Source organism: Sciurus carolinensis, chromosome X (assembly GCF_902686445.1).
Source record: "Sciurus carolinensis chromosome X, mSciCar1.2, whole genome shotgun sequence".
NCBI lineage: Eukaryota > Metazoa > Chordata > Mammalia > Rodentia > Sciuridae > Sciurus > Sciurus carolinensis.
The window spans coordinates 6208982-6353160 of record NC_062232.1 but is presented as its reverse complement, the minus strand read 5'-3'; the positions used below and the strand labels follow the sequence as shown (position 1 = coordinate 6353160).

At 36.1% G+C, this 144179-nt stretch overlaps 1 protein-coding gene across 1 annotated transcript in view; it reads left to right on the top strand.

The window, feature by feature from the left end:
* The first annotated feature begins 140218 nt into the window (after nt 1–140218).
* LOC124972246 (glycine receptor subunit alpha-2-like) overlaps nt 140219–144179 on the top strand; it is a 177299-nt gene continuing 173338 nt past the window's right edge. Inside the window, exons 1-3 of the mRNA XM_047536518.1 lie at nt 140219–140348; nt 141414–141497; nt 143612–143745. Of these exons, the coding sequence (XP_047392474.1) occupies nt 140332–140348; nt 141414–141497; nt 143612–143745 (235 nt within the window). The 5' untranslated portion in view covers nt 140219–140331. The remainder of the gene's footprint in view (nt 140349–141413; nt 141498–143611; nt 143746–144179) is intronic.

Below are 144179 nucleotides of genomic sequence, written 5' to 3'. Positions count from 1 at the left end.
ATTTCAGGGATATATGTTTGGTTGTTTTTCAGGTTCTCTATCTCTTTATTGAAGGAATCTTTTACTTCCTCCATTTGCTTTTTTAACTGTTTATTGATGTGGTCATTCATCACCTGTATTTGCTCTGTTATATCATCCTTTTCTTTGCACATATTTTAATCATGTATATTCTGAACTCCTTTTCTGTCATTTCTTCTACTGTGCAGTCAATTGATTCTATTAATATAGCATCTTGGTTTGTTTGGGGTGCTTTCTTCCCTTGTTTTTACATGTTGTTCATGTATTTTCCCCTCTAGCAGTGTGGATCTGAGGTATTACAGTTTCTGCCCTATAGATTTATAGTCTCTGCAGGTTTCTAATACCTCACCTTTAAGGAGGAGATCAATATTAACAGCACCCAATGAAAACAATATGCAGCCTTAAACCATATAACTCCTATTAAGACATTAACAGTTTTGTCACAATAAACAGAGATGGTGTGTTCAATTATTATCTACAATATAAACAATAGGTTTGCAATAAGGTCTACAATTTCTAATGGTGGACAAAGACAGAATGGGGAAGTGGTGTCGGATGTGATATTAATGAGGTAACAAGTGAGAATGTAGAGGTACTAGATCATAGGAAGATTGAAAGAGAAATCAAAAGAAGTTGGTTGTTAGCAGGTGAAAATAGAGAATGATATTCCAAGAAAACAGATAAATAAGAGGAAATAGAGTAAAAAGAAAAAGAGAAAAACATGTAAAAAAAATAAAAGAATCAGGGTTGAGGATATAGCTCAGTTGCTAGAGTGCTTGCCTCGCAAGCAGAAGGCCCTGGGTTCAAATCCCCAGCACCACAAAAAAAAAAAAAAAGAATCTATGACTTTAATATACTATCCAAACCTCCCAGTCCTCAGTTGCCTGATGTGTGAAAAGTACTTTATTTGAAAGATGTTGGGGATGTGAGAGTGGGAAACAAAACAAAACAAAACAAAAATAGGAGAAAAAAAGAACCTTGAAGGAGAAATGAACAATCATTTCTTTTGGAGTTCAATATCTTCTCTGCCTGCCTTCTTTTCTGATGGACAGAGTTGTCTGGAGTTTTCTGGTAACTCCACCCTCAGGATGGTGAAAGTTACTAAGGTGGGAGGATTGGACTTGGAGGCAAGAAGACTCCTGGAGGCAGGGTATAGCAATTGCCAGTCCCTCTGGAAGAGCTCCCACTGGGACTGTCCTTGGGATCCACTCATGTGACACAGGAGCCTGGTCTTAGACCCTTCCCTCACTTGTGGGCCCCACAATTCTTGTTCTCTAATTTTGTCTCTAAATTGCATCTCTCCTTCTGCTGACCTTTTGACTTCCCAATGAGGAACCTCTCTCCCCAGAGGTCCTGAGGGCTGAGCACCAGGACCTGTGTGCCTGTCATGGAAAACTCTTCTGTATTGGACTGATCAGACCAGGCATTGAAAGCTGTGGGCCCGCCACATAGCTGCAAGCACTGGACTGTGTTGGTGGCTAGGGGGTGGTTGGGAGACGGGACTGAGGGGTCAGAGGGCCCTGTTGATTGCAAATCTGGCAGGACCAGGTGAGCAGTGGGTGCTGCACTGGGGAGGGAGTCATGGACCAAGCTGATGTCAGATCCCAGGAAGCACTGCCCAAGTTGTCTCTGGGATCCTGGTGGGTGCCTGGCTGGTTGACTGGATGACCTGGGATTAAAATGTCCTCACATCCTTTTCCAACCTACTGACTTCTTACAAGGCTCTCTCCTGTCTCTGCAGCAAGGTGGTGCCTATTAGTACACTTAACATGGATACCTCAGATGTAATCAAGCCTGTAGGGACCTTGATGATGTGCTTTCGGGTCCTAGTTGTTAATCCTAGATGGAAGTGACCACATCCCTAGTTGGAGGGAGGGGCTAACCTGTAGGTACCTTGATATTGGGCTTCTAGTCTCTGGCAGGTGTCTCAAGATGGAAGCTGCCATGCATTAGTAGATGGGGAACCAAGGAGTTTCCATACAGGCAGGCACTGGGCTTGATCTGTGGGGGCAGCTCTTGCCTTTCTGAGAAGCTCTCACATGTTTAAATTTGTTCTATAATTCATTATACTGGTGGCTCCTGTTGGTCACTTGAGGGCAGTCCTAAGCAGTGTCCCTGAGAAATCACTGAACTTGACCCAATACATGGCCTATAACTGCCCAAATGTCTTACTTTTAAGCAGTAAATGCAAAACCTTTTGTAGCCTAGTAGAGCAAGACTGGGTAATGCCAGGCAGTGTTTCTCCAAAGCTGATAAGTTTATCTAATGCATTCTGAAACCTAGTCCTGTAATGACCCAAGAAATCTTGCTGAGCAGACAAAAATAATTGTCACTTTATTTCCAGTGTTGAACTTTGTTGTTGAAGTAATTTAATGACAATCTCAATTCCAACTTCCAATGCTTCAACTTAGGCTGAGGGTCACAGTATTCAAATTGAGTTATAGATATTCTCTGTTCACTCAAGGTTAAAGTCCAAATGAAGCCCAATATGATGCTAGTTTGTTTCTGCATATAGGCATTTTCTATTATGCATTGTTTGGTCTACCATGCTGCTTTACCCAACCCCAGATGCCCTTCCTTTCATTGTTTCTTGCTTTAATTCTACTGACCTTTCAAACTGTACTTTAAATCTATCTGTTCCACCAAACCTCTCTAGATCACTTATCTTAGCCTGACATTGTTTTCCTTCTCTGAATTGCTGTTGCTATAATCATGCATTAGCTTGTGATTGTCATCATCTTCTCAAAGAGTCTTTTAAAATTTTCATTGTTATTTAATGAGAAACATGTATCTAGCTTATTTTTCTAAAAAAGATGGTGAAGCTTTTGAAAGAATGCATTATGGTTATTTTTGTGTCTGCCACAATGCCTACAACAAATATTTGAGTGGACATGATATTTTCATTTGCATAATGGCTTCTTCAAATGCTTGCTAAACATCAACTCTCAAAAATTTCTGCTACTGGAGAAGGTCAAGTAGATATGAATAATCCAACATTTGAATTATTCAGAATTAATTTATATTGAATTTTGGAAGATATTAGTGGCAGTTGCATTCTTTCCCTAATAAATGATTTACAAAATAATAGTAACACCAACACCAAGACTATACTTTTCAGAATTTAGTTCAAACTAACAGCTATTCATCTGTATTTGCTGAGTACCTGTAAGAGAAGGCAAGAACATGGGACCGAGTCAAGAACTGGTTACAAGGAGAGTCTAGAGATTCCAGATTACTTGGTAATTCACATACTACCCACAACCACGTTGATCTATATACCTACACATTTGCCACATTTCACTTGTATTTCTCACAGGCACTGATTGAAAAGTGACTAAGAGTACACATGGCCTAAATTCATATTCTGGCTCTCTCATTTCCTAGTGTAATTAGAGACAAGTTACCTCTCTATACTTGAGTATCCTCTTGAACAAAATGGCTATAATGATAGGACATATTTCATAGGATTATTTGTATGAAAATAAAATATGTAAAATGCTTAGGATAATGTCTGACATATAGTAAATTCTCAAATGTTAGAGAATGAGCAGGTAAAAATATATAAAGGAAGAAATATCACTATTCTCTTGCTTTATTCTCCTAGAATCCTAAGTGACCAGAGAAAGTGAAGTGGCTAATCATAAACAGAACCCAAACTGTGTTTTCCTCTTGGAAGAGAATGAGGGGTAAGTTAAAGTAGAACTAAACAAGAGAAAGCGTAACTCATATATAGGTACAGAATTCCCAAGTATAATCCAGTGCTACAGAAAGCTATTGGAGTTTTCATGCAAAAATGTGGAGTTGCTCAACCAACAGTGAATATTTAACTTCCAGAGACTTCTAGAGAGTGAATTTTGTGCATAACTCAGTTTATAGATGAACTCCTGCTGTGTGACTGGAGTCAATGACCCCAAGAAGATTTAAGGGATCAAAAGTTTGGGTGGGGAGGTATGACACAGGCATAAATGGAATTAATTGCCACTTGGGGTAGAAGGAATGTGAATAAAAAAGGAAAAAGGAGTTCAAGCTATTATTTGAAAGTGCCAAATCAGGAAAGCTATTACCAAGATCAACTTCTCAAAGTTGCCTAGTGAGGAGGTAATTTGGGATAGGACTTGAAGGTCAAGTAGAAGTTTACTTTAAATGTGTCACAGCAATGTGTTATGATAGAAAGACACTTGTTCTTGACTCAAATAGGCCTGTGGTAGAAGCCAGACTCAATTACTTAACAGTCACATTGTCTGAATAATACTTACAAGACTATTGTATTTGTTAAGTGCCTAATGCAATGCCTGGCATACAGTACAGGCTCAAAAATGGCCACTGATGGTAACAATAGCACATTGGACTATTATTTATGATGATATGCTGTGTGAAGCACAAATATTTCATGTTTCTTCTTTATCACTCTGGGTAGCAGTAGTAAATTTCTGCAGGGCTTTCTGTGCTCACCACCCTGGAACTACTGTAGAGGACATAAGGACACAAGCTAATTCAAAGTATCCAGAGGCCCATGACAGAAGTAATTGAATAGACTTAAACCAGCAACTGTAGCAAATGTCAAGGATACCTAGGGTCTGTGGAAAATGTGATCTATGCCAAATTATAAATCTAGAGTACTTTGTCCTCATCTTTCCCTCCTACTTCTCTTTCAATTCCTTTCCTTCCTCCTTTGTCCCAAGGGGCAGTGTGGACATCACGCTGCTTTGTTCTTCCAATTAATGGGTAAAGGCAGCAATCTAATAAAATTCCCAAACACAAAGATTTAAGGAATTTACTCTTATTCTCCCCATGGATATCAAGAGATGGACAATGTTCAATATAAATTATGAATTCTTTGTTCTTTTGAGATACACATGACAGTAGACTGTATTTTTACATACTATACATACTAATTAGGTTCCTATTCTTGTGGTTTTACATGATGTGGAAATTCACTGGTCATGTATTCATATATGAACATAGGAAAGTTATGTGCTATTCATTATATTCTCTTTCCTATTCTCATCATCCCTCCCTTCATTCCCCTTTGTCTAATCCAATGATTTTCTATTCTTCCCCTCCCCACCCTTCTTGTGTGTTAGTATCTGCATATCAAAAAGAACATTCTACCTTTGCTAATTTTGGAATTGGCTTATTTCACTTAGCATGATTGTCTCCAGAACCATCCATTTACCAGCAAATGCCATAATTCCATTTTTTTTTTTGTGGTGCTGGAAATCAAACCCACGGCCTTGTGCTTGCAATGCAAGCACTTTACCAACTGAGCTATCTCCCCAGCCCACCATAATTCCATTTTTCTTCAAGACTTAATAATATTCCACTGTGCATATAGGTACCACATTTTCTTTATCCATTCATTGGGTGACGGGCACCTAGGTTGGTTCCATAGCTTAGCTATTATGAATTGAATTGCTATGAACATCGATGTGGCTACGTCATTGTACTATGCTGACTTTAAGTCCTTTGGGTATAAACTGAGGAGTGGGATAGATGGGTCAAATGGTGGCATTCTAAGAGTAAGATTTTGGGTGTCAGCAATGAGTAAGCATATGAGGTTGGGACTAGGGTGGTTATAAACAAAACTATTCAATTCATTTTATGTAGAGAAAAGCATGATGGAAGGGAGAAGTGTTTGACATTTGCAATTATGTGAACTACCTTAATATCTCAGCTACAGTGGCACTTTTTTGCTATATTGACCCAGGTCTAGTAATTTTATCTCCCTGTTCTCATTTTCTCAAATGAGTAATGGGTATGATAATTATCTTATATAGGATATGTAGGGTAAGACAAGCACTTCTTGAATTGAATGTACACACAAACCACTTGGGCAGCTTGTTAAAATGGATCCTAGTTCAGAAAGTCTGGGGTGGGGCCCAAGATTCTGCATTTCTTTTTTTTTTAATTTTTTTATTTTTTTTATTATTTTATTGTAAACCAATGGGATACATGTTGTTACTCTGTTTGTACATGGCGTAAAGGCATACCATTTGTGTAATCATAAATTTATATACAGTAATGCTGTTTCATTCATTTTGTTATTTTTTTCCCTTCCACCCCACCGGTCCCACCCCTCTTTTCCCTCTATACAGTCCTTCCTTCCTCCATTCTTGCCCCCCTCCCTAAACCTAACTCTAACCCTAACACTAACCCCTCCCACCCCCCATTATGTGTCATCATCCACTTATTAGCGATATCATTCGTCCTTTTTTTTTTTTATATTGGCTTATCTCACTTAGCATGATATTCTCCAATTTCAACCATTTGCCTGCAAATGCCATAATTTTATCATTCTTTATGGCTGAGTAATATTCCATTGTATATATATACACCACAGTTTCTTTATCCATTCATCAATTGAAGGACATCTAGGTTGGTTCCACAATCTGGCTATTGTGGACTGAGCAGCTATGAACATTGATGTGGCTGTATCTCTGTAATATGCTGATTTTAAGTCCTTTGTGTATAGGCCAAGAAGTGGGATAGCTGGGTCAAATGGTGGTTCCATTCCAAGTTTTCTAAGGAATCTCCACACTGCTTTCCAGAGTGGCTGCACTAATTTGCAGTCCCACCAGCAATGTATGAGTGTACCTTTCTCCCCACATTCTCGCCAACACCTGTTGTTACTTGTATTCTTGATAATCGCTATTCTAATTGGGGTGAGATGGAATCTTAGGGTGGTTTTGATTTGCATTTCTCTTATTACTAGAGATGTTGAACATTTTTCCATATGTTTGTTGATTGCTTGTAGATCTTCTGTGAAGTGTCTATTCATTTCCTTAGCCCATTTGTTGATTGGATTATTTGCATTCTTGGTGTAGAGTTTTTTGAGTTCTTTATAAATTCTGGAGATTAGTGCTCTATCTGAAGTATGATTGGCAAAGATTTTCTCCCACTCTGTAGGCTCTTTCTTCGCATTGCTGATAGTTTCCTTTGCTGAGAGAAAGCCTTTTAGTTTGAATCTATCCCAGTTATTGATTCTTGCTTTTATTTCTTATGCTATGGGAGTCCTGTTGAGGAAGTCTGGTCCTAAGCCGACATGTTGAAGATCTGGACCTACTTTTTCTTCTATAAGATGCACGGTCTCTGGTCTGATTCCGAGGTCCTTAATCCATTTTGAGTTTAGTTTCCTGCATGGTGAGAGATATGGGTTAGTTTCATTCTGTTGCATATGGATTTCCAGTTTTCCCAGCACCATTTGTTGAAGAGGCTATCTTTTCTCCATTGCATATTTTTGGCCCCTTTGTCCAGGATGAGAAATTGTATTTATTTGGGTTTGTGTACCTGTCCTGTATTCTGTACCATTGATCCACCTTTCTATTTTGGTACCAATACCATGCCGTTTTTGTTACTATTGCTTTGTAGTAGAGTTGAAGATCTGGTATTGCGATACCCCCTGCTTCACTCTTTCTGCCAAGGATTGCTTTAGCTATTCTGGGTTTTTTATTCTTCCAGATGAATTTCATAATTGCTTGCTCTATTTCTGTAAGGTACATCATTGGGATTTTAATTGGAATCGCATTGAATCTGTATAGCCCTTTTGGTAGTATGGCCATTTTGACAACATTAATTCTTCCTATCCAAGAACATGGGAGATCTTTTCATCTTCTTAGGTTTTCTTTAATTTCTTTCTTTAGTGTTCTGTAGTTCTCACTGTAGAGGTCTTTCACCTCTTTTGTGAGATTGATTCCCAAGTATTTTATTTTTTTCAAGGCTATTGTGAATGGGGTAGTTTTCCTAATTTCTCTTTCTGAAGATTCATCACTTATGTATAAAAGTGCCTTAGATTTATGTGCATTGATCTTATATCCCGCTACTTTACTGAATTCACTTATGAGATCTAAAAGTTTTCTGGTGGAATTTCCTGGTTCCTCTAAGTATATAATCATATCATCAGCAAACAGGGATAGTTTGAGTTCTTCTTTTCCTATTCGTATCCGTTTAATTTCTTTGGTCTGTCTAATTGCTCTGGCTAGAGTTTCAAGGACAATATTGAAAACAAGTGGTGAAAGCGGGAATCCCTGCCTTGTTCCAGTTTTAAGGGGGAGTGCTTTCAGTTTTTCACCATTTAGAATGATATTAGCCATGGGATTAGCATAGATGGCCTTTACAATGTTAAGGAATGTTCCCACTATCCCTATTTTTTCTAGTGTTTTGAGCATGAAGGGGTGCTGTATTTTATCAAATGCTTTCTCTGCATCTATCGAAATAATCATGTGATTCTTGACTTTAAGTCTATTGATATGGTGAATGACATTTATTGATTTCCTGATGTTGAACCAACCTTGCATCCCTGGGATGAAACCCACTTGATCATGGTGCACATTCTTTTTAATATGTTTTTGTATGTGATTTGCTAAAATTTTGTTGAGAATTTTTGCGTCGATGTTCATTAAGGATATTTTTCTGAAATTTTCTTTCCTCGATGTGTCTCTGTCTGGTTAAGGTATCAGGGTGATATAGGCTTCATAGAATGAGTTTGGGAGGGTTCCCTCCTCTTCTATTTTATGGAATACTTTGAGAAGTATTGGAATGAGCTCTTCTTTAAAGGTTTGTAGAACTCAGCTGAGAACCCATCTGGTCCTGGACTTTTCTTTGTTGGTAGGCTTTTGATGACTTCATCTATTTCATTACTTGAAATTGGTCTATTTAAATTGTGTATGTCCTCCTTGTGCAGTTTAGGCAATTCATATGTCTCTACAAACCTGTTGATGTCTTCGAAATTTTCTATTTTGTTGGAGTACAGATTTTCAAAATAGCTTCTAATTATGTTTTGTATTTCAGTCCTGTCTGTTGTGATATTTCCTTGTTCATTCCGAATTTTAGTGATTTGGGTTTTCTCTCGTCTTCTCTTTGTTAGTGTGGCTAAAGGTTTATCAATTTTGTTTATTTTTTTGAAGAACCAACTATTTATTTTGTCAATTTTTTGTATTGTTTCTTTTGTTTCAATTTCGTTGATTTCAGCTCTGAGTTTAACTATTTCCTGTCTTCTATTACTTTTGGTGTTGGTCTGTTCTTCTTTTTCTAGGGCTTTGAGCTGTAGTGTTAGGTTGTTTATTTGTTGAGTTTTACTTCTTTTATAGAATGCGCTCCATGAAATAAATTTTCCTCTAAGTACTGCTTTCATAGTGTCCCAGAGATTTTGATATGATGTTTCTTTGTTCTCATTTACCTCTAAGAATTTTTTAATTTCCTTCCTAATATCTTCTGCTATCCATTCATCATATAATAGCATATTGTTTAATCTCCAGGTGTTGGAGTAGTTTCTGTTTTTTACTCTTTCATTTATTTCTAACTTCAATCCATTATGATCTGATAGAATACAAGGTAGTGTCTCTATCTTCTTATATTTGCTAATATTAGCTTGGTGGCATAATATATGGTCTATTTTAGAGAAGGATCCATGTGCTGCTGAGAAGAAAGTGTATATGCTCTTTGTTGGATGGTATATTGTATGAATGTCTGTTAAGTCTAAATTATTGATTGTGTTATTGAGATCTATGGTTTCTTTGTTCAATTTTTGTTTGGAAGATCTGTCCAGTAGTGAGAGAGGCGTGTTAAAATCACCTAGTATTATTGTATTGTGGTCTATTTGGTTTCTAAAATTGAGAAGGATTTGTTTGACATACATGGATGAGCCACTGTTTGGGGCATAGATGTTTATAATTGTTATATCTTGCTGATTTATGCTTCCCTTAAGCAGTATGAAATGTCCTTCTTTATCCCTTCTGACTAACATTGGCTTGAAGTCCACATTATCTGAAATGAGGATGGATACTCCAGCTTTTTTGCTGAGTCCATGTGCATGGTATGTTTTTCCCCATCCTTTCACCTTTAGTCTATGGGTATCTCTTTCTAGGAGGTGAGTCTCTTGCAGGCAGCATATTGTTGGATCTTTCTTTTTAATCCAATCTGCCAGTGTATGTCTTTTGATTGATGAATTCAGGCCATTAACATTCAGGGTTATTATTGAGATATGATTTGTATTCCCGGTCATTTGGTTCATTTTTTAAATTTTATTTATTTATTTATTTTTTTGACAGAACTTAGTTCCTCCTTTATTTGACAGTTCCTTTAGGATAATTCCTCCCTTTGCTGATTTGCTTCTTTGTGTTTTATCTCTTCCTCATGGAATATTTTGCTGAGAATGTTCTCTAATGCTGGTTTTCTTTTTGTAAATTCCTTTAGCTTTTGTTTATCATGGAATGATTTTATTTCATCATCAAATTTGAAGGTAAGTTTTGCTGGGTATAAGATTCTTGGTTGGCATCCATTTTCTTTCAGAGCTTGAAAAATGTTGTTCCAGGCCCTTCTAGCTTTTAGGGTCTGGATTGAAAAATCTGCTGATATCTGTATTGGTTTCCCCCTGAATGTAATTTGGTTCTTTTCTCTCACAGCCTTTAAAATTCTGTCTTTATTTTGTATGTTAGGTATTTTCATCATAATGTGCCTTGGTGTGGGTCTGTTGTAATTTTGTGTATTTGGAGTCCTATAAGCCTCTTGCACTTGATTTTCCATTTCATTCTTCAGAATTGGGAAATTTTCTGATATTATTTCATTGAATAGATTGTTCATTCCTTTGGTTTGTTTCTCTAAGCCTTCCTCAATCCCAATAATTCTCAAATTTGGCCTTTTCATGATATCCCATAGTTCTTGGAGATTCTTTTCATGATTTCTTACCATCTTCTCTGTTTGTTCAACTTTGTTTTCAAGGTTAAATATTTTTTCTTCAATATCTGAGGTTCTGTCTTCCAGGTGTTCTATCCTATTGGTTGTGCTTTCTATGGAGTTCTTAATTTGGTTTATTGTTTCCTTCATTTCAAGGATTTCTGTTTGAGTTTCTTTCAATATCTCTAACTCTTTATTGAAATGATCTTTTGCTTTCTGTATTTGCTCTTTTAACTGTCGATTGGTGCTATCATTCAATGCCTGCATTTGCTCTTTCATCTCATAGTTTGCTTCCCTAATCATTTTAATTATGTACATTCTGAACTCCCTTTCTGTCATTTCTTCTGCCATGCTGTCGTTGGATTTTATTGATGTAACATCTAGATTTGTTTGGGGCATTTTCTTCCCTGGTTTTCTCATATTGTTCAGGAATCAGTGGGTCCTTAAGATATTGCAGATTTCCTGTATTGACTTATAATATCCCTGAAGATTTCTAATATATCCCCTCTTATCCATCAGTAGCCTCAGTCTTGGAGGAAGTTGATAATGCGGTGCTCCACAAGGAAGCTGCCTCTCTAGGGGTGGTGACCCTCAGGTGGGTATATTCCCTGATAGTGGGCAGAGGTGCCTCCACTTGTTGACCAATGGTCATCCAATGGGGAACTAGACTGTGGGCTGAGACAAGGCCTGTTTGTACCTGTGTCTCTGGTTTTACAGTCCCTGTGGGAAAACCTCCCCCGGCAGGGAAGACTCACCCGGTGGGGATGTCTCGCTGGTCAGTTCCCCTCCTAGAGGTTCCCCTCAATCTACAACAAGCGCCTGGGTTGGGCTGTCTTCCTCTGCAACGTTCCCAGGGGCCCGGACCTACCTCCTGGGCCTGGGAGCCTCACCCTTCGCAGATGAGTCTCCTTAGGCTTCCTCTCCTCAGAGAAGCTGCCTGCAGTCCTGGAAACTTCGCTCCGCCCCTAGGTGTGTCTCTGTGCGGCTCTTTCAGCAAGAAGCCGGTCCTGGGACCCTGCTCTGCACCTAATCGCCTGGCTATGTGGCCCCTCCTCTGAGTCGCCACCTGGAGCCCCGTACAATAGCTCTGAGACCCAGAGACCCGCCACACACCTCTTCTTCCGGACAGCCACCCGGTGTTCCAATGTAGTCACTAGGAGTCCAAGCAACTCACTTCGTGTCTTTTCCTCCCGCCAACCGCCGGTAGCCCTAGGCAGTCACTCCGAGTCCAAGTGACCCACCCTGTTCCTCCTCCTCCTTGGGGAAGCCCCCCGGGTGTTCAGGAGTGGTCGCTTTGAGTCCAAACAACTTACCACTCGCCTCCTCCTCTAGCAACCGCCTGTGGCTCTGATGCAGTCACTCCTAGAGCAAGTGACCCGCCGCGCTTCTCCTCTTCCTCCGGGCAATACCCCGATGTTTAGAAGCGGTCGTTCTGAGTCCAAACAGCTCACCATGCAGCTCCTCCTCAGGCAGCAGCCCAGAGCCCCAGTGGTTGCTCCGAGTCCAAGCGCTGTGCTGAGCCGCCTCCTCTACGATGATCTCAGTTGTCCCAAGATTCTGCATTTCTAATGAGTTCTCAGATGGTACCAATGCTTTGGTGTCAAGATCACCTTCTGGGTTGTCAGGGAACATTAGATAATGTAAGTAATGACAAAATGGGCTTTCTTCCCAATTTGGTGGAAAGAGGTTATTTCTCACTTTTGGCCTGTTATCAGTTATGAAAAAAAATCTTGAGATGAGATTGGAGAAATGCAGAAATGAAAACACTGTTATCAGAGTTTGAGGAGGGAGCTACTGCATAAGTGGAAATCTTGAAAACTGTATATTTTCCTCTCAAAGGGAGATTTTTATGAATCTTGAGACTTGTTGAAGGGAGATTTTTATGAATCTTGAGGCTGCTTGAAGGGAAGTTAATCATGTTGACTTGTCTTCCAGGCAACAAACAATGGCTGCCTGTGTTTCCTACCAGAGGTTTCCTAGTTCCAGTGCTGCCTTTAGTTGCTGTGCATTGCTCCTTTTTCATTTGAGTGTAAATATGATTGATGTTTATTTTAAGGAACATGCTCTCTTCTTACAGTATTCTGGTATGCTATACCATTTCTATAAATATAAATGAGCTATATTTCTGAAGGCTTGTTTCAGCAGTTATGTTGCCTTCTCATCTCAGAAGCGTTCCTCCCCTGCACTTCATCCTTTCTCTCTAGGTTTCTTGTTTTCTTTCTTCTGACAGCAAAATTTCACTTCTTTTGGAAATACTTATGTTTAATTATTTGATTTGATTTATATAGTTAGAAATAATAATGCATTTATTTGGATTGAGAGATCACAGACAGTTCTCTAATCAAAATTCCTTAATGAAATATGCCTAGTAGATAAAATTTTAGTTTTCTTAGACATTCAAAGTCTTACGAAGATGAGACTGGTTTGGTAAATGAATACTTACCATAATTATATCCCAATTTGTGAACATTCTCAAAATTTACAATGCATTCCAAAGTAAGGTTTCAATGTCTAAAATTTTGGCATGAAAGTTGGAATACTATTATTCTAATTTTAAATTAATAAGGGCTATATAAATGTGAAATGAACCATAATTTTTATGTAAGTGGACTTCTCTTTTCTATTTTTATAATATCTTATTGCTGCATTATAATTATTACAATACAGCAAGTGGATTGGGGGAGGGAGGAAAAGAGGGAAAGGGAAGGAAATGAAGAATGAGATTGATCAGATTGTGTTATGTGCATGTACAAAAATTTAACTTTCTTAAAGTACTTACTCCAGTCTCACCTGCAGTCATATCATCAACATTCTCCCATTTATGAGCTCATTATCTCATAGTTGAAAAGCACTGTACTGAGACTGAAACTATCTTCTTGACCTAGAGTTGGTTTATTTTAATTAGTTGGAAAGCATAACCATTCTGACCAGGGTAATATGACATGCATGATTATGCACAAGTTGATAAACATCTGTAAAGTATCATGTTGGATGATGGTTATATACAAGACATCGTAGGGAAGACAATGAGAGCATCCCAAAAGGAATGCCATATTCCCCTGTAGCAGAATGGAGTACAGAATGTGAGGGAGGTAAGAGAAGTTTGGCCAAATGTTCCTTTGCTGAATTTGGTGGATAAGTAGGTGTCTCATGTACAAGTGAGACTCCCTTCAGTGATCCTGTAAAATGAGTTTTTAAAAACCTTATAATTTAGGAAATTGATCCTTGACAGCATAGTTTAAACAACAGGTGTTTAAAAAACACACTATTGAGATAAAATTAACATATAATAAATATATTTCAGGAATACAAATTTTGACATATGTGTATACCAGTGAAACCATCATTATAGTAAAAGTAATGAATACATAACTCCCAAATTTCCCTGTACCCTTTTGTAATCTCTCTTCCTGTCCTTCCAATTCATCCCAATTTCTGTCTCCAGGAACAAGCTGATCTACTTTTTGTCACTGTAGACAGTTGGTATTTTTATGGAATTTTATACGAATGGAGTCAAATACTATGTACTGTTCTTTAACCAATATTTCACTCAATTATTGAAATTTTGTTGTATGTTCATTCTTTTTATTGCTGAGTAATATTCTCTTTTATGGCTGTATCAGAGTTTGTTTTGCCATAAATCTGCTCATAGAAATTTGGGCAGATTCAAATTTTGGAGTATAACAAATAAAGGTTGTATAATAGCCTTTGTATAGACATGATATTTCTTTTTTATTGGATATATATGTAGGAGTAGAATTACCAGGCCATATGTTATGTGTTAGTTTAACTTATTAAGGAATTGTCAATTGTTTTCTATTCACCTCCTTGCCAACACTAGATATATTCAGTCTTTGTTATTTTAGATCTTTGAATATATAGTATCACATTGTGGATTTTTATTGGTTCTTTCTAGTCATACATGACAGTAGAATCCATTTTGATATAATTATATAAGCATGGAATATATATCATTCTAACTAGGAAACTGTTCTTAGATATACGTGATGGTAGGATTCACTGTGGTATATTCATATGTATACATAGGAAAATTATGTCAGATTCATTCTGCTCTCTTTCCTTTTCCTACCCCTTCCCCTTCCCTTCATTCCCCTTTATCTAATGTACTGAATTTCTATTCTTCCACTCCCCACCCCTCATTGTGGGTTAGCTTCCATATATCAGCGAAAACACCTGGCCTTTGTTTCTTTGGGATTGACTTATTTCACTAAACATGATATTTTCCAGTTCCATTCATTTACCAGCAAATGCCATAATTTCATTTTTCTTGTGGCTGAGTAATATTCCTTAGTATATGTACAGCAGGTTTTCTTTATCCATTCATCTGTTGAAGGGCACCTAGGTTGGTTCCATAGCTTACAATTGTGCTTTGAGCTGCTATAAACATTGATGAGGTATAACTGTAGTATGATGATTTAAATTTCATTTCCCTGAAGGCTAAGATATTTGACTTGTTTTTATTGTTTATGTGTTATCTATCTATATTCTTTGAAAAAGTGTACACACAGCTTGGTGTGGTGGCACACGCCTGTAATCCCAGCAGCTTGGGAGACTGATGCAGGAGGATTGTGGGTTCAAAGCCAGCCTCAGCAAAAGTGAGGCCCTAAGCAAAAAATACAAATAGGACTAGGGATGTGGCTTAATGGTCAAATGCCCCTGAGTTCAACTCTCCAGCCCCCTCAAAAAGCATCTGCACAATCTTTTGCTCATTTTTATTGGAATATTATTTTATTTTTATTGAGTTTTGAATTCTTTAATATTCTGGGCACAGGTTTTTATTATAGAAACAATTTGTGAATATGGAACTGGAATTCTAGTATGTCCACTTCTAGTATGATCTTGCACTAGAGAAGCTGATATGTCAATGAGGGTGTCAGGACAATACAGAGTTAATCTTTGAAAACTTTGGGTGCTATGAATGAGGCTCTTATAGAGTGTCATGGGAGTACAGAGTACAGTGCATTTTGTCTGGGAGAGTTTGGAAAGATTTCTCAGAGGAAGAAGGAACTTTAATGCTTTGCTTTGAAAGGTGATGAGTTTGCCGGTGGAGAACCTCTCTAAAATATCATTCTAGACAAAGAGAATGTGTTGTAGAGGCAAGAAGGTATATTTGGGAATTGTACATTCTGGATGACCAGAGAGGATGGATGAGGATGAAAAGAAGTCTGAGAGTAGATTGTAAGGTTGTAAAGAACTTAGTAGAACAAGTTTAAGAATCTGAACTGCATCTTCAAAGCAATAGGGAGCCTGCTGAAGGGTTTTAAACATCAGAGTGAAATGGTCAGATTTGCATTTTAGAAAATGTCCTACAGTGATGGTAAAGGATTAGAAGAGGATAATGAATTCAGGAAAAATAACAAGAACCTGAACAAAGCAGTAACATCAGGGATAGAGAGAGGAGGGGGTAAATTCTCAGGATATTTAAGAGTGTTAGATGTTGATGAGTATTTAAATGTCAGGAGTGAGAAAGATAATGATTCATAGGATGACCCCCAGATTATACTTAAAATAATGGAATGATTTGGGAGTGCATTCATTAGGTCCAGTGATGCAGGAGTATGAACAGGAAAGATGGAGAGTAGTTTAAAAATTTATTTTTTTTACTTTTTAGTGCATAAATAGGGGGGTTCATTTAGACATATTCATAAATGGAGTTGAGGAGTATTATATGTTCAACTTATATTATTCATTCATTCATTCAACAATTTTTTTACTGGATACCTACCATATGCTAGGAAGTAGAAATGTGAAGAAAGTCAAAACAGAGACTGTGATAGTCTTCAAGATTAAAAACTTCAGCATAGAAGAGAGAAAATGAAATAATCCTAGAAATGTATAATTTAGAATTGACTCTGAATTTCTTGAAGTAAAATAATATTGAGACAGTGCACACAGGTAGACTTGATGTAATCTCAGTTTCAAGAAATATTACCTTGAAGGAATAAAACTTACAAAAAGATCTGAAATAATTAGACTGGTCAAGATAAAATAACAATGGTTCTGGTAGAAAGAACAGGATATAATAAATGTAGGATATTCAGATGGAGATTTTCAAAAGGTAGGTGAAAACATGCATCTAGAAACAAGGTCTAAGATGGAGTAGTTATGCATTCATGGTGCAGATAAAACCATGGCAGAGATGAGAAATTTGAGTGAGCTTTGTAGAATGAACAGAGAAAGCTGATGCTCGGCTTGTAGAATACCAATATTGAAAAGGAAGACAGAAGAGAAGAGGAAGTAAGTTAAAGAACAAGGATGAGGAGGTCCGAACAAAATAGAGACCATACCAAGAAAGGAAACACATGACTGCCAATGCCAAATGTATGGCAATGACTATTCTGGTTTACTGAATTCCCCTTCCCCTCACCATATTTAGAAACATTTGTGTGGTATGTATTAATTCTGCTGATTGTCTTTTCCTGGACTGAATCAGATCCCTGCCTCATTAAGTCTCAAGGGAGGCAAGCATATAAAGGAAAAATTTATTTTTTATATTGATTCTAAATGTTCTCAAGGGAAGTTGTTTTGGCATTTTCCCCTTTGCCTGTCATTCTGAAAAATGATTTAAAATTTTGGATTCATGTAATCATTTTGCAGTATATTTTAAATTTAATCATATTTCATAGTATGTGTTCCTTGTTCTGTGAAATGAGTCAGAATACTGTGGCCATTTCATCTCTTCTGGGAAGAAAAATCAAGATGCAAAAAAGAATATCCTCCCAGCCTGCAAGAATTATATGCAGCTAAACACATATATCTATATGTATATATGCTAGGGAGTCTTTCTGTAAGGTCCAAATTAACTAACCAAAAAAATTAAATAAATAAAACCCATTACCCTTCTCCCTGTCTCCTTGCTTCTGTGGGTTGATCCTTCAAAATCGAGTTCATTGCCTTCTCTAGATGCTAACCCAATATTATAGTCATCCATTCATTGCCCTTCTATTATTAGCAGTAATTTTCTTAGAACCCCCTATGCCCTATGCAATGTGCTAAGAATTATTAAACAATACATAGTGTTGCTTAACTTTTAAGCTATTATGTGAGATAGATTAATGACACCCATACTATAGAGGAGGCGGCTGAGGCTTAGAAATGCTAAGTTATTTGTCACATTTGTTGAATCCTAATGTCTTAACTATCAAGTAGCAAACTATTCATAGTAAAGATCATATTATCACTCAGCATATGCCCAGTTAGATTGCACCCACCCACCATCTCCTAACAGCAAATGTTTCATTCTCATTCACATGTCATGTACATTATAGATCAGTGGCCCATTTTGACTATATTAATTGTGCCTATCCAAGAACATGGGAGATCTTTTCATCATATAAGGTCTTCAATTTCTTCCTTGAGTGTTCTATAGTTTTCATTATAGATGCTTTCACTTGCTTGGTTAGGTTTATTCCCAGGTATTTTTTTGGGGTTACTGTAAACAGGATAGTATTCCCAATTTCTTTATCAGCATTTCCATTATTGGACATAGGAAAACTACTGATTTTTGTGGGATTTTTTTATATTGCTACTTTGCTGAATTTGTTTATATGCTCTAGAAGTCTTCTGGTGAGGTTTTTTGGGTCTTCTAGATATAGAAACATGTACTTGACCTTGGGCATTGTGTAGCCAGGGTCCTCTCTCTCTAATACCCTCCCAGGCCTGATGTTCTAAATAAATGTAATTATCAGTATTTCATCTTTTCACCTTCATCTCAGTCTTCAGAGTAGTCAATCTGCCCCTTTGCTCATCACCCTAATAAACTTCATCACTGTATCTTCACTCAATGTCATGTCACTAGTCTAGCGAACTATTTTCAGTTCTTTTGGTGATATTCTGTACAGTTGATAACTTTATCTTTCTCAAAACATTAGTTTCTATTTAGTCCTATAACCCTACATGCTTCTTCTTTTTCTTAAGAATATTGGGTTCTTCTCAGTCTGTTCTTCAAACTTTTCTTCCTCCATTTATCTCTATGTATGATATACCTTCCAACTCTATTCTAAGTCCTATTTTATTTTCATTCTAAATGATATACCTGAATAATTGCTTTCTTTCAAAAATATTCCTAGACCTAACCAGTGGTCTTAGAGTAAGCATAAAATAGTAAACTGAAATTGGTACAAGTTGCTTGCTCTTGGATATGGTATGAAAACACCTATCAAGAAGAGTTGGGAGATGGAGGAGGAAAAGACTCTTTGAGAATAAGAGCGTATGAGTTTCTAAAGCTTGGTTTGAATCTTTAATCTTTTATGTGTAGTTTCACAGGGAACTCTGGTTTCCTGGAGTAACTTTGGGAAGGTGGGAAGATTCTTCCTGCATGTGGCAGTTTCTCCCATTATCTTTTACTTTGAATATTTATTTCTGAAGAAATATATCATTATACCCTTTCCACTAAAATAAATGATATCATTTAACTGGATTTGTTGCTATCTTTCCTTTATTCATATTATTGCCTTGTATGATGTTCATATTAATTGGTGTCAGAAGTCACTGTGATGCAAAGACCCCAGATCCAAATGGCCAAAGCTAACAAGGAAAGATATTGCAGCAAAATATGTGGATATTAGAAGACCAGGTTGATGGGTAGACCATCCTTGGCATCAGGACAAATACCTCTGTAATAGGTAATGAAGGAGGAATTATTCCAAGTAAGGTTTATCACCCTATTAACTCTGAGCTTCTTGTCACTATGAGTTGAAAATGAATTACAATCCCAAATTTGGCCAAATTGCAACTATCCGATTTGTCTCTAGCAAAGCTTGGTATTTGTGGCAGGAATTGAAACAGTGAGCAACCTGACCTAGTATCTGACTGTTAAAGACAACTAACACTGAAATTATGACATTGATATTAGGATAAAACCATCAGAAATGGCAACATTGAGGATGAGGTTCCCAACCGACCATGACACAGTCATATTTATTAGGTTGTTTTTTAGGCAAATTTTGGGTTTAAATGTGAAAAGGGAAGAAAGCAACTGAGATTTGTATATTCTCACTAACCCAAGGATGGAGATTTCAAAGGAAAAAAATTAAAATGGAAAGTCTTAGAATTACTTTAAGCTATGATAAATTTGTTATGTGCAGAAACTAATTGTTTTGTTTTGTTTATTTTAATTCCTCTTCAGAAAAGTGCTATGCTATGTGGAACTCTGTGATTTAAATATCCAAAATATTTTTGGTAGCATTTCAGAAGTATGGGTATAAGAAATAATTTTCCATGTGAACTAGATGCATTCAAGGTGAAAAATCAAAAGAATTTAGTTAAGATATGAAACTACCTGTGGTAAAATTTAATAAAAAGAATTTGGTTTTAGAAAATTATGCTAAAGAGATGTATTAGAACCAAGTGAAAACAGTACTAAAAATGTCTAAGAAATTGCAAACTATATTCATAATTATGTCCAGGGTGAGCCATGGATATGAAGCATACTGATTTGAAATTCTCTCAAGACAAAAAAACTAAAGTGTCAAATAACTGATATTTGCAGACAAAATTGTATTTAGGAAAAGATGACCTTCTTGGGACAGAGCCAACTAAGATAAAGAAGGCAATGCTGGCATGAAGCCCAGATCTCCTCAAATCTTGGAAAAAGGCCAGCTACTCTTTCCTGTCTGGAACCTTTAGAATTTTGACTTGAAACTATAAGGGTAAGGATTTCCTTCCTCTCTCCTATGCTTTTAATTAAAAGTGATTCAAAATTGGGAAATTCCCTAGGAGAAGTTTAGCTAAAAGAGATTTTATTTTAAAACACTCAGAAAAGGTCCTGAAAATAATCCAAAGAGAGAGAAGGAAGAACAAGCAGGGCAAAGTAACTTAAGTAAGAAAATTTTGAGAACATTGGATTTTACCAAAGGAAGAAAGATCAAACCATTCTCCAAGCTAGATTGAAGCTGGACACACTTGCCTCCAGCAGAGCAGCAGTCATTACCAGAAGCAAAAATGCAGGATATCTATAGGTAAAACCACGTGACTCTTAGGTATTGCTGTTACCCCTTCCTAAATGCAGATGCAAATTAAACATGTAGATGAGATTTCTTCACCCAGTCCCATTTAGACACTGATTTATTAAATTATTAATAATTATTAATTTAAATTATTATTTAATTTAGTTAAATTATTTGGGATCATAAAACCTGAATCATGAGGATTACTACCAAGTTGTAAAAAATAAATTATTTATTCTCAGCCACTTTCAGACTGCAGTGGGAGTCCCAATACGAAATACGCTTATTTAGATTTGGGCAAAGCTATATCTAACATTTGGGCATCTTATTATGCCCCATTCACCAACTTATGTAGAAGAAAGTGATTATCCCTATAATAGTTGTACATTTATACAGTTGTGAATTTATACAGAATTAGATGGGCTAAAATCTCTGCAAAATGTTGGATAATTGCATTAAACTATTCTATGCTACAACTTGCTGAATTCCCACATATATCTTATGTAGGGATTAAAAACTGCAGGAGTAGGTCAGAAAATGATGGGGAATTACTTGCACAGGGATTTGGAGATGTTTCAATGTAATATTGGAAATGAAATGCATCATAATCTAAATGTGCTAGTGTTTTCTCAGTTGCCCCTTGTGGAATTTAGACAATTCATAGAAATTATTCTACTTGAACTCTTGAAATTAAGTTTTATGTATCTCAAATTTCTGCATATCAATTTGGTTGTAGTTTCTAATATTCTTAATTGGTTCAACACTGAGAAAAGTAATTTCAATATATTTTGTGTAAGTTACCTATTGTCATGAATATGCTTTATGATAAGCCAATCCCTAAGTAGTTTAAAAACAAATATTTATTGTTTATACATGTAGAGTAATTGGTTGAGGCAACTTTGCCATTCTTAGCTGGGCTCACATGTGTGGATGTTTCTCATCATTGGTTGTTTTTGACTGGTTGCTGCTTGGGTAAATGGGGCCATTCAGATAAGCAATGTGTGTGTTTCATCCTCCTGATTATATTCTCATGGAAAGGCATAGATGCAAGGGAGAGAGTAAAAATATAAAGGGTCTCTTCAAAGCCACAGAACTGCTACACCTTCATATTCACCATATTCTATTGGTTAAAGCTTGTTACAAGTCCAACATGGGTAAAAGAAATTGGAAAATGCACTGTCTCTTTGGTGACAGAACATTGTGGAAAAGGGCATAGACATGGAGATTGTGGATGAAGAACCGGGACTATTGATAGAATCAATCTACTACATATATAAACAGAAAGGTCTTTTGAAGTTTCAGTTCACTAATAAGGTGCCCATGATAAGTAAGTAATGATAGTAGGAACTGTAATAGTGAGAAGTTAATGAAGAGCTTTTTGGGAAAACCATAAAAGCTTAAAATTATCTGTATTGTCCTATTCCTTGATATTATAGATTTATAGGAACATTGTTGAAGTACTGGGTAGTCTGTGCCTCTGTATTCTTTGGCATTTTTTGTGAGAATTTTGGGATTTCCTTTTAAATTTTAAGCAATTGGTGATTAATGAAAAAGACAAAAGTGATCATTCAGACCAAGGATGGCAATTTTTTTTTTTCTGTAAAGGGCCAATTAATAAACATTTTAGGTGTGGTGGGCCATGCTATATCTACCACAACTACTCAACCCTGGCATTACAAAGCAAAGTCATTCAGACAATATGTAAAGAAACAAAGATGATTATGTTTCAATAAAATTTTATTTTAAAGCTAGAAAACTGGGTTGATTTTGCTGATGGGCAGTAATTTGTTGACTGCTAATCTAGACTTTCATATTTTGATGTCAATCCCTTGATACCTGAGCAAAAGAGAAGGAAAAAGACTTCTAAATATGGAGTAACAATGTAAATTAAGAGTACTGTTTGTTGTGATAAAATGTGAAATCATATACCAGAAGTTTCTTGAAGGAATACATAAAACTGTGTCAATAAACTCTCATTTTAGAGCAAGGTAAAACAGAAATTTGAACACTGGATTTTACAGTATTTTTTTCTTATACCAGTGGTTTGAAGCTCCTTGGTCTGCCTTGAGTTTTTTTGTGAAATAATACAATGTGCTCTTCCTGGTACATAGATGGTGATCTCTATGGGCGTGAGAAGTTACAATGAATCTGGCATATTCTGTCATGGGAAAACAAGAGTATCTTTTTAAATGTTTGGATATGTGACCTTTAAAATGTTCTCTTTCAGCCAGGTTGTAATAAATTGAATGTCAAAAAATAACCACTCCAACACACATTATTATGAAAATGCCAAACATACAGAATAAGGATAGAATTTAAAGGTTGTTAGAGAAAAACAACAGGTCACAATTAGAGAGAAACCAAAATACATCTCGGCTGATTTCTCAACCCAGACCCTCAAAGCTAGAAGGTTTGGAATAATGGGTATTCCAAGTTCTGAAAGAAAATGGATGCCAACCAAGAATACTATATCCAGCAAAATTAAGCTTCATAACTGATGATAAAAAATTCCATGTAAATATAAGTTAAATGAATCCACAACTAGAAAACCTGTACTACAAAACATACTCAATAAAATATTTTGTGAAGAAATGAAAAATAAAAGTGCAAACTAGCAAAAGGAGGAACTACATTAGAAAAATAAACAAAGGAGAAACTAATTCAAATTAAAAACCAAGAATAACTCAAAATGCCAGGGAATAAAAACCATATCTCAATAATAACATCAGAAGCAAATGGCCTATACTCATCAATCAAAACACATAGACTGCAGATTGGATTTAAAGACAAGACCCAACAACATGCTGTCTCCAAGAGACATAGGCAAATCCACAGACTGAAGGTGAAAGGATGGGAAAAGACATCACTCATGGATTGTGTAAATAAGCAGGGATTTTCATCCTCATATCAGATAAAGTGGACTTCAAGTCAAAGTTAAACAGAAGGAACAAAGAAAGACATTTCATACTGCTTAAGGGAATTATACATCAATGAGACATAACAATCATAATATTTATGCCTCCCAAAATAGAGTATCTACATACATCAAAAAAACCCTTCTCAATTTCAAGAATCAAATAGACCACAACACAATAATACTTGGTGACTTTAACACACCTCTCTCATCACTGGATAGATTCTCCAAATAAATACCAAATAAAGAAGGTATAGAACTAAAAAATACAAATTAATAATTTAGACTTAACAGACATACATAGAATAGTTCATCCATCAATGACTAATACAGTTTCTTCTTAGCAGCACAAGGATCTTTCTTTAAAATAGGCTATATCTTAGACTGCAAAACAACTCTTAGTGAATACAAAAAAGATTTTTGCATTACCTTGCATTCTATCAGATCATAATGGAATGAAGTAAGAAATCAACAATAAAATAAAACACTACTCTAACACCTGGATACTAAATAATACACTATTTAGTTACTAATGGATACCAGAAGAAATCAGGGATTAAAAAAAAGAGGTAAATAAGAATAACAACACAACATATCAAAATCTCTGGGACACTATGAAGACAGTACTAAGCGGAAAGTTCATTGCATTAAGCACATTTACTAAAATAATAGAAAGTTCCCATATAAATAACCTAACATTACATCTGAAGGCCCTAGAAAGAGAAAAAATCAACACCAAAAACAGGAGACTAGAAATAATTAAAATCAGAGCTGAAATCAATAAAATTGAAACAAAGGAAACAATTCAAAAAATCAATGAAACAAAGTTGGTTATTTGATAAAAATAAATAAAAAACCAATAAACCCTTAGCCAAGTTAACAAAGAGAAAGAGAGAAAACTCAAATTACAAAAATTTGTGATTAAAAAAAAAGTATATCATGATGGACACTACTGAAATACAGACAATAATCAGAAACTATTTGAAAAACAGATCCTCCAATAAAATAGAAAATCATGAACACATCAGTATATTTCTAGAGACATGACCTACTGAAATTGAATCAGGAGGACATAGAAAATTTAAGCAGATCAATTTCCAGCAACAAAATTGAAGATGCCATCAAAAGCCTACCTAACAAGAAAAGCCAAGGACCAGACAGATTCTCAGCTGAGTTCTCTCAGACATTCAAAGAAGGACTAACACCAATCTTCCTCAAATTATTCAGTGAAATAGAAAATGAAAGAACCCTTCCAAACTCATTCTATGAAACTAGTATCACCCTGATACCAAAACCAGACAAAGACACGTCAAAGAAAGAAAATTTCAGACCAATATCATTGATGAACATAGAAGCAAAAAATTCCTAATAAAATCCTGGCAAATCACATATAAAAACATATTGATAAGATTGTGCACCATGATCAAGTGGGTTCATCCCAGGGATGAAGGGTTGTTTCAACATACAGAAATAAATAAGCATAATTCATCATATCAATAGACTTAAAAAGAAGAATCACATGATTATCTCATTAGATGCAGAAAAGGCATTGACAAAATGAAGCACGTCCTCATGTTCAAAACACTAGAAAAACTAGGGATTATAGGAACATACCTGAACATTATAAAAGCTAGTCATGCTAGTCCCAAAGTCAACATAATTCTAAATAGAGAAAAACTGAAAGCATTCCCTCTAAACCGGTAAGAAGAGAGGGATGTCCTCTTTCACACTTATATTCAACGTAGTTCTTGCCAGATCAATCAGACACAAGAAAGAAATCAAAGGAATACAAATAGGAAAAGAAGAACTCAAACTATCCATATTTGCTGATGACATGATTCTAATTTAGAAGACCCAAAAATCTCCATGAAAAAACTTCTAGAACTCACAAATGAATTCAGCAAAGAAGCAGGATATAAAAGTAACACCCAAAAATCAATTGTATTCCTATACTTCAGTGATGAATCCACTGAAAGAGAAATAAAAAACTGTCCATTCACAATAGCCCCCCAAAACTGGAACTCGATCTAACAAAAGAGTTGAAAGACCTCTACAATGAAAACTACAGAATGCTAAGGGGAAAAAAATTGAAGACCTTAGAAGATGGAAAGATCTCTCATGTTCTTGGATAGGCAGAATTAATATTGTCAAAATGATCATACTACCAAAAGCACTATACAAATTTAACACCATTCCCATTAAAATTCCAATGATGGTCTTCATAGAAATAGAAAAAACAGTCATTTGGAAAAATAAGAGACCCAGGATAGCCAAAGCAATCCTTAATGAGAAAAGTGAAACAGGAGGCATTACAGCAGTACCACACCTTAAATTACACTACAGAGCTATAGTAACAAAAATGGCATGGTATTGGCACCAAAACAGACAAGAAGAGCAATGATACAGAATAAAAGACACAGAGACAAACCCACATAAATACAGTATCTCATACTAGACAAAGGTACTATAAACATACATTGGAGAAAAGAAAGTCTCTTCAACAAACAGTCCCAGGAAAATGGAAATCCATATGTAATAAAATGAAATTAAAACCTTATCTCTTTCCCTGCACGAAATTCAACTCAAAGTGGATCAAGGACCTAGGAATTAGACCAGAGACCTTGCACCTACTGGAAGAAAAATTAGGCCCCGCTCTTCCTCATGTAGGCTTAGAAACTGACTTCCTTAACAAGACTCTTACAGCACAAGAAGTAAAATAAAAAATAAATAGATGGGATGGTATCAAACTAAGAAGCTTGTTCACAGCAAAGGAAGCAATCAAGAACATGAAGAGAGAGCCTACAGAGTGGGAGAAAATTTTTGCCAACTGAACCTCAAATAGAGCATTAATCTCCAGGATATATAATGAACTCAAAAACTTAACACCAAAACAAACAAACAAACAAAATAACCCAATCAATAAATTGGCAAAGGAACTGAACAGGCACTTGACAGAAGAAGAAATATGAATGGTCAACAAATATATTTAAAAATGTTCCACATTTCTTGCAATTAGAGAAATGCAAATTAAATCTTCACTGAGATTCCATCTAACTCCAGTGAGAATGGTAATTATCAAGACTACAGGCAACAACAAATGGTGAGGATGTAGGAATAAAAGTTTGCTCATACATTACTGGTGGGAGTACAAATTGGTGCAACCACTCTGGAAAGCAGTATGGAGATTCCTCAAAAAAATTGGAATGTAACCACCAACCCTTTGACCCAGCCATCCCACTCTTCAGTTGTATGGAACATTCCTCAAGCTTATCTGACAGCAGTCACTGACACCATGGTCTAAGTAAGCCAAAGAGTGTGGACAGAGAAACTGAGGTAATGGTAAAGACTCACCATGGAATGAAGGTCTTTGCAGTTGTTGATGCTGAGCTAGGAGCTGAGGGAAGGCCTTGTTCTGTCATGCATCACAGAAAGCTGTGATGTGAGCTCGCCCTTGCTGCCTTGCCTCATGCTGTGTGCAGGAGCTTGCCATTCCCCTAGTCCTTTGTCTCAGACCTGTTGCTGGGCAGAATTGCTTAGGCGTGCTTGGATTGTTTACACTAACTGGACCATTGACATATAGTTCACCTATAGGCTGACTCTGTTATACTTTATCAAGCGTGTTAACATGATTGGATAATGTGCCTATATATGTCTTGTGCAACCCTAAATAAAATTAGATCCATGCCTTCAGAGCTCCATCTCTGACGCTTGAGTAGGCATGATGGGTAAGGCTAGGTAGGGTAGGCATCGTTCGTCCTCACCCTCAGCAAACCCATCTCTGAACATCTACATTCACTTTATACCCAAAGGACTTAAAACCAGCATACTACAGTGACACAACCATATCAATGTTTATAGTAGCTCAATTCACAAAAGCCAAGCTATGAAACCAACCTAGGTGCCCTTCAACAGATGAATGGATAAAGCTAATATGGCATATATACACAATGGGATATTACCCAGCTACAAAGAAGAACAAAATTATGGCATTTGCCAATAAGTGGATGGAACTGGAGACTATCATGGTAAGTGAAATAAGCCAGTTCCAAGTAGCCAAAGACCACATAATCTTTCTAATGTGCAGATGCTAACACACAATAAGCAGGAGAAGGAAGAATAGACATTCATTGGATTAGACAAAGGTAAATGAAGGGAAGGGAAGAGGGATAGGAATATGAAAGACAGAATGAATTGGACATAACTTTACTATTTTATATATGAATACATGTCTAGCATAACCTCACATCATGTACAGTCACAAGAATGGGACATATACTCCATGTATGTATGATATGTTAAAATATACTCTACAAACTTGGAATGGAACCACCATTTGGCCCAGTTATTCCACTCCTCAGTACATACCCAAAGAACTTAAAATCAGCATACTACAGTGACACAGCCACATCGATGTTTATAGCAGCTCAATTCACAATAGCCAAACTATGGAACCAACCTAGATGCCCTTTAAAAGATGAATAGATAGAGAAAATGTGGTATATATATATATATATACACACACACACATATATATATATATATATATATATATACATACACACACACACATACACACATATATATGATGGAATATTACTCAGCCATAAAGAAGAATAAAATTATGGCATTTGCAGGTAAATGGATGGGGTTGGAGAATATCATGCTAACTGAAATAAGCCAAACCCAAAAAACCAAAGGCTAAATGTTTTCTCTGATATGCAGAAGATAATTCATAATAAGGGGGGCAGGGATAGGGAAGAATAGAGTTACTATATATTAGGTAGAGGGGAATGAAGGGAGGGTAAGTGGTATGGGGTAGGAAGGAGAGTAGAGTGAAACAGACATTACCTCATATACATGTATGACTGCATGACCAATGTGATCCTGCAATATGTATAATCAGAAAAATGAGAGATTATACTCCATTTATGTATGAGTTATCAAAATGTATAAATGCATTCTACTGTCATGTATAACTAAACAGAATAAATTTTTTTAAAAAATAAAAAAATATGCTCTACTGTCATGTATATCTAAAAATAACAAATAAAAAATAAATCCTGAACAAAAAGAGACTATTTGCACTGCTTTTCTATTTGGGCTATTATTTATATCCAATTATCAGACTAGGAACAGGGTGGGTGACAAATTCAAGTGATGAAGCAATATGGAGGACTTCAGTTCTTTTAATGGATTCAATACTTTCTTTGCCTTCCTTGAAAAAATTTTAATACTTCTCACATTAGCTATAAATTAGCAGATTGCCATTAGTCACCTTGTCACCCTCTGTCCATGGATGTCTCAAATTTAAATCTAAAATTAACTCATCAAGTTCTCACATGTACAAACAGAGAAACAACATGTATCCCATTTGTTTACAATTAAAAAAAAAAAGAAAAAAATTCTCACATGTACACAAACACATGTAGACACAAATATATCTCTCAGTGTTCCCAGTAGGACACAAAAAGTCACCAAATCTTTTTTAAAAAGAGATGTATGGCTTCAGAAAATATACATCATTGGCTAGACCATAATATTATTGATGTCAGAGTTCATATTTTTAAATTGTTTTAATTCCGAGTGTTCATAATTTTCTCAATTATCCCTATTTCACCACAGAGCTTTACATGATGACATATGATAAATTATAGTTTATTACCAATTTAAATTTATGAAAAATTCTGAAATTTCCAAGTTTCTAACAGTGCAAAATGAGCAATATCTCCATATTTACTTCTTCCCTTTTTCCCTTTTTCCCCCAAATTTACTCTGAAAAGTCCTGTACATTTCTACTAATTTGGGACTATACACTATTCAACAGGTATTTCCTTAGTTTCAAAATCTATATTTTATCATTAACTGTCTGATAGAATCTGTAAAGATATCTATTCTTATTTTTTACTGTTATTTTATTATCAGAAATCACCATACAAGACATTCTTACATTTTGTAAGTTAAACTAAAAATGAAAGACATGGTTCCACCAACATGTGGGAGATCAACTCCATTTTAAGTGTACATTAAAACTGAATGATAGACCTAGGTCAATGCCATCACTGGTTGGTGGCAGTCACAGAGTGAGCTGGCGACAGTCAGGCCACCTACATCATGGAGGTAAACAGCGGGCAGATAACCCGCCCAGCCAGCAGGCCAAGGAGAGACGTCATAACTGAGCGACCCCCACTGACCACTACACCTAGGTCGGTGCCATCACTGGTTGGTCCTAGATGCAGAGTGAGCTGACAGCGAGTGAGGCCGCTTGCATCAAGGAGGTAGCAGGCGGGCACCCAACCTGCCTGCCTTGCGGAGCTGGGCAGTGGGTACCCAACCCACCCAACCACCAGGCTAAAGACAGACACCATCACTGAACAATCCTGCCCAACCACCACGAAAGGTTTGTTGCCATCACAGAGCTAGCCAGAGGATTCTTTATAGGCTGGTGCAGGCATTTTGAATTATTCCTGAGGGTGTGGACATCATCATTGGAAGGGCAACTCCCTTCCTGAGACACCTACAGGAGGCTAGAGGACCTTTGACAAGACCCAGGAGCCAATAAGAGGAGGTATTGAGAGACTCAGGACCAACTCAGAGCCACCCGGGAATATACCACACCTGAAGGCCACCACCCCTAGAAGGCCAGCTTCCTAGTGGAGAACTGCATTATCAACTTCCTCCAAGACATCAGGCTACTGAAGGCTAAGAGGTGAGTTATTGGAAATCTAATCTACAAAGACATTATTAGTCAATAGAGGAAATCTGCAATATTCCAGAGTTTCACTACTAGAGGGGTAGATACCTGAACAATATGAGAAAACAAGGGAAGAAAATGTACCAAACAAACCTAGATGGTATAGCAATAAAATCCAATGACAGCATGGCAGAAGAAATGTCAGAAAAGGAGTTCACAATGTACATAATCAAAACGATCAGGGAAGCAAATGAGGAGATGAAAGGGCAAAAGGAGGCATTAAATGATCACACCAATCGACAGTTAAAAGAGCAAATACAGGAAGCAAAAGATCATTTCAATAAAGAGTTAGAGATATTGAAAAAAAACCAAACAGAAATCCTTGAAATGAAGGAAACAATAAACCAAATTAAGAACTCCATAGAAAGCATAACCAATAGGATAGAACACCTGGAAGACAGAACCTCAGATATTGAAGACAAAATATTTAACCTTGAAAACAAAGTTGAACAAACAGAGAAGATGGTAAGAAATCATGAACAGAATCTCCAAGAACTATGGGATATCATGAAAAGGTCAAATTTGAGAATTATTGGGATTGATGAAGGCTTAGAGAAACAAACCAAAGGAATGAACAACCTATTCAATGAAATAATATCAGAAACTTTTCTAAATCTGAAGAATGAAATGGAAAATCAAGTGCAAGAGGCTTATAGGACTCCAAACATACAAAATTACAACAGACCCACACCAAGACACATTACAATGAAAATACCTAACATACAAAATAAAGACAGAATTTTAAAGGCTGCAAGAGAAAAGAATCTAATTACATTCAGCGGGAGACCAATACGGATATCAGCAGATTTTCCAATCCAGACACTAAAACTAGAAGGGCCTGGAACTACATTTTTCAAGCTCTGAAAGAAAATGGAATGCCAACCAAGAATCTTATACCCAGCAAAACTTACCTTCAGATTTGACAATGAAATAAAATCCTTCCATGATAAACAAAAGCTTAAAGAATTTACAAAAAGAAAGCCGGCATTACAAAACATTCTCAGCAAAATATTCCATGAGGAAGAGAAGAAAAACAACAATGCAAATCAGCATAGGGAGGAACTACCCTAAAGGAACAACCAAATAAAGGAGTAATCAAGTCGTGTCAAAAAAAAAAATGAGAGGTTTCAAATGGCAGACTAGAGGGCAACAGCATTTCATGTTGCTCCAGGACGCAGGATTCAAAAGAGGAGATAGTGAGAGACTTGGGACCAACTAAAAGCCACTGGGTGAGTCTCTCCCGTTGGGGAGGTTTCCCGGATGGGGCGGTAGCCCCGGAACACAGGGAACTTTGTGCAGTAGAGTTGCTCGGCGAGACGCCCCTCCCCCCGCTGGAGCAGTAAACACGGACAACTGGGATCATCGTAGAGGAGACGGCTCAGCACAGCGCTTGGACTCGGAGCAACCACTGGGGCTGCGGGCGGCTGCCTGAGGAGGAGCTGCGTGGCGAGCTGTTTGGACTCAGAACAACCACTTCTGAACACCGGGGGGTTGCCCAGAGGAAGAGGAGAAGTGCGGCAGGTTGCTTGGTCTAGGAGTGACTGCATCAGAGCCACAGGTGGTTGCCAGAGGAGGAGGCGAGGGGTGAGTTGTTTGAACTCAAAGCGACCGCTCCTGAACACTGGTGGCCTGCCTGGAGGAGTAGCGCGGTGGGTCGCTTGGTCTCTGAGCAACCGCTCCTGAACACCCGGGGGGCTACCCCGAGGAGGAGGAGGAGGAACAGGGTGGGTCACTTGGACTAGGAGTGACTGCCTAGGGCTACGGGCGGTTGGTGAGAGGAGGAGACACGAAGTGAGTTGCTTGGACTCCTAGTGGCGGCGTTGGAACACCGGGTGGCTGTCCGGAGGCAGAGGGGTGTGGCGGGTCTCTGGGTCTCGGAGCTATTGTACACGGCTCCAGGTGACAGCTCAGAGGAGGGGCTGCATAGCCAGGCGATTAGGTGCAGAGCAGGGTCCCAGGACCTAGGCGGCTTCTTGGTGGAAGAGCCGCACAGAGACACGCCTAGGGGCGGAGCGAAGTTTCCAGGACTGCGGGCAGATTCTCTGAGGAGAGGAAGACTAAGGAGACTCGTCTGCGAAGGGTGAGGCTCCCAGGCCCAGGAGGTAGGTCCGGGCCCCTGGGAACGTTGCAGAGGAAGACAGCCCAGCCCAGGCAGTAGTTGTAGATTGAGGGGAACCTCTAGGAGGGGAACTGACCAGCGAGACCTCCCCACGGGGTAAGTGTTCCCCACTGGGTGAGGTTTTCCCACAAGGACGGTAAAACCAGAGACACAGGCACAAACAGGCCTTGCCTCAGCCCGCAGCCTAGTTCCCCTTTGGATGACCATTGGTCAACAAGTGGAGGCGCCTCTGCCCACTATCAGGGAATATACTCCACCTGAGGGTCACCAACCCTAGAGAGGCAGCTTCCTTGTGGAGCACCGCATTATCAACTACCTCCAAGACTGCAGTCTACTGAAGGATAAGAGGGAATATACTAGCAATCTTCAGGGACATTATAAGTCGATAGAGGAAATCTGCAATATCTTAATGACCCACTGATTCCTGAATAATATGAGAAAACAAGGGAAGAAAATGCCCCAAACAAATCTAGATGTTACATCAATAAAATTCAACGACAGCATGGCAGAAGAAATGACAGAAAGGGAGTTCAGAATGTACATAATTAAAATAATCAGGGAAGCAAACTATGAGATGAAAGAGCAAATGCAGGCATTGAATGATGAGATGAAAGAGCAAATGCAGGCATTGAATGATAGCACCAATCGACAGTTAAAAGAGCAAATACAGGAAGCAAAAGATCATTTCAATAAACAGTTAGAGATATTGAAAGAAAACCAAACAGAAATCATTGAAATGAAGGAAACAATAAACGAAATTAAGAACTCCATAGAAAGCACAACCAATAGGATAGAACACCTGGAAGACAGAACCTCAGATATTGAAGACAAAATATTTAACCTTGAAAACAAAGTTGAACAAACAGAGAAGATGGTAAGAAATCATGAACAGAATCTCCAAGAACTATGGGATATCAAGAGAGGCCAAATTTGAGAATTATTGGGATTGAGGAAGGCTTAGAGAAACAAACCAAAGGAATGAACAATCTATTCAATGAAATAATATCAGAAAATTTCCCAATTCTGAAGAATGAAATGGAAAATCAAGTTCAAGAGGCTTATAGGACTCCAAATACACAAAATTACAACAGACCCACACCAAGACACATTATAATGAAAATACCTAACATACAAAATAAGACAGAATTTTAAAGGCTGTGAGAGAAAAGAACCAAATCACATTCAGGGGGAGACCAATACGGATATCAGCAGATTTTCCAATCCAGACACTAAAAGCTAGAAGGGCCTGGAACGACATTTTTCAAGCTCTGAAAGAAAATGGATGCCAACCAAGAATCTAATACCCAGCAAAACTTACCTTCAAATTTGATGATGAAATAAAATCATTCCATGATAAACAAAAGCTAAAAGAATTTACAAAAAGAAAGCGAAGATTACAGAATATTCTCAGCAAAATATTCCATGAGGAAGAGATAAAACACAAAGAAGCAAATCAGCAAAGGGAGGAATTATCCTAAAGGAACTGTCAAATAAAGGAGGAACCAAGTTGTGTAAAAAAAAAAATAAATAAAATTTAAAAAATGAACCAAATGACCGGGAATACAAATCATACCTCAATAATAACCATGAATGTTAATGGCCTGAACTGATCAATCAAAAGATATAGACTTGCAGATTGGATTAAAAAGAAAGATCCAACAATATGTTGCCTGCAAGAGACTCAACTCATAGAAAGAGATACCCATAGACTAAAGGTGAAAGGATGGGGAAAAACATACCATGCACATGGACACAGCAAAAAAGCTGGAGTATCCATCCTCATTTCAGATAATGTGGACTTCAAGCAAAAGTTAGTCAGAAGGGATAAAGAAGGACATTTCATACTGCTTAAGGGAAGCATAAATCAGCAAGATATAACAATCATAAACATCTATGCCCCAAACAGTGGCTCATCCATGTATGTCAAACAAATCCTTCTCAATTTTAGAAAGCAAATAGACCATAACACAATAATACTAGGTGATTTTAACACGCCTCTCACCACTGGACAGATCTTCCAAACAAAAATTGAACAAAGAAACCATAGCTCTCAATAACACAATCAATAATTTAGACTTAACAGACATTTATAGAATATACCATCCAACCAAGAGCGAATACACTTTCTTCTCAGCAGCACATGGATCCTTCTCTAAAACAGACCATATATTATGCCACAAAGCTAATGTCAGCAAATACAAGAAGATAGAGACACTACCTTGTATTCTATCAGATCAAATGGATTGAAGTTAGAAATAAATGAAAGAGTAAAAAAAAGAAACTACTCCAACACCTGGAGATTAAACAATATGCTATTATATGATGAATGGATAACAGAAGATATTAGGAAGGAAATTAAAAAATTCTTAGAAGTAAACGAGAACAAAGAAACATCATATCAAAATCTCTGGGACACTATGAAAGCAGTACTTAGAGGAAAATTTATTTCATGGAGCGCATTTAATAAAAGAAGTAAAACTCAACAAAGAAATGACCTAACTCTACAGCTCAAAGCCCTAGAAAAAGAAGAACAGACCAACACCAAAAGTAGTAGAAGACAGGAAATAGTTAAATTCATAGCTGAAATCAACGAAATTGAAACAAAAGAAACAATACAAAAAATTGACAAAATAAATAGTTGGTTCTTCGAAAAAATAAACAAAATTGATAAACCTTTAGCCACACTAACAAAGAGAAGACGAGAGAAAACCCAAATCACTAAAATTCGGAATGAACAAGGAAATATCACAACAGACACGACTGAAATACAAAACGTAATTAGAAGCTATTTTGAAAGTCTGTACTCCAACAAAACAGAAAATTTCAAAGACATCAACAGGTTTGTAGAGACATATGAATTGCCTAAACTGAACGAGGAGGACATACACAATTTAAATAGACCAATTTCAAGTAATGAAATAGAAGAAGTCATCAAAAGCCTACCAACAAAGAAAAGTCCAGGACCAGATGGGTTCTCAGCTGAGTCCTACAAAACATTTAAAGATGAGCTCATTCCAATACTTCTCAAAGTATTCCATAAAATAGAAGAGGAGGGAACCCTCCCAAACTCATTCTATGAAGCGAATAACACCCTGATACCTAAACCAGACAGAGATACATCGAGGAAAGAAAATTTCAGATCAATATCCTTAATGAACATCGACGCAAACATTCTCAACAAAATTTTAGCAAATCGCATACAAAAACATATTAAAAAGATAGTGCACCATGATCAAGTGGGTTTCATCCCAGGGATGCAAGGTTGGTTCAACATCAGGAAATCAATAAATGTCATTCACCATATCAATAGACTTAAATCAAGAATCACATGATTATTTCAATAGATGCAGAAAAAACATTTGATAAAATACAGCACCCCTTCATGCTCAAAACACTAGAAAAAATTGGGATAGTGGGAACATTCCTTAACATTGTAAAGGCCATATACACTAAGCCCTTGGCCAATATTATTCTAAATGGTGAAAAACTGAAAGCATTCCCCCTAAAATCTGGAACAAGGCAGGGATGCCCGCTTTCACCACTCCTATTCAACATCATCCTTGAAACTCTAGCCAGAGCAATTAGACAAACCAAAGAAATTAAAGGGATACGAATTGGAAAAGAAGAACTCACACTATCCCTGTTCACTGAAGACATGATTATATACTTAGAGGAACCTGGAAATTCCACCAGAAAACTTTTAGAACTCATAAGTGAATTCAGTAAAGTAGCAGGTTACAAGATCAATGCTCATAAATCCAATGCATTTTTATACATAAGTGATGAATCTTCAGAAATAGAAGTTAGGGAAAGTACCTCATTCACAATAGCATCGAAACAAATAAAATACTTGGGAATCAATCTCACAAAAGAGGTGAAAGACCTCTACAATGAGAACTACAGAACACTAAAGAAAGAAATTAAAGAAAACCTTAGAAGATGGAAAGATCTCCCATGTTCTTGGATAGGCAGAATTAATATTGTCAAAATGGCCATACTACCTAAAGTGCTATACAGATTCAATGTAATTCCAATTAAAATCCCAATGATGTACCTTACAGAAATAGAGCAAGCAATTATGAAATTTATCTGAAAGAATAAGAAATCCAGAATCACTAAAGCAATCCATAGCAGGAAGAGTGAAGCAAGGGGTATGGCAATACCAGATCTTCAACTCTACTACAAAGCAATAATAACAAAAACGGCATGGTATTGGCACCAAAATAGACAGGTAGATCAATGGTACAGAATAGAGGACAGGTACACAAACCCAAATAAATACAATTTTCTCATACTAGACAAAGGTTCCAAAAATATGCAATGGAGAAAAGATAGCCTCTTCAACAAATGGTGCTGGGAAAACTGGAAATCCATATGCAACAGAATGATACTAAACTCCTATCTCTCACACTGCAGAAAAATCAACTCACAATGGATCAAGGACCTCGGAATCAGACCAGAGACCCTGCATCTTATAGAAGAAAAAGTAGGTCCAAATCTTCAACATGTCGGCTTAGGATCAGATTTCCTGAACAGGACTCCCATAGCTCACGATATAAAAGCAAGAATCAAAAACTGGGATAGATTCAAACTAAATAGCTTTCTCTCATCAAAGGAAACTATCAGTAATGCAAAGAGAGAGCCTACAGAGTGGGAGAAAATCTTTGCCACTCATACTTCAGATAGAGCACTAATTTCCAGAATATATAATGAACTCAAAAACTCTACACCAAGAATACAAACAACCCAATCAACAAAAGGACTAAGGATATGAACAGACACTTCAGAGAAGAAGATTTATAAGCAACTGACAAACATGAGAAAATGTTCAACATCTTTAGTAATAAGAGAAATGCAAATTAAAACTACCCTAAGATTCCATCTCACCCCAATTGGCGATTATCAAGAATACAAGCAATAACAGGTGTTGGCGAGGATGTGGGGAAAAAGGTACACTCATACATTGCTGGTGGGGCTGCAAATTAGTGGACCCACTCTGGAAAGCAGTGTGGAGATTCCTTAGAAAACTTGGAATGAACCATCATTTGACCCAGCTATCCCACTCCTTGGCCTATACCCAAAGGACTTAAAATCAGCATACTACAGAGATACAGCCACAACAATGTTCATAGCTGCTGAATTCACAATAGCCAGATTGTGGAACGAACCTAGATGCCCCTCAATTGATGAATGCATAAAGAAACTGTGATACACACACACACACACACACACACACACACACACACACACAATGGAATATTACTCAGCCATAAAGAATAATAAAATTATGGCATTTGCAGGCAAATGGATGCAGTTGGAGTATATCTTGGTAAGTGAGATAAGCCAATCTCAAAAAACCAAAGTACGAATGATCTCACTGATAAATGGATGATGACACATATAAGGGGATAGGAAGGGGGCAGGAATGGAGGAAGGAGGGACTGTATAGAGGGATAAGAGGAGTGGGAGGGGTGCGGGGGAGAAAAAAATAACAGAATGTATCAAAAACTATTACCCTAGGTAAATGTATGATTACACAAATGGTATTCCTTTACTTCATGTACAAACAGAGAAACAAGATGTATCCCATTTGTTTACAATAAAAATGAATTTAAAAAAAGACTGAATGATATGGAAAAAATGCACTGAAGTAATTTTGAGAAAAGTCACATTCATGTCCTGTCTCAGACACTTCTATGCTATTTCACTACAAGTCTCACTTACAAAGATAAAATGTCTAAAATGTAAACTTCATTAGAACAAGAATTTTATTTCTATAAAATACTGCACCTAGATTAGTGTATTGCATAACACATAATTACTGCCTGAAAACTATTTGTTGAATGAATAAATGAAACATTGGGTCTCATAGTCCATTTCAGTTTCAGAGTGCTGCAAAATGAGGCAATATTATATAATCTGGCAATTTCAGCAATTTATTGGAATAAGGAATGCATATATTTGAAAAGGTTTTAAACATAGAATTTTTCAAGTTTAAGTTGTCATTATTAACAATGTTATGGTTTCCCTCTAATGCCTGTAATCTGAATATCCAATTTTGCTGGAATATTTATTTCATCATATTTGGGACTTTATTTCTTATCATTGTAGTATATGATTAGTATTCTTTCATTTTAAGTGCATTATAAGTTTGAAATAAGATATGAGATTATAGATATTGCTTTTAATACCAATATTTGAAAAGAATAATTTATATAAAGAATAATTTTGATGCAGTGGCAAAATAGGAATCCAGGGAGCATATTCCATATGGAATAATTTCAAAGGCAGTAAGAAGACATTTGTAAAGTTAATGTTTATATAAAAGTTTATAAATTTTTGTGCTTCAATAAAATTTTATTTATGGAAACTAAAACTTGAATTTCACATAATTTTCATGAATAACAAAAGATAATCTTTCTTTGATTTTTCCCAACTATTACAATTTTTAACCATTTTGTATGCATTTTCTCAATTAATATTGGCAGTAACCTTCTTGTACATAGATACTTTGTGAATTTCCAATGGTCCAAGATGAAGACATTGAGACACTCAGAGAGTAAATAAATTTCCCAAGTTCACACAGCTGGTAAATCACAAACCCTGCCCTTGAATCTAGATTTTCTACTTCCAAATACTTTGTCAAGTACATTTTACCATGGCAATATTAGGACAAAATGTGAAGTTACTTCTGACACCAACTTCACATTTGGTAAATTTTCAATGTGTGATAATATGCATAGAGTATTGCCAATCAGGGACGCTTACCCAAGTCTCAGTGTTTAGGGTTTTTAGTGGGGGTCCATTTTTAAAAGATTTTTTATTTGTTCTAATTAGTTATATATGACAGTAGAATGCATTTTGATACATCATACATAAATGGAGTATAACTTCTCATTCTTCTGGTTTTACATGATTGGGACTCTATTTTGTAGGTGTGATTTATTGATTGCCAACATGGTTGATCTCAGTCTCCAGATCAATGAATACCAGAAGACTCAAAGCTCATAACCTAATTCACATTGTTGGTGTTTCTGACCTGGTTATTCTACATCTTAAGACAACACATGTGGCCAGATACCACCCTAAATCACTTTGTCAAACTATTCAGTATTATTCAAAGTACAACGCAAACATGGTCCTATCAGTCATAACACTACAAAGGCTCAGAGATCTATTCCCAGAACCAGGACAAATGTCAGATATGTCTGGGAAAGGCCAAATTCTTTACTACATAGCCACATTGGGAAGAATCTACAAGGAATAGAAAGACAGAAAATGAAGTCAGCTGATAAATACATATATAAATGCACATATGTTAATGTGGATTGTTAGAATCAAAATTTGAGTCTCAATTTGGTTTTGTGTTGTTATAATCATGTGTCACTTAACAATGGGGATAACTTGCTGAGGATGCTATCATGAGACCATTTTTTGTGCAAATATCAATGCACTCACACAAACTTAGGTGGTATAGCCTACCACATACCTAGGCTACATAGTTTGTATGTTATACACACACAAACACACATACCATAACCTATTGCTCTGAGTCATGATGAACAAATCATGAGATTAAATCAAGCACAAGAGAAAATGATGTGATCAAGAGATACAGTAAACACAAGATTTATGAGGCTGCTGCTGGCATAACGTGGCATAGTATTTTATACTTTTTATAGGTAGAAGGAATACACATAAAAAACAATAAATTTGTAGTATAGTAAATGCATAAACCAGTAATAGTTATTTAAGTATTATTTGCTGCACATAATTGTGTGTTATACTTTTATATAACTGGCAGTTATGTAGCCTTACACCAGTATTACCACAAACACAGAAGTGATGTGTTGCATTACAGTAGCTACAACACTAGGTGAGAGTTTTTCAACTCCATTATAATCTTATGGGACCTTATAGGCAGTCTGTTATTGACCATGGAAACATTAGGTGGCACATGACTATTCTCCTTTGGCCAGAAGATCAGATGAATTGGGTAATGTGAGAAGTCTCAGATGAAAGGGATTATATCATTGCCATGATTCAGATATAGACCTTGTATCTTAACAAAAGACAGAAATGTGTGGAGTGATAAAAGCATAGGGCCCATTATTTGAGGAGGAAAATCTTGGTATATGACTTTTTCAGAGGCTTTTAGTTGTTTTCAGTTTAAAAAATTTATATCCATTATCAGACTAGCAACAGTCAACTCCTGGGGCTTTTTGCTAAAATTAGTTTTGATACCTTAAAGAATATTGATGACATTTTAGAATAGAACAGACTAAAAGACCCAAAATAAAAGCTTTCTAAAATGTCTTTATCCTTTAGCTTTATCAAGAGGCAAAAGAGAAATAAAAATGAGTTCTACTAGTAAATGTAAAAGCTTTGGTCATTTCTATTTATACAGCTGCTCAGATTTGTCTGGCATAAAATAAAATAGAAGGAAGAAACACCATATTTCTGAGTATGCCTGGTGTGTACATATTAATTCTTTTTAGCTTAACATTTATTTCCTTTGGTATAATTTTAAACCATTGAATTACTTGAGGACAATCTCTGGTTTCCTGCATTCTTAAGCTGCCACTTCTCATGCCCTACTCCCAATCTTCTCCCCTCAGAGATCCCCTATTTAGCTCCCTAAAATTCTAAGACATCATATGTTTCTTGGATTTCTCTGGGATGGGAGAATTCACTATTATCTGGGTGGATTAGCTTCGCATGTTACTCTTCTTCCCAGGAGTATTTACAATTAAAAGACAATGTCATGGAGAAGAAATTTTTAAATTATATTTACAATTGTGGGTTTATTAATTAGGAAATGCAAAGACTGCTATAGTAAAACATCTCTAAATTTCAGTGGCTTGACTCTGCAGAGGCAGATACCGCATTTAGAACAGTCTAGTTAGTGTTAGTCTTCTCTGCCTGACATTTTTCCAAATGCTGAGTTGAGGACTGCTGACTTGTTTTACAACTCTAACATCTTAGATTCTTCTACTTCTAGCTGGGTGAATCCAGGAGTAAGAAAGAACAAAACAGGTAACTGGGATGGGTGGCAATACAACATTTCTATTCAAGTTCTATGGGTTAGAATTAGTCCTAGAGAAGCATGATAGTTGGGAAATGCAGAGAGCAAAATTAGGTATGTTTAGGGGACAGAGGGAACTTTGGGGATCTACAGATCATACCAGCAAAAAGTTACCCACTCCACCAATAGATTAGCCCAAATTTGTATCAAGAATTTAGTTCAAAGAAAAAAGAATTCAGTAAAGCATTATTGCACACTGATTGTGTGTCAAAAATTGTGCTAGGTGCTGGGGACCCACAAAGGGAAACACTGGTTGTTATTCTTTAAGACATTATAGATGAGTGAGGGAGATTGAAAATCAAATCCCTAAACTATGAAGCAGTTTGACATTTACAATATCAGATGTATGTAAAAGTTACATAGGAACAGAAAATAAGTCTTCAAAATTTCTATGTGAGGGAGAGAAGTTGGAGGAGCTTTACAAAAGAATTAATCCCTCCACATGTGTTGGAAGGGGTTTTTCAGGCAGCAAAGAGGATGGAGAAAAGACCTGGAAGGAATAGCTAACAATGTCTATACTGCAAAACCAACTGAAGATATACCATGTTGGGTGTGCTACAATAAAATGAAGAAGGCTGTTTTCAATGTGTAGCATAGTAGAATGGGAGGCTGGGGATCTGGACCGGAGCCAACTTCTATAGGATCTTTCTTTTAGCCATACGGAGGTGCTTAGAGTCTTATGGGCAAAGAGAAACTATTGAAGTCTTCTTGGCAAGAAGATAGTTGCTGCCCAAGCTACTCTTGAAAATTTAACAAAATTACTAACTTCAATGAATTTTGACCATTTGTATGCAGAATCTTATTTCATCCCCCCAGAAACATTATGAGATACTATTATCACTGCCATTTAAGATGAGGAAACATGAGATAAAGATGTCAGTAGATGGCCAAGAACACATAGCTAGTATGTGGGATAGCCAGACTCTGGAGTCAGATCCTTTTATCTAATTATGGTTGTCAGATAAGAGTATAATGTGAACCACATAAGAAAATTTAAATGTCGTGGTATCAAAATAAAAATAGTAAAAAACAAACACACTAAAGTATTTAAATAATAATGTATACCCAAAATATTATTTAGTCTTATAATTAGTACAAAACTTTTAAAATGAGATATTTACATTGTTTTTTCATAGTCTTTGAAATCTGATATTTTGCACTTGTAGCACATCTCCATTTAGATGTACCACATTCAAAACATTCAACTGTTATATTTAACTAGTGGCTACTAGTCTAAGTATTAGACTAACATAGAGGGTTTATTTCTGTAGTTTCAGGGGAATTCAGTGCAGCATACTAAGTATCCATAAAAGTAAATGTCTGCCTCTCTTCAGGTGTGATGTAACCACAAACACAGATTAAAGAGTTCAATTTTAGATAATTTTCTCCTTCTAAAACTTGTTTTAAAGTCCTTATTTCTCCTCATGACAGTATTCAGTAGTAATTATTCCTCAAATCCTAAAGTAGCACATCTGGCACTGATAGGTGTTATAGTTCATTGTCATTACTGTTAATGAGAGATAGACTATTCAAACTCCACATGCAGAAAGGATCATGACCTGTCCAATATCTAGTAAAATTTTCTGAGTTTTATCTCCCATCAGAGTGATGGTAAATAATATATATATCCAACGTATTTTGAATGCCAATGCAGAAATTGTAGCAACTCCAGTTAGGGTCAGCTTGTACTCATGGGAGTAACATAAAACACGGGTAATTCAGTTTCCCAAACAAAGGATGACCCCACTGTTTATCCTTCAAAAACACATATGGTTCCTTAACCTATTTTAACTAAATTCTAATTTAATATATCCTGTGGGAAAAAGGAATTTATATAAAATCATCTAGTAGTTTCTCCCAAGACCCACTCCACACCCACACCTGACTTCATTGTGCCTATTATATACTTTTACTTGAAATATTTTATGGAACATTTATGGGTTTAATCCTTTTTTTCTTCAATGATTATTCTTGAACATTAAACATTTTATGAATTTTTACTTTTATCCCTACTTAAATTTTATTTTAGTATCATTTAAACTTTTAAAATTTATTTTAACTCATATATTACAAACAAAATTATACATATTTATGGGGTACCTTGTGATTTTTTTATACATGTATACATTGTGTAATGTTCAAATCAGGTTAAACATATCTGTCTCCTCAAATATTTATCGTTTCTTTATGATGAAAACATTCAAACTCCTTTCTTCTAGCTTCTTGAAATATACAGTATAATATCATTATTTATACAGTCACCTTACTGTGCAATAGCACACTAGAACTTCTTGCTCCTATCTAATGACTTAGTACTTGCTAGAATAACTCAGACTATATTTTGAAGCATAAGACACATGATAAATGTCTCTGTGGGAAAAAAGTTGTTTTATACTGCCATGGAATACATTTTATCTATTTTCAAAACCTACAATTTAATAAACCTTTAGGAGTTCCTATGACTAAGGAATTATCCAAGACCTTGGGAAATGGTGACAGGTACACAAATCATTACATGCTGTCTCTGACTACAAGTAGAACAGTGCAATGGATAAAAGTTTGGAGCCTGCTCTAAGATTGGAATTAGATCTCCAGCTTCCTTGTTTATTTGACCTTGAGCAAGTTATTTAAACTCTCTAGGCCTCAGGTTCTACATCTGTAAAATGGAGTTGATGATGGAATTTCCCTGTAGGGTAGTAGTAATAAAGTCTGAAATACAGAAAGCACTCAGTAGTTGTCACAACATCAGTGGTCAATAAATATTCCTTTTTCTTTTTTATTTCTGTTGCTATCTTCTAGTACAAGAGTACATATACATAACTATAATAAAAATCCTAGAGTATCAAATGCTAATTGTGACATAAATCAGCATTGGAAAGATAGAAGACTTATTAATTCTGATTAGGAAAAGGGATGCTTCCATGGAAGTGGTGACATTTGTGTAGGGTATTGAAGCATTAGAAGGGAGGAATGAAAGAAGGAAAATCTTAGCAGAGCCACGGATGATGTACATGCAGTACATAGTCTAGGAACAACAACAGTAGGGACTGGTGTGTTAGTTCACTGAAACTTGGTTTGAAGAATAGTTCAGCCATCAAGAACATTAGATGAAGAAGTTTGGAACATTTTAATAAATGAACATCCATCTGTAAAGAGGAAAATCAAAATTCAATATAATATTTTTAAGAAACATAACATTGAGTGCATTATACAAAACAAAATTAATATGGAGACCATGTGGGCAGCATCAATACACTGAAATTTTTAAAACAGATCATGAAAAATTAAACTTACTGGCTTTTAAAACTCACCTGATATTATAGACATTCTTAATAGAAAACAGATCATGTCTTCCCTGATTACCTACTAATCTGTGTTCTCAAGACTTGAAGAATTGTAAAATAGATATGTAAAATATTGCCAACTCTAGTTAAGAAAATAAAGTTGAAAATCTGTTAATTTCAGTATCTAGTATAAAAAGCTGTTGCTGGGGAACTTTTAAATGATACTAATACCTAGGTACCACCCAAGTCCAATTATATAAAAATCTTTTAAGTGTGAAAGACACTGCTATCTATTAGTTGCTTGGTGCATTTAATAAGCAAGAACTTATGATTTGTTATAATCTGTACATTGCACTGCACACAGATTAGCTAATGCTTTTAAGTCTTTGCTTTCCTTCCCTACATGGACATTCCATGGTTTTCCCTAGCCTGTGATAGCCTGGCTTCTCTGGGAATATATGCACAAGAGTTTATTAAGTGTGAATACCAGAGAGAAGGTTTGACTTAAAATTTCAGATATAAGATTTAAATACTTCTGCTGTTTATTAGTTAAGTGACCTTAGAAAATAACTTGACCTCTTTGCATGTACATGTACACATGCACACACACACACACACACACACATTAAATGATATCGGGAATATTTTCATACTAAAAACACTCAAGAGGGAAATTTTGTAGGATCTTTTTAAGAACTGGAAGTTAGAGACTTGTAATCACTAAAGAAATAAAACTAAGGAAAATTCTTAAATGAGGTATGTGTGTGTGTGATTTATTAATTCTTTGTGAACCTATTATGCAGAGTTATACACTTACACAAATGTGGATATATTACTCTTCTAGAACACTCACATCTTCATTTATTTGCTTAGTTTCTTTTTAGAAAGAATGGTAGTAAATGATTTTCCCACATTGTGTTTCAGTTATCTCTTGGTAAATAACATATCATTCCAAAATACAGTGGCTTAGAATAGCAATGATTGATTACTCCTCATAATTTTGTGAGTTGACTAGGGAGTACTGCTGCTTTCACCTGAGCTAACTGCAGTCAGTGGATGGCTCTGCTTGAATCGCTGGGCCTTTCTTGTCCTGTGGTATTTCTTGACAGCTTCTCCATATCATGGTCTCAGGGCAAATCTCAATGCACAAGCACAGATCAAACCATTACTTGACCCACATTAGCTGTTGTTTTATTAATCAAAGTAAGGTATACAATCAAGTCTTCAGTTTGTGTGGGAGAAGATGACAGAGTCTCTGGGAGATGTGATTCATTGGGGGGGGGTAATTTAACAATTCCCCACAGACCCATTTGTTAGATAAAGGTAGGAGGTAACACTGATTTGATGAATGCTATGAAGATGTTCTCTGCCTTTCTGATATTATCAGGGTAATCACCATCAGAGTTTCATTCTATTGGATTAAGGCAGAAGTTCTCTACTGGAATTCATTTCAGAGCTACTGTGGTATTTACTCAAAAGACAAATACCTGGATCCCTACACAGAACAACCAATCTATAGTTGATCCTGATGTACACTCATGACTAAGACTGAGTTCATATTACATTTCCAGTAATGATGGATTAATTTGTAGAAGACCAAACCAGTAGAAGAACAATGGTTCCCCAGGGGCAAAGTCTCTAGGAGAAGGAAACTCACTGAGATGTTCAGATTGCTAGTGTTTTAATCCTGCAGAAGTTTTCTTGCTCTTCAGTCTGCAATGTGGGAACTTTTTCCAATGATTGTTTTGTTCTTCAGTCTTTCAATCAAAACTGATGGAAATAGACCTTAATTTTAATATACACCTACCAAAAGAACTTAGTCTAATCCTTAGGAAGCTACTTATTTCTTTTCACTGTATTTTAGGTAAGTACAACCAGGTTCATCAAAACAGTTCCTGTTGATGTGGTTAGGACTTAACTCTTGTTGAGGACAACTGATATTACAGAGTAGCTCATAATTTATTTTACTAACTTAAAAGATATAAACTATTTCAAGTGGGTAAAACACACTAATGAAAGATTAACTGGTTATTAGGGAAAAGCAAGATCAAATTTAACACCAAACTTAACTATAATATTGCTTAATTCAATTCCAGCTTGTCACCTAAAGTTGAATAAAGCAATTCACTATGAACCTTTTCTTAGTTAGTGTTTCCTCTGAGGTTTTGAGCAGCATGCTGTCTTTCATATCTCATTTTGCTGGCTGAGTATTCAGTACATAACACTCTTTCCCTGCTTGGGAGAGAACTTGCTTACCCTTCTAACTTCCTTACATCCTCTTTTCCACTTGGCAAAGATGGGAGAAAAATAACAGGCCTCATTGTGACTTTCCAGGTCTCAAGTTGAGAAAGTAATTTACTCAAACCACCTCTTCTTTTCTTCAACAAAGCTTCAATTGGTACATGTAATTGTTATAAATGCTAACTTCAATCAGATGCTTAAAATTATCCATTAACCACTCAAAAAGGCACCTGGCTCCTTTTGAAACAGTTCTATTTTTTAAGGGCTACACCCCTTTTTATTTTTGGACACTGCATTTGAAATTCATTTAAAAATAACCATTTCAAAATGAGCAGGTAAAGGCATTGTTGAATGCACTGGATGATGCAATTGGAGACAGGAAAAGCTGAGGGCTTTTTGCATTTTCAGGATTCAATCATCACGCAGATCACATACGTGCATGTTGAGCAGAGAAATAGCACTGATTTGATTCATAATACAAGGCCTATAATTCTAGCTCTATCATCAATTATTTGTGAAGTCTTGAACATGTCATTTCGCTGTGTGGGGCTCTATTTTCTGCATGGTAAAAATAGGGTGGTGGTGTGCTAGTTTATTTCTAAAGTGATTGCCAAGTCTAATAGTCAACAATTCTGAGCACATTGTGCTTTTCTCAATATTGACTTGATTCAGTCTCCTTTTTGAGGTCATAAATATTTTGATAACCTTCCCCATCAGTAACTGGAATCTAATTTTTTTCTAAGAAATACTACATGAATGTTTTAAGGAAATGAAGAGATTGAAAACTTTTCTTTGTAGCAGAACTTTATACCTAATGCACTAATAATTTGGGCCTTTTTCTTCTTGAAACCTAATCTATGAACCTCTGTGGGGTTATATGTTCTCCAGGGCTTTTCTAAGTTACCTTGATTGGACAGTTCAGGACCATACATACTGATTCATGAACTACCAGAGAGGTTAGCAAAATATAGCTGTATTCTCTGTGACCACAACTCTTTTACCATCCAGTAAAGAATTCAAAGTGCAGAAAAGATTAAAACAACACAATGCTGAAAACATGCCATTTAAAAATACTGAGACTGGGCATCTTAAACTTTAACAGAGACCACCTGGCAATCCTGTTAAAATAAAGGTCTTATTTAGTATACCTGGTGTCGTGCCTGTGTTTTCTGCTAGTCCACAGGCAATACTTTGAATAGCAAGGCACTTAGGGATTGGATAAAATGCATGTTGATTTTGTATCATTTATAATTCAGTTTGCCCATTATAGAGGTAAACTGTATACCAGTTCCAAACTGCACTGCCTGAGCTAACATGAGAAGGATCTCTTTCCAAATGGCTCATCAATAAAATGGCATGTTTCAGCTTTAAATATTCATGACTTGTCTTCTTGTTTCTTTCAAGCATTTTGACATTTACTTAAGTAATTACTGTCACTATCAAATGGTGGCCCATATTTCTGTCCTTTGTAAATCCCCTATGTTGTTATTCACACCTTTGTTCCATCTCCACTCTTGGAAGCTGTCTTTATCAGGTTTGCCAGGTGGTCTGCACATATCCAGCATTAATCTCCACAGCCCATCATAGTGTAGCCAACTTCATTTAATCAAGGGAAAAAGCACGGAGGGAGACAGTGACGGGAGGAGGGATTGGGAGCCTAATGACCACAATGAGTTCTACTGATCAGACAAAACAAAAAGTCACTTTCTACTTGTATCTTCTTATAACTGGCAATGCCAGAATCTCAATGTGTTTTGCTAAATTCGTTGCTGAATTGTCCTCCAGACATACAGATTCACATGTTAGCTTCATACAGTCTTTGATGCCCAAGAGTATCTGTATTATAAAACACTTCAGTAAGAACAAATTGTCTTGCTCTCTTCTTTTGAGTTCATTTGAGAGTTGAGTTGTAGAAGATGCTTAAAGGGAAAGGGAGGTGACATGTGTTCTTATTTGTGCTAAAATTTTTATATGTATTATTAATATTATAAGCCTATTTAGTGTATTTAACACATAGCCAGTTATGCATGAATCTCAAATTAATGGCCAATTTTTCTTTCATTAGGGAAAAAAGTCATTTTCAGATTAAGAAGTGGTTCATTTTTAATGAAAATTCTTTTGGTTCTGCTCTACAGAAATAAATCATCAAAGCTCTCTCAGTAATGCTGCAAATATTTTGTACTTGTGCACTTTTAAAAGTTGAAGTCATTTTAAAGTCAATCAATTAGTCTTTACCAAGGTTAAGTACATTTGGGTATTACCATGCTATTGCATAATACAGTAAGCTGGAAGAACAAAAAGTAATCAGCCACATTTAAAATGTTCATAGATTATTTGCTTTCTGGAGACCTTGAGGCAGGCAATGAACAGATGCACTACATGTTAATGTTTTAGCCAAAGAAACCCAGGAGTTAACTAGTTTAATTCAAGGTCTGAGCGAGCCAGAGGGACAACAGAGAAGTTATTGTTTTATGGCACCCATCATTGTAGCATTTAAATTTGAGGAGAAATTATATTAGGAAAAATGACCATTTAACAATATTTCTCTAACATTGATAGTACATATTGTTGTTGTTTTCTTTTCCTGAAAGGCATTAGACTTCCTTCTCTTCCAAAGGGACAAAAAAGCAATCCTCGTAGGTAGCTGTAAAAATGTACCTCAATATTATCAAGTGTGAGTATCAAGTGAGTAGCCCCATGCAATAGGCTGTAGAACACCTCCCATCCTGTTAGTTATAAGTGGCAGAACACATGTTTAAGTGTGTACACACACACACACACACACACACACACACACATATATCCTTTGCAATCAGAACTTTCTGATTCTAACGGGTCTCCCTCCTTTGGCATCTGCAAGATAGGCTGTGTAATGTCAGCAAATGTGCCTGATATGCTCAGAGGGAGGGAGGGTTCTCTGTGGGGTGTGCTGACATATTTTTATGGCATGACTTCAGTTCTGATGTTCTGACTCCTCCCTTTGGGAGACAATTCCATCCTGACACACATCTGCATGGTAAAGCATAGTTTATGCTTTCATTTACTCAAGAATAGCCTTTTTTGGCAGCCTCTGGGCCACTTCAGGTGAGGTCAGCCACCTGCATGTTTGTGAACAGCACAGAGCAGAGAGAACAAGGGACTACTGCTCAGGCTGCCCTTTACTTGGCTTACTTCCATGCTTCTTTGAGAGTTAATATTTTGAGTCTCCCTTCCCATGGAACCTCTCAGCTCTTGAAAGGCTTGAAATTGAGTATGCTTACCTTATTTTATGTGATAGATGGTATAAACAATTGCTTATATGAGTTCAATATTTCCCCTGGATTCAGATCATCATAAAAGATGTTTTATTTTCATTCCAGAGTGAACTCTATTTAGTGAGTCTCCTAACACTTGAGATTTGGCACCGTGTATAGGTCAAATAGTAAACTGGAGAATATAACAATGTACTAAGGAAGCTTGCTATTTACAGGGACCTTTAATGCAGCACTACAAAGGATGAGGGGGAATTTAAGGAAGTATTAACATTTTGTTCTGGGAAACCTCTCTGTCATTAACATACTAATATTGGAGAAAACTGACGCCGTCCAGCGGAGTCAATTTGGCTCGGGAGACAAGAGTAGTGAGGCTTCTGAATTTGGAACGATTTATTGATGAATCAGGAAACCCGGGAACTGGAACCTCGAACCTCTAGAAAAAAACCTCCTCCCTTCTTCTTCTCTCTTCTCTTCTCTGGGCGCTCAAGGAGAGCCGGCTTATATCCCCTCCAGGAGGCGAAGGGTAGGGCTGACGCCAATCATGCAAAGATTAGGCGAGAGCTAGCTGCCCAATCATGGCAAAGGTCAAAACAAGCAGGCATGAGCAGGAGCACCTATGCACACGTTGTCTGCATGGACTTAATTGGATATGGCCAATGACAAATCACCTGGGTGTGCTTATGCCAATCAACCTCCTCACCGCCGATGTGATCAAAGCAACCTCTGGCTGGCTGCCAAGCGCCATACCAGCACCGTCCGCACGGCATAGCCCCCAACAGAAAACTATATTGGAAAAATGACATCTTTAGAATTGCTCCCTAATATTAATTATAATACTAGTGGATAAAATGTATATTAGAAAGAAAACTCATCAATTTTATACTTACTATCCATATCACTACTGTGGGAAGATTTGATCTTCTTTTAAATCAAAGATCAGGAATCTTATAAAATGAGATTTGAAGTAGGAATAATAAAGTTTTGTCCCTATTCTGTAAATGAAATTATGCCTTCTGGTTCAGGTTGAACTCTCTCCACCCCAAAATGGAATTGGAGGATTAAAATTACAGTCCCAGTTGTCTTTTGCTTTCTTGATGGTCCTTTTAAAAATCTTTTTGCCTACTCATTTGTTATGAAAATTGTATCCTACATTTCCTCCTTCATTCTACATTTACATTTATACCTAGTATATACCTGAAATTGATTTTGGGGATTGGTGTGGGGGTAGGGGTCAAAATTCATTATTTCCATTTGGATATCTAAATAATCCAAACCATTTATTGAAAACACCACAACTTCCCCATTGCGCTTCAGAGTTAATTTTGCCATAAATCATGTGATTATATATAGGGGAGTCTGTTTCTGGACTCTATTTTGTTCCATTGGTATATTTGTTTATCATTGCACCATACCACATACACTTAATTGCTATAACTTTACGATGGAATCTTAATACCTGGCAATATCTTCCCACTCTGTGCTTCTTCAATATTTCTGTAACTATTCCCAAACTTTGCATTTCCATATACATTTTAGAATCAGTTTGTGCATTCCCATAATGACTGGGGTTGTATCAAATCTATGGATCAATTTGAAGAAAATGGTACTTTTGTAATATAGAGTTTTCCAATCCATGAGTATATCTGGAAGAGTAGGAGTAAAGTTTTAAAAGACCTGGAAAAAAAGAGACCTGGAATAAATCTGACTTCCTCCAAAATCCCATATTTTGTTCAGTACCAGATATGTCCTGGAAAAAAATATGTAAAGGTGAACATTGCTTACAGCAACACTCTCCATTCTTTGCATCTTCTTTTGTCCCCAGAAGTCCAATAACTTCATTTCTTTTGGATGTCTGGGCATCTTCATTTTCACCAAAATTTGCATCATCTCTCTCTAATCAATACACGTGTTACACAGTAATGCAATACAGAATTGTAATGAGCTACTCATTTAAGAAATGTTAATGATGGTGGGAATTGTACATGTTGTATCAGGAAATATTTTTGATTGGTATATCAGTAACTAAGACCAAAATACTGCTGCATTAAAAAAAACATAGAATACCAGAGGCATACAATAGTAAGCTCACATATCTGAAGATCAGCTACAGGATGACTGAGGTACAAAGTGGGGAGATTTTGCTCTGTTTCTCCCATTTTTATGCCAAACACAGCAAACTCTCCAGAGCAAATTATGGGGATAGCAGAGGTACAAGTGAGAAAGTTCACTCTTTCAAACACTTTTTGAGCCTCCTGTTTTCTGAAATTCTACTGTCCTATATAAGAATCAAGGGTTGGACAATTTTTCCCCCAAAAAATGGGGAAAGGTGAGCAAATAATTTTTAATAACCTGATATAACATAGTTGGGAAATCTTACAAATTCTTAAACTTAAGAGCTTTCTAATTGCCAATATATAATTCAGTTCCATTTTAATGAAATAGCAAGTTAACAGGTATCTTTATCACCATAAGAATTCCTTTGTCTTATGTGTCCTCTTTACATTTTATCTGTGACACATTCATGTGCCCTTACATGTGTGCTCACTCATTGCTGGGTTACGTTTCTAGCCTTTCAAAATTCTTGGAAGCCTCCCTAATGCTGCCACTGTTTTATTTTTTATTATTATTATTTTTTGTGTGTGGTGCTGGGGATCAAACCCAGGGCCTTTTGCTTGCAAGGCAAGCACTCTACCAACTGAGCTATCTCCCCATCCCGTCACTGTTATTTTTAAAAATGTCTTTCTCCTGATCGACAATAGCACTCATGCTGTGCATTAATTCATTAAATCCTTTAATACATTATGGAATTTGTTTGTCTTTCATACAAAGATTTTCACATGTCTTCTCTCTCAACTGCCCCACCTATTCTCTATACTATAGTTCTCTAGGGCAGGATTAATCCTTATCTTTTTATCCAGGCTATTTTATACTTGGTGATAATTCATGTTTAATTAATAATTAATTAATTAATGATTTATATATATATAGTATATCCTGAGTATATCTTCTCAGGATGTGCTATATGCCTCCTAGAAACAAGCAACATAATTAAGGCAGAGTATTTATTAAATTTACACTTTGGTCTATTTAGATATTTTATATCAATGGAACTCTGGTTAAGAAGTTCTGGTTTTTATTTAGATAAAAGAAATGGAAACTTTTTCAGAGAAGAAAATTACTTAAATGTGAACCATTATTTTGATTTAAAATAAGAATCGACTGCCTGGCAAAACCCTTTACTTGATTTCAGGAAGAGATCAAGTATTTCTACACCTATTATTTATACTTCTATCTTTTATCATTTTGGTTCCTTTGAAATTGTCTTTTGAGACAAATAACAACAAAAAATAAAACAAAAACAATGACAAAAACAAAACAGAAAAGTTCCAGTGCCCCTAAGCAGAAAATGTTTGAAATATATTTGAGGACATCTCCTAGTAGCAGCCACACATATGTGCCTTTCTCTGTTGGCATTTACTTAGCTTGTTTTCTTTCCATTTCCTAGCAAAACCATTTCCTTCTTTTTACCTAACCAAAGAACAAGTTCTTTTTGGTTTAAGGAATGTCCAAGTTCCAGAAGATAACAGGACCTAGGATGGTTACCTGACAGTGGTACTTCAAACTCTAACTAGCTATCACTCAGAGGCAATAGAAAAATTTTCTGGGCAGAGGAAGAACTGAAGATGCTCAGTTATAGATATTCCCTTTTTGTTTACACAGACCCTCAAGATTTGGTTTAAAAATTTTCTTTAAAGAAAATGTGGCATGTATACACAATGGAATTTTATTCAGCCATAAAGAGTAAAATTATGTCATTTGCAGGTAAATGGATGGAACTCAAGGACATTATGTTAAGCAAAATAAGTCAAAGTCAGAAGGTCAAGAGTTATATGTTTTCTCTCCCGTGGAAGTTAGAGAGGAGAAAGGAAAAGAAAGGGGACTCTCAGGATAATAGAAGGGAGATCAGAAGATCAGTATATCTAGAGGACAGGGACCAGGAAAAGGGAGAAGGAAAGAGAAAAAGGAAATATTGGGTAATAATATTGGCCAAATCACATTGTTAAGTTGTATGTATATATGAATATATAACAACAAATCTCATCATTCTGGACAGTGCAGTGGTGCAGGCCTGTAATCCCAGGGGCTCAGGATGCTGAGATAGAAGAATCTTGAGTTTGCAACCCACCTCAGCCACTTAGCAAGGCCCTAGCAATTCTGTGTGACCCTGTCTCAAAATAAAAACATAATAAAAGGGCTGGAGGATGTAGCTTAGCAGTAGAGCACCCCTGCATTCAATCCCCAGTGAAGAGAAGAAGAAAAAAAATCACAGCAATAAAAATGTGGAAAAATTCCTTTAATGTGCATTTCAGTTCATTAATCTCTTTTTCTAATAATAAGTTAATGTTTTCTAAACAATGCATGCTCAGTTACAGAAAATAGACAATAGTCAAATAAAACTAATAAAATTGAAATTATCCCTAATCTCAAAAATATATGCTTCTTATGCAAAATATAGACAATGTAGTTAAATAAAAACAATATTTAAGTTATCCATAACCTCCATAACCTCAATATTTAGAGAAAACCACTGTTAAATTTTCTCTCATATACAAATACATGTGTACATATCCTTATACACATGCATTTTTAACTAAAATATAAATTAACACTTTTCTTAACACTTTTTACTTTATAATAGATACTGAACACTAACATTTCTCTAGTTCTTTTTCTTACACAATATGATTTTAATGACTGAATTATTTTTCATTGTGTGATACTATGATAATTTATCCAGTCCCCTTTGGTGCAAATTTAGGTTGTCTCCAATTTCTTCCCTCATAAGCATTATTTTAGCAAAGGTCCATGTAGCCATAGATTTTCAAAGACCTGTGATTTCTTCCCCACAGGTATGCCTCAAAATGAACTCTGAAAAGTAGATTGAATAGATCAAAAGACATGCAAAATACAAATTAAGTCTTCTCAAATGAATTACCAAATGGCTTTTACCAGATTTATTTGGATATATATTTTTAGTTATAAGCAATATGTTTCATGAGCTTATTCTGGTTTTTGTTCACTTCCTATTATTTTTGGGAACCCTAAGGGACATGGGATTTTATGAGTTGTAGTCCTGCTATATGCTCAACTCTGCAAACAGAGATGAATCTATGTCAGTCACACACTGGTGTCTATCTTGCTGTGGTTGTCTTTACAGAGGGACCCTTTAAGGCTTTGTTGTACTCTTGGGAAATGGTCAGTTAAAATTTCAAATCTCAAGTCAAATGTCACGCCAACAATAGTAAAAGGGCCCACTTCAGCATTTCTTTTTTGAAAAGCCAGTTTGAAGTACCTGTCAATGGCAGACTTCTTCTCTATTTCTGAAAATAATCTTTTCTACTAATAGCATTTAACAAATGGCAATGTAATTATAATGCTTGCTGTGTAGACATTGTTTAAAAGAAGTCACTGCAAAGTGGGGTGGTGTAGTAGTTAGTGAAAATTTGAAAGGGAATTTTAGTACATTTGTTGTCATGGTTATCTTTCCATTATTGGTCCTAGGACAGTGTATTGCTCATAGTAGGGCTGGGGGATGTAGCTTAGCAGTAGAGCACCCCTGGTGATGAACACTTGCTGAAAATTAGGCAACTGAATTAATGTTGTCTGTGATTCTTGATATGTAGAAGTTATATATAGTTATAGACATTAAAAACTAGTCATAGCCAGGGTATAGTTGCATTCTTTTTGAGTGGTCTAATAGGCCACTATCATCCAGAGGCTCAACATGGAAGGATCTGCTTCTAAACTTACTCATGAAGTTGGGTTGGGTTAACAGTCTCAAGTTTTTCACTAGCTTTGGTCAGAGGCCACTTCATAGGGCATCACCCAGTATTGAAGCTGACTTCATCAGTTTAAGCATACAAAAAGATGGAAGGTGAGAGATGAGAGATGTGTGTGTGTGTGTGTGTGTGTGTGTGAGAGAGAGAGAGAGAGAGAGAGGGAAAACAAATTACTATAGCAATCTAGGTCACACTCAAAGGGAGTAAGTTATACATGGGTGAACCTCAGGAGATAGAAATCCTTGGGGTCATCTTACAAGTCTACCTGCCACACAATCCATGAAGGAAAATAGATAAGCTCTACATCTCTACAGCTATCCATCTACCCATCTTTCTCCCCATCCTCCCTCCCCGTTTTCCTCCCATCATTTCATGGGCAGTATTTACAGCCTAGATTAATTTTCTAGATCTTTATTTGCTCAAAACTCATTATTAATTCCCTTAAACATTTACTTCAGCATGTAACATCTTGCTTAACATCAGATCGAGAAGGATGGTATGGCATCATTAGCAGTAGTAGAAACAAGATCAACATTTTTATTGAGAAAATGTTCTGTGCATGGGATATACAAGGACTATAAAGATAGTAAATTAATTCATCCATTTTTAAAAATGTAATGACATGTATCAAGTATCTCCCATCTACTGTGTGCAAAGCATTTTAGAAATATAATAAATGTGTCTTACTAAATGCTTGCTTAGTTATTAAAAGAAGTCCAGAGCCCATGCTCATGGGAGATGCTAGTTTTGCCTTAGTAAAGAGGAAGTGTTACCCAGTTTGGTGCCAATATAGGAGTTCTTCCCCCAACAGTTTTCTATAGCTTTGCAGTTAGGCTGACTTCCACAGGTTCTATTGGTACCTTGAATGTAAGTCCATGCTGTCAACACCTGTCACTAAGACCAGTGTTTCTTTTTATTGGTACATTATAATTATACATAACAGTGGGATTCATTATGCCATACTTGTACATGCACATAATTTGATCAATCTCATTCCCCAGTACCTTCCCTTTCCTTCTGTTATGATTTAGATATGACATATCTCCCGAAAGCTCATGTGAGAGACCATGCAAGAAAGTTCAGAGGTGAAATATTTGGGTTATGAAAACCTTAAACTATTCCATTTATGGATTAATCCACTGATAAGGATTAACTAGGTGGTAACAGTAGGCAGGTAGGGTGTGGCTGGAGGAGGTAGGTCACTTTGGGGTTTATATTTTGTTCTTGGTAAGCAGAGCTCTCTCTCTACTTCCTGGTTGTCATGTCCTGAGCTGCTTTCCTCTCCCACATTCCTCTAATTGCAATGTTCTGCAATGGAGTTGCCCAACCACAGATTGGATCTCTGAAACTATGAGCCAAAATAAACTTTTCCTCCTCTACATTGTTCTTGTCAGGTCTTCTGGTCACATTGATGAAAAACCTGGCTCAAATACCTTCCTATCCCTGATCCATGCACTCTACTGATCTTCCTTCTAGTATTATTTTCACCAGTGGTTTACAAAGTGTGCTGGACCATCAGCATCACTTAGAACCCTATTATAGATGCATATTCTCAGGCTTTACCCCAGACACAGCAAAACAAAATTTCTAAGGGTGGTGCCCAACAATCTGTTTTAAGAAACTTTCCAGGTGATTCCATATGAGAACCACTAACTCAGAAGACCCATTGTCCTGATTTAATAGTCAACATCACTCCCTATGTAGCCTAGAGGTTTCTTGGATCCAAATTCTAAGGTGAATTTAACCCCTAAATTCCTTAAAATTTCTGACTTAAAAATCACCATTTTACCATTGTTTTTCCATCCTTTCCCCTTTCTGCAGTCTATGTATCCAACTTGTATACAGGTCTCTTTCCCTTGTCTTTAAGACACTGCTAAATAAAATTTGAGAAAATAGCCACTTCAGGATGCAGACAGATGCCCACATAATCAAAGCATGGACAGAATGAAATGATTCCTGATAATAATCTAGGTAGAGATAAATGCTGGCAGAATCCAGGGGAAGGATTATTTTGTTACAGCTGGAAGGATTGGAGACGGTCTTATAGAAGAGAGCATTTGATCTGAGCTTTGGAGGATGAAAAGCATTTTAATAGACTGAAAAGTGGGGAGATTAGTGTTTTGACATATACCTGAAGTGATGTCAGTGGTTTGTGCCTATTGGTAAGATTCTGTAGGTATGGAAACTGGAATTATAGTTTTTCCCAACTTGTAGTATTATCTGTTTTAACCTGGATTTTTTTCTAATATGCTTCAGCACCCTATTAAGAACCCTAATGTTCAGGTTTTCTTCTTTTTCATGTCACAAATATCCTGAATTTCCTCCTGCCCAGGATTACCAGCTAACAAACATGTTGGGGCAGATACATTTCTCACTTAAGGAGAAAATTTGAGAATCAGTAGCCTGCACAAGAGCATATGAAAGCAATTTCACCTTGCTGTTAGTACAGTACATCATCATAGTGGGTTTAACATCTTATGAATCTGGGGGATAAGTCAAGGGAATTGGTTGGAAAAGAGGAGAATGGGGTGTTAAGAAATGTTTTGAATTTTAAAAAAGAGCCCATAGGAGATAAATGAGCATTAGTGACCTTGTTTTACCTAGATTTAGAATGTCATGATGATTCATAGTGATTTTCAAGTGGGCAAGATTTTGCTTCCTGGGGACATTTAGCAATGTCTGAAGACATTTTTTGGTTGTAGTAAGGTAGAGGGTGATGGGTGTAGCATGGTACTGGTATCTAGCAGATCAAGGTTAGGAGTATGGCCAAATATCCTATAGAGGACAACTTTCTCCTCAACTTGAAAGAACTAGCCAGTCCAAAATGTTAATAGTGTTGAAGTTGAGAAATATTGGATTAAAAGTGTGTTCAACATCTATTTACTTGACTAGAAAAATAGTGACCTACCAATGCTGGCTAGGATATGAAGGAACCAAGTAGAATCACTCATTCACTCATGCACTACTTGTGGAAACATATAATGATACAGCCATCCAGGAAAACATATTGACAGTTTCTTATAGGCCTGTAATCATCGTATGACTCAGCAATTGTACTCTTAGTCATTTATCCAAGGAAAAGGAAATTTATGTTCCCTTAAAAACCTGTGCACAAATATTTAAAGCAGATTTATTCATTATAATCCCCAAACAGAAACAATACAGATGACCTGCAATGGGTGAATGGTAAAACAAATTATGGTTCATCCATATTGTGGAAAAAAACAGATAAGTGACATAAACAACAGTTTACATAAATCTGAGAATTATGCTGAATGAAAAACTGAATTCCCAAATTTCATATATTGTATAACTTCATTTACATAATATTCTTGACAACAAAATCATACCAAAGGAGAACAGATAACTGGTTATTGATGGTTTCCTTTGCTGTGAGAGAAGTTTTATAGTTTGACATAATCTCATTTATCTATTTTTCCTTCTGTGGCCTGTGTGTGCCTTTTGGAGTTCCATCCAAAAATTATTTGCCTAAACCAAAATCTTGAAATGTTTCCCCTATGTTTTCCTCTAGCAGTTCCAATGTTTCAGGTCTTATACGTAAGTCTTTGATCCATTTCGAATTGATTTTTGTGCATTGTGAGAGGTAGGGAACTAGTTTCATTTTTCTATATATATACATCCAATTTTAATAGTACCTTTTATTGAAAAAACTATTCTTTTTCCAATACATGTTATTGGTATCTTTGTCAAAAATCAGTTGGGTTTGTGTATGTGAATTAATTTCGTGGTTCTCCATTCTGTTCTATTGGTCTATGTGTCATATTTTATGCTAGTACCATACAGCTTTGTTTAATGTAGCTTTGTAGAATGTTTTAAAGTTACAAGCACATGAAAATCTACAACTATCTCAAAATGTTTTTAAAAAGTTAAAAACTTTGAGGACATGAATGGTTTGGTTTGCACAACCTTTTAGTAGATTATAACTTTCTTATTCATACTCAATTAAGTTTATTGAGATTTTAGTCTTTTATCCTCATATAAAGTGTAAGACTTCAAGGTTGAAAAAGTACATTTACCCAATTGATAATTTCTCATTGTCACTAGACATAAAAAATATAGTGATCCCCAACAGTTTTGTCATTTGTTTGCAAAATGCCACTGTTCCTCCTAAGTACGTTTCACTAGTTTAAGAAAACATCATCTATTGTCACCAATAAAAATACAGCAATGAAACAGTTCATCCTTTGTTTGAATGTAACTTGTCTCTAATATATTATGATTCATCAAAAAGTAGAAGGATATAAATTTTAAGCTTATCAGACTATAAAAGTAGCATTTAACAAAAACACGTTTTTAAAACAGCTTTCATTCCAAGTTTATTCCAATTACTCAACATTCCTAATTAATGTGCTTCTAATTAGAGCCCCTTAGATATCACCCATGTAAATGTTGAGACTAATGTGTATGTTCCTCTGTTAATTTGTCACTCTTAAACTATATTTTTATTTCTTTTGTCCGGAATGAATAGTGATTTGCCATCCCTGTTGCAGTGGTGCTAGTAGCTTTGCTTCTAAACCAACCACTATCATATCTCTAGTACTAATGAGAATTCAGAGAATGATGGATCAAAGATATAAAACTTTCTTTGAAAAATGAATGATACTGCTATTTCTGAAACTATAGAAGGTAGAAAGCAGTAGGATAGGATAAGGTTGGGTCTTTCAACTCTCTTCTGTTTGATTTATTTGACACATAGAAGATAATTATAGTCTACATGTCAAGACAAGATAGAACCAAAGTGTCAGCATGATTTCAGGGAAACATCTGGAAAATCACATAGGGCAGACGATATTGTCTGTTTGTAAGAGGTGATAGAATTTCTCTTTTGTGAGCACTATAAAAAATTGTATGATAAAAATATTTTTGAGGATAAAATTCTATTAAAACTAAAAAATCCATTAATTTAACCAAAAGTGATATTTATTTTCCAGCAATGATTTTGATAACTAAATAAGTGTTTCTTATTACTCTTCAAGAAGATATTAAAAAATAGTTTGATGGTGGGGATCATTGTCTTGATCTTATTCTTAATGAAAATGTCTATTTTATTATTTAATAAAAAGTTTGCTCTTGGTCTCTGATAAACATGTTTGCTAATGTTAAGGACTTTTTTTATTCATCACTTACTAATAATTTTATTATGTTTAATTTTAGCATGTGAATCTATTGAGATGATCAAAGGCTTTTTCTTCTTTAATTATGTAAAATAAAATGTTGATTTTGAATATTGAATTATCTTTGTATTTTTCGCATGCAAATTCTTTGAAAATTCACTTTAATATTCAATTTGCTGATGTTTGCATCATATTTATAAATGAGATTGTCAATACTTTTCTTTTGGCGAGTGAGGTTGTCCTATATGATTTGCATTTGAGAGTTAGTTTAGTATTTCAAAAATAAATGTGGAGCTTTATCTGTTCCTTAGTTTTGGTACAGCTTATATATATTTTTCCTTAAAGATGTGATAGCTCTAATCCAATGATCTGGTCAAGATGGCTTATGTGGGGAAAGGGAGACTTTTGAGAATTAAAAATTTATTTATGGTCTATTATGTCTTTTAAACTCTATGTCAGATTTAACAATTTTTATTTTCTTAGAAAAATGTCCTAATTGTGGATTTTCAAAGCTATTGGCATATAACTACATATTTCAACTGCATAATTTTTGAATGCCCCGAGCCAAGCAAATACAGATCTTCTACCAGCTATCGTATGAAAAAAGTCTGGATTTAGGAAGACTGATACCCTCTCCTAGGTATGAGGAGAAAATAGGTCTCTGACTCTCAAGAGTCCTCTACTTTCAGAAAGGCTTGTTCTATACACAGTCAGTATTGGTAGTCTTTTGGACAGCATGTATTGAAGGAAACCAAAAGCTCCTTCATGGAGGGGGTACCAGAGAGTGAACTCAGGGGCACTCAACCACTGAGCCACATAACCAGCCTTTTTATTTATTTATTTATTTATTTTATTTTTACAGACTGCATTTTGATTCAGTATACACAAATGGGGTACAACTTTTCATTTCTATGGTTGTGCACAATGTAGATTCACACCATTCATGTAATCATAAATATACATAGGGTGATGATGTTGGTCTCATTCCACCATCTTTCATACCCCCGCCACCTCCTTCCTCTCATTTCCCTCTACATAATCTAAAGTTCCTCCATTCTTCTCTCACCCCACCCCCACCCCTGTTATATATCATCATCCACTTATCAGGGAAATCATTGGGTCTCAATGAATTGCTTAGGGTCTCACTAAATTGCTGAGGTTTTCTTTGAACTTGTGATCCTCTTGCCTCAGCCTCCCAAGAGACTGGGATTACCAAAGATCCTTTGTTCCACATTCTTTATAACTTCTTGATCTCATAACCAGGAATCCCATCAATGAACTACTTCTTCAGATTGAGACTTAGAAGCCCAGTTATGGAAAAGGTACCACCATCTCCATTTTGTCTTATCACAATTTTGTTCAGCTCTAACAGACTCCTGGACACTTTCAGTAGAAGTATAACCATGAATGTTAAATATAAAAAGACCCAAGTACTTTTCCTTGAGAAATACAGCAGTGCTTATTGTTTCATTCCAGACTCTGTAGTCTAGATTTTATTCTATACCAGGCAACCTACACCTAATTGCTACCTCAATTTTGCTGGCCTTTTGATTTGGGATATTTTAAATTTTGACTGTGATCTTAGGTTAACTAAGGCTTAATCCATCAGTAGTAAAATCCAGAATCCCTGTAGGTGCAGACATAAGGATATACGGATGTTCAGTGACCACAAATGAGCAGATGAAAATTAATTAACAAGTAATAACAGGGTCTTCAGTATGCTTGGAACCAACAGCTTAGAAACTTAGATGTTTATTAGTTCCCAAATTATTTTGACCAAGATGCATCTTCATAGTGCCTTGGCATCCATCTTCCTCTCTATTGTAAACTGAGAGGATGCTTAGGACTACTTAATAGTAAACCCAGTGAAATTAATCAATTAGTTTTCTTTAATTCTGAAAATAGAGTCAGGGGACATTATTACATGGGGTATTTAGCCAAGATTTAGTAGTCTAAAATTCACCTCACTATTTGTAGTTCTCTCCTTGCATCATCTCCATCAGCTCTAAGATTAAGCTATTATAATAAATATTGATCCCTTTACCTCGCAGGGATATTTGGTGGTGTAATGAGCTCCTCATGTAAAGCTCTTTAGAGAAAGCTACTGCTAAGATATAGCACTTCAAAATGCATTGAAAAAGAAATCAATTGAGGCCTTATCAAACAAGATTAGGACACAGTAAAATATAGCACTTCTTAGAATCCTGAGGAAAATCACACCTTTTTTTGTTTAAATCAAGGGAGTGTTAAAAACCTGATTCCCTTTTCCCTACTAGTCACAGGAAGATAGCTGCAGGGAAATCACAGAGTGGAAATGCCCACATAGACTAAAGACAGGGACTGATTTCATCTGTGCTGTGCTCAGATACTAATTCCTTGCTCAGGATGGTTCCACATGGGGAAATGAAAGGGTTGTATTTATTTTATCCACACCCCTCTATATCTCTGCTTGAAGCTGAACTGTGCTTCCCAGCTTAGATTGTCAGTTCTTAGAAGAAAAAAGGCTTCGCTTTAGCTTATTTGATATCAGAGTCAAATTGACTAAATTAGTCATGTGAGCTGTATTTTGATGTTCCCTTTGAAATGTTTCAGTAAATCTCCAGGTTTGTTTTTATTTCACAAAATTAAAAGCTCACATACCTACCCAATATATTAGCTTTGGCATATGTTTCAGAATGAAACAGGATGAGTTCAGAAGGGGTTGGCAAATAAGTATAATTCTTTCTATCTTTTGCCTCATAAATTAATCATTGCTTCATATCATACCCTAGATCAATGTTTCCCTAATTTTAAGGTCACACAAATCCCATGGGATTGAGTTAAAATGCAGAGTCTGACTCAATAGGACTGGGTGGGATCTGAGATTCTGCATTTCTAAACAATGCTCAAAGTGATATCCAGAACCACAGATAAGGAAGAGTTATATTGTCACAAAGAAATGCTAACTATTCATTAAATGTCTTGGAATACTAGGAAAGGAAGGAAAAAGAGAAAGTAACCAGGAAATGAAGGAAACATAGGAAGGTCTGGATTTTCAAACAATATCTAATTGGTTCAATACACAAACAACAAATAATTTACTATCATTCAGCAAAACACTCCAAATTGGAGATGGATGATGTTATAGTCCTGCATGACTAATCATTTAAACTGTGTACAATAGAAAATAGAACTAGTGGCGATAAGCAGTAAATGTTTTGAACATTCGAGCCATTTCAGTTCCCAGAAGGATAGATTTTTCACTCTCTCATGGATCCTCAGGTAATGAGAAAAAAACGCCTGAAGTGTGACATAAATGGCTTTCAAGAAGCATTAGTGTTTAAAAACAAAATAAATAAATAAATCCTTTACTTCAAGGTTATTGGGGCCATTTCAAATTAGTAGAAATGGGAATAGTTAATGGTGAGGGAGAATTTTCCTTAAGTGGGTCAGTTGATAACTATTCAAGTCTATTCATAACCATCCAAATGTTGTAAGGCATGAAAGTACATCAGTGTTAGGTTGACTTGAATCTTAGAAGGAGGTGTCAGAAAGAATCTTCCCTGCTCTGTTTCCTTGAGGTAAGGAAAGGACTCTTAGATGGATGTAGAAAGAAAAATTGTTATCTTCATTCCTAAGTAAAGGTGTTGAATATTTGAGTCTAATAAAAATGAGTATCAGGTAAGGAGTCAGGATATCTGATGCCATTACCAATAGTGCTATTGACTAGATGTTGGATCTTGGGCAACAGCTCTCTGAATGTTTCCTTCTTTAGAGAATTGGTCTAGAAAAACAATTTCTAAAGTATGACAGAATATTTACTGCAGTATTGTGGAAAATTATTGTGTATGGCCAAATAATCAAGCAGATATTGGGTTAAATAGACTTAAGCATGTATCATTAGTGACAGGATTCTTGAATCCTTTAGATGGAGTCTCTGAATATGGAGAGCATTGTTTCTCAAACTTATTTGATGTGGAAACCTTTATTACAAGGGCCATCTCACAAGATTAATGTTCCATAGAATTTATTTTGGGAAATGTGAGTTTTTTAAAGGCTACTTCCAGTTTTGGCACAATATCAACCTATTACCAAAATTAAATCAGGAGTACACAGAAATCTACCTATATAAACTATAAAAGGGGATTGATATTTTTAATTTGTTGCTGTTTTAACTTGATAAAAAATTATTTTAAAAGATAACCCCTTGATCCAATTTCAAAATCAATGCACTTTTATTGTGGGATTTGGTTTGAAGAATTAAGAGCACAAAAATTTACAATTGAGAGTCAGAACCATTAATATTTTGAAAGAGATTCATCTGGAAATCAAAGTACTTTCTAAATTAACTTCATTATTTTCATTTTAACTCAAGATTTTTATCTCCCATTTAGTATGTTCCAGTTTATATTCACATATTCCACTTTCATATTTTGGTCCATTTTAAAAAGGATCTTCAGTAAAGGGTCATATATTTTTCTCTCATATATAGAAGCTAGACAAGAAAAAAGGAAAAAAAAAAGGTGGGAGTAGGTCTCCTAAAACTTAAAGGGAGATCAGTAGAGGAAAGAGACCAATGTGTGAGAGGTTGGGAAGGAAGGGGAAAGTACTAAGGAGTGATGTTGGCAAAATTATATTGTTACGTTGTGTGCATGTATGAATATGTAATAACAAATCCCATTATTATGTACAACTATGACACCAACAAAAATGTGGATGAAATAAAGGACCCTCACATACAAATTTTTTCTAATACAACATAGAATATTGAAGATAAATTGGCCTATACCCAAAGGACTTAAAATCAGCATACTACAGAGATGCAACCACATCAATGTTCATTGCTGCTCAATTCACAATAGCCAGATTGTGGAACCAACCTAGATGCCCTTCAACTGATGAATGGATAAAGAAACTGTGGTATATATATACAATGGAATATTACTCAGCCATAAAGAATGATAAAATTATGGCATTTGCAGGCAAATGGATGAAATTGGAGAATATCATGCTAAGTGAGATAAGCCAATCTCAAAAATCTAAAGGACAAATGATCTCGCTGATAAGCGGATGAGGACATATAATGGGTGTGGGAGGGGTTAGCATTAGGGTTAGGGTTAGGTTTACAGTTAGGGTTAAGGAGGGGGGCAAGAATGGAGGAAGGAAGGACTGTATAGAGGGAAAAGAGGGGTGGGGTGGGGAGGAAGGGGGAAAAATGGCAGAATGAATCAAACAACATTGCCCTGTGTAAATTTATGATTATATGAACGGTATGCCTTTATTCCATGTACAGAGAATCAAAATGTATCCCATTTGTTTACAATAAAAAAAAATTCTCAAAATGAGATAGTAATAAATTGCAAGGTAAAAAAATTAGCTTGATCATATGGTCAGATACATTATTCTTATGACAACACTCTAAAGCTGAATTCTTGTTATAACTTAATATTACCTGACAGCAGCATCTAATTTATTTATATGTTTATACTCCACCTTGTTCAAAACATGATTTATGATGACTGCCTAAATGTCTTTAAAATTGATTCCAAAAAGTAAAACTTGTTGGCTTTGAGACATTGAAAACCAATAGTACATCAATATCTCTGAAGGTAGGAAATGATGAACTTCATTTACAGACTCATCAAAATTGTAGGATTAATAGTAATACCTCAGTAATAGTCTTCACATTGGATGCTTTTATTGAAAAGGGTAGAACAAATTCTAGAAGATTTTGTTTATAACCCTATCTGGGAAAATGAGGGATACACAAAATAACTTTGGAGTTTCCTGTTAACTTGTTAGGAATCCTTTCATTAGAAAACCAAGTTATTCAGGGAAGAAATAATATTGTTTTTTCTCCTTTAAAATTGTATAGTAATAATTTGCTGAGAAGCCTAACTTACAAAGTTCTATTACTGATTTTTAAGGGACAAATGACAGGTTTTTGACTGGAGAGGAGTTTTATTGACTTTCTATGATTAAGGGATAAAGAGAAGATTGTGCAATTTCAGTCTTCCTGTGCCAGCTGCTGGTATTTTGATTGTAAATATCAAATTATATTTCCCTTTAGCAGTCTTCAAAAAAAACAGTGAATCTAAGAATTAGAAGCAGTAATAGTTGAGATGGTTTGCCATCAGCTGAGACCCCCAAAAGGCTTAAAGACAAATGATCAGGTTCTTATCCTAAGAAACTTTATATTTAATAATTGAGGCTGAGTGTGTATTGCCACCACTGTTCCCCCACTTAATTACTTTCCTTTTTGATCAAATACATTAATGAGAAGAGATCTAATAAATCATGTGCAAAAAGAGTAAAGCACTTAATTAACATGTGTTGCCCTGATTGATGGTTATAGAAAACCATAGCAGTGCTAAGGAGGCTCACAAGGGCACCTTCAACCAATGTGATATCTTGAACAAATATAAAGCTGAGAGCATAACAGAGGAACTCTATTCCCATTTAATCACTAGCCATGACAATAACAGATCACTATGTTATGACAGTCCTCTTTCTTCTCTTTGGCCCAGAGGATCTGTGTTCTCAATTTGTGGGATATTAACAGTACGTCAGAAACATAAACCAACAAATGCCAGGGAAATGTATTACTACTAATAGGCAGTATTTATTGAATGCTTAGTATGTACCAGACAATCTGCTATGTGTTTTCAAAGTTTATCTTATTTAATTATTCAACAATGCATGTAATAATCATTACTATTTTCATTTTATAAAGGATAAACCAATACACACAGATGGTTCAATTTTCATAGCTAGTAGGTGAAGTGGGTCAGCTAATTTTATCCTATAGCATTTTTTGATTTGCTGATAAAAAACATTTTGCCATTTATTTCTAGCTAATTTGAAACTCTGTGAGAGAGGAACTCTTGTAGAAATTCCCAGAATGGGATGACCTGAGAACTAACAAAGGTTGAGGTAACTGGGTTTTATAGAAGGAATAGATTTCACTCTTTGATTAGAACACAGCGATATCTTAATTTTGGTTGTGTAAGAATGGTAGATCAGGAGTAGAGATGGGGTTATTTTACTACTTTATCCTATATTTGGATTCTTTTGTGATGTGCTTTTGCTGCTTTAAAAAGGAGAAACAACAGAAGACAACAAATAAATCCCTCTTCAATCTACCTCTTTCAAGAGTAGTCAGGTCCTACCTCACCTAACTTGAGGTTTTTCCCAGAGTGGATGACTAGACCAACTTAACTGGCAAAATAAACTGCCTATGATTCCAGATCAGTTTTGGCCTCTATATTCAGATTTGCTGATGGCTAAATACTGCCTTCCCTCAGCTAAGGATATCTTGTTAGCCAGTCTGTAGTTGAAGAAAATTCACTAAGACTTTCATCATCCCCTGCTTCCAGATCCTTTTGAAGAGCATTGAAATGGCAGGCCTATATTAAAGTCCTATATAGCATCTCTTTTATCCAAGGGTTCCTATGTGTTTGGTTAAATAAAACAAAAGGGCACTGATCTGAACTCAAAGAGATTCAAATGAAGAATGGGACTGGGGGCTGGGGAGATAGCTCAGTCGGTAGAGTGCTTGCCTTGCAAGCATGAGGTCCTGGGTTTGATCCCCAGCACCACCAAAAAAAAAAAAAATGGGACTGATTTACTCTCTTACTCTGTGTACCATCATGTATCAAACTTGAGAACCTTTAAGTCTTTAAGTCCTCAAGTGTACTGTGTGTGTGTGTTAGGAAATGTTGAGAGGAGAGCTAATATATTGACAATCTCAGCTCTCAAAGAAACAAAAAAACAGAGTGTAGAGTTCTGGCAGCTGAAGTGAACCAGGGGATCCCACCCAAAGGATGCTCATGATATATAGTATTTCTTTTGGACAATGAAGAGAGGTAGGAAGCATAAGGTGTGTCTTAGAGTAAAAAAAAATATGTTCTGAGATGTAAAAGGACCACATAAAAATTAAAAAGGAGTCTGTAGGGAAATTGGAGAGGAGACTAGGGGAAAGAATTATCTTTCCCAGCTTGACCCTTCTCTTACCAAGGGACTCCAAAGCAACAACTGAAAGACTTTATTTTTCTTCCCCCGGGAACATAAATCTAAGTTCTTATAAAGTCAGGAGAAAGGATTTCTATTACGTATGCAGTGCAAAGTATTTGTGTGTAAAGGACAGGCAGGATCTTGTTTAAGAAAACCATCATCCATTGAGATGCTCACAAACTAAGACCTCACTATTATAGTGGTTCATAGCCTCTTAGAGAAGAAGGTGAGGACCAAGATCTCCTTAGGAATATGATGAAAGCTACTAAGCCCTCTCCAGAAATAAAAGTATACACATTCATGCACATGAATTAATTCTGGTGACTTTGTATCCCAGCTATGTCCTATCTGTGGAGCATTAGAGAACACCAGTATTGCTAATTGCTCTCTGTGTTGCTCCAGGTTTCCTCCATTCCCAAATAAGTCTTTAAAATACTACCCTCATGCTGTGGACATCTGTGTGTCTTGTCATCTATGAATCAAGGTTATCTTTCATTCAATAGTTGTTGACTCCCACTTATAACAACAAACCAACCGACTCAGACTTCATTTCTGTACACAGGAACTGTACAGGAGTATAATTTTCCTTCAAGTGTGATCAATGTAGGTATTTGTTCATATCATGAAGGAAAACTACTATGAATTTTAAAAGGAAAAAAGAAATCTTTCCAAACTGAAAAAATATGGAAGATATATTTCACTCTTTTTCTTTAACATTTCATGGCATGACAAGGAGTGGAAAGTGGGGGGAAACTGACACTGAAGCTTGTCTGGCTATTTCCTGATGCTCTATCACATAAGAACACATTTTCAGAATGGTTTTGCACAGGGATCCAGACTGAAAATGAAATATTGAAGTACTACATAAAGGTCTCCCTGTCTCAATATATGTGATTTTCTGAAAAAAAAAAAAAAAAAAGAAGAAGTGACCCAGTGCACTCCTTAGATCTAAGAGGCTATATGTGTAAAATGACTACCTTAATTACAACAATCTGGAATTGTTGTCATGCCATACACTCCATTATGTATTGACAAAGTCTGATCTTACTAGACCATCCAATTTCCCAACTCACCAGGCTTTTGGAGTCATTTCAATTTCTCATGAATGATCAATCAAAATCTAACTATTCTACCCAAAAGAGATTTATTATTATTTACGCTACAGCCTCTACAGCTTAGTTTGGCTTGTGATACTTTGTACCTTGGGCTGCCTTGTGTAATGGTACAGCTTGTGAACTGTTGGGCTTAGGGAGCTTGAGTAGGGACTGAATTCTAGCCAGAGACTACTGGCTAAATGTTTTATTAGCCTTCACTAAATACTCAGACACCACAAAACATACTGGCTTAAAATAATGATCATTATTTCTTCATAGGGTTTTTACTTTTATTTTATTTTTTGGTACTGCAGACTAAACCCAGGGTGCTTAACCAGTTAGCCATATCCCCAGCCCTTTTTATTTTTTGAGACAGGGTCTCACTTAGTTGCTTAGACTAGCTTTGAACTTGCAATCCTCCTGCCTCACCCTCTCAAGTTGCTGGGATTACAGTTGTTTGCCACTGTGCCTAGCTTCATAGGGTTTGTATATGTTTGGTTCAGCTGGGTGATTCCTCTGAACTCAGTGGGCTTAGTTGATCTCAGACTTGCTTTTACATCTATAGTCAGCTGGTGACTGGAGCTGGTTAGTTGAGGATGTTGATATGACTGGGGCATTTCCTCTTTTAGACTCCCATCATATATCTGGCTAATCTGGGATTATTTGCATGGTAACAAGGTTTATTGAGAGCAGCAAGAGGGCCAGCCCAGATGTATAAGTCTTTTTCCAAAACTCTGCTTTGGTTATGTTTTCTGAGGTGTACTGCCCAAATCAAGTCTGAAGAGTTAGTGTTGGAGGGCAATACAGGAGAGAATAATTTGTAACTCCTGTTGTAATCTTCCAAACAAAGCCATGGCATAAGCCTGAGACTACATTAGGATTGAACACCTCTTTCTAGATGGTCCATAAGTGAGGTATCTCCTAATTCATTTTCCCAGAGCAGGTGACTCTGCTAGTCACAAAAGCACCATACTGATTTCCCCATCACATGTTTATTCTACTAACTAGATTGAAAGCAAATAAACTCCCAGCAATATTTTACCTTTATCATTTTTGCAAACTTGAAAACAGGCAGGTCCAACAATAAGAACTGCTTTTTTTAAAAAATTTATGTTCCTTGAGGGAAAGATTCATGTCAATTACAACTTTGTAAACTCCACAGCCTTTAGCCTTGAATGTTATTTGGGCTCAAAAATATTTAGTCCGATGTGTTAAATTTGGGTCATTAGTCTCTCCTCTGGAAACATGTGAATCTGAAAAACACCCCAATCAAAATTACCTGGAATGCTTGCTAAAATGCAGGTTCTTGGATCCCACTTCAGGTCCAGTGTACCAAATTCTCTAGGACCTGGAAAAAAAGTATTTTATATATGCAGGAACTTTTTTATGTCTATCAAAGTTTGAGAAGCACTGCCTTCAAGAAGTGACTTTTGCAACTTTTAAAAATTTCTAAGGTAATGAATAATTTTTGATCTCTCTCTCTCTCTCTCTCTCTCTCACACACACACACACACACACACACACACACACACAAAGAGAGACAACTGAAAAAATATTTTAAGGAGGAAATACCTTAAGTATATGTGCTAGTCATCTTTCCATTGCTGGGAAAAAATACCTGAGAAAATCAACTTGGAAGGAGGAAAATTTTATTTTGACTTATGGTTTCAGAGGTTGCTTGTCCTGTTGCTTTTTAGCCTGTGGCAAGGTAGGATATCATGGTGGAGCAAAGCTGCTTACCTCATAGCAGCTGAGAAGCAAAGAGAAAAAGGAAGGGCTGGGGTCCCAAAATCCTTTTCAAGGGCACACACTTAACGACCTAACTTCTCCAATTAGGCTCCACCTCCTAAAAGTGCTAGCACTTCCCAATGTGCCATAGGCTGGTGACCAAGTCTTCAACACATGACCTTTTATGGAACATTTAAAATTCAAATCACAACAGTATAACAAAGATTTTCTAATCTTTCTAAATGCTGACAGTTACACAGATGTATTTTAAGACTCAATAGTGTTCCAAGACCTGGCTTTTACAAAACAAAGTTCTAGGAATATATGTTCATAGTATATTTATTTAAGTTTTTTGTTACTTTTCTCATCTATATGTGGCGAATATGTAATACCTCTTACTATCCATTCCTTGGTACCAGTGGTTCCCCATATCAATGCTTGTTAATGCAAGATTTTGTGAGCCCCACCTCCTAGAGTTTCTGATCCAGTAAGACAGGGATGTGGCCAAAATAATGTATTTCTAAAAAGTGAGGGGGGAGGAGGAAGGTTGGGGAAAATGAGAAACTGTGGAATGAAGTTGATCAAATTTTGATATCACAGTGAATTCCACCTTTGTGTCTGTGTATAAAACACCAATTTAAAAAATATATAAACAGAAGGAAGACCAGTAGAGTAGATGAAAGGGAGAAGGGGAAGGATGAAGGAGGAGGAAAGTGGAAATACTGAGGATTGTAATGGGACAAATTATATTCCATGCATGTGTAGAGATGTAAAAATGAACCCCACTATTACATATAACTATAATGCAGTAATAAAACTTTTTTAAAGTTTGCAGACTGATCCTGCTGCTCCAGGTACCACACTTTGAATACTATAGCCTTATATATTCCAGTTTCTTTTATTTAGTCCACAGAGAAAAGAAATCCCCAAATTTCCTGATTTTTTTTTATTGGTGATTTCTAAGCACATTTGCTCTATTTCATGATTTTTTTATTACTGCTTTCCAACTACATTTGTTTCAGCTGGTCTTCTACTTGCTCAGACTTTGCTTGCATTGTGTAATGAACATATTGGATTCAGCTGGTGTTTCCCTTAAGCCTGCCAAGTGCTCTCCAACCATTGTCTTATTGGCATGTTTCCTGACTATGATGCTAAAGCTGTTCTTTTGGTTCCTCCATTTTTTTTCAGAATGCAATAAGGTGGCTCAAGTCCCAGTCTAGTGGTGCTGGTTGTTCTGTAAACTTAGATTATTGTTGTCTCAGAGATAGAAGATCCATCTGTCAAAGATGTCATTCTGATACTATTAAACATTCTTCCTCCAAGGGGATGCTAGGTCTCAGCCTGTCTACTGGCTATGGGGTAAAGAAGAAATGTGTTCTATTGTGCCTTATGCTATTTGGAAATTCACAACAAGCCAAGAATGAGACGTCTTTGGAAATTTTATATATCTAGTGGGAATTGAACAATGCAACAAATTATTATATTGCCTTCTATTCTCCCCAAACATAAATGTGACTTTTGTTCTAGCCATGCTTTCCAATTTGTCTTGGCTGTGAAAAAAGGGAAAAAGAGACACAGAGGTAAATTTAATACCTCTCTGAAAAAAAAAAATTCCAAGAATGGACCAGCTGAAGTTGTTTAATGCAAGAGATAGGAGACTCATTACTGTCCTGAGAAACCTTCTGTAGGCAGCCATCCTTTTATGGTCATGATAAGCTGATTAATTCCTTGAATGTTTTCAAGTGAAATATAATTTGTGAATCTGATGTCATTGGGTATATTCTTTCCTACACTTGTGCCCAAAAGATCCCTCTGGGCCACAGTGTTGCTATAGTAGTCTTGAAAGTTGATCCTAACATTTCCCATTAAAATTTCTAGGTCAAAATTATCTCTTCTATATTCTGTGATTGGTTTATCTGGTGAATCGAATGGGATCCCTGAGTTCTCATCCAGACCATTGAGCAGAGTTTAACTTCTTTCCTGAGGAAAACTTACACCTTAGGTCCAGGTCCATCTGGGGCCACTTCTGTTTAAAGGCAGGATATGTTATATCTAGGTATGAATAACAACCAGGATAAATATGTCAAAATATATTCTACTGTCATGTATATCTAAAAAAAAGAACAAATAAAAAAAAGAAAAAAAATGCTTAACTTTTTCATATAGTCATCTGAAGACACAGGTTTCATGAGTGTCAACAGTATGAACTATCTACATTACAGATAATTATTACAAGTCTTATTTTTGAACCAGTTTGCAGCTTTGGTTAGATTTTACTTGCAAGAGTCAATCTAGGTTATCTGCCAATAATTTCAGCCTTATGTTAAGTCTTAAATCCCCTGAAAGCAATGCATTCAAATAGTGTGTTGGTGGCAATAGAATCCTTCTTCAGCACATAACTCCACTGCCACTTAAATGGTAAGGGGGTACTCCTGGTAACCATTTTCTGTGATATGACCTTAGCTTCTCATGCAGTTGATTGGTTGAGACTTGATCTTGTGATACTGACTGGACAAAATAGAAGGCCTTCCCTGAAAATTTGGAATTGGGGTTGAGATTCCAGTTTGTATCAGGATTGGGAACATGAAAGGAGACAATATAAATCCATGGGTGGTGGTGTAAATCTATTTTTTCCAATGCGATTTGGAAAGCAGAGAAGCCCAGAAGGGAGAGAGAAGAAAGGAGAGGAAAAGAAACTCAAGACAAAGAGAGAGAAATAAAAACTTGTAGAGTGATGCAGAGATGAAAAGAATGAAGCGCTGTGTTCTAAGTCCTCATCCTAATTCATTTCCAAGGCCATTGAGGTTCATGTTATTATAGCTTAATAATAAATGATGACTTTGATTATATTCATTTGAATCCACTTGAATCTATTTCTGTTAAATGCAGCCAAAAAAGTCCTAAGTACAATAAATACCTTCCCCGAACTACTATCAAATGCTATGTCTTGGCTTGTATCAGAATCCTACAAAAAGATATTTACATATTGTACAGTGACATGGTTGAAATAGCCCAATTTGTGTTGCTAGTTGGGTGAAAAATCTTATGCAGACTTGAATCTTATTTGTGTGAGTGGGGTTATGTGTGCAGATAATGTTAATTTCACCACCAAAATGATAACCATTTTGTAGTCATCTGACTGTTGGAGTGCCTAATATGTGCCAAACAATATGATAAGTGCTGGTTTAAAAAATGACAATGTCTCCCTTTAGTTGGTGAGAGTTTTATAATCTGTTTCCCTAATTATCTTGCCTGCCAGGAAGCTCCTGGATAAATTTATTTGTCAGTTATAGTGATTATTTGATTATTTCACTATATCATTTTATTTCTGTTTAAGTCTCATTTCTTTATATGATTTCTGACTACACTTTAAATTCCTTTCAAGTAGCCTGTGTTCACACATCTAAGAATTTTCGTTTTTTAAGTTTGCTCCAATAATTTCACAAAAAGGTGGAACACTGATTATTTGGAATTAGTACTAATAAAATTTGATTCCATGCAGGCTGATTTGTGGAATGGAGATTATATTAAATCAGAAGTCAAGTCATGGTATGGCCATGCTTTCTATCACATGAATGAGGGAGGAGGGGATATCAATAGAGGTGGAGAAAAGGAGAGAATGAGAGCACACAAGTGTCAGAGTAAAACACTAAACTAGGCTTTGAATGTTGACATTCATTCTTTCATTTCTCCTCCAGAGATTGATGGAGTGCTTAGAAGGAAATGTGTGGAGTGCTGAATAGCAGAGACAGAGTTCTCTCTTACTTTTCACACCATCACCAAGGGATCATCATTTAAAACCTTACTTAACTGACAAAGAATTAATACTGCAGACCCAGGATATTTTTTCTTTTTGCTTCTAGGCTAGTTTTTTGGTGGGTCTTCTGGATTTATTTCTGATCTATGTTACTGGATTCCACTTTTCACTCACTGACATAATTAGTGCCTGGGTGGCCTCTCAACCTTCACTAAGCTCTTGGTATTTACTGCACATTTCAAAGCCAGGGATAAGTCAGTACTGGGCCTGCACCTGATGGTTTATCTCACTGTGGTCTATGTCAAGTCATAAGATGGGAATGAGTACTTGATATTGGTAGCTGGCATTGCATGCAAACCAGAAATTTAGAGTGAAAATCCAGCTGCTTGAGCTCTTTCACATTTTAACAATGAATGTTTACTGGCCAGGGAAAGGAGGCCTGTGTAGAAAAAAGAATGGAAGATAGAAAATCCCCCAATCTCCATTACTAAAATTAGAGCTTTTTATATTTCTTTTCACTAGATATTCTAATAAGTCAATTATATGTTGACATGAAGAAATTTTCCTTCACTGTGTCACTGCAAATTAATTCCATGAGATTCATACAAAATCCATCATCACTTCAGAGCCTGAAGAGTGATTATGATGTATGAGCATATAAACAATGCACATATGCATGCACATGCACACACAGACGCCCCTAGTGGTGAAATTTTCTTCCAATTCATTGAAGTTTTGAACTGTAAGTGTGTTTTAGCCCACTCTCATATATAAGACTGCACTGTAAATATTGCTTTGGAAAGTTGAAAGAAAAAAATCCAACTAAATATTTCCATTTTATAGAATTGAATACAATTAAAATGCTTATACATATACACAATGGTAAACAGGACTAACCATTTGGTTTAATTATACATCCTCAATTTTTTAGAATGTGCTTTGTCTCCCAACTGGTATTCTAAAAACAGAAAACTTCCTATGATAGTGAATGGAATTTCAGAATCTGAAGAGGCCTTCCTTGATGTCTCATAATTGATCACAAAGAACAAGTATGCTCAATGAACACAATTATAAAGTTAATTTAGGGAAGACTGCCCAAGCGATTATTTATTGAAATTCACTGTGTTTGGTTACAGTAGATTCTGTATTGGAAGTAGATTTTTTGTATAGTATGCATAACAAATTAGGTGAGATGTTTCATTTATAGGCAACATTATCACACTATTACTTTCATCTCTGGGATGTTCTAATATGTCCATAGGAATGTTCAGAACCATGTTCTGCAAATTCAAATCCTTGAGCAATGCAAGGCATAGGGGTTCGGGAAACTGTCACCTAAGCTAAAATCTTCTAACCCAACTTTTTTCAAGATGACCCTAGTTAAAGGACAGTTTTTCTTTCAAGTGTTCTTAAAGGTCTTAGATGGCAAAGAAGCAGCCTATAAAAACTAGTAATGGACCCACAAAAGAGCTCACTAGTCTATGAGTGTTTCTAATTATAAATACATTCACACATATAAAATATAGAACAACTTGGATACATGTCCTAAAAATAGAAGGTCCTAATATTGAACGTATTAACTGCAGAGAGGGATTTGTCATCATCATCATCATCATCATCAACATCACTATCATTGCTATTGTCATTATGGAGCATTCTTTATGTGCTGGGCATAAAGTTATTCATTTCACTTTCCAAAGCATTTTTACTACTCCCATAGCCACTGTGAGGTAGATATTATTGTCATTTTCCTTTTAGGGAAATTTAGTTTTAGAGCAGCAAATTATGTACCACTAAAATTCAAACTATGCTGTCTATCCACTTTGCTATTATAGAATCACAACTCTATGAGTTCTTTGTTTGGTACTCTTCTATATATAACACATTTTAGTTTGAAGAACACAGTAAACATTTGTGAGACTGGAGGGCAACCCTTTTTCTATGTGAAAGAGATATCTGAAAGTGACCTAAAGATTCATTACCTGAAGGCTCTTGCTTTTAAAATTTGATGGTAAACTGACAGACCAGGGCACAAAATAAGAAGCTCTCCTGTCATCTGTTCTTCGTTACTACAACAGTAGAGCTGGTTTTCCTACTTGTACATCAAAATAGCACAAAAATGTAGAGGTTGAGATACAGATTCTAAAGCATGATGACCTGGATTTTTTAAGATCCTGGCTGCATCACTTGCTACCTGTTGTCCAGTCACTTAACCTATTTTTAAGTTCCTTATCTGCAAAATGGTTATTAAAAACAACATCCTATGTAATAGGGTTGTAGTAAAGACTAAAAGAGGTACTACATGTAACATACTTTGTACTGTTTGTTAAATGTTAACTCCTATTATCTGACTATACTGTTCATCTCTTACAACTAAATTGTGCCCTAGAAGTGATCTTTGGGCCTTCGCTGTCTCTAAAACCACTGACTTTCAACTCTGTGTTCCTATGATAATAAACTTAATGATGGATGCCTAGCACAATTGCTTTGTTATGAATTTGAACTCAATAATGTCTTACTATATGAAAAAAAGTGTGTGATAAGAGAGATCTTTTATTTTGTGCCTTGGTCTATCTTTCACAAGTCTTACAAGTTTTTCAAAAGTGAAGTCATGGTGATAAAAAAATAGCTACTGTACTCTACTAATAATGCAAAGAGAAAATGATCTTCAAATCACATTAAAGCATCTCTTACAGGCTTTGCATTGCTTTAAGGAAACGTTGCACTTCAATCTACTCAGTTTACTGCTGGTTAGTGTCCTAGATTTTTTTGTGATCTTAAAAAAGGCACCAAGTCAAGAACTCTGAATGTTGCTGACCTTATATTAGCAATGATCTCAACCAAATAATTAGTAGAATTGGAGCATAGTTTTATGAGTCTTTAGGGATATGAGTGATGTTAGGTAGAGAAGGTATGAGAGTGGATGGAGGGAGGGATGCAGTTTTTGGTAAAGTCTTTGATTAGACATCCGTTGTAAACTCAGACGAGAAAGCACCACTTTTGTAGCAACCATAGAGATTAATTTGATGATGCTAATGTTAACCTGAATAACCTGAAACCAAATTCCTGGTACTGACTTTGTGACTCAAATGTATAGAGAGATACTATATCATGTTGGTGATGGGGTCTGTCATCTCTAAAAGGCATATGATCAATAAGGTCATATCAAGCCATCCATCTTAAGGGCTGATGCAATTAGAACAGCATTTGGAAGGCATTTCACTGGTCAGCAGCAGCAGAGAATAATGTTCGTTTTGATAAATACCTAAGCTTTCTTCCAAGGAGCTCAAATGTTGTGTTTATACCCAGATAACACAAGCATTTCAAAGCTTTCCACTGTGAACATTCACCCTTAGGCTCATGCTCAAGTAGCACTTCTTTTAAAAAATATTTTCCTTTTGGAATCCACATTATTACAGCTACTTTGTTTACTCTGATTATTTCCCATGATAGACATCCCTATTACTGTATACCCAATTGCCTAACAAGGCTGTAGACATCACTCTTTTGCAGACCTTCTCCCATTTCCTATTCATCATCACACAAACATAAGCCAGAATCTTTACCTGAGCATGAGATTATCTCTAGTTTTAAGGAACTGTATAGTATTAAAGTTCATAGTAGACTGTCTTTTATCTTTGCAACATACCTGGAATCTAAGCACATGTCACCACTTCTTCTGCCACCACTCTGGTCCCATCTGCAATTTCCTCATCTGTATTGGCCTCATATCTGATCTCCCAGCTTCCACTCTTGCTTCATAAAGGTCTATTATCAATAAATCTCCAGTGTGACACTTGAAAGATATAAGTCAGGTCATGTTGTTCCTCTGCTAAAAACACTCTAGTGGCATTACCTGTCCCCCTTGTACTTCTCTGATTTCATCTCCTGCTCTTCTCCCTGCTTAATTGGAGAGGATGTGAAACATTCTGTTTTGAGTATTATGTAAAGGGAAGCACATATTAGTTGGTCTTTTGTGTGTGGCTCTTTTCCTTCAACATTATAGTAATTAAGACATTGTGGTATTGTCTCAGGATTAGGCAGACTATTGGAACAAAAGAGAGGGCCTGGAATTGTTCCCACATATACGAAGAAAAGATGCATTAAAATATGAAGATAGATGAAAGTCACATGAAAAGAGAGGGTCTGGCATTGTGACCACATATATGAGTTGGTATGAGAGTTCAATGAGTAAATAAACCATCTATTTGAATACTAATACTGGATTAATAGTTATCCCTGTTTGCATGATTTATAAATGAAAAGAGATCAACTTTTATCCCCATACCAGATACAAAGATCAATTACAGATTGCTAAAGGACTTCAAGACAAAAGGGAGGCTAAAATATAAATAAGAAAATATAGAGGAATAGCTATATAATCCTTGGTAGACAGCATTTCTTGAAAAAGATGACAACAAGCAAAAGAAACTCACACTAAATTTAAGTACATTAAAATTAAGAATTCCTGTTCAATAACTAGGCCGTAAAAAGTTAAAGATCAACTTGTAATAAGAGAGAAGATATTTGCAGTATCTATAACTGGCAATGAAGTAATATCCAGAATACAGTAATCTCCCCTTTTATGTGGCTTCACTTTCTTCGGTTTGTTATCCTAACCATGCTCCGAAAATATTAAATGGAAAATTCTAGAAATAAGCAAATCAGAACTTATAGATTGTACACCATTCTGAGTAACATGATTATTGCTCATACTATCCTACTCTGTCCTATTTGGATCATGAATCATCCCTTTGTCTACCATACCCACATTCTATATGATACCCATTCATTACTTAGTAGCTGTCTCCATAATCAGATCAACTGTCATTTTATTGCAGTGTTCATGTAACACTTAGATAGCGGTCTAATGCCATGCCATAATGCCTATGTTATACACCTCAGTTTAGCTAGTCACATAGATATTGTATCATCTCACATCATCACAAGAAGGGTGAGTTACAGAATAATGTGACATTTTGACAGAGATATCACATTCAATTTAATGATAGTATCACAAGGAAACATAAATAAATAAATAATATAAATAAAACATAAATATGTCACTTCTATTTTGTTATAACTTATCGTTAATCTCTTAATTTGCATGATTTATAAATTAAACCTTACCACAGTTATGATTGTATAGAAAAAAACATACAGAATGGAATTATCTGCTGTTTCAGGCATCCTGTGGTGGTCTTGAAACATATCCCCAGCAGATAAGGGGAAGAATCATATATGAAAATATCCCACAAATCCATGCAAAAAGAAAAATAAGCAAGCCTTTCTAAAGAAGAGATATATGAATAAAAAGGTCCCTGTTAGTTAAAGATTCAATGAGTTGACATTTCATGCGTACCAGTCTAACAGATAAACAAAAAATTTAAAAGTCTGACAAGGATGATTATTGCCAGAATGTGTATTACCAAACATTTCTTGATCTATTGGGGATGTATAAATTAGTACAACTTGGTAAATAACTTGGCATTACAGTGTAAAATAAAAAAATATGTGCACTCACCAAAGAATGCATGCAGTATAATTATATTTATCAGATGTCTATGAGGAATTTGGTGCAGTGGCATATGCCTGTAATCCTAGCTACTTGGGAAGCTAAAGCAGGGGGGTGGCCTGTTCATGGCCAGACTGGGCAAATTAGTGAGACCATATCTCAAACAGAACAAAACAAAACAAAAAATATGTGGAGTAAAATAAAATTTTGTTTAGGAATGCATGCAAACTTTGATAAAAGTATACCATGAAATAAAGTAATGGTGAATTACCCTATATATTGTATGATTGCACAGTGTGACTCTGCATCATGTACAGCCAGAAGAATGAGAAGTCATACTCCATTTGTGTATGATATGTCAAAATGCATTCTGCTCTCATGTATAACTAATTAGAACAAATTTAAAGGAGGTAGTTACTTCTGAGGGTGGGGTGAGGTACAAAGGGATCAGGCAGATGTACTTGGAGAACTTCAGAGGTTTAGGTAATAGTCTGTTAGGCAGAGTTGTGAGGTACAGGGATTATTTTACTATTATTTGAACAGTATATGTTAAATTCTTTTATTCCTATGATATGTTTAATAAAAATATAGCATCCATGAATGGAATAGGTTTTCTAGAACTGTATTGGAGATAAAAAAAATACATGTGGCTATTTAAATTTCAATTATTTAAATTTAAAATTAGAAATTCAATTCCTTAGTCATATTGCCATATTTTAAATGCTCAATAACCTATGTGACTGATGACTACCATACCAGACAGTTCAGATTACTGTGCAGCACTCTTCTAGAACTTTCTTCTCTTTAGAGTTGGATACTATTTATATTCATTCTTTATATAAGCAAGAAATTCACTGGCTCTTTGTAAAAATCTCCATAATTCTATCAATAACAGCAGTAGGAGATGAAGCAAAGATTTACTTCCTACGGATTTTGTTGATCCTCTTGGTTAAAGGAAATGCTATTAACAAATTTGTCAGACTTCATATTTCAGCTCATTTACCTCATCAAGTGCAGTATGAGCCTGATTATTCTTTAGCTTTAGGAAGTCAACGACTGTTTCCATGCATGTATGTTCAGCCTGAACCAACAAGGTTGTAAACAGAATTTCATCTGTTAAAAATACTCATTTATGTATAATCTATCAAAACATATAAATGCATTCTACTGTCATGGATAATTAATTAGAACAAATAAAAATTGATAAAAAACACACTGAAAATATACTTATTTTTGAAGTTTTCCAAAGGTGTATGTTCTCTGTGGTAGAATACACAAATGGGAAATGGTCATCTAGAATGAGATACATGAGTACTATAGAGGAAGAAAGTCTCCATCTTCTTCTTTCCCCAAAGCAGGTGTTGCTAATATGAGTACAGGTTCTAGTACTAGAGTATACGACCCCGTGTGGTTAGAGGGTCAAATACACAGTGTCTTTTTCTGTTTCTCTTGCCTGTGTGGCTCAGAATCTGGCCTTGGACTCTGACTTCCTTCCCTTCTTTCCTATCACACATGTACTTGAATGTTCTAAACCTTAGCCTCAGATTCTTAATGCAGCTGACATGTGGGTAGTGAAATTTTGAAAGTAGGGTTTAGGTTTGGGGGCAGGATGAGCTCTCCTTCCTCTCTTGGCTCCAAGCCCTGGATTCTGCCAGGTTGCACAGAAAGTTTGCATTGGAATTTCAAACACAGACTCACTGAAAAAAATAATGCCTTTTTCCGCTTGCCATTGCCCATTGTAGCTATAGTGCCTTTAAGGACTTCAAGGAGAAGAGAAGAGTTGAGCCAAGATAAGATTCAGGTGATGCTTTATCCTTTGACCAAAATTCCATTTATTGTTACTTGAAACCCCCTCATAATTTTCAAGAGATACTAGGTGGGTATTAGAATTTTAACAGGAAATTGGAGAAATAGCCAGCTCTTAACCATAGGATAATTCTGCTAGGAGGTAACATCCCTATTTCAATAGGGTGTTTCCCTTACTTGATGGGTAGTCATCATTCCATTAACATAGGAAGTGATGTGGCAGGAGAATTCAAATTGCTTTCCATCCATGCCCAGGCCACTTAGGATATGTCTACACATGTTGGCAATGTTACATTTCAAAACCACAAAAATTTACCTGATCTGCAGTCCTTAACTGCTGAAGATAAAAATCATATTACAATAAAAAAATTATATTACAAAAAAAAACCACATTAGCTAAAATTCAATTATAAGGAAGATATTTCATCTGATTGTTCTACTAATACAGTTTTGTTAGTGCAAACACCGTGAGCACCCCTAAATTCAAAACAGATATGCATAACAGTAACAAGAATGATCACAAAATAATTTCCCTTTTGTCAGTCAAAGTACTTGTAATTCTAGCCTCAACAAGAGGCCTGCTTTCTTGTTTTATGAATAAGTTCAGGTTTGTTTTCTCCCATTTATTTATTATTCATTCTTTTATTTGATATCTGTAATGGTTAATTTGAATTGTCAACTTGATTGGATTAAGAGATGCCTAAGAGACTTCTGGGTGTGTCAATGAGGGTGTGTCTAGAAATGATTGGCATATGGGACATCAAACTGAAGTGGAGACTGTCCCTAAGCATGGGCAGCACTGTCCAATAGGACAGTGGTTTGGATGGAATAAAAGTTGGAAGAATAAGGAAGTAGATGCAGATTCAAGTTGATTCTTCTTGAATGGATTCTTGATTGCTGCTGCAATCACTTGAGGATATCAACTTGCTCCTTCACTCTTTGACTCCCAGTGATTCTTTAGGGAGTTTGGTCTCAGACTAGGGTAGCATCATTGATCCCTCTTGTTCTGAGGCTTTAGCCTCTTGGACTGCACAGCTATTGGTTCCTCCAGCTCTCTAGCCTGCAGATGGCCATTGTGGACTATCCAGCTTCTGGATGAGTAAGCCAATCCAATAATCCCATACTTCCTGTGGGGGTTTCTGCCACGTCCAGTGGGGTGAGAGTAGGGTTGACTGCCCGTGGATGGTGTTGGCTATAAATCAATCAATCACCCATAAACTTATCTAATCAATAAACACCCTAGAGCCAATACTCTTTTCAAATGAGAGCAGGGTGTGATGAATCGGGCCATACCAGATCTGACCTCTAACAACATTGAGTAGCCTAACACTCCTTTATTTATAGCCACACAGGTAAAGGGTCATGGACCAGAAGGGGCTTCTTCTGTGATGAACAGGATGGGGTGGAGTTAGGGGAGCCATTTGCTTAGGGAAACTATCATATAACCAGATGGTGAACCACTCCCACACAGTGCCACATACCCCCTGATGATCTGGAACAGTCCTCCATGGCTGCCAGTTCCTGGGAGTCAGGCATCAGTGTCCCATGGCTCAACCAAGTCTGATTCTGTTAGAAGAGGATGGTTCCCCACAACTGCTTGTTGATTCCATTCCTCTAGAGAACTCTGACTAATAAAATATAAATCATTATCTATGTCATTGGTTTCAGGTTTGTACATCATCGATCCTTAGGAACTCTAAGTGCTGAGCAAAAGGGGCATTGAATCCCTCTGATTCCCAAGTATTGGCTGCATACTGAATAAAAATAGATCTTCCATATACTTCTATTTTTAAATGTCTGTAGGTGTTGTGATTACTGAAACACAAGGTCATTTAAATTATTTTTTAATCTATACTTAGTTTTTCATCCTAGTCCAAATATATTCTCAATCAATGAATACTACAAACATAGGTAAAATTATATGATGATTTGGGGGTTTTCTGATGGTATATAAAGGTCCTTAATTTCATAAGTGTTAGAAAATCAAATGTTTGTCTAAGTCATGCAGAGTTGGGTCCTCTCCCACTATGAATTAATGCACACAAATGGACTTTAAAAATCCTTGGTTAAAAGGAGCCACTGCTGATCAGAGATATTAGGACATTGCTGGAGTAGAACTTGGGACATATACCTGGGTTGTTAACAAAAGAAAATGAACAAAACCCTTTCAAAACCAAAGAAAAACCCTTTTGCTTATCTAAAGTGATCAGTTACTTCCTTTTTCTGAAAAATAACACAATTTCTTTCCAAACATAAGAAAATAATAGGACTAGAGGGAGTGTGAGAAGTCAAGGGGTCCCAAGCATCTAGCATCTAGTCTCTCATCCAAACATTCCCTTATCCTGATTTTGACTTTCTTAGGTGTTTCTGGATAGTGGCAGTGTTCAGTCAACCCATCAGTATTCTCTCCTTTCAAACAATCCTCCACCTCATCTCAGGCTTTTCATCTGCCTGGGATTCAAGTTGTAGGAAGATTGTCAAATATCTCAGCAGTTCTGGTTAAATGGCCAACATTATTGGTTCTTCTACAGTAAACCACAAGTGAGGTCAGCAAGGGTAGGGGGGCAGAAAGGGAGACCAAAATTGGTGATGCACCCAGGCTCCAGTCCCAAGATCAAGAGATAAGATGCAACAACTAATTCATACTTAATGAATTTTTTTATAGTGAAATTAATTGGAAAAATTAAAAGTACAATGTGATATGCATCTTTTGCTTAAAGTCTGGACAGCAACGACAGCTAATTCTCCAAAAAATAAATTCATAATTCATTTTGTATAATAAGCTCCTTTAGTTTATTCCCATTCCTCAGTTTGTACCTCACGTATCAGCTCATCCGCTTGCAAAATTCATGTTGTTGGTAATAACCCAGGGAGGAGGTGATGCATCAGAGAATCTTTATGGTTGGATGAAACAAAGAAACTGGAAATTCTATGCCCTTGATGCTATATAAGTAGTAACAGCTTCCTGTGCAAGAAAATACACCTTGATAAGTGGTGGGGAGTTTGGACAGGAGTGGATGCAAAGCATAGGAGAAAGAACAAAACTTTATCACCTTCTATAGCATTTATGGGTTTTGGTGGACACTTTAAAAAGCTAGCTTATCATACTTCCAAATTGGTATAATGATAGCCAACTTCAGAATGCAGCACACACTGCACACATAATAAGTACCCAATAAATATTTATTAACAGCATCTGACCAATTCAAGATGATCAATTTGGGAGACTGCTTATCTTTTTTGCCAGTCTCCCTCTATCTGATTTCAGGTTTCAAAATTTCTTTAAATAGGCTCAAGACTGAGATTATGATCAGAATTACTATACAATATGCTCACTTAGCCATAATATTATGGTCAGAATATAATATTTTTCTAGAGGGAAACATACTACAAAGAGTTTTGTTTTTTCCTCATGGTTTTCAAATGTTATTTTGAAAACATTAAGTGTGGGAAATGTTTCTTCATTTAAAAATTACTTTATTGTGTGTGTATCCATTGAACTAATTAAAAAATAGTCTTGTATTTTAGTCTATACTTCATTATATTACTTTACTACATATAATTGCAAAAGGAGGACCAGGCACTCTCTTGCAAGATGACTGTTTCGTTCACTGCCATTACTAAAGTCATCTTGGTTCTTCTTTTCGTAGATTTCCTACAGTTTCCTGTAAGCTTCCTTGTAGTTTTATTTTTAAAAAGGGTAATAGTTCCACACTCAGCATAAATTTGAGAATATTGGGAGAATTGTCTTATTTCCTCTTCCCAATCTTTTAATTCGTTTTTGTGATAATTACAAATTACTAATCACTGGTTCTTAAAGTTCAGAATGTATAAAAATCTCCTGGAAGGTTTATTAAGACACAAAATTCCTCCAGTCAGCCCCAGAAAAATGATTCAAAAGGAATTGTCCGGATGTCAGGATTTCTAGCAAGCTCTCAGGTGATGCTGATGCTGTACTCATACAAGCCACACTTTGGTACCATACTGTTCTGTATGGTACTGGATGAGTTAATGGAGCCATTCAAAACACCTGACATCCTCCTAGAAGACTGAGTGTAGGTTCAAATAAGTGAGGATGGATGTCAAGACCTGGACTTCTTAAGACTTAAGCTCTGGCTATACCAGAAATATTATGTTTTGAGACAAGTTTTAGTTTGACAAATATGTTTTCAAAGCTGATCATCATGAGACATACCTACCAATTGTGTTGTTAAGGCAGACTATGTGCACTTCAAGGAAGTATATGTACTTTAAGGAAAGCATGTTTTCTTACCTTGAGAAATACTGGGTCAATTCAAACCTGAGGTCATTCTAGTAAACTGTAAAAAAGAGAAAAAGCACTCAAGCAGATCCAGTTACTTCCTATGATAGCTGCTTGAAATATCATCACCCAAGGGGAATGGGTAAACTTGTTCCTTTGGGAAGCCAAATGGAAATTCAGAAAACAGGTGTAAGGTGGATTTTCAATTAACACAAATTCTTTTGCCCACTTGAGTTTTGCAGGAGCTTATTCTACAAAAGGCTCTCAACAAAACAGGGGACATGATTGAAAGGAGATGAGGTATCCTTGAGTGTCATTTAGTTGCATTCATATCATTTCATGTCCTCATGCTGTCAATTTATTTGCTCTGCTGTCTATGAGACCAATAGAAAGAGCATTCTCTGAGGAATATATGAAAACTCAATTTAAAAGGTATTGAGGACTTCTGGATCTGGCTGAGATAAAATGAGCATACTTCATCCTATCTTTCCACTAATTACAACTAAGAACCTTGGACATAGTACTTAAAGTAATTTTTTTAGGATGGTAAGTAAACTCATGAAAGTATATTCAACATTACCAATCACAGGAAATATAATATCACTACATAATTATCAGAATGGCTTATAATAAAACTTGACAATAACAAGTGTTAAGATGCAGAGAAACTAGAGATTTCACACATTACTAATGGGAATTCAAAATAGTACAGCCATTCTGAAAAACAATTTCATAGTTTCTTTTAAAGTTAAACAAACACCAATTGAACCAACATTCTTTTTTTTATCGTAAACAAATGGGATACATGTTCTTTCTCTGTTTGTACATGGAGTAAAGGCGTACCATTTTTGTAATCATAAATTTACATAGGGTAATGTTGTTTGATTCATTCTGTTATTTTTTCCCTTCCCCCCCACCCCTCCCACCCCTCTTTTCCCTCTATACAGTCCTTCCTTCCTCCATTCTTGCATCCCTCCCTAACCTAACTCTAAACCTAACACTAACCCCTCCCACCCCCCATTATGTGTCATCATCCACTTATCAGTAAGATCATTAGTCCTTTGGTTTTTTGAGATTGGCTTATCTCACTTTGCATGATATTCTCCAATTTCATCCATTTGCCTGCAAATGCCATAATTTTATCATTCTTTATGGCTGAGTAATATTCCATTGTATATATATATACCACAGTTTCTTTATCCATTCATCAACTGAAGGGCATCTAGGTTGGTTCCACAATCTGGCTATGGTGAATTGAGCAGCTATGAACATTGATGTGGCTGTATCTCTGTAGTATGCTGATTTTAAGTCCTTTGGGTATAGGCTGAGGAGTGGGATAGCTAGGTCAAATGGTGGTTCCATTCCAAGTTTTCTAAGGAGTCTCCACACTGCTTTCCAGAGTGGCTGCACTAATTTGCAGCCCCACCAGCAATGTATGAGTGTACCTTTTTCCCCACATCCTCGCCAACACCTGTTGTTGCTTGTATTCTTGATAATCGCCATTCTAATTGGGGTGAGATGGAATCTTAGGGTGGTTTTGATTTGCATTTCTCTTATTACTAGAGATGTTGAACATTTTTTCATATTGAACCAACATTCTTAATGATTATCTTGGTCTTAGTCTGTTCTTGCTGCTGCAATAAGATGCCTGAGACTGGATAATACATAAAACACAGAAATGTGTTTCTTACAGTTCTGGAGGCTGGAAAGTCCAAGATCAAGATGCTAGCACTTTCAATTTCTGGTGGTGGTATGAATTCTGTTTCTGAGATGATACCTTATTGCTGCATCCTCTGGAGGAGACCATCATTATCTTCACATGGTGGAAGGGATGGAAGGACAAAAGGGCTAGTTTCCTTGAGCCCTTTTATGAAGTTACTGTGTTACTCAGCCACAAAGAGGAATGAAATTATAGCATTTGCTGATAAATGGGTAGAACTTGAGTACATCATGCTAAGTGAAATAAGCCAGACTCAAAGTCATAAGTTAAATGTTTTCTCTCATATGTGGAAGTTAGAACAAAATAAGGGGGAAAGGAAGGAGCAGGGGAATTATGCAAGGAAGATCAATGGTGTAGAGGAAGGGGATTAAGGGGGAGGAAGGAAGGATAGGAAAAGGGAGGAACTGCAGAATGATATTGAACAAGTGATGCTATGTAAATATATGAATATGCCACAATGAATTCCACCCTTGTGTATATCTATAAAGTACCAATTTAAAAAACAATAAATAGAAGGAAGACCAAGAACAAAGGAAGAGGAACAGGGAAAGCAGGGAGAGGAGAGTAAGGGGAAGCACTATGGACTTAAATGAAGCAAATTATATTCCATGCATGTAAGATTACACCAAAATGAACCCCATTAATATGTATAACTATAATGTGCTAATAAAAACATTAAAATAAATGTGGTTAGAGTATTAGTCAGCTTATTATTGCTGTAACCAAAAATACTTAAAATGAACAACTAAAAGGAGGAAATTTTTATTTTGGGCCCACAGTTTCAGAGGTTTCAGTTCATGATAGACTGACTGGCTTCATTGCTCTGCGTAATATATTGTTGTATTGTGTGCATGTATGAATATGTAAAAACAAACTCCATCATTATATACAACTACAATGCACCAATTAAAATGTGGAAAAAAGTAAATAAAAAGTATATTTCTTGTAGGGCATGCCCCCAGTGTTCTCTTTCCTCCAGCTATACCCCCTCTGCCTACTGGCACCAGCCCACATTCCATTCAAATGATTAATGTATGAAGCGGATTAATCCAGTAATTAGGTTATGTGTCTCATAATATAATCATTCACCTCTGAACATTCCTGTGTTGCCTAACACAAAAACTTTTCATGACATGCATCATATTCGTACCATAACAATTACTTATACCATTTATGAGGGTGGGGCTCTCATGCCTTAATCACCCTCGAAAGGATCTGCCTCTTAATACTTTTACATTAGGTCATAGCTTTCAACATATGGGGGACACACACATTCCAATCATAGCTCATAAAGAAATGAAAACTATATATAAAAGAACTTAATGCGAATGTGATAGCAGTTTTGAAGTGAAAAACTTCAAATGTCTTTCAGTGGATAAATGAATTGAAAATTGTGATACATTTTTACAATGGCATGCTGTTCAGTGATAAAAAGGAACGAAGGATCTATAAATAACATGATTTAATGTCAAATATTTATGCTAAGTGTAAAACAATTATTCTTTAAGTAACATTTTTAACTTGTTCTAATTAGTTATACATGACAGTATAATGTATTTTCTACATATCATACATAAATGGAGTATAACTTATTCTTCTAGTTGTACATGATGTAGAGTTATACAGGTTGTGTAATCATATATGCACATAGGGCAATGTCTGATTTATTCTACTATCATTCCTACCCCAATACCCCCTCCCCCCTTCACTCCCCTCTGTCTAATCCAAAGTACCTCTATTTTTCCCTAGGCCCCCACTTATTATGAATTAGTATCCACATATCAGAAAAAAAAATTTGGCCTTTGGTTTTTGGCGATTGGCTTATTTCACTTAGCATGATACTCTCCAGCTCCATTCATTTACCTGCAAATGCCATAATTTCATTCTTCTTTAAGGCTGAGTAATATTCTATTGTGTATGTATGCTACTTTTTGTTATCCATTCATCTGTTGATGGGCAACTAGGTTGGTTCCATAGTTTAACTTTTGTGAATTGAGATGCTATAAACATTGATGTGACTGCATTATTGTAGTGTGCTGATTTTAAGTCCTTTGGATATAGAACAAGGAATGGGATAGCTGGGTCAAATGGTAGTTTCTTTCCAAGTTTTCTGAGGAATTTCCATACTGCTTTCCAGAGTGGTTACACCAATTTGCAGTCCCACCAGCAATGTATGAGTGTACCTTTTTCCCCACATCCTCACCAGCACCTGTTGTTGCTTATATTCTTAATAATAGTCATTCTAATTGGAGTGAGATGATATATTAGAGTAGTTTTAATTTGCATTTCTCTAATTACTAGAGATAATGAGCATTTTTCATATATTTGTTGATTGATTGTATATCTTCTGTGAAGTGTCTGCTCAGTTCCTTAGCCCATTTATTGATTGGGTTATTAGTGTTTTTGGTGTTATGCTTTTTGAATTCTTTAGAAATCCTGGAGATTAGTGCTCTATCTGAAGTGTGTGTGCTAAAGATTTTCTTCCATTCTGTAGGCTCTCTCTTAACGTTCTTGATTGTTTCCTTTGCTGAGAAAAAACTTTTTAGTTTGAATCCATCCCATTTACTGATTCTTGATTTTATTTTTTGTGCTTTTAGAGTCTTGTTAAGGATGTCTGATCCTAAGCCAACATGATGAAGATTTGGACCTACTTTTTCTTCTGTTTGGTGCAGGGTCTCTTGCCTAATTCCTAGGTCCTTGGTTCATTTCAAATTGAGTTTTGTGCAGGGTGAGAGATAGGGGTTTAATTTCATTTTACTGACATGGATTTCAAGTTTTCCCAGCACCATTTGTTGAAGAGGCTGTCTTTTCTCCATTGTGTTTTTGGCACTTTTGTCTAGTATGAGGTAACTGTATTTATGTGAGTTTGTCTCTGTATCTTTTATCCTGTCTGTTTTGGTAAAAATACCATGCTGTTTTTGTTACTATTGCTCTGCAGTATAGTTTAAGGTCTGGTATTGTGATGCCTCCTGCTTCATTCTTCTTGCTAAGTATTGTTTTAGCTATTCTGGGCCTCTTATTTTTCCAAATGAATTTAATGATTGCTTTCTCTATTTCTATGAAGAAAGACGTTGGGATTTTAATTGGAATTGCATTGAATCTGTATAATGCTTTTGGTAGTATGGCCATTTTCACAATATTAATTCTGCCAATCCAAGAATGTGGGAGATCTTTCTATCTTCTAAGGTTTTCTTTAATTTCTTTCTCTAGGGTTCTGTAGTTTTCACTGTAGAGGTCTTTTATGTCTTTTGTTAGATTGAATCCCAAGTATTTGATCTTTTTTGAGGCTATTGTGAATGGGCTTGTTTTCCTATTTTCTCTTTGAGGATTCATCACTTATTCACAGAACTGTACACCAGAACAAAGTGAATTTTACTGTATGTAAATTTAAATAAAAAATAAAACATAGTATCTGCTAAGGTTGAACCTATGCATATTCTAGACCCAGTCATTCTGCTTCTTGACTTAATTACAACAGGAATGCATATATGAATTCAGTAAAAGGGAAGCATGAAATATTTTATAGTGATAGTGTTCATAATAGCCCAAATCTAAAATAAAAATAAAAACAAAAAAGCCCCAGAAATCAAAAAGAAGAAAACTACCCAAATGGATAATAGAATGGATAAATAAAATGTGGTATATTCATACAATGCAATATAAAAAGGGATTAATGAATTGCAACTGCACATAATAATTGACCACTTTCTCTCACAAGCTAATGTTGAATTTAAGAAATCGAACATAAAAGTGTATATCCTATATGATTTCCCTTATATGAAATTCAAAAGTAGAAAACTAATCTGAGGTCTTAGAACTTTCAGTAGCTTTTATTCTTGGCGGGCTAGTGACTGGAAGGGTAAGAGAGGTCCTATTGAGATGCTGGTAATATTTTATTTGTGATCAGGGTGCTATTGATATGGGTGTGTTCAGTTTGTGAAAAATTATCAAACCATAATATTTGGTTAGTATATCTGTTTTCTGTGTGTGTATATAACCTGGATGTGCATAGAGTTTTCTAGAAAGAGTTTCCACAACTTTCATCAATTTTGTAAAGGGGTTCCTACCTCAAAAATAATTATAAGAATTGAATTAGAGAAGAAAGAATGAAACTAGAATGGCATTAGAATTGTACATTGACCAGAAAACTGATTTTTCTAGCCTTTTCTACATTGAATGAGTCTAAGTCCTGTCCTATTTAAAGAAATTGGTGGTCCTGTGGAATTCCCCACTCCTGGCTATATTTTTAAGACAGCAATTTTATGTTTGCTCTGAACTGAGGGATTTCCCAGCACTAGGGATTTTCACCGCTTAAAATGGGAAAGTCCTGAGCAAACTGCAATGAAAGTAGTAGACATTTGTCTTGTTTTTTTTTTTAAGAAAAGAGGAAATCTTCAAAGTGCCCATCATTGGAATTATTGGATACTGGGAATAACCTGCTCAATAGAAGCACCCAAATGGGTCTTGCTGAGAAACTGGGTGGAATTTTTAACAGTTACTGTGTTTGAGAAAAACGAATGTGGGTCAGGGCAGCATTTAGAAATTCCCTGATGTTCTGAGGGTGAGGCCTGTGTAGCACCTGGCCTGTAATCAACCCTCTGTATAATGCCTCCTTTCATCTTCTACATTAAGTGCAGGGACTTGGTTTCCTGTGTCACTTCAGAGGGCTGCAATTTCAGTAGCAGCTTCAGGACAAGTGATTAAATGAATGTCTTTCAGAGTCATTGCTGGTGGATCAGATTTAGCCAAGGCAATCACATGTCTCTGTACAATGAATTCCCTAATTCTCAGAGAAGCACAAATGGCCCAGTAGCCCTTGAGAATTTTCAGTGTAAGGTGGTTTCACTTTCTAGGATTGTGGTTTTTGATGTTTTTCTCTTATGTTAGATGAACACCACTTTAAAAATACATTCACTATGAGACCATCAAAATGTATTCCTTTAAGAAAGAACCAAGACATACATCCTTTAAAACACAGGAAGGTTCTTTGCTGTATTTAATAATCATAATTTTTCCCCTTTTGATTAATGAAAGATCTCAATGTGGGGTGGAGGAACAAAGTGACTGGATTCTCTAAACATCACAAAAATTATGAAGTGAGCTAATGGACACCATGTTTTACTTTTTGACTTGGCTTTAAATTCTATCCAAAGAAACACATTCATTTTGTTAGGTGATACAGAGTCCACTCTAGTCTCTAGAAAAGCTGTCATGATTACTATAAGAGCTAGAAAGGGGACAGAAAGAAGAGAGAGAACTCTATCAATTAGAAGTTTAGTGAGCACTGAGTACTTATGAGGTTTATTACCCACTATGTATGTGTGTGTGTGGATACACACACATATATAGATATTATATATGTCATATATATCTTATACATATATACTACATAAGAATATTGGTAGAAATATATATATAATGTATTCATATATATCTTTATTTAACCTTCTAAATAACCTTTGGGTATATTAGTTTGTGTTTTATAGATGAGAATCTAAGATGGAGAAAGATGAAGTAATTTGCCTTAAGTCTGCACAGAAAGCAGCAAAGAAAGGATTCAAAAACAGTTCTTCCCTATGCCTGATGATAGATGCCTTGAGGACTTTATGATTACTATGGGTCTGGAAAATAAAAAAGTCCATTTTGCAAAGGTGTACTTGAGCTGAGGGCTTTCAAAAATAATTTTATTTCAGATCATCCAAGGCAACTATGAAAAAATCTTTATTGTAAGGCAGACACTTGAGAGCTCATGTTTGTAGCTGAGAAAAATTCATTGTGTTTTGAGGTGTGGAAAGGAAATTAATCAACATGAGTGAAATCCAAAGTCTACATGAGGTAATGGTGAGAAAAATAAGCACAGATTGCACATGTGCATGAACCCACAACTTGTACCCTAGTTAAGGCATGTTGGCTCAGATGAGCCCCAAATTACACATTGACATCAAGAGAAGCATCTGGAACCTGAATTAAGTCATTCCAATATTCTAAGACTACTCACCAAACTAACAGTCTCACTTGTATCTTGAGTTTCTATTTCTAGAGTCAACAGATCTAAGAAATATTAGCCAAACTACTGCTGAGAAAATCCCCACACATGTCGATTGATCTGGAAAATCAAAACTCAGATTATTTTTTAATAACATAATAAATTTTCCTTGGTTTTCAACATTTATCACCATTTTCTGTTCTTGAGATAATTAAATAAACACAGTTATCTTAGTTACAAGGCAAGCAGACTGATGTTATCATATTTGTCTTTAAATCTTGGGAATCAGTAATTTAGTTGATTCTGCTTTCTGACATTTTCTTCATGTTAGCCCCAAATTATTACAAATCCCCCATATTTTCCAAGTGCTTTGATTCTGAAAGATTCAAATTGTTTTCTGGATTCCTTAATACAATAGGAGCCAGAGGTATCCACTGGTAAATGTCAGGCCCATTTTATAGGTGGAGGATTTGAGCAGTTTAAGCAAAAGGTGTGTCAGTCCTATCCTGAAAGGTGTGAGGACCCAGACCAACTGTGACCCTAGACTTGCTAGTTCTCCCATTGTTGCTTCCTTTATTAAGGAATGTGCCTTCTGTTGGTTCCACTCTGGTGCTGGTCCTTGTCTGGTTACTAGGCAACTTGAGTTATCACTGCCTGACTGGTTCAAAATACTGGTGCATCAAAGTCCTGGAAAAATGAGGCAAAATCTTTTCATTGTACACAGGTTAAATTTAGTCTAGTACCATGCCATTGTAGCTAGAATCAGCTAGGGGAAAAAAGAGCTTTGAAAGGCTACCAAACATTGTGCATCTGATAGATTGGGTTAATTACAGGTGGATAATTATTACAGCTGTCTTAGCACACAAAAGAAGAAAAATAAAGTACAGGCTGCTTGCTATACAGAGCTTAGACCTCAAGGCACTCAAATATATACTTGTAAAAGGGAAAAGTGATGTAAAAGGTATCATGAGGGGTCAAGGTAGAGGAGAGAAATCATCTGATAACCAGAGCAACTTGATCTTAGCTTCTCTGAGCTTTCATGGTGATTTCAAAATGAGAAAGCAGAAAGGCAAAGGTAGAGAGAACAAATTACCCTAGCTACTTATTTCTTAAGCATAAAAAGGAATTCCTCACAAGGGAAAGAGAACAAAATAGCTCTATGTAGTCTTTTATGATTCGCAGCATGTGGATCCAATATAGGCTTAGTTATTTGAAGCAGGTTTTGCCCTTGAGGAGAGAAGGGTGCAAGATGTAGTCCTGGGCTTTACAAACAACAGCTGTGCCTCAAGCCTACAGCACAATCATTGGGACCCAGTGGGGGAGTGCTTTCACCTTTACTTCCAGGTACATGACATATTGCTGGGAGCATTTTCACTTCACTGTTTTTAAAAAAGGTTATATTTGGACCAGACCCAAACTTTAAAAAGCTAAATTTTCTTAGATTTAAAAATATTGCAACAATTACTAAAAATGAATAGAGCTATTGATCCCTCAGATGTATTTTAGCCCATTTGCTGTCCCCACATGATCAAATTCAAAGAACAGAACAAATATGTCAAACAAAGGTCCCTAAAATTCCTCTGATTTCACATGACTACTCAGGAAGGTGTTCTATTCCAAGGACAAGACACACTGCAAGAGGGATTATGTATCACACATAAATTACTTGTAGTTACAATTATGATTCCAATGTACAGTGAGCATTGACCAATGGCTTAGGCTCACTCAAGGAAGAGACAATATTATTTTCATTTTGTTAGAGTTCTAGTTAATGTGATGATCCCTAAAGAGTAGTCAATATTGGAAGACAGTCATATTGTCCTGATTTGCAAATGATCTCATGGTTTCCTAAAAAACCTAACAAATTTCAATTAAATTATGGGATTAGAGGTAAAATCATTTAGTGAGGTGCTGGTAACCAAGAAAAATACTTGGAAAATAAACTTATTTTCTAGTAAAAATGAGGTAGAAATGAAAATGGAAAACATACATATACACCATTAACAATAAAAACAATAAATAAAAAATAAAAAGGAAAAAATTCAACAAGGAAAGAATAAGATTTTTTAGAGAGGTATGATTTTTGTTGAGGCACATAAAATAAGACCTGTAGAGACATACAATACTCCTTGATAGACAGCTTTAATATAATAAAATAATATTATAACAATACTATTTTCCAAATATATATTTAATAAAATTTCAACCAAAATTTGCCAAGAATGCTTTTGCAAAGGTAAAAATAAGGATGTATCCTGTTATTCAACTTAAAGACTACTGTATTCCAGAATCTTCCCCAAGCAGCTGCTTCTGGAGAACCCATCAAGATAGTTATGACCAACTTGCTACTGAATGATATTTTTACTGGCTCTTTGTAGTTATATATAACAACCGGATTCATTTTGAATGCTTATAAAAGCGTGGAATGTAATTTGTTCTAATTCAGTCCCCAATACTCCTTTCCCTCCCCTCCTCTCAACCCCTGATCCCTCTGCTCTACTGATCTTTTTTATTTATTTATATTTTTTAGGAGTGTCTTGTGGATGTACATGATAGTGAGATTCACTGTGGTAACATTCATATATATACATAGGAAAGTTAGGTCAGATTCATCCCACTGATTTTCCCTATCCCATTCCTCCTCCCTTCCCTTCATTCCCCTTTGTCTACTCCACTGATCTTTCTTCTTTCTTCTATTCTTTTTTTATTACCCCCCCCTTATTTTGAATTAGCTTCCACATATCAGAGGAAACATTTGACCTTTGACTTTTGGGGACTGGCTTATTTCACTTAGCATTATAGTCTCCACACTGAACCATGGTTTGATGGGGATGTCAGAATTCAATTCCAGCACTGTGTTTTTATTTAGTTAAAGGAAACTGAAAGGGAAGTGGGTCTAAGCTTTTAAATGCTATATGTATGGTAGGTTGAGTTTTAGTTGGGCTAGGGATCAAGAAACCAGTCCTCTTCATTCCTTTGCTATTGTTTTATGCCTTGGGGCTTTGTTTTTTAAACATTTTCCTTTGTGACCTAGTCCTCTTCCTTGTCTGAATATTTGGCTTTCTTTTCGTCCAGCACAACTATTCCCTTCTTCGCTTGTAATTCTGTGATTTGGCACCCCTCCCAGTGCTTTGTTCTGGCTTGGCCACCTTTATGTTCTACTTGGCTCTGGCCCAACATCTAGCACATTTTCCTACGTAATCCATCCTTTTCGGCACTTCTAGAGTTCCAGAGTTAGTCATAGCCTTATTTGTAATTATATTGCTCCCTCCCTAGAGAACACTGGCTCTAGTGGATTATGACAAGTGGCTAGAACCTGAGAGATTTGAAGGCTGGCTGAGGCCATACTTTATTTATCAGCTAGTATCTCAACTATAATTATGTTAGTTTGCTCAGGTGGTCATAGCAAAGTACCACAGTCTAGGTGGCTTACACAATAGAAATGCTTTTCCTCACAGTTCTGGAGACCAGAAGTCTGAATCCAACCTGTCAAGAGGATTTATTTCTTTTTAGACCTTTCTGCTTGGTTTGCAGATGGCCTTATTCTCCCTATGTCTTCACATGGTCTTCCTTGTGTGTGTTCTGTGTCCTGATTTCTTCTTATTTTTATTATTTTTAGATATACATGGCAGTAGAATGTATTTTGATATATTTACACAAACATGGGATATATCTTATTATAAGGACATTGTCATATTGGACTAAGGCTCACTCCAATGAACTTATTTAATATTAATTGCTTCTTTGAGAATCCTATGTCCAAATACAGTCACATTGCAAAGTACTGGGGGTTAAGATTTCAGCATATGAAATTGAGACACAGTGTAACCCATAACATTCAACCCATTTCCTGTATCAAATGTGTATTTCCACTTTCTAGGGATTTTGAGCAAGTTCCTTCATTCTATGGGTCTCAGTTACCTTCTCTGTACAATGAAGAAATAAGTGTTCATCTCATACAACTGTGGTTGAAGATTAAATTAAAATAGATATACAAAAGTGCCTGGATCAGTTGTCATCTAATAAAGGTCAATTATTATTGTTATATTCAAGGCCCCAGTACCACCACAGAATCTAATAAAAGTACACATTAACATTTGTATATACAGAAATATATTTGGTTTCTTATTTACTTAATAAGCACTAATTGAGCACCTATTATATATAGTCAATTCTTATTATTTGTTGTGGTGATTACATTCTATAAAGTCACCATGAACACTAAATTATAGAATATTAAATCATGGCTCCTAGGGGAAATACAAGGTTAGTCACAGGAACTATTTTCATCAACTGATCAATACACAGAACCTTGTTTTATGTATGTTTCCTTTTAAAAACATTTTATTTAATATATATTGTTAATTCATTTACATTGAACCTATGGCCAACAACACTCATGCTTTATCTAATACATGTATCTCTCCATAAGGAACATCACAGCCTTCTTGCACTGAGGAACACTAGACATCACTTCATCACTACCCTTGGGAGCCATTATAAACAGTGAAATTACCAACAAAGAGCACAAAAAAATGAAGAAAAAATGTTGTCAAAGAGACTGCAAAAAGAATACTTGTTTACAGTCTGAGAGCTGAAACAAGATGGCAGTATAACTTTGTTAAATGTCAGCTGGGAGTGTGCATGCACACTAAGAGACTAAAATTTTTTGTTGTTCTGCACAAGTCCATAAAGGACCACAACAATGCTCTGAGTACTGATTTTGAGGTTACAAGTAAATTTCAGTGAGTAGGTGAATTTCCAAACATGGAGTTTTTGAATAATGAGGATTGCCTGTATGTGCAGCACTATATTAATTTCTAAGGCACAGCGCAGAACAAGGCAGTTTCTTCAGTGATGCTTACTCTCTATAATGGAAAAGAATGGTAGGGTGGCAAAAGAGAGACTTAATGAGAGACCTATAGATTTAAAGAACTGGCAAGAATGTTCTCATTCCTTCAGTCCTCTGGGAAGAAGAGGATTCAAGTATCTATCTGCTGAAGGAGCTCTGCTGCCACTCCACTTGCTAAATGACTTGTTTCTCTTTCCAGAGGGTACCACAATCAGGGAAAATCCTAGTGAAGTCCAAGTTGAAATATGTAGTAGGTCAGCATGTCTTTGTGTGGCCTCTGTTTTCCTGGGAAATGCTTGTACTTGGTTGAGAAGAGACTAGCATTCTCCCTTTTACTGAAATGATCACTGACTGTGACACTTTCTTTCTTCAATGTGGCTTTGGCTCAACTTCAATGCTCATAGATGCCAGCAGCAAGTATTCTGCAGGTGACAGCATATACTCTATTCCAGATTCACATGACCTTGATATATTCCCCACTGTGCCACTGAAATTTAAAACAGGGATTCTGAATTTCATAAAAACCATGTGACAGACTTTCAAAAACCATCAATGTCACATTCCATCCAGACCAATCAGATAGGTTTTGAGGGTGGGTCACAGATACCTCTTTGTTTTAAAGTTTCTAGATGGATTTAATGTGCATCCAGAGTGGAGAACCACTATTTTGATTTCACTGCCTTTCAATTTCCTCACCCATAGAAAAAGATGTTGGTATCTGATGAGTCCCAAGAGAATAAGTTATAGGCTATAGTTCTAAATTCAGTTTTGAAACTACCAGGACCCTCCCCGCTACTGTTTTTCTTCCATTGATGTAATTACCATAGGAAATATGCTAATTAACATATTTTCTTCCCCACGATATGTTTACAACATCATTGATGTCTAGCTCCCTATTCACAAGTTTGTAAAGAAGTAATGTTTTTACCTCCATAGAAACAAAAACAAAAGCACCCAAAAAGTAAAACTGAATGTTTTCTGAAAGAGAACAAAAGCATCATGATCTTTTACATGATAGCTGAACTTGAATGCTGTGTTGCATGAACTTCAATACCATTCTGCGTTTTTAATCACATCCCTTGAGTACTTAGGTCTGTGGCTAGAGAGAGCAGGAGAGACATAGAGTTGAGCCAAGTACCATTTTTGTTTTTGTTTTTGAAAGAGAATACATCTGGAACTCTGAAAAATAGTTCAGATCATAATCTATGAAGTAATTCCTAAAATATATTTGAGCGGGCAGATGAGCAAGCAAAGGCCACCAGGCTCTCCCCACAGGCCAAATGCTGAGTGAAGTTACAGGAGCACTTTGACAAAAGTTTAGTACAATGAGATGCTAAAGTCCAATGCTTACATTACCTAAAAAAATCCTCTTTGAATGAGATGCATTAAGTCTTAGGATAAGTTTAGATATATTTATCAGCAGTGAACCAAACAGATTATTTCTAAGTCTTGGATAAATAGGATATATAAAGTATCCCCTGCTAATTGATTAGGTTGGAATACTCAGTTCATAGACTATATACATCATATAATATATAGTTAACTTCCAGCAGCCAAGACATGATGTTTTCCAAAACTTTTGGCAGTAAAGAATAAAGATGATAAAAAGAATCCCTGACAAAAGTCTAAATTAACATCTAGAAGCTTTCATAATTTTCTAGAAGTTGGGAAGGACTGATTCATAAGGTAATCAGCAGTTACTAAAATTCAGTTACTAAAATTTGGATGGGAAGTGACAGTGATACCTTCAAAGAATCCACGTGATTACATCCCATAATGAAAGAAATCAAGGCTGGATAGAGGGTGTTATTCATAACAGACAGATAAGCAGATATAATATGTTTACAGGTTTTTTTCAACATGTAGGACTAGATGGTGGCTGCATTTCATGTTGCTCCAGGACTCAGGATTAAAGAAGAGGAGATATTGAGAAACTTTGGAACAACTCAAAGCTGCCGGGTGAGTCTCTCCCATTGGGGAGGAGTCCTGGATGGGGCGGTAGCCGCGGAACCCAGGGAACTTTGTGAAGTAGAGTTGCCCTATGAGACACCCCTCACCCCGCTGGAGCAGTGAATTTGGACAACTGGGAGTGTCGTAGAGGAGGCCGCTCAGCACAGCGCTTGGACGCACAGCAACTCACTGGAGCTCCGGGCGGCTACTCAGAGGAGGAGGCATGCGGTGGGTCGCTAGGACTCGGAGCAACTGCACTGGGGCCCTGGGCAGTTGCCAGGAGGAAGAGGTGCGCAGTGAGTTGCTTGGACTTCGAATGACCACACCGGAAATCCGGGCGACTGCCCGGATTAGGTGCAAAGCACGGTCCCAGGACCTAGGAGGCTTCTTGGTGGAAGAGCCACACAGAGAAACGCCTAGGGGTAGAGCGAAGTTTCCAGAACTGTGGGCAGATTCTCTGAGGAGGGGCAGACTAAGAAGACTCTTCTGCACAAGGTGAGGCTCCTAGGCCCAGGAGGTAGGTCTGGGCCCCTGGAAACATTGCAGAGGAAGGCTGCCCAGCCCAGGTGGTAGTTGTGGATTGAGGGGAACCTCTAGGAGGGGAACTGACTAGCGACACCTCCCCAGCGGGTGAATCTTCCCTGCCAGGTGAGGTTTTCCCACAAGGACGATAAAACCAGAGACACAGGCACAAACAGGCCTTGCCTCAGCCCACAGCCTAGTTCCCCTTTGTATAACCATTGGTCAACAAGTGGAGGCACCTCTGCCCACTATCAGGGAATATACCCCAACTGAAGGACACCACCCCTAGAGAGGCAGCTTCCTTGTGGAGCACTGCACTATCAACTTCCTCCAGACTTCAGGCTACTGAAGGCTAAGAGGGGATATACTAGAAATCTTCAGGGACATTATAAGTCAATAGAGGAAATCTGCAATATCTCAGTGATCCACTGATACCTGAACAATATGAGAAAACAAGGGAGAAAATGACCCAAACAAATCTAGATGTTACATCAATAAAATCCAACGAGAGCACGGCAGAAGAAATGTCAGAAAGGGAGTTCAGAATGTACATAATTAAAATAATCAGGGAAGCAAACGATGATATGAAAGAGCAAATGCAGGCATTGAATGATCGCACCAATCAACAGTTAAAAAAGCAAATATAGGAAGCAAAAGATCATTTCAATAAAGAGTTAGAGATATTGAAAAAAAACCAAACAGAAATCCTTGAAATGAAGGAAACAATAAACCAAATTAAGAACTCCATAGAAAGCATAACCAATAGGATAGCATACCTGGAAGACAGAACCTAAGACATTGAAGAAAAAATATTTAATCTTGAAAACAAAGTTGAACAAACAGAGAAGAAGGTAAGAAATCATGAACAGAATCTACAAGAATTATGGGATATCATGAAAAGGTCAAATTTAAGAATTATTGGGATTGAGGAAGGCATTGAGAAACATACCAAAGGAATGAACAATCTATTCAATGAAATAATATCAGAAAATTTTCCAAATCTGAAGAATGAAATGGAAAACAAAGTACAAGAGGCTTATAGGACTCCAAATACACAAAATTACAACAGACCTACACCAAGGCACATTATAATGAAAATATATAACATACAAAATAAAGGCAGAATTTTAAAGGTTGTGAGAGAAAAGAACCAAATTATATTCAGGGAGAAACCAATAAGAATATCAGCAGATTTTTCAATCTGACCCTAAAAGCTAGAAGGGCCTGGAACAACATTTTTCAAGCCCTGAAAGAAAATGGATGTCAACCAAGAATCTTATACCCAGAAAAACTTACCTTCAGATTTGACGATGAAATAAAATCCTTCCATGATAAACAAAAGCTAAAAGAATTTACAAAAAGAAAACCAGCATTACAGAACATTCTCAGCAATATATTCCATGAGGAAGAGATGAAAAAAAAAGATGCAAATAAGCAAAGGAAGGAATTATCCTAAAGGAATTGTCAAATAAAGGAGAAATCAAGTTGTGTCAAAAAAAAAATGAGCCAAATGACTGTGAATACAAATCACATCTCAATAATAACCCTGAATGTTAATGGCCTGAACTCATCAATCAAAAGACATAGACTGGCAGATTGGATTAAAAAGAAAAATCCAACAATATGTTGCCTGCAAGAGACTCACCTCATAGAAAGAGATACCCATAGACTAAAGGTGAAAGGATGGGGAAAAATATACCATATACATGAACTCAGCAAAAAGCTGGGGTATCAGATAATGTGGTCTTCAAGCCAAAATTAGTCAAAAGGGATAAAGAAGGACATTTCATACTGCCTAAGGGAAGCATAAATCAGCAAGACATAACAATCATAAACATCTATGCCCCAAACATTGGTTCATCCATGTATGTTAAACAAATCCTTCTCAATTTTAGAAACCAAATAGACCACAACACAATAATACTAGGTGATTTTAACACGCCTCTCTCACCACAGGACAGATCTTCCAAACAAAAATTGAACAAAGAAACCATAGATCTCAATAACACAATCAATAATTTAGACTTAACAGACATTCATACAATATACCATCCAACAAAGAGCGAATACACTTTCTTCTCAGCAGCACATGGATCCTTCTCTAAATTAGACCATATATTATGCCACAAAGCTAATGTTAGCAAATACAAGAAGATAGAGGTACTACCTTGTATTCTATCAGATCATAATGGATTGAAAATAGAAATAATTGACAGAGTAAAAAACAGAAACTACTCTAACACCTGGAGATTGAACAATATGGTATTATATGATGAGTGGATAACAGAAGATCTCAGGAAGGAAATTAAAAAATTCTTAGAGGTAAATGAGAACAAAGACACATCATATCAAAATCTCTGGGACACTATGAAAGTAGTACTTAGAGGAAAATTTATTTCATGGAGCACATTCAAAAAAAGAAGAAAAAAAATCAACAAATAAACAACGTAACACTACAGCTCAAAGTTCTAGAAAAAGAAGAACAGACCAACACCAAAAGTAGTAGGAGACAGGAAATAGTTAAAATCAGAGCTGAAATCAACAAAATTGAAACAAAAGAAACAATAGAAAAAGTTGACAAAATAAATAGTTGGTTCTTTGAAAAAATAAACAAAATTGATAAACCCTTAGCCACACTAACAAAAAGAAGAAGAGAGAAAACCCAAATTACTAAAATTTGGAATGAACAAGGAAAATCACAACAGACACGACTGAAATATAAAACATAATTAGAAGCTATTTTGAAAATCTGTACTCCAACAAAATAGAAAATTTCGAAGCCATCAACAGGTTTCTAGAGACATATGAATTGCCTAAACTGAACAAGGAGGACATACACAATTTAAATAGACCAATTTCAAGTAATGAAATAGAAGAACTCATCAAAAGCCTACCAACAAAGAAAAGTCCAGGACCAGATGGGTTCTCAGCCAAGTTCTACAAAACCTTTAAAGAAGAGCTCATTCCAATACTCCTCAAAGTATTTCATGAAATAGAAGAGGAGGGAACCCTCCCAAACTCATTCTATGAAGCCAATATCACCCTGATACCTAAACCAGACAGAGACACATCGAGGAAAGAAAATTTCAGACCAATATCCTTAATGAACATCGACGCAAAAATTCTCAACAAAATTTTAGCAAATCACATACAAAAACATATTAAAAAGATAGTGCACCACAATCAAGTGGGTTTCATCCCAGGGATGCAATGTTCAGGAAATCAATAAATGTAATTCACCATATCATTACACTTAAAGTCAAGAATCACATGATTATTGCGATAGATGCAGAAAAAGCATTTGATAAAATGCTTTGAGCACCCCTTCATGCTCAAAACACTAGAAAAAATAGGGATAGTGGGAACATTCCTTAACATTGTAAAGGCCATCTATGCTAAGCCCATGGATAATATCATTCTAAATGGTGAAAAACTGAAAGCATTCCCCCTAAAAACTGGAACAAGACAGGGATGCCCTCTTTCACCACTTCTATTCAACATTGTCCTGGAAACTCTAGCCAGAGCAATTAGACAGACCAAAGAAATTAAAAGGATACAAATAGGAAAAGAAGAACTCAAACTATCCCTATTTGTTGATGACATGATTATATACTTAGAGGAACCTGGAAATTCTACCGGAAAACTTATAGAACTCATAAGTTAATTCAGTAAATAGCAGGATATAAGATCAATGCTCATAAATCTAATGCATTTTTATACATAAGTGAAAAGAAAAATTAGGAAAACTACCCCATTAATAATAGCTTCAAAAAAATAAAATACATGGGAATCAATCTAACAAAAGAGGTGAAAGACCTCTACAATGAGAACTACAGCACACTAAAGAAAGAAATTTAAGAAAACCTTAGAAGATGGAAAGATCTCCCATGTTCTTGGATAGGAAGAATTAATATTGTCAAAATGGCCATACTACCAAAAGTGCTATACAGATTCAATGCAATTCCAATTAAAATCCCAATGATGTACCTTACAGAATTAGAGCAAGCAATTATGAAATTCATCTGGAAGAATAAAAAACCCAGAATAGCTAAAGCAATCCTTGGCAGAAAGAGTGAAGCAGGGGGTATCACAATACCAGAACTTCAACCATACTACAAAGCAATAGTAATGAAAATGACATGGTATTGGTACCAAAATAGACAGGTAGATCAGTGGTACAGAATAGAGGACACGGACACAAACCCAAATAAATACCATTTTCTCATACTAGACAAAGGGGCCAAAAATATGCAATGCAGAAAAGATAGCCTCTTCAACAAATGTTGCTGGGAAAACTGGAAATCCATATGCAACAGAATGAAACTAAACCCATATCTCTCACCGTGCATGAAACTCAACTCAAAATGGATTAAGGATCTCGGAATCAGACCAGAGACCTTGCATCTTATAGAAGAAAAAGTAGGTCCAGAGCTTCATCATGTCGGCTTAGGATCAGACTTCCTCAACAGGACTCCCATAGCACAAGAAATAAAAGCAAGAATCAGTAACTGGGATAGATTCAAACTAAAAAGCTTTCTCTCAGCAAAGGAAACTATCAGCAATGCGAAGAAAGAGCCTACAGAGTGGGAGAAAATCTTTGCCAATCATACTTCAGATAGAGCACTAATCTCCAGAATCTATAAAGAACTCAAAAAACTCTACACCAAGAATAAAAATAACCCAATTGACAAATGGGCTAAGAAATGAACAGACACTTCACAGAAGAAGATCTACAAGCAATCAACAAACATATGAAAAAATGTTCCACATCTCTAGTAATAAGAGAAATGCAATTCAAAACCATCCTAAGATTCCATCTCAGCCCAATTAGAATGGCGATTATCAAGAATACAAGCTACAACTGGTGTTGGCGAGGATGTGGGGAAAAAGGTACACTCATACATTGCTAGTGGGGTTTCAAATTAGTGCAGCCACTCTGGAAAGCAGTGTGGAGATTCCTTAGAAAACTTGGAATGGAACCACCATTTGACCCAGTTATCCCACTCCTTAGCTATACCCATAGGATTTAAAATCAGCATACTACAGAGATGCAACCTCATCAATGTTCATTGCTGCTCATTTCACAATAGGTAGATTGTGGAACCAACCTAGATGCCCTTCAGTTGATGAATGGATAAAGAACCTGTGGTATATATATATATATATATATATATATATATATATATATATATATACACAGTGGAATATTACTCATCCATAAAGAATGATAAAATTATTGCATTTGCAGGCAAATGGATGAAATTGGAGAATATCATGCTAAGTGAGATAAGCCAATCTCAAAAAACCAAAGGAAGAATGATCTCACTGATAAGTGGATGATGTCTCATAATGGGGGTGGGAGGTTTAGGGTTAGGGTTAGGTTAGGGAGGGAGGCAAGAATGGAGGAAGGAAGGACTGTATAGAGGGAAAAGAGGGATGGGAGGGGTGGGAGGCGTGGGGGAAGGGAAAAAAATAACAGAATGAATCAAACAACATTACCCTATGTAAATTTATGATTACACAAATGGTATGCTGTTACTCCATGTACAAACAGAGAAACAACATGTATCCCATTTGTTTACAAAAATATATGTTTACAGAGGTATGAAGCAGAAACTGTGGAGTTAGGAAACAGAAATTAGAAAGTCAGTCTCAAATATTAGGCTCTAAATTTGGAATTATTTTGTCATTCAGAGATCTGAAACTTACCAAGCATTCCATCAACAAAAAGAGAGTGGTTTTTAAGGAAAGTTCTGGGAGTTGGGGCTTCCTGATAGGGTAACCAACCATCCTGGTTTGTCTGGGACTTTCTTAACTTTTATTCTCAAAGTCCTGTACCCAAAGGCAACATCTCAGCCTTGGAAAGCCAGGAATGGTTGATTATCCTATTGCTGTATAATCTTGAGATAACACCAGACATTTTCTAAATAATAGGAGATCTATTCTAAAGAATATAAAAGGAGGGCTGGGGAGATAACTCAGTTGGTACAGTGCTTGCCTTGCATGCACAAGGTCCTGGGTTCAATCCCCAGCACCACACACACACAAAAAAAAAGAATGTAAAAGGATACAAGTTATTTGAGGGAAAAGTCAGATAGGACAGGGAATTAAGAATGCACCTTATAGCTTATACAACTGGTCATGGAATTTTATAATTGTTCTTTCATCTCATAGAACCTCAGTTTCCATATCTGCAAATTGATTACTTGGCGTTAGAGGAATAACTTTCAATCTTTTGTATTTCCTCTTTTAAAAGAAACAGATCCCATTCTTCAAATGAAATCCTACCCAGAAAGAAATATATAAAATAGATAAAGCAGAGTTGCTGGGTTGAAACCTGATTGGAAGACATATAACCCTGACTGCTTGATTGTACACTCAATTCTTCCCCCAGAAACCCTTGAGGCATCTGTGCTGGACCAATACAGTTCTGAAACGATCAACTGGATGATCTTCAAATTCTCTCTGGGTCAGAAATCCCACGATGAAGTGCCCATCTGCAACATTACCTCTATTTATCAGAACTGAATTAACTGTCCTTATTTTCAGAGTCTCTGCCTCAAGATCCCCCTGCCGTCCAACACACATACTACTCAGAACATACTTAGGGTACCAACTTGGTTGAACTTTTTTCCCTCTCAAAGTAAGTCAAATAATGCGTAAAACATATTCAAATGATCATCTTTGGGTGGTATGAATATGGGTGACCAATTTCTTAAGGTCTGCGCAGATATATATATATTCAAATTTTTACAACTCGAATATATTATTTGATCTTGTGCCACACCTCATGTTTGGACATGCTTTGGCCTTGTTCACTACATCTGCCAACTTCTTCCTTCTCAGAGACAATTTTTCCTTGGGTCTTTCTATTTTTCTAGCATCTCTGCTTTCATAGTGTACACTTTTAGTTTCTCCTATGTCATTTTCTAAACTGTATTTTCCCCCTACGTTGACTTGCAACTTGAATTTCCATTATTAACACTCATTTCCCCTGCCCCTTGGGGACTGATTCATTCTTAAGATGCCACACTGTTCTGAGGTAATTCCCTTAAAGAAGTATTCTTTTCTCCCTGAAAATAGCTTACTAATCATTTTATGATTCCCTCCCAGTTCTGTTGGCTTCACAGAATAGGTTTCCCTGTGAAGAGGAAGTTCTGATAAAGAGAAGCCAAGTCTGAATTTAGAGACTGGACAATACACTATTTGGTCTCTCTGAGGGTGAAGACCCTTCAAGTGAAGTTCGAATCTTTCTAAAGAACATGTCCCTCCATTGCCAAGGATAATAAAGCTTTATGGTTAGATATCAATGACCCTGTTACTTTAAGGAGATCACTATCTCTGAGGTAGAGTGAGCTCCAGACAATAGATTGGAACGTGGTGGAAGAATCAGATAACAGTTATTAATATAGCTTAGGTAGAAAGGACACTTAGCAAAAGCAAAATCCTTTAATGGGGTAGTTGCTCATGAGGCATACTCTATGATCCATCACTCAACCCAGTTTCTTATCTTTGACTACCTAGTTCCTGACCCATGCCTGACCAGGTTCTTCTGGCCTTTTGCTTCTAGCATCAATTTGTGAACTTGGGCTATCAGATTTGATTCTGCCTGAAGTTATTCATTCTTTTGTCAATAATTCTGCACATTTTAAACTTTCTTTCTTGTCAATAATTCTGCACATTTTAAACTAATCTTTCTACTTGCTTATCCTTAAAATATGATGGATGATTTGAGTCAGGATGAAATGCACTACCACTAACTAATTTTGTGACTCTCAGCAAATTATCTAAACTCTCTAAGTCTCACCTTTTTCATCTTAAAACAGAAAAGAATTTCCTCATAGGATTGTTGTGAAGATTAAATTATGATATTTGTAAAATGTTTGTCATGTTCTCTGACACTTAAAAGGTAATCATTATTTATGTAGAGCAGGGCTACACAAAATGTGGTTCACAGACCAGTGCTGGTTTTGTGTTATTGGTCTGTGACGAGAAAAGTGCAGAAAATGAGAATTAGTCCCTAGAAACGTACAGATTAGAAATTTTATTTTTTAAAAAACTTATCTTTTCCCCACAGATACTTTGAGAAACATTGATATAAATGGGACCTCAGTTGAGGAAATGTTTGATATAGCTTAGCATATATCTCCTGGAAAGATATTTTAAGAAGTATTAAAACATCCTCTCCCTTTTTTACTTTCCATTTATCTTCATGGTATTGTCAGTCCTGGAAAATTCTCCTGTCACACCATTACATTTGTGAGGGACCTCTTTCCTTTTCTGCTCATCTGTTGGTGTCTCTTAAGGAAACACAAATTAACATTAACATTTGTTCAAAACATAACTCAGAAAATCTGTTTCAAAAGCACATGGGATGCATTCCAAAGCCAACTGGCATTTCTGATTTGTGTTACTCATGCCATTTCTCAAAGCTGTCAGGGGATAATTAAAAGTCAAAGGGGAAAATTTAATACTTTTCTGTTAAGGTATAGTGGCTGTAGTAGAAAGAAAGCATTAACATTTTCAGAGGAGGAGGAGAGGAGTGCTTGATTAAATCTAAAGAAAACAATCAATTCTAAGCATATGCTATGGTCACTTTATCCATTAGCTTCAGGATAAGAGTGGCATTTGGAGCAGACTTTTCAAGGCATTGGCATCAGGCCATTCCTGAAGCATAGAGTCATTATGGAGACATTTAATTAGTGCATTTTGCATGATTGCCTATAGACTCAGGAGGGGCAATATGCCATCTAGCCCTTTTAGGGTCAGTTGACGGCTGGAGAGAAGGCCAGTCTGCAAAGTTATAGTAAATCCTATAATGTTAGGGAGTTCCTATTATTTCCATTTTAATACCCTCCATGCCTAGAATGGGGCATAGAACATAGTAGGTACTCAGTAAGATATTTGTTGAATGAATAAATAAATTTCAAGTCCACTAATCTAGAACATATTTAAACCTGATTATCTCAATGGTTCAGTCCAGGATACCTGGTCCTAATAGATGGCAGAACTAGGATTTAAACCCAAAGATTTCCAACTCCAAGTTCATAATCATTCTACTATAGGCTATTGCAAAGATAACACCAGAAACAAATGTCATGATCTTCATAATTGGAAAATTCTCAGAATGTCTAATATGGGCCACCGATTTACTGGATCTCACTGGGGATGTTACCCATCACTTCTCTCACTATTCTTTGAAGAGGGATATACAGTGGTGCCTCTTAAACTTGTTACTAGTAAAATAAAATTGCTTTTTGTTGTAAGCAAAGAAGTCCTCCTTTTCTCTTTTGGCATGTATTGAATGTGTTCTGTTCTTGTTTTGAAGAATCCAAGGTGGCCCTTGGGGGTTTAAAAGGAGACATTACTGAAATAGATTGCGGAATGAAACCTAAGTAGAAGCTGGTTCAAAAAATCCATTATAAACTTTGTCCTCTCTGTTTCAAAAGTCTTATATGTACTATATCACCCTTAAGCATTCTTCACTTGAATATTTTAATACAGTAATAGAACAAACAACAATGTTTAAGTAAACACAATAGCTCTTTACAAGAAAATTGACCTCCTTTTTTAAAATTAGCCAAAAAAAATTAAATGAGCTTGGTATTGTGCCCTGGAGGGTAGAAGAATCAGACTCTGTTATATTGAGGAAGCAAAGGATTTTCAGACTCGTAAACTCAAAAATCCTTTGATTTGTCATTTAAGTAGTAGTTTATAAAAGAAGCTTGGGCTTAAAGGTTTGTAAAAATGGAGCAGTTTGTAAAAATGGAGCAGGAGAAACATAGTAATGAAAGCATGGGTTAAATTGAAAGAAATTAAGAAAGGTTGGGGAAAAAAAGAGAAGCAAATCAATAAATGATGAATCAAAATTCCAAATGCAGCTCCTAACTATTGCCTCTTCCTGACTTGGAAACTATGAGAAGTGTGAAGAATGGATTTCTGTGTCATCTTTAGGTGAAATATGCCTTACATCTAAGTAAGTAACTGTATGTGAGTTGAAAATACAGTGCAAAGTCATATAATAATGTTGGTTCACAGCTTGCAAAAGAGGAAGTGAAGGAGAATAGCAAAAGGAGTTAAAGGTCAGAAAGAGGAGTTTGAACGTGATACTAGGGGCAATGGCAGGCTTATATGGAAAAGGGTTCTGGCTGGAAACAGAGGTCCCACTGATACAGACTAATTGTAGAAGGCTTTCCAAAGGGACTATTTACAAAGATTTGTGATCTGAATTAAAGGGAAACCCACTAAGTATGGTAAAACACCCAAGTGCCCACAACAGCAGGTAGCTGTTACCATCCTACTCCTGAAAGCACAAACGTGGAAAGCCATTACTGGAAACTAGAAAGAGCTATAGCTGTAGGAGAAAGTTGCCTTCCAGGAACTGTGTCCTTCAATGAAAGAACAAAACTACCACCACATTTTTGCTCAATTAGGAGATAGCTGGTAAAATAAATACCCCAACTTTTCTACTTTCCAACTCTTTGCTGGTGCTTATTATTAGTTAAACTCAAGTGGAAGCCAGATGTTAGTGAAGCCTAATTTGTGCGTACAATAATATCAGGCTCCAGAGGTATGGAACATCATGAAGGGTATAGAGGGAATCTATCAGGACTAACAACAAATAGAGTACCTAAGAAGTATGGACCTTGGGTGATGAGAAGATTGTGGGAAGAGAATGGACTCTCTGATCTGAATAGAAGGAGTATGTCATCCTGGTACAAGGAGTTGGAACTCCGTTGTGAAAATATATGCCTGTAGGCATAATGGATTCATTCAACATAACAGAATCAAGGAGTCTGAAGTTCACAGTAAGATTTTTTCAATATTCTTACATATCAAAAGATAAATAAAGGTATTCTTTTCTTAATTATAATTTTAATTATACAAATTTATGGGATACATCATGATATTTCAATACATGTATACCAAATGCACTAATCAAGAGTAATTAATGTTTCCATCTCCTTATCATTACTTTGTACTTGGAGACTTTCTCTATTCTAGTTATTCATAAAATATATAATAGGATATCATGAAATATAGATTCCCCACTATTGTGTTGAACACTATTTTTACTTATTCTATCTAACTGTTTTGATTGTAATACAAAATAGTGATTATTAGAGGCTAGGAAGCATGGAAGGAGATGGAGAGAAGGAGGTTGGATAACAGATAAGAAAACACAATATACTTTTATTTTAATATTTAAGTAGTTTCTGGAGATCCAAGAAAATGATTTGTCCTCAAGAATGCATATTTTAGTTTTCATTCTTATCTGTATCAATTCAACTTTGTAGACATGACATTGAGAATCACATTCATCTTTTCTTTATGACAATCCTATAAATAAGTAGAAATGTTTATTTGCTAATTAAATGATGGAAGTTTATAAACTAAATTTATTCAGTATTCAGTTAAAAACTGATTTAGGGGGGCGATCCAAGATGGTGGACCAGAGGGTGACTGCATCTCCTGTTGCTCCAGAATCCAGGATTCAGGAAAGGGAGGCATTGAGAGACTTGGACTAAAATAGAGCCACTGGGTGAGTCTCCCCCACTGGGTGAAGCTCAATCTGGGCGGCAGGCCCAGATAGGGGTGGCTTCTTGAAGCAGTGCAGGACAGCTAGAGTCTTCCCCAGGTAGCCCTGCAAACTCCGTGGTGGGCTCCTCCCACACGGCCAGCTTCTCGGAGCAGGCCCCCCAGTGAGAGCCTTTCCACACAGAGCCAGCTCCAAGCCCTGGAACCAGTAGCAGTCTAGGGGCAGCATTCTTCGGAAGCACTGCATTATCAAGTTCCTCCAAGACTTCAGGTTACTGAAGGCTGGGAGGTGATACACTGGAAATCTACCGGGACACTATAAGCCAATAGAGGAAATCTGCAATATCTCAGGGTCCCACTGACAGCTGACCAATATGAGAAAACAAGGGAAGAAAATGTCCCAAACAAACATAGATACTACATCAATAAAACCCAATGACAGCACAGCAGAAGAAATGTCAGAAAGGGAGTTCAGAATGTACGTAATTAAAACGATCAGAGAAGCTAATGAGGAGATGAAAGAGCAAATGCAGGCATTGAAGGAGGAGATGAAAGAGCAAATGCAGGCATTAAATGATCGCACCAATCAACAGTTAAAAGAGCAAATACGGGAAGCAAGAGATCACTTCAATAAAGAGTTAGAGATACTGAAAAAAAAACCAAACAGAAATCCTTGAAATGAAGGAAACAATAAACCAAGTTAAAAACTCCATAGAAAGCATAACCAATAGGATAGAACACCTGGAAGAAGGAACCTCAGACATTGAAGAAAAAATATTTAATCTTGAAAACAAAGTTGAACAAACAGAGAAGATGGTAAGAAATGATGAACAGAATCTACAAAAATTATGGGATATCATGAAAAGGTCAATTGTAAGAATTATTGGGATTGAGGAAGGCTTAGAGAAACAAACCAAAGGAATGAACAATCTATTCAATGAAATAATATCAGAAAATTTTCCAAACCTGAAGAATGGAATGGAAAACCAAGTACAAGAGGCTTATAGAACTCCAAATACACAAAATTACAACAGACCCACACCAAGGCACATTATTATGAAAATACCTAACATACAAAATAAAGACAGAATTTTAAACGCCGCGAGAGAAAAGAATCAAATTACATTCAGGGGAAACCAATAAGAATATCAGCAGATTTTTCAGTCCAGACCCTAAAAGCTAGAAGGGCCTGGAACAACATTTTTCAAGCCCTGAAAGAAGATGGATGCCAACCAAGAATCTTATACCCAGCAAAACTTACTTTCAGATTTGACGACGAAATAATATCCTTCCATGATAAACAAAAGCTAAAGGAATTTACAAAAAGAAAGCCGGCACTACAGAACATTCTCAGCAAAATATTCCATGAAGAAGAGATGAAAAACAATGATGCAAATCAGCAACAGGAGGAACTAGCCTAAAGGAATAGCCAAATAAAGGAGAAACCAAATCATGTCAAAAAACAAATATGAGTCAAATGACTGGGAATACAAATCATATCACAATAATAACCCTGAATATTAATGGCCTGAACTCATCAATCAAAAGACATAGACTGGCAGATTGGATTAAAAAGAAAAATCCAACAATATGCTGCCTGCAAGAGACTCATCTCATAGAAAGAGATACCCATAGACTAAAGGTGAAAGGATGGGAAAAAACATACCATGCACATGTTCTCAGCAAAAAAGCTGGAGTATCCATCCTCATTTCAGATAATGTGGACTTCAAGCCAAAGTTAGTCAGAAGGGATAAAGAAGGACATTACATACTGCTTAAGGGAAGCATAAATCAGCAAGACATAACAATCATAAATATCTATGCCCCGAACATTGGCTCATCCATGTACGTCACACAAATCCTTCTTAATTCCACAAATCAAATAGACCACAACACAATAATACTAGGCGATTTTAACACACCTCTCTCACCACTGGATCGATCCTCCAAACAAAAATTGAATAAAGAAACCACAGATCTCAATAACACAATCAACAATTTACACTTAACAGACATATATAGAATATACCATCCAACAAAGAATGAATACCCTTTCTTCTCAGCAGCACATGGATCCTTCTCTAAAATAGAGCATATATTATGCCACAAAGCTACTGTGAGCAAATACAAGAAGATGGAGATACTACCTTGTATGCTATCAGATCATAGTGTAGAGAAATTAGAAATAAATGAAAGAATAAAAAACAGAAACTTCTCCAATACCTGGAGATTAAATAAAGCGCTATTGTATGATGAATGAATAACAGAAGACATCAGGAAGGAAATTTAAAAATTCTTAGAAGTAAACGAGAACAAAGACAAATCATATCGAAATCTCTGGGACACTATGAAAGCAGTACTTAGAGGAAGATTTATTTCATGGGGCGCATTCAACAAAAGAAGTAGAAATCAACAAATAAACGACTTAACACTACAGCTCAAAGCCCTAAAAAAAGAAGAGCAGACCAACACCAAAAGTAGTAGAAGACAGGAAATAGTTAAAATCAGAGCCAAAATCAATGAAATTGAAACAAAAGAAACAATTGGAAAAATTAACAAAATAAATAGTTGGTTCTCTGAAAAAATAAACAAAATTGATAACCCCTTACCCACACTAACAAAGAGAAAGATGGAGAAAACTCAAATTACTAAAATTCAGAATGAACAAGGAAATATCAAAACAGACACGAAAAAAATACAAAACATAACTAGAAGCTATTTTGAAAATCTATACTCCAACAAAACAGAAAACCTCAAAGACATCAACAAGTTTCTAGAGACATAGGAATTACCTAAACTGAACGAGGAGGATATACACAACTTAAATAAATCAATTTCAAGCAAGGAAATAGAAGAGGTCATCAAGAGCCTACCAACAAAAAAACTCTGGGACCAGATGGGTTCTCAGCCGAGTTCTACAAAATCTTTAAAGAAGAGCTCATTCCAATACTCCTCAAAGTATTCCATGAAATAGAAGAGGAGGGAACCCTCCCAAACTCATTCTATGAAGCCAGTATCACCTTGATACCTAAACCAGATAGAGACACATCGAGGAAAGAAAATTTCAGACCAATATCCTTAATGAATATCAACGCAAAAATTCTCAACAAAATTTTAGCAAATCGCCTACAAAAATGTATTAAAAAGATAGTGCACCATGAGCAAGTGGGTTTTATCCCAGGGATACAAGGTTGGTTCAACATCTGGAAATCAATAAATGTCATCACCATATCAACAGACTTAAAATCAAGAATCACATGATTATTTCGATAGATGCAGAAAAAGCATTTGATAAAATACAGCACCCCTTCATGCTCAAAACACTAGAAAAAATAGGGATAGTGGGAACATTCCTTAACATTGTATAGGCCATCTACGCTAAGCCCATGGCCAATATCATTCTAAATGGTGAAAAACTGAAAACATTCCCCCTCAAAACTGGAACAAGGCAGGGATGCCCTCTTTCACCACTTCTATTCAACATCGTTTTTGAAACTCTAGCCAGAGCAATTAGACAAACCAAAGAAATTAAAGGGATACGAATTGGAAAAGAAGAACTCAAACTATCCATGTTCACTGATGACATGATTATATATTTAGAAGAACCTGGAAATTCCACCAGAAAAGTTTTAGAACTCATAAGTGAATTCAGTAAAGTAGCAGGTTACAAGATCAATGCTCATAAATCCAATGCATTTTTATACATAAGTGATGAATCTTCAGAAAGAGAAGTTAGGAAAACTACCCCATTCACAATAGCATAGAAAAAAAATAAAATACTTGGGAATCAATCTCACAAAAGAGGTGAAAGACCTCTACAATGAGAACTACAGAACACTAAAGAAAGAAATTAAAGAAAACCTTAGAAGATGGAAAGATCTCCCATGTTCTTGGATAGGAAGAATTAATATTGTCAAAATGGCCATACTACCAAAAGTGCTATACAGATTCAATGCGATTCCAATTAAAATCCCAATGATGTACCTTACAGAATTAGAGCAAGCAATCGTGAAATTCATCTGGAAAAATAAAAAACCCAGAATAGCTAAAGCAATCCTCAGTAGAAAGAGCGAAGCAGGGGGTATCACAATACCAGATCTTCAACTCTATTACAAAGCAATAGTAACAAAAACAGCATGGTATTGGTACCAAAATAGGCAGTTAGATCAATGGTACAGAATAGAGGACATGGACACAAACCCAAATAAATACAATTTTCTCATACTAGACAAAGATGCCAAAAATATGCAATGGAGAAAAAATAGCCTCTTCAACAAATGTTGCTGGGAAAACTGGAAAACCATATGCAATAGAATGAAATTAAACCCCTATCTCTCACTCTGCACAAAACTCAACTCAAAATGGATCAAGGACTTCGGAATCAGACAAGAGACCCTGCATCTTATAGAAGAAAAAGTAGGTCCAAATGTTCAACTTGTTGGCTTAGGATCAGACTTCCTTAACAGGACTCCCATTGCATAAGAAATAAAAGCAAGAATCAACAACTGGGATAGATTCAAACTAAAAAGCTTTCTCTCAGCAAAGGAAACTATCAGTAGTGTGAAGAGAGAGCCTACAGAGTGGGAGAATATCTTTGCCACTCATACTTCAGATAGAGTGCTAATTTCCAGAATATATAAAGAACTCATAAAACTCTACACCAAGAATATAAATAATCCCATCAACAAATGGGCTAAGGAAATGAACAGATACTTCACAGAGAAAATGTACAAGCAATCAACAGATATATGAAAAAATGTTCAACATCTCTATTAATAAGAGAAATGCAAATCAAAACTACCCTAAGATTCCATCTCACCCCAATTAGAATGGGGATTATCAAGAACACAAGCCACAATAGGTGTTGGCGAGGATGTGGGGGAAAAGGTACACTCATACATTGCTGGTGGGGCTGCAAATTAGTGCAGCCACTCTGGAAAGCAGTATGGAGATTCCTCAGAAAGCTTGGAATGGAACCACCATTTGACCCAGCTATCCCACTCCTTGGCCTATACCCAAAGGACTTAAAATCAGCATACTACAGAGATACAGCCACATCAATGTTCATTGCTGCTCAATTCATCATAGCCAGAATGTGGAACCAACCTAGATGTCCTTTAAATGATGAATGAATAAAGAAGCTGTGGCATACACACAATGGAATATTACTCTGCCATAAAAAATGATAAAATTATGGCATTTGCAGGCAAATGGATGAAATTGGAGAATATCATGCAAAGTGAGATAAGCCAATCTCAAAAAACTAAAGGACTAATGATCTCGCTGATAAGCAGATGAGGACATATAATAGGGGGTGGGAGGGGTTAGCCTTAGGGTTAGGGTTAGGGTTAGGTTGAGGGTTAAGGAGGGTGGTAAGAATGGAGTAAGAGGGAAAAGAGGGGTAGGAGGGGTGGGGGGAAGGGCAAAAATAACAGAATGAATCAAACAACATTACCCTATGTAAATTTATGATTACACAAATGGTATGCCTTGACTCCATGTACAAATAGAGAAACAACATGTATCCCATTTGTTTACAATAAAAAAAATAATGATATCTAACAGAAAAACTGATTTAGCTTTGCAATATTATTTGGCCTCATCTTCAAGGCTTTGCAAACTAACAAAAATAGTTTCCTTAAATGGAAAAAGATAAAAGCTTACTCAGTTGTTTCAGCCTTTTAGTTGATTATGCTTTGGGGTGGTCAAGAAACAAACACAACTCAATATTTTCACAGACTCAGTCATATGATTATGTTAAACCACCCCCAACTTCTTTAAAATTTTTCTGTCAAGAAGTCCTTTTCTTCATGTCAGTAGAATTCTCTGCTCTACTCATATTTATCAATTTATCCAAGTCCTTTTGCATGGCCATTTAAAATACTTAGAATTATTAAATTAGTAACTTAAAAGTTAAATTAGGTTTCTTTTCTGAGGCTCATATATTAATTGCCCATTTGAAAAATAACAGGACTTTGTTTTCTTCATACACATATATTTTACATATACCATTCATCAGTATCAAAAAGTAAATCTTTTTTTAATTTTCCTAAATTAATGTGAAGTTTTGAATAAAATTTATAATCTTGTACTTAGAATTAAGGAAATGATTAAGGAATCAATTATATAAGTAACCTCATGTGATCATGATAATACATTTATTCAAGAATAACAGCTTACATTTATGAGAGTCCTTGAAGTTTATATAGCCCTTTAACTCATGTCATTGGATGCTTGCTACAGCCCTGCATGGTAAACAAAGAAGGTATTTTCTCCTATTCTATTGAAGGGAAGACTAGAGCTCACAGAGTTAGAGTAATTTGTAAGATAGAAAATGGGGGAGGTAGAACTTGAATATACACCTTTTAAAGTTTGAAATAATACCATGTGCTATAGCAGCATAAACCTGGAGGTGGGGGAATGAGTTTATGAAAGGCATTAATGTTGTTTAAAAAGTTCTGCTGATGGATGATCCACTCATTTATTCTCTGTCCGGTCCAACAATCAACCATCTGGCAAGAATTCCTACCATTTATGTAACTTAGACCTATGTCCCCTATATGGGTGTCCTGAAAGTAGATGAAGATATATTATTTGGCATATTTTAGAAAATAAAATTTATACTCTTGAAGACAATGGTTACATTATCCTTTAACATTCTTACATAAAATATAAAATAATTCTATCATCTTGTCTCTGAGAACCTGTTTTCCTCTCTATTGGGAGACATCTTTTTAAAGTGATAGCATTGAAGTTGGATCAATACCAGGCAGGCCTGGAGTTTGGGAGTTAGGGAAAGAGATAAAGACTATTTGATTCTCCAGTTTAAAATGTAAATCCTGTTCAACCTTTTTCTCTAGCATTTAAAAACTCAGAATGCCCTCCTATACTTTTAGTACATTTTTTTCCATCTCTGCTCATCTTCCTCTTCTTGGTTCTTCTTTCTCCTCTATTCTAATGTAGTATCATAGTATAATTTTAATCACATTGATCTGTGTATAATTTCTGTCTCTCCCTACTAAGATGTTTTTAACCTTAAAACTTATCTTTGTTTGAAATAAATATATACCATTAGTGTTTATTTATATTTTATTTATATTTACACATTTGTATAGCACTTTCAATGCTCACCACTTTTTTTTCATCTTACACCTTTCTTCTGAGGGCAGTTTCCTTTTTCCTAAAATAGTCTTTTACTCTGTTTTATTTTTCTTTTATTCATTTTCTTTTATTTATTTTAAACTATTTTTTAGTTGTAAATGGGCACAATATATTTCTCTATTTATTTTTATGTGGTGCTGAGGATCAAATCCAGGGCTTCACACATGCTAGGCAAGGGATTGACCACTGAGTTATAGCCCCAGTCCCTTTTATTCATTTCATGAAGTTCTATTTTTAATAAATATTTTCAGTTTTGTTTGTCTAGAAGTATGTTTATTTCACTCATTTCCGTTTTCTAAAAGAACTTCACAGATACATTTTCCTAGGGTGGCAGTCCCTCAGTATATTGAAACCATTTCACTGCCTTTCAGCCTTTCAGCCCCCTTATTATTGCTGACAATTCAGTTGTCAGATTGTTGTCTCATAGTATTTTCTTTGTAAATCTATTCCTGACTGACCTCAAGATCTTTTCTTGGTCTTTATTTTTTTTTATTTTTTATTTTCACTTTCAGGACAATGTACTTAGAAGTGGCAATATTTTATTCTGCCTGAATTTTATTGGTGTTCTTAATTCTGCTGATTTGTGTTTTTCATCAATTCTGAAAACTTTAGTTATTGCCTCTTCAAAAATCATCTCTCCTCTAATATATTATGAATAACTTTCATACTAACAATCCCCTTTTAATTTTCATGTTTCTTAACCTCTTTTTCATGTTTTCAAATGCTTTGTTTCTGTATGCTATTTTATGGGTACTACTTTTAGTCTATATTACAGTTTGATATTTATCTCACAAGTTATATATGACATTTAAATAGATCATTGGCTTCTAAATGTTAACTATTACATTGATTATATTGATTTCCCCCTGAATGTAATTTGGTTCTTTTCTCTCACAGCCTTTAAAATTCTGTCTTTATTTTGTATGTTAGGTATTTTCATTATAATGTGTCTTCGTGTGGGTCTGTTGTAATTTTGCGTATTTGGAGTCCTATAAGCCTCTTGAACTTGATTTCCATTTCATTCTTCAGATTTGGGAAATTTTCTGATATTATGTCATTGAATAGATTGTTCATTCCTTTGGTTTGTTTCTCTAAGCCTTCCTCAATCCCAATAATTCTTACATTTGGCCTTTTCATGATATCCCATAGTTCTTGCAGATTCTGTTCATGATTTCTTACCATCTTCTCTGTTTGTTCAACTTTGTTTTCAAGGTTAAATATTTTGTCTTCAATATCTGAGGTTCTGTCTTCCAGGTGTTCTATCCTATTGGTTATGCTTTCTATGGAGTTCTTAATTTGGTTTATTGTTTCCTTCATTTCAAGGATTTCTGTTTGAGTTTCTTTCAATATCTCTAACTCTTTATTGAAATGATCTTTTGCTTCCTGTATTTGCTCTGTTAACTGTCGATTGGTGCTATCGTTCAATGCCTGCATTTGCTCTTTCATCTCATCGTTTGCTTCCCTAATCATTTTAATTATGTACATTCTGAACTCCCTTTCTGTCATTTCTTCTGCCATGCTGTCGTTGGATTTTATTGATGTAACATCTAGATTTGTTTGGGGCATTTTCTTCCCTTGTTTTCTCATATTGTTCAGGAATCAGTGGGTCATTAAGATATTGCAGATTTCCTCTATCGACTTATAATGTCCCTGAAGATTGCTAGTATATCCCCTCTTATCCTTCAGTAGCCTGAAGTCTTGGAGGAAGTTGATAATGTGGAGCTCCACAAGGAAGCTGCCTCTCTAGGTTGGTGACCCTCAGGTGGCGTATATTCACTGCTAGTAGGCAGAGGTGCCTCCACTTGTTGACCAATGGTCATCCAAAGGGGAACTAGGCTGTGGGCTGAGGCAAGGCCTGTTTGTGCCTGTGTCTCTGGTTTTACTGTCCTTGTGGGGAAACCTCACTCGGCAGGGATGACTCACCCGTTGGGGAGGTCTTGCTGGTCAGTTCCCCTCCTAGAGGTTCCCCTCAATCTACAACTACCGCCTGGGCTGGGCTGTCTTCCTCTGCAACATTCCCAGGGTCCTGGACCTACCTCCTGGGCCTGGGAGCCTCACCCTTCACAGACGAGTCTCCTTAGGCTGCCTCTCCTCAGAGAATCTGCCCGCAGTCCTGGAACCTTTGCTCCGCCCCTAGGTGTGTCTCTGTGCGGCTCTTCGACCAAGAAGCCGCCTACGTCCTGGGACCCTGCTCTGCACCTAATCACCTGGCTATGCAGCCCCTCCTCTGAGCCGCCACCTGGAGCCCCGTACAATAGCTCCAATACCCAGAGACCTGCCACACCCCTCTGCCTCCGGACAGCCGCCTGGTGTTCCAACGCAGTCACTTCGCGTCTCCTCCTCCCGCCAATCGCCTGTAGCCCTAGGCAGTCACTCGGAGTCCAGGTGACCCACCCTGTTCCTCCTCCTCCTCGGTGTAGCCCCCCGGGTGTTCAGGAGTGGTCGCTTGGAGACCAAGTGACCCACCGCGTTCCTCTTCCAGGCAGGCCACCAGTGTTCAGGAGCGGTCATTTTGCGTCCAAATAACTCACCACGCAGCTCCTCCTCTGGCAACCGCCTGTGGCTCTGATGCAGTCACTCCTAGACCAAGTGATCCGCCACGCTTCTCCTCTTCCTCTGGGCAGCCCCCCGGTGTTCAGAAGCAGTCGTTCTGAGTCCAAACAGCTCACCACGCAGCTCCTCCTCAGGCAGCCGCCCGGAGCCCCAGTGGTTCCTCCAAGTCCAAGCGCTGTGCTGAGCCGCCTCCTCTACGATGATCCCAGTTTTCTGCATTCACTGCTCCAGTGGGGGGGGGAGGGGCATCTCGCCGAGCAACTCTACTTCACAAAGTTCCCTGCGTTCCGGGGCTACCGCCCCATCCAGGATGCCTCCCTAACAGGAGAGACTCACCCGGCAGCTTTGAGTTGGTCCCAAGTCTCTCACTATCTCCTCTTTTGAATCCTGCATCCTGGAGCAACATGAAATGCAGCTGCCCTCTAGTCTGCCATCTTGAAAACCCCCCTAAAACTTGACTTTAAATGGACTTTGAAAGTGTTGGAGAATTTGTAAGCTCAGGAAAATGACACAGAAATGTATAATCCTGATAAATACTAACTCTATAATTCAACCAAGAATTTAAAGTTCTTCTAAGTTGGTGATTACAAATGTCTCTGGTGGAAGGAACGATAATGTAATTGGGGGAAACAAATTTTAACACATACCTCAAGGTTTTCCTTCAGTAAAAGTTATAATGGATTTCATTTGCAAAGGTAAATCACAAGACACACCACATGACAAAGACCCTATGAGTTATAGCCAGGAGAAACAATTAGTAATAGAAAAAGATAATCATATACTTCAGATATTAGACTTATTAGATTTGGAATAAACATATTAAACATGTTTAACAATTACAAAGGCAAATAATGGGAAAGAAATAAGTAAGTCAAAAATAACCAAATAGAAGTCATAAGTCTATGGAATAAAAAGATACTAAGGCACTCTGCCTTTACACTTGAATTCTATTCTGAATACATGCATTCTTGTTTTAGGTCTCTGAGAATTTCCCTTAGGTTATGGTAATTTCATCTTTTCTTTTAAAAACATATATTTATACTCGAGTTTTAGGGGTAATGTTAAGGATGTTAAGAAGTTGGTGCCTGCAAAATTATGCTATAGTATTGAGCTTATGTTTTCTTCTAGCAATTGGAGAGTTTCTGATCTAATTCTTAGGTTTTTGATTCACTCTGAGTTGACTTTTGTGCAGGGCAAAAGACAGGGATCATGTTTCATTGTTCTACATAGTGATATCCAGCTTTCCTAGCACCATTTGTTAAACAGGCTGTCTTTTCTCCAATAAACACATTCAGTACCTTTGTCAAGTATCAGATGACGATATTTACATGGGTTTGTCTCTGTCTCCCATTTTGCTCAGTTGTTCTTCTGTCTGTTTTGGTGCCAGTACCATGCTAATTTTATTAAAATAACTCTGTAGTTTAATTTGAGATCAGGTATTGTGATGCTTCCAGCATTGTTCTTCTTGCTCAAGACTGCCTTGGCTATTCTGGTCTTTCATTTTCCAAATGAATTTTAGGACCATTTTTTCTAGTTCTGTTTGTATTCTTGATAATTGCCATTCTGAGTAGAATGAGATGAAATCTTAGTTTTGATTTGCATTTCTGTAATTGCTAAAAATGTTGAACATTTTTCCATATATTTGTTGATTGATTGTATTTCTTCTTCTGTGAAGTATCTGTTCAGTTCCTTATTCCATCTATTGACTGGGTTATTTGGTTTTTTGGTGTTGAGTTTATTGAATTCTTTATATACCTGGAGATTAGTGCTCTCTGAGGTACATGTGGTAAAGATTTTCTCCCATTCTGCAGGCTCTCTGTTCACATTATTGTTTCCTTTTCTGAAAAGTAGCTTTTTAGTTTGAATCCATCCCATTTATTGATTCTTGATTTTACTTCTTGTGCTTTCGGAGTCTTGGTAAGGAAGTCAATTTCTAACGATAGAATACTGAAGATTTGGGTTTAGTTTTTCTTCTATTAGGGGTAGGGTCTCTGTTCTAGTGCCTAAGTCTTTGATCCACTTTGAGTTGAGTTTTTTGGAGGGTGAGAGAAAGGGGTTTGATTTCGTTTTATTGCATGTGGATTTCTTGTCTTTCCAGCACCATTTCTTGAATAGGCTACCTTTTCTTCAAGGAATGTTTTTGGCACTTTTGTCCAGTATGATATAACTGTATTTATGTGGGTTTGTCTCTGTGTCTTCGGTTCTGTACCATTGGTCAACATGTTTTGGTGCCAAAACCATGTCATTTTTGTTACTACTGCTCTGTTGAATAGTTTAAGGTCTGGTATTCTGATGCTTCCTGCTTTACTTTTCACACTAAGGATTGCTTTGGCTATTCTGGGTCTCTTATTTTTCCAAATGAATTTAATGATTGCTTTCTCTATTTCTATGAAGAAAGATGTTGGAATTTTAATTGGAATTGCACTGAATCTGTGTAATGCTTTTGGTAATATGGCCATTTTGACAATATTAATTCTGCCTATTCAAGAACATGGGAGATCTTTCCATCTTCTAAGGTTTTCTTTAATTTCTTTCTTTAGTGTTCCATAGTTCTCATTTTAGAGGTCTTTCACCTCTTTTGTTAGATTGAATCCCAAGGTTTTTTTTTTTTGAGGCTTTTGTGAATGAGGTAGTTTGCCTCATTTTCCTTTCAGAGGATTCATCACTTCTGAATAGAAATGCATTAGATTTGTGAGTGTTGATTTTATATCCTGCTACATTGCTGAATTCATTTATTAGTTCTAGTAGTTTTCTAGTGGAATTTTTCGGATCTTCTAAATTTCGAATCATGTCAGCATATAGTGATAGTTTGAGTTCTTCTTTTTCTATTCATAAACCTTTAATTTCTTTGGTCTGTCCAATTGCTCTAGCTAGAGTTTCCAGGACTATGTTGAATAGAAGTGGTGTCTCTTTCCAGTTTTTAGAAGGAATGCTTTCAATTTTTCTCCATTTAGAATGATGTTTGCCTTAGGTTTAGCATATGTAGTTTTTACAATGTTGAGGTATATTCCTACTATCCCTAGTTTTCTAGAGTTTTGAACATGAAGAGGTGCTGTATTTTGTCAAACGCCTTTTTTGCACCTATTGAGATGATCATATGATTTTTGTCTTTAAGTCTATTGATGTGATGAATTACATTTATTGATTTCCATACGTTGAAACAAACTTGCATCCCTAGAATGAATACTACTTGATTGTGGTGCACTATCTTTAAAATGTGTTTTTGTATGCAATTTGCCAGAATTCTATTGAGAACTTTTGCCTCTATGTTCATCAGGGATATTGGTCTGAAATTTTCTTTCCTTGATGTGTCTTTGTCTGGTTTTGGTATCAGGGTGATACTAGCCTCATAAGCCGAGTATGGAAGGTTTCCCTACTTTTTTATTTCATGGAATACTTTGAGGAGTATTGGTGTTAATTTTTCCTTAAAGGTCTTGTAGAACTCAGGTGAGAATATATCTGGTTATAGCTTTTCTTAGTTGGTAGGCTTTTGATGGCATCTTCTATTTCATTGATTGAAAATGATCTGTTTTAATTGTGTATGTCCTTCTGATTCAGTTTGGGTAGATTATATGTCTCTAGAAATTTGTCGAAGCCTTTGAGATTTTTTATTTTATTGAAGTATAAATTTTCAAAATAGCTTCTAATTATTTTCTGTGTCTCAGTAGTATCTACTGTGATATTCTCTTTTTCATCACAAATTTTAGTAATTTGAGTTCTCGTTCTCTCTTTCTCTCTCTCTGTTACTGTGACTAAGGTTTCATCAATGATATTTATTTTTTCAAAGAGCCAACTTTTTGTTTTATCAATTTTTTGAATTGTTTCTTTTGTTTTGTTTTATTTTCATTGATTTCAGCTCTGATTTTAATTTTTTCCAGTCTTCTACTGCTTTTGGTGTTGATTTGTTCTTTTTCTAGGGTTTTGAGATGCAATGTTAGGTCATTTATTTGTTGATTTTCTATACTTTTAATGAATGAGCTCAGTGTAATGAACTTTCCTCTTAGCATGGCCTTCATAGTGCCCCAGAGATGTTTATATGTTGTACCAGTATTGTCATTTACCTCTAAGTATTTTTTTAATTCATCCCTGATTTCTTCTGCCATAGATTCATCATTCAATATTGTACTATTTCATCTCCAGATGTTGGAGTCGCTTCTATTATTTATTTTATTATTGATTTCTAATTTCATTCCATTATGATTTGATAGAATACAGGTTAGTATCTCTATTTTTTGTATTTGCTGTAGTTGCTTTGTGGCATAATTTATGTTCTATTTTTTAATTTAATTTTTGATTCATTGAACAGAAGGATCCACGTGCTGCTGAGATGAAAGTGTATTCACTCACTAATGGATGAAATATTCTATATATGTCTGTTAATTATAAATTATTGATTGTTTTATTTAATTCTATAGTTTCTTTGTTTAGTTTTTGTGTGAAGGCTCTATCCAGTAGTGAGAGAGGTGTGTTAAATTCATCCAGTATTATTGTGTTGTGGTCTATTTGATTCTTGAAATTGAGAAGAGTTTGTTTGAAGTACATAGATGTTCCATTGTTTGGGGTGTAAATATTTACAATTGTTATGTCTTATTGATGTATGATTCCCTTAAGCAGTATGAAATGTCCATTTTTGTCCCTTCTGACTAACTTTCACTTGATGTTCATTTTATATGATGTTAGGATGGAAACCCCTGCCTATTTATGCTGTCCATGTGAGTGATTTGTTTATTACCATACTTTCACCTTCAGTTTATGGATGTCTTGCCTTTGAGGTGAGTCTTTCTGTGACAGCATATTGTTGGGTCTTGTTTTTTAATCTAATCTGCCAGTCTATGTCATTTGATGGATGAGTTTAGACCATGAATATTCAGGGTTATTATTGAGATATGATTTGTATTCCTGTTTGTTTTGGTTTATTTCTCATTTTTAATTTGACTTTGTTTTGCCTTTGTATCTCCTTTATTATAGTTCCTCCCTTTGCTGGTTTTCCATTTTTTTTTCATTTCCTCTTCATGGAATATTTTGCTAAGAATGTTCTGTAGTGCAGGCTTTCTAGTTGTGAATACTTTTAATTTTTGTTTATCATGGAAGGTTTTTATTTTATCTTCAAATCTGAAGCTTAATTTAATTTTGCTAGATATAAAATTCTCAGTTGGCATCGATTTTCTTTCAGAGCTTGATATATGTTATTCCAGGACTTCATGGCATTGAGGGCCTGGGTTGAGAAATCAGTTGAGATCTGAATTGGTTTCCCTTATATGTAATTTGATTTTTTTCTTTTGTAGCCATTAAAATTCTATCCTTTTCTGAAGGTTGGGCATTTTGATTATAATGTGCCTTGGTGAGGGTCTATTGTAATTTTGTACCTTTGATTCCTGTAAGCCTCTTGTAGTTGATTTCCCATTTCATTCTTCATGTTTGGGAAATTTTCTGATATTATTTAATTGAAAAGATTGTGAATTCCTTTGGTTTGTATCTCTGTGCCTTCCTCTATCCTAATAAATCTTAACTTTATTCTTTTCATGTTATTCCATACTTCTTGGAAGTTCTGTTCATGGTTTCTTACCATCTTCTCAAAGAATATATATTTTTTAAGAATATAGATTTTGTCTTTGTTCCCTGAGGTTCTGTCTCCCAGGCAGTCTAGTCTGTTGGTGCTACTTTCCATTGAATTTTTAATTTGGTTTATTGATTCCTTTATTTTGAGGATTTCTTTTCATAATCTCTCTTAATCAAAGTGATCTTTCACCTTCTGAAAATTATCTCTGATTTCACTCCTTATATCATCCTTTATGTTGCAAATCAGTTTAAGTATGTACATTCTAAACTCCTCTGACTTTTTTTCTACAGTGTTGTCAATGGACTCTATCATTGGAGCATCTTGGTTTGTTTGAGGCCTTGTTTTTTCGTGTTGTTTGTGTGTCTTCCCATCTTGCAGTATGGATCTGAGATCCTACAGTTTTTACCCTTAGACTTATAGTGTCCCTGAAGATGTCCAGTACTTCGCCTTTAAGGGGAGATCAATATTCACAGTACACAATGCAAACAATATACAGCCTTAAATAACTCCTATTAAGACATCAGGCACTTCTTTCCCAGGTGTCCTGAGGATTGAACTCCAGGACCTCTGTGCCTGTTGCAGAGAGCTGTTCTGTATTAAGCAGATCAGGACCAGGCGCTGAGAGCTGCAGGTTGGCCACATAGCTATGAGTGCTGGGCTGGGTTGGTGACTAGGTAGGGGTTGGAAGACTGGGGATTGGGGAGCTGGAGGACCCTGCTGGGCACTGGACTAATGCTAGACCTGGCAGGACCAGGGGATCAGTGGATGCCAGACTGGGGAGGGAGTTGGGTGCTAGGCTGGTGCCAGGGACTGGGCTGGTACTGGGGTCCAGCAAGTGCCTGCCCAAGTGGGCCCCAGGAACCCAGTGGGTGCTGGACCAGATGGTTGGGTGAACCAAGAGTAAGATGTCCTCACACTCTATTCCAACCTTCTAACCCACTGTAGCCATCCCTGTCCACCCCTGCGTGCTTCAGGACACATGGAGCTTGGAAAAGCCCAGGTCTATTCCACCTCTGCAGCAAGATGGTGGTTATTAGCACGCCTGGTAGGAAGACCTCAGGTGTCACCAAATCTGTAGGCACTTTGATAATGAACTTTCAGGTCCCAGCCAGTATCCCTAGATGGAGGAGGCCACCTTCTGAGACGGTGGCAGTGGCAGCATACCTGCAGGCACTTTGATATTGGACCTCAAGGCCCTGGCCAGTGTCCCAAGATGTAGGTTGTCACATCTTGAGATCGCAATGGCAGTGGTAGCGGTGTCCCAAGATGGAGGTGACCATGTTCAGAGATGGGGCAGCAGTGTCAGGCAGTGGCTCTCATCAGCTGACTTCTTCACCTAAGACCCCTAAAGCTAAGAAATAAAAGAATCAATAAATGGGATGACATCAAATTAAAAAACTTCTGCAGTAAAGGAAACAATTGAGAGCATAAAGAGAGAGTCTACAGAATGGAATAAAATCTTTGCCAGTTGCTCATCTGACAGGGGATTAATATTCAGAATATATAAAGAACTCAGAAAAACTTAACACCAAAAAACTTCAAAATAAAACAAATCAAATGATAAATAAATTAGCAAAAGAACTAAAGAGACACTTCTCAAAATAAGAAATAATGGTGAACAAATGAAAAAATGGAAAATGTTCCTAGAAAGCAATGAAATGCAAATCAAACTACATTGAGTTTTCATGTGACTCCAGTCAGAATGGCAATTATCATGAATACTAGTAACAACAAATGTTGGTGAGGATGTGGGGAAAAAGGTACACTCATACATTGCTGGTGGGACTGCAAATTAGTGCAACCACTCTGGAAAACAGTATGGAGGTTCCTCAAAAACCTAGGAATGGATCCACCATTTGATTCAGTTATTCCACTCCTTGGTATATACCTAAAGGACTTAAAATCAGCATTATATATATACATATATAAAATGGAATATTACTCAGCTTTAAAGATGAATGAAATTCTGACATTTGCTGGTAGATGGAACTGGAAACTGTCATGCTATGTGATAATAAACCAATCCCAAAAAACCAAAGGCCAAATATTCTCTCTGACATGCAGATGCTAACACACAATAAACAGGGGGGAAGGAAGAATAAAAGTTCACTGGATTAGACAAAGGGGAATGAAGGGAATGGGAGAGGGATAAGAATAAGAAAGACAGTAGAATGAATTGGACATAACTTTCCTATGATCTTATATGAATACACAACCAGTGTAACTCCACATCATGTATAACCAAAAAAATGGGAACTTGTACTCCATGTATGTATGACATGTCAAAATGCATTCTACTGTCATGTATAACTAAAAAGAATAAAAATTTTTTAAAAATAATACAAATAATAATAAATCTTGGTGAGAATGGGGGGAAAATATACACTCATACATTTGTTGGTGGGACTGAAAATTAGTACAAACACTTTGGAAAACAGTATGGAGATTACTCAAAAGGCTATTAATGGAACTACCATATAACCCAGATATACCACTCCTTGGTATTTATTCTAAAGATCTAAAATCAGCATACTATAATGATAGTGACACAGGCATATCAGTTTTTATAGCAGAATAATTCACAATAACCAAGTTATGAAGCCAGACTATGATATATATATATACACATATATGCATATATATGTGTGTGTGTGTGTGTGTATCCCATTTTCTTTTTTCATACACACACACACAATGGAGGTTTACTCAGCCATAAAGAAGAATGAAAGTATGGAATTTGCCAGTAAATGGATGAAGCTGGAAAACATGCTAAGTGAAATAAGCCAGACTCAGAAAGTCAAATATTGAATTTTTTTCTCATATGTAGAAGCTGGAGCAAAATAAGGGAAAAGGGAAAGAATTGCACAAAAATAGAAGGGAGATCAGTAGAGCAAACAAAAGGGATTAAGCAGGAGAGAGAATGGATGGGAAAACAGAGGAACATTGGAATGAAATTGACTGAACTGTTATGAATATATATGAATATGGAACAGTGAATTTTACCCTTACATATACCTATAAAGCATTAATTAAAAAACTGCAAATAAATTGAAGGCAGATCAATAGAGTAGAAGAAGGGGAACAGGAGGAGGGAGGAGGGGAGGGAAGGGTGAACAAATTATATACTATATATTCCCATGTATTCAATGCATGTATGATTATGTCAAAATGAACCCCAATAGTATGTATCAATACAATTCTCTAATAAAAGCATTATGAACAAACTTTTTATCTGTATATTTGAGGTGTTTTTAAGTGAGAGGTTTTGTAGTCTATTTAATGTTCTTTATGACTTGAATTAGGAGATGACATAGCACTCTTTGCAAATATTAGTACTGGCAATCATTTTATATAGCTGACATAGCCAATCTTCAAAGACATCTGCCCAATAGAACCTACCTTCTAGTTATACTCTAGAAAGTTCCCTCCTATATTAAAGCTGAGCTGGTCATATGTAAGTAGTAAAATGAAGTAAAATCAACAGTTTCATGATCCCAAGATTATGTTATAATAAGCTGTGTGACAACATTGCTCTCATTTTTTTGGAGTGTTTACTGTTGGGAATCACCCACCCACCCACCATGGTGTAAGAAGCCCAGATTTCAGGGAAAACCATGTGTAGGTCTTCTGGTTAACTGTCCTAGCTGAGCTTCCATTCAGTATCCAATACTAGTCATGTAAGCAAGTCATCATGGAAGTCTGGCCCGGTTGTTCAGGTAATTCAAGCCTCAGTTTCCATTTAACAGGTTGACAGAATCTAAACACAAGTTTCTGAATGAAACCATTCAAACTACCAGACCCAGAGATATTAATATATTGTTTTAAACCAGTAAAATTTTAGATCATTTATTATATAGTCATGTATTATCAGAACAAAAGTCAAGTCTGCTTTGAATGGCAAACATTGTATCTCTTTGTAGTGACTTTTCAAATCTATGTAATATGCTATGTTGATATTAGGGGATTTTATTTCCCAATATTTGTGTAGCTTGTTAAAACAAACAAAAGCAAAAAAACACAATAAGAAAATATTTAGGATAAAAGTTAACAAACAAGATGTAATAAAATGGATTAGCATTCAGGGGTCTTCAGACATGTTGGAAATTTTCTGTCTTATGCTATTTGTAGTTATATAAAATTTGTTTTATTATTCTTATATGATTTACATAAATCCCACATATATAATTTTATAAGTGTGTAATATTTTATAATGTGCCATGTTTGAAACACAATTAACATGTCAATTATCAGTGAAGTTGACAAGAAATGGACAATACAAAAGAGAAATCTGAGAAATAAAACAAACCCTACTCTAATCAATGAGTAATAGGAATATAGTATGCAAGTATTCAGTTTCTGGAACAGGTATTATGAAGCTGGAGATGACTCCATTAGTTTGATATAGGTTCCACTCAACTTTTTCACATTTCAACAATAAGGTCAGATTCTAAAGTCATATTTGTCATGCTACTTCCCCAGTGTACCCCCAGGAAGCTTATACACTGCTCAGGCTTACACAGGTTACTTGGCAGCCAAACTGCTATTTCATTCTGGCTTACATATCAAGCTCTTGGGCATTGTAGAGTATGTATGTCACATTCCTGATTAGTAATATATTTGGGAACTAACAAGATTAATTTTCTGCCAAGCTAAGAACCAGAATTTAGACTACGAAGTATACATAGGTGAATGTTCCATTTTGAAACTTCTTGGGTATTAGTAAGTTAATATCCATATATGGTGTCTTGACCAAGAGGCTCATTTCTATAATATTTATTTTTATTATTTTTGCATGTAGATTTTAAGTACTTAGCAGATAAAAATAATATATTGCTTTGTCTCATCTTCAAAGAAATAAGTAGTAGTTTGCATATAGTAAATGAATAATCAACATTTGTTGACTGAGTGATTGACACAACTGTTGGTTGCAAATGCATTAGTCAATTAGCATCTATATCATGTTTCACAATAATAAGTGTCATTATTGACTATAATGAACATAACTCCATTTCAACTATCAAGTGCTAGCTTATTGGCTAATAAAATCTATTGCTATTGTTCAAGTTCAAATCACTCTTTCTCAAACCAGCTTCTTTTCAGCATTCTGTAAACCCAAGCAAGACAATCCAGAGGTGGCATTTTACGGGGTGTGTGTGTGGGCAGGTGGACATTAATGAAGTCAGTAACAAGTTTAAAATCTGAGAACTCCCCAAAAGAATTTTTCAGCATTACATAATGAAGGTGAAGTTAAGGCAATTTTCATGTCAGTGGCAGAACCTAACCTAGAAGATTCTAAGACAAGTGATACTGTAACAATCAATCTTATTGTATTCATTATTTTATCTTTAGAACTGTAGCAAATGTGGAATTTTTCTAATATATTCAAATGGTGATATATTTAATTTATCCTCCAAATTATTATTTGCCTTCTTATTGTTTATGACAAGAAATGCTGCATTTCTCATACTAGCCAATAGAGAAGCAATCACTTGCCATGAATCATTGCTAGAAATAGAAATTATTTCAAGCATTGGACATATTTGTGGTCTGTGAACACTGAACACTAATAAGTAGAAGAGCTCCAATCCTAAAATGACTTCCAAGTAATTTAATCCAGAAATGCTCTGGACAGACATCCAGTTGTCTGCATGGAGCCTGGAAGAGGAGTTATTTCATATTTAGACTTCATAGCCTTGAGGCTTGCTTTTCTGCAATTCCACAAATAAAGAGGAGAGAAGCAAACTGTATTTATGAAAATGAGGGAGAATGAATACAGAGTAACATCAGCTCTTTAGGCATTCTTGTTCTGTGGGTGCTGGCTATTAAAACAGCCTTAAATTAATTAGTATTAATGTTTGTGACATCCTGCAAAAATCAACATGCAGGAACTATGCTTTGCTTTTCACTTTCTTTTTGTTCTTTCCTGTTCCCCTAGCAATTTATCTCATCCAACAGAAAGTGTGTTCTATTGTGTATCTTTCATTTCCAATACAAGTGATTATAAGGATTACATATAGGCCAGTGAGTGGCCATGAAAGTCAAGAGCCAATATGGGTTCCATAGTGGTAGCTCAGAGTCCTTAGTCTGAAGAGACAGACTCTAGACCTGATCCCTAAGGTATTAGTGATAATTAATTTTAGGTGTCAACTTGACAGGTAAGGAAAACCTAGAGTATAGATAAAGCATCATTTCTGGATGTGTCTGTGAGGGTATTTCTGAAGGAGACTCATGTATGAGTCAGTGGGCTGAGTGGGGAACATCTGTCCTCAAAGTGGGCAGGCACCATACAATCAGCTGGGGACCGAGATAGGACAAAAAGGCAGAGAAAGATTATTTCCCCCCTCTCTCTCTCCTAGAGCTGAGACACTCTTCTTATGTCCTTGAATTGAAGAAATTACATCAGTGGTCTGATGGGGTCTCAGGCCTTTGATCTGGATCTGAGAGTTAAATCATTGGCTTCTCTGGTTCTGAGCCTTTTAGACTTGGACTTGAGTCTGGCTACTGTCATCCCAGGATCTCCAGCTTTCAGGGGGCCTGTTACCAGTTGTGGGATTTCCCAGTCTTTGTTGATATATAAACCAATTTTTCAATATATCATCTCTTTTCTATCAATACAAATAGTTAAGAAAGGGCAATTACAATATTGATCTAACAAGTTCCATGGATTAATAGATATAATGACCTCATATTCTCATGTCTTAGAGTTTTCTCATCTGGAAATCTGTTCTAACCTCAAATCTAATAGTGAAAATTGATCTGTTTGAGGCAGGTAAATCTTACAATTCAAGAGGTGCATTTTATCAAGTTGAAATTGGTTTTATTGTTCTTGGTGAGGAAGGATTCCCTTGCAACTAAGGATTTGGTAAAACAACTTCTTGCCCTCTCTAATTTGCCTCAAACACTCAGTGGGTGTCAACAGCAAATTAATAGTCCATTTTTAACCTCTACTTCATCTTTTCAAGTAGAGGGAACAATGGCCTTATTTGAGGAGGACCATCTTTTTATGCTGAGATTCATAAGAGTTCACTGGGAGTCCTGATGCAGGATATTGATATATTACATATCTTTCTCTTATTTCCTTCAGGAAATTGACTTTGAGATTTTAATATGGGGTTTCCATTCATCATATTTGTGTGTTTGTATCTTAGTATAATGGTGACCAAAATGCCACTGAAAAAGGGCATTTATTGCAATGGAATCAGAACATGGTTATTAAAGCTAGTTGTAAGCTCCTAGTGACTTGAAAAATAACATCAATCACACTTGATGAGAAATAATTCTGTTCCTTTGGTAGTAAATATAGAAAGTATGACTTTGTCACTAAATCATGTAGACTAGGGAAAAATAATAAACTTATACAAACTTTAGATTCCTCATTGGAAAAATATATAGATATAAATTATTGTTCTGCCGCATAGTGTGGGTATTTTGAAAACTGTGAAGTACTATGTAATTATTATGTTCCAAAAACTTATTAATTATCAGTTGATGAAACTGATGTTCATAAGAAATGTTTCTATATGTTCATATCTATTTAAAATTTTTTAATATGTAGTATCATATAGACCAAATATTGTGTGTTGATCCTTATAATATCATAGGATGAGTCAAAATCTGATTTTTCTGATAAGGAGAATATAAAATGAGGGTGCCACATGCTTCAACCAGTTGTAATTTGGTGAGTTAGAAGCATAGAAGGATTAGACTTCAGGATTTCATTGCATTGCAAATAAGACCTTTACAAAGCTCCTGAGAATTACTGTCCTTGAAAGAGGAATTGTCCAAGGAACAAAGTCAAAACATAAATTTTAACAGCCAGTAGATGACAGGAACTGAGATTAAGAGTTAAAGCACTTGTTCAGCTATGATTTCTTGTGACTTGCAAAAGTATTCTACATAAAAATATTTAATGTAACAATATTATCTGCATTTTACACATTATAAAAATGAGGCTCAGAGGGATTAAATGACTTATCCAAGGTCATATAACCAATGAGTGTTAGAGGCAAAACTGGAATGAAGTGCATTAGATTCATAGTTCTGACTTTGAATTTATTTCATACTGCAGACAGCTGAGCAATAGAACTTAGTTTTCTTTCCTAATTGTAGTCTTAACTTATTAATTCCATAACAAGCAATTTCTGACAGAACTATTTGTGAACTACGTATTTACTTATTTTAATTTGTTTAAGCATCACTTTGGGAAGGAGGACCATCTCTTTATACTGAGATTCATATGAGTTCACTGGGAGTCCAGATGCAGAATATTGCTATGTTATATATCTTGTATATTTAAAATCATCTCTTAGTGACCATAATACCATTATGATTATTGTTATTATCACTGAGTATATGGGGATACAATGGCAGACCAAATGATCTGCTATCTCTGTCCACTGCAAAGCTCATTATATAAGCAAATAATCATGGACATGTATGCATGCAATGGTGATGTGCTCCATGAATCAGAGTTGCAGAATATGAAGATAGTCTATAGTAGAGATAGTTGAGAGAATAATATAGGTCAGGGAAGTCCTTCTTGAGGAAATAATACTTGAGCAGAGATTTAAAAAATAAAATGGTGCTTATCAGAAAAAGATGGCAAGCATGAGCACTCCATGGGATTAAGCAACACAGAAAGTATAAAAGACTGGAAGAGACCAATATAGTCAGAGGGGAAGGAATGAGATGAAGAGGGGATTAGATGAGGGAGAATATAGGCATGGACCAGATCATGTAAGACTTTCAGGTTATGTTAAGTAGTTTCCTTGTTCTATTCAAAGATAAATGGAGATCCATAGTAGTAACCAGGGAGTGACATAATCAGATTCTGATTTTGAACCATCATTCTGGTTGCAGTGAACAGAATGGGATGGAAGAGGGACAGCTGTTGGTCCATGTAGACAAGTAAGGTGACTATTACAGTAGTAGATAAGATACCTCAACTTGGGTCATGGAGGATGAGATGGAGAAAAGTGGACAGACGAGATATATTTGGGAGATAAAATCAATAGGGCTTGGTGAAGAACTGGATATGGGGAGTGATGCATAGGGAACCTCAGAGTTGCTATCTTGGCTATTGGTTGCTAACAGTGAAACAGGTACAGTAGAACAGAATCAGGATTTAGAGGAATTATAATGAGTTTTGTTTTGATATGAAGAGTTTAAGGAGATTTTGAGACATCCAACAGGGATCGTTTAGGAAGCATTTGGATAAATAGGTCTGGATAGAGTGACGTATATCTGTGGTTCATCTTCATTAAGGATAATAGAAATTATATTATCATATTATTCTCTAAGAGAGTATAATGTGAAAAGAAGAGAGGGTCTAGAATATAGCCTTCAGGAAATCCAGCTTTTATAGGCCAGGTAGAGAGGATATGCCTGGCAAGGAGCCAGAAAAGGAGGAAAATCGGGAGTTCGCTATGTCGCAAGCAGGACATGATTCAAGAAGGAGGAAGAGGCCAATGACAATAGGTGATGGAAATATCGAGTAAGATGAAAACAGAAGAATATCCTTTGGCCTCAGTTACAAGGAATTCATTGGCAGACTTAATGAGGGCTGTTTCTGTGTAGTGACAGGGCTGAATCCAAACTTGGGAGAGATGAGAAAAGGAGGAGGCCAGACTAGATCCTCTCTAAAGTCCCTTCCAATTCTAAAATAATATAAAGCTATGATTTCATGCTACTAGCCAGAGACTCCCTTTGTCACAAGTTTCCCTGTTCCTGCTTTATACTACAGCTCTGTTGTTGAAAGAAAGTGATTCAAAAAGAATGTATTACTTTAAGCATCATTACAATCTTAAATTTGGGATAAATCATTTTTATCTTCATTTACATGTATATTTTCTTTTGGAAAGAATTTTGAGCACAAAAAATCTTGTGTGATTTTTCCATATAGCACACTAATTGAAGAAATATATTTCCAGGAATTGATTTAACTTTTTGGGTCAGGACTGCAGGGATAAAACCAGGTTTAGAGTTTCCATGTGAATGAATTTGGAAGTGAACAGATTTGAAGCTGTAGTTCAGGGATGTCTCACACTAGACCATACTGTTTTCCTTTTAAATTGAATCACTTTTTCTAGACACTGAGAGTTAAGAAACACAACCAAAGAACTGATTTTGTATGTAAGCAGAATGCTTGGGCTGCTGCGTTTCATCTAAAAAGAGGTTCCAATATTCTGTCTTGGCAACATAGAAATCTGGTGAAAGGGCATATACACCCTTGCTATTCAAAGTGTGATCTGTGGGCCTGCAGCATCAACTTTGGCTAAAATCTTGTAAGAAATGCAGAACTCAGGTCCCAAGGCAGATCTGTTGTGTCAGAATTTGCATTTCAATAGGATCTTCAGGTGATTTATATTAACATTAAAAGGTGAAAATAACTGCATTTTTAGAATTCTTTGTTACTCTGCTATGATTTTTTAAATTGATCAAGGACAAGTAAGTCATTTATGGACTAAAAATTAATTATATTATTTTGTTTAAAAATTAAGTCCTGTGGTGGAAGACCAAAGTGACTAATGAGACAAAAAGTTACTCACCCAACTCATGGTAGGACATTCAATTTTTCATTCCCCCTTTCCAAAAGCTGAACTGAATTATCTACCCTTCCTTTTGTTCTTAATAATAAAATTTGTAAATTTAATTTGTGGTAGCAGTGTTAACTCTCATGCTTTCCTACAGGATTTACAAACTTTCATTATTTTCAGTCTCTAGCGAACATAGGAGAAAACCTACACTTTATTACATGACTTCCTTCCTGGTGATTAACATTTGGAAAGGGCAGATGAAACTCAAGACCCCAGTCTTTTTTTTTTTTTTTTTTTTTTTTCTCCATTTCTAACATGGAGCCCTGTTCTAACCTTTACCGGGGGCAGGAAAAGATTACTACTGCCCCCTGCTGGTCCATTGTCTTTTTTTTTCCTTCTCTACAAATCTGTGACTTAAGAGGATGCCCAAGGATTTTGAGCCACTGAAGAAAGTCCAGTGGAAGGGGTTTTCCCTAGTAGAGGGATAGACAGATCCTTAGGGAACAGGCGGTCAAAATAAAATGAAAACACTCAAGAGGTAAGGAAGGCATAAAGGACTTCTAAATTAAATTATTGATCCTTATGAACCTTGTTCTGTACATGGGCTTCTCTATGCCAAGCAAATGTCCCCTCCTCTTCAGCACAGGGCTTCACTTTTGCCTCTGATTCCCATTGATAAGAAGTGAAATATCCACATCCTTATTGTAGTTTCAGTACTCCAAATCCTGTTCTGTTTCCCTAATTTTCTTTCCTCATGTTGAAACCTTATTCCCTTCTCTTTTCTGCTTCAAAGTCCCATCCCGCCCACCCACAGACAGACCAGCATTTCCAGGAAGCTCAGACCCCAGCCTCTCTCACCCTGCTCGTCTCTCCTGACCTCTGCTCTCCTCTTATCGTAATCTCGCTCACTTCAGCACCCCCTCGCTGAATGGCAAGTCACTCTTTGCCTTTGAACGGCAGGCACATTCCCTCATGAATGCCTCTCCCGGACCCCCGCCCCAAGCTCCTGAAAAAGGAAACATGCGCACTTCAGAGCTAGGAGCTGTCCGAGTGCTGAAATTTATAGGCTGGGTAAGATCACGTCTCCGTCTTTTTCTGTAGCCCTCATTCCAGCACAGGATCTCAGCAATTTCTCCCTCTTCCCCTCAAACACTCCAGCGCGTAGAGTCCTTTCTTCTCTCTCATTTACAACTTCTTTTTAAAAGAGAACATTTTCTAGAGGAAAGGGCTTTGTTAAACAGAAAGGATATAAAACAAAAGCCACAGCAACCCGACTTCCAGCATGGCATTGTCACCAGCCCCCTTTGCATGGTGATGTGATTAAGGTAGCAGCATTTTTATTATTCAGGAAAAGCAGCTGGGGGATTCATCAGTTCTGAGGCTTTGTCTTTCCTGGGCTAACTGATGGTCCTGAGCCTCGGTTTGACCTGACCATGATGCCCAGGACTGGCACTTTTTGTTTTTTCTCAGAAAACTGTACAAACCCAAATCTCTTTTTGATTTTCAAAGAAACTCGATTCCTGCTAGATTTTGAATCTGGACAATAAATAGATACTTTGTCCTAGCTTCTTTCTGGAATCATTTCGGGATATTTTTTCACAAGCATCACAGAAACAGGAATGAACCGGCAGCTAGTGAACATTTTGACAGCCTTGTTTGCATTTTTCTTAGAGACCAACCACTTCAGGTAGGTGAAACGACTTTGCATGTTGATATTTTCCACATGAAACTGTTTGAACGAGAAAGTGTCATGCAATTATCTATTTTGTCCTGTTCTTTGGATCACATTATTTTTATTTTATAGAGGAGAGTTAAATTTCTTTTGTTCATTTAAAAAGCTTAATTATTGTGGGAGGGTGGTAAATTTTCACAAAAGCAAGTTTTATGTTGCATAGCTGCACTCTGCATTTCAACGCACATTTTCACAGCCAATGTAATATTAAGGTAGTCTGATGAGTTGCATGCTCTTTACATTTCTATATAAGGCTGATATTTTTGCTTTCAAATTCTTCTGGAAATAATTTAAAGGGATTACTGGGTACAATGTTTTTCATATGCTGGAAGTGATTGGATTAATTTGTCAGGAGCACGATCATTTAATATAAAAATATACAAGAACCCTAATTCTCAGTCAACTTGGGACTTCTATTATATTTCATCAACTAGAAGCATACTATGAGAACTGCAATTCAGGAATTTTCTTGAAACATCAGATATCTCTTTTTACCACAATTCTATCATTTAGTCTAGTTGAAAATTGGTTGCCTACCAAAATTTAATTAATATGACATCTTTGTATTTATGTCTGCATGATGAGTGGAGTGTGCATAGTTAAAATAAGTGAGAAATCATTATTTGCATGCTTTCATTTTCTACATAATTTACTAATTGTCAAATCAATTGACATCTCAAAATATTAATTTTATTGCCAGTAAATGAAATAGCCATGTAATGGCAGAGTCTAAGATAAGATAGAGATAGGAGATGCTCTTACAACAAAGTATAGAACTCTACCTTTAATTTTCACCAAATTTTATGGTATTTTTTCACAGAACCAAGAGAAATGGAACACATAGAAATAATGCTATGAATACTGGGAAAACCCACTATGTTCCTTTCAGGTTTACACCTTCTACTCTGATTAAGAAAGATTGTAGGCTGGGTTTTATTAGAATCATCATCATCATCATCATCATCATTTTCATCACTACCACCACCATCATAATCAAATAATACTTGATTAATCAGATGATCTGCATATGGGAATGTGAGTATTTCTGGATGATTGTATCAATTTTAACTCCTACCAAATGCTTATATCATCTTTGCACTTAAATTCAATGCCTCTTCTTTGAAAAACTGGCAAGAATGTGGTATTTCCTTAGTGACAGAATTAACAAGATTGTTAAACTATTGGAAACAAAGCTTTTAAAATACATACTTCAGTGAAGAAATCAACATATTCAGTCAATCACTATGTATTTTGAAAGGATTTATTTTGTTACAAACCAAATATACTCTTCTTACAAGCTCTTTATTACTTTTAACATGAACATGAAAATCTGAGAGATTTTCCATTCAACTTTAGTGCTTTTGATAATGAAAAAGACAAAACGACTTAGAAGTGTTTTTTCACTAATACTAATTGGAGAGTTGACAATGCAAATGTTCATATATAAATGACAACTGATAAATTAATGGGAGTAACACACATAATCATTGTTGACCTATTTTAAATGAAGTTAAAATTCCAAATGAAGATTCTCTTTTAAATATCACACTGGAAAATACTAATAACTAATAACTTTAATAGAATCTACCAGGTGAGAAAATAAGCAATATGATAATTAATTGTAGTGTTTCATTTGTTCAGCCTATCATATTAATTATGAAAGGTAGAGGATTTATATTTAGGACTGGAATGATGGAACAAATTTTTAAAAGCATGAGAAAATGATTTTAAGTCATATGAATTTCTACATTATCCTTTTCACTTCTCTGATAACTCTACAAATAAATAACTTTAAACATCCATAAAATCTACAACCTAAATCTATGTTCATTGTCAGCCGAAGCATTTTATGGTTAAAGTTTGGAAACTTGGGAGGTATGGATTTATACTTCTCATCATGTAAAGTTAACTTTAGACCATATATAAGTTCAGAAGTTGACCAAAAAGTTTATATTTTTCTTCTCACTAATATATCAAATATCTTTACCAAAATGTGATGCAAACATTTTGTATTAATTCTCAGCAGCTGAGAATGGAATTGTTGCTAAAAGAGTTAATGATGTGTTTAGGGCGGCTTTCTGCAAAGACCATGACTCCAGGTCTGGAAAACAACCTTCGCAGACCCTATCTCCTTCAGATTTCTTGGACAAATTAATGGGCAGAACATCAGGATATGATGCAAGAATCAGGCCAAATTTTAAAGGTAGGTTCCACTTAAACTTATGTTAAGGCTTTGAGAAACCTTAGGTATTTGAATAGTTTACTCAGAAAAAAAATATTTTCATGCTTTTTATTGCAAAACAGAAGCAAAGAGTATGGTATTCATTTTTTTCTGACACTTTAAAAATTACTTAGTGATTTAAATATCTTAAATTTTATTTGTCACTTGCCATGCTTATAAACTTTCCTTGTTTGTGCTTCATTCCAAAAATAACACTAGTGGCAGAGATTATTGCCACAGTCCCTATTTTGTCTTATGTGGGTATGTGGCTGGAAGTGAATACAAGAGCAAAAGATTGACATGACTTGTATAAACATCTACCAGGATGCATGACAGGTTCAATAATTTCACCAAAATATGTCGTTTTGGTTTTAAATATCAACATCAAAGTGAAATTTAAATCTCAGATAAAATGT